This window comes from Dipodomys merriami, unplaced genomic scaffold (genome assembly GCF_024711535.1).
Source record: "Dipodomys merriami isolate MVZ:Mamm:240054 unplaced genomic scaffold, mDipMer1.0.p SCAF_11, whole genome shotgun sequence".
Taxonomy (NCBI): Eukaryota; Metazoa; Chordata; class Mammalia; order Rodentia; family Heteromyidae; genus Dipodomys; species Dipodomys merriami.
Genome location: NW_027202382.1, coordinates 16,355,889 through 16,486,527, shown reverse-complemented (window position 1 = coordinate 16,486,527; position 130,639 = coordinate 16,355,889). Strand labels below are relative to the sequence as shown.

The 130,639-nt window shown below is 45.2% G+C and overlaps 4 protein-coding genes and 2 pseudogenes across 11 annotated transcripts; 3 read left to right on the top strand and 3 right to left on the bottom strand.

Annotated features, from left to right (window-relative positions):
* The first annotated feature begins 17,640 nt into the window (after nucleotides 1-17,640).
* On the top strand, nucleotides 17,641-64,285 carry Fbxo10 (F-box protein 10). 3 transcript variants are annotated; one of them, XM_070010068.1, is made up of 11 exons: nucleotides 17,641-17,712; nucleotides 41,861-42,451; nucleotides 46,470-47,309; nucleotides 50,289-50,438; nucleotides 51,997-52,133; nucleotides 54,739-54,809; nucleotides 56,120-56,272; nucleotides 57,130-57,399; nucleotides 58,672-58,985; nucleotides 60,079-60,167; nucleotides 62,600-64,285. In XM_070010068.1, the coding sequence occupies exons 2-11, from the start codon at nucleotides 41,867-41,869 to the stop codon at nucleotides 62,772-62,774; spliced, it is 2,784 nt and encodes a 927-aa protein (XP_069866169.1). In that variant the 5' UTR covers nucleotides 17,641-17,712; nucleotides 41,861-41,866; the 3' UTR covers nucleotides 62,775-64,285. The 3 variants fall into 3 exon arrangements, with proteins under 3 accessions (XP_069866169.1, XP_069866164.1, XP_069866172.1); XM_070010063.1 differs by having other exon boundaries at nucleotides 17,643-17,712; nucleotides 59,986-60,167; XM_070010071.1 differs by lacking the exon at nucleotides 50,289-50,438 and having other exon boundaries at nucleotides 17,643-17,712; nucleotides 59,986-60,167.
* On the top strand, nucleotides 45,648-45,764 carry LOC138822371 (small nucleolar RNA SNORA40; annotated as a pseudogene).
* Nucleotides 64,286-66,508: 2,223 nt separating the features above from the next.
* Nucleotides 66,509-82,322, bottom strand: Polr1e (RNA polymerase I subunit E). The gene is made up of 12 exons (XM_070010084.1): nucleotides 82,168-82,322; nucleotides 81,524-81,627; nucleotides 80,380-80,456; nucleotides 78,922-79,007; nucleotides 76,175-76,233; nucleotides 75,364-75,508; nucleotides 72,997-73,104; nucleotides 72,299-72,395; nucleotides 70,208-70,341; nucleotides 69,110-69,191; nucleotides 68,162-68,293; nucleotides 66,509-67,191 (listed from the first exon to the last, which is right to left on the bottom strand). The coding sequence occupies exons 1-12, from the start codon at nucleotides 82,241-82,243 to the stop codon at nucleotides 67,032-67,034; spliced, it is 1,260 nt and encodes a 419-aa protein (XP_069866185.1). The 5' UTR covers nucleotides 82,244-82,322; the 3' UTR covers nucleotides 66,509-67,031.
* Nucleotides 82,323-90,787: 8,465 nt separating this feature from the next.
* Nucleotides 90,788-104,858, top strand: Zbtb5 (zinc finger and BTB domain containing 5). 6 transcript variants are annotated; one of them, XM_070010024.1, is made up of 4 exons: nucleotides 90,788-90,975; nucleotides 91,854-92,316; nucleotides 94,636-94,905; nucleotides 100,553-104,857. In XM_070010024.1, exon 4 carries the CDS (start codon nucleotides 100,557-100,559, stop codon nucleotides 102,585-102,587), a length of 2,031 nt encoding a protein of 676 aa, XP_069866125.1. In that variant the 5' UTR covers nucleotides 90,788-90,975; nucleotides 91,854-92,316; nucleotides 94,636-94,905; nucleotides 100,553-100,556; the 3' UTR covers nucleotides 102,588-104,857. The 6 variants fall into 6 exon arrangements, with proteins under 6 accessions (XP_069866125.1, XP_069866139.1, XP_069866133.1 ...); XM_070010032.1 differs by lacking the exon at nucleotides 91,854-92,316 and having other exon boundaries at nucleotides 90,961-90,975; XM_070010022.1 differs by lacking the exon at nucleotides 90,788-90,975 and having other exon boundaries at nucleotides 91,210-92,316.
* LOC138817101 (large ribosomal subunit protein uL15-like) lies at nucleotides 96,271-97,609 on the bottom strand (annotated as a pseudogene).
* An 822-nt stretch (nucleotides 104,859-105,680) lies between the features above and the next one.
* Grhpr (glyoxylate and hydroxypyruvate reductase) lies at nucleotides 105,681-116,842 on the bottom strand. Its single transcript, XM_070010020.1, has 9 exons — nucleotides 116,688-116,842; nucleotides 114,413-114,543; nucleotides 113,490-113,562; nucleotides 112,879-112,995; nucleotides 111,509-111,597; nucleotides 109,990-110,094; nucleotides 109,234-109,369; nucleotides 107,858-107,988; nucleotides 105,681-105,991 (listed from the first exon to the last, which is right to left on the bottom strand). Exons 1-9 carry the CDS (start codon nucleotides 116,768-116,770, stop codon nucleotides 105,870-105,872), a joined length of 987 nt encoding a protein of 328 aa, XP_069866121.1. The 5' UTR covers nucleotides 116,771-116,842; the 3' UTR covers nucleotides 105,681-105,869.
* Nucleotides 116,843-130,639: the final 13,797 nt, after the last annotated feature.

Genomic DNA, 130,639 nt, shown 5'->3' with positions numbered 1-130,639 from the left:
AAATCCCTCTGGCTGTTTGCTGGCGCCCCCTTCAGGCCACCCTTCAGATCCGCTCTGCTCGGGTGAGCATGGTCCCTCGCAGGTCCCCGTAGCCGCGCGCGGAAGTGAGGGGCGGAAACCGGAAGTGGTGTGGGATCCAATTCCGGCTGCGGAGCGGCCACGGCGGAGGAGAGGTGCTCGCAGCGTCTGGGAGCGGCTGAGCGGAGTCGCGATGTTCCGGATCGAGGGTCTCGCGCCGAAACTGGACCCGGAGGAGATGAAACGGAAGATGCGCGAGGATGTGCTCTCCTCCATACGGAACTTCCTCATCTACGTGGCCCTGCTGCGAGTCAGTGAGTGTCCTCCGGGCTGTGGCCGGGAGACCACCTCGCCCGGCCCGCGATCCGCCTCGGGCCCGGCCGCGCGCGGCCCGGTGGCCGGCGCTGAGGGGCGTGGCGAGGGGCGCGGCCTAGAGGAGGGGGCGGAGCCCGGAGACGCGATCCGTCGCCGGGTTCGCGCGCACCTCGCGGGCGGCGGGCTTCGGCGCTGGGTAGGACGTGCACGTGGTGGGCCAGCCCTCGCGGCTCTTCTTCCCGGCTCGCCATTGCTAAAGAGCATTGGACTTTAAGGAGCTTTGGGGATCATCTCCAGAACATCGCCCTGGTTTTGCAGACCAGCGATGCACAGCTTCAAAGTAGGGAAAAGGCCTGGCCCAAGGTCGTTTAGCTATTCAGTGAATGACGTGGAATTCCAAGCCTTTCACCCAGTGCTAGCCTCCCATCCTCTGCACTGACTTTCGAAGTCCCAAGTTTTTGCTACCGTTCTGTTTATCTGTACAGAGAAAAGTGGTTGCTCCCCTCCACCCCACCTCGAGGAATGAGAAGGAAAAGATAGGGGTCTTTGAGCTTAAAATTTTCGGTTTTGGGTTTTTTTTTTTTTTCGGTACTGGGGTTTGAACTCAAGACCTTTACTCTCTTTTTCCACTCAAGGCTAGCTCTCTACCACTTGAGCCACACCTCCACTTCCAGCCCTTTTCCAGTGGGGAATATTGGAGATAAGAGTCTCGAATTTGCCTTCCCAAGCTGACTTAGAACTGAACCTGAGTACCTTTAAAAACAAAAAAACAGGGCTGGGAAGACGGCTCAATGGTAGAGTGCTTGCTTTGCGTGCATGAGGCCCTGGATTTCATTCCTCAGCACCACATAAGCAGAAAAAGCCATAAGTGGAGCCGTGGCTCAAGTGGTGGAGCGCTAGCCTTGAGCTGAAGAGCCTGAGGGACAGCGCCCAGGTCCAGAGTTCAGGCCCCTGAAACACCAAAAAACAAACAACCCAATGAATACTTGGTTATTAGTTATCAAATGCCAGTCACACTTTGAACATATTAACTCATTTAATCTTCACAGAAATTCAAATCTAAATAATTTGTTTCTATAGGAGAATCCTTATGAGTCAGTAACTACATTTATATCTTTATATATACACACATGTCAAAAAAGTAAAAAATACTATTCTTTTGCATTGGTTCTGGTCATAGCAATGTATGGGGGACATTTAATCCTTAACCGTTGTCAATTATTTCTGTCCACCTCCATGGGATTCCCTGCCATTAGGAAAGCTGTCAGAGTTTAAGATAGCAAATAATTTACAAAACTCAACTGTGTGTAGTGTTAATGCTTGTAATCCCACTCATGAGGATCACAAATTCAAGGCTAGCCTAGAACTTGCTACACAGCAAGGGCTTAAGATTCTTTGTATCCACTTTGCAAATGAGAGCTCAATTTCAATTGCAATACATTGAGGTTATGAACAGGATTTAAGAGCAGGAAGCAGATCAGTTCTCTTAATTTTACTGATCTGTTTCAGAAATGATTTGCCCATCTCTCCTCATTCTAGTATCCTTCTAATTACTCCTATCATATTTTGTTGGCTTGTCTGCATGGAGAGTTAGGGATGATTCAGGTGTTCCAAGGCCATGCCAAGATCATGCTGTAGAAAACATGGTTTGGATCTAAACTAGAGCTCAATGAGGCTGACGTCTCCCCTAAGTGCTTTCCCGGTGTACTCATTCACTGTATTGCTCTGCTTCCCCAGGAGAGGGTGCTGGTGGGTCTGAAAAAAACAACCAAATTGTCCTCAATTTTACCTTTTTTTTCCCCCTTACCAAACTGCTTGTAAATTAGCTGTTTCATGTTTGCCTTTGCTGTGGATATGTTACTGAAGATTGAACTCAGGGCCTTGTGCTTGTCAGGCCTGCTCTGCCACTTGAGCCATGCACCTAAGCCCTATTTCCTTTTGTTTGCTCTTAGATTTTTGCCCTTGCTAGGTTTGAGAATCCATTCTTCCTACTACTGCCTCCCACATAGCTGGAAGCTGTTGTTTGAAGGGCAATGAGTTTGTTTAGCTGTGTTGACTAGGTAGAGGATGAGAACCATTTGAAATTGTTTTCAAAACTTGAATTAAACTTGTAAGGTCCCTCACCTCCCAGTGTTAGGACTAATCTATAATAGGAGTGAAAACTAATTTTGTGTTTTTCTTTCAGCTCCATTTATCTTAAAGAAATTGGACAGCATATGAAGACTTGGGTGTCAACCGTGACTGCATGATATGAAGAACCCGACTACAGTTTGTCCTCCTGTCTGCAAATGAATAAGCCCAGAAAGGTGTAAGAGACTCTGATTGAATGAATGGACATAAAAAAAATCTTCTTGTTCAGAACAAGTTGACTATGGTAACTGATCTTTGCAGTTAAAATATAAAACTATTTGGAAAGTTTGAAATGTCTTGTGGTTATCATGTGCCCTTATGCCTGTGGTATTTGGCTTCTGGGAGTGTTGGTGTAATGATAAATAACATCAAACTCCACTTTCTAGCAAGTGTTAATTATAAGGGGAATATGTCTGAAATAGCACAGTCATTTCTGTTTACATTTTTGTGTCTAGAGTATATTTGTGAAGAGTCTTCTACAATTAGTTATGTTTGGCAGAAATCAGCAAACAACCACGGTGACATTTAAGCACAGGACCGGTCATCAGTTCTTTATTTTGAATAAACATACCAATTGAGAAAACCTGGGTTTTTAATTCTCTTTTTCTACTGTTTTCTGAAAACCAACTATCCCAATCCTAAGTGTAACTATTACAATGTTGTGATTATCACAGTATTAAGTGGAGTTGCTCTTGTTTTGGACATGAGGATAAAGTGACATTGTGTTTTATTGGCAAGCAGTCTTCATGAAAGGCAGCATTTTTGCTTAGTCTTGAATATGTAAAATAAAGAAAAGGTACTGTGTTTTTAAGTCAAATAGTTGCTGGAAAAAAATATATTTGTTAGCAGAAAGGGGTAATCTTTCCCCAGAGGCAATTACAATCACCTCATTTTAGCTAATTGTGTATGTGTTAATAATGTGATGTTACTGTTATTTCATGATTGTTCTGTTTTAGATATTGCTTTTTGGTTTATCAAGGCTTAGACTTTTGGGGGTTTTTTTTGTTTTTATTTTTGTCTATGTTCATCATGCATATGTTTCTTGTTATTTCTTCTTCCAGTACAGTGTAATCTGATTCTGATTATACTAGTATCATCAGGACTCTACTGTTCATTTTCTTTTCCTATATACCTTTTTGGTTTTTTGTTGTTGTTGTTGTTTTTTGTCAGTCATGGGGCTTGAACTCTGGGCCTGAGCTCTGTCCCTCAGCTCTTCAGCTCAAGGCCAGTGCTCTACCACTTGAACTACATTGTCACTTCCTGTTTTCTGGTGGTTTATTGGAGATAAGAGTTTCACGGACTTTCCTTGCCCAGGTTGGCTTTGAACCACGATCCTCAGATCTCAGTTTCCTGAGTAGCTAGGATTACAGGCGTGAGCCACTGGTGCCCGGCTACCTTTTCGGTTTTTGTAGGCTTTTTCTGTGGACTTGCCACTAAACTTTTTACCACTTAAATGTTTAACACTAAGTTGCACATTGTTGAGTTTCATTGGATATTCTCTTTCATTTTCCTTAGTAAGTCTTTCCTGGAGCCTTCTCACCTGGCCCAGTCTGGGCTAAGAGCTTTCTTGCCTGCCCAATTTAAGAGCTATAATCTGTAACTCCCTGGGATTCCTTTTCCTGTTGTCCATGTTGGATCTCATTGGCTGTTATCTCTTAGTATATTCCCTTGTTTTGATGGGGCCCTTTTTCCAGCACATTTCTGGGAAAGATAATATAGGAGACAAATTTAAGACTTTCCTGATCTAAAAATGACTATTTCTTTTCTGATTGAAGGTATGCTGAATAAAAACTTTTTAGATTAAATAGCTTTAGTTTTCAGAATTTAAGGCACAATATCCTTGCCAAACCATTCTAATTCCTCATCTTGTGGGACCTAAATTTTTTTTTTCTCTCTGAGGATCAAGGATCTTTTTTTTTCTAGTTTTCTTACTGTTTATGATGGCATAGTTTGCTGTATGCTTATTTTAATTCACTGTGCTGAACATTTGTTAAATCTGTTTAAGCTTAGAGATGTGTCCTTTAGTTCCCAGAAATTAGATAATTTCCTCTTTTTCCTTTTCTCTCTATAGAATAACACAACTTTTGATGTTTCCTTTTCCTCCATAATTTGTCTTATCTATAATTACTTTGGTCAATTTTTACATGCTTCCCTTGGGTATAGTATCTCGTTATTCTTGGTTGCCTGCTCATATTATTTTAAAAAGGGTCTAAAAAATAGAGGCTATGAGTGGGCGGAACTTGTTGGTGCTGGGCTTTGCTGAAAGTTAATCTACTGAGCTATTTAATTGGGAAAACTTCAATGTCCAGGTCTTTAGGTATTTCCTATTGAGCTGGTTATTCCTCAGTGAATACTTTAGTCTCCTAAGTGAAGAATGAGGCTTTGCTTCAAGACATTATAAGGAGTGAGCGAGAAAATGGAAGTAAAAAAGTTAGCCCTGCTGTTTCACTTTACTCCCAGAATCCTGGCAATGAGAGAAGAGGGTTTTGTGAGACCTAAGGTAGAGGCCTCTGTGTGTGTTTCAGTATTCACTGTTTGCTCACTAAGTCTCTGCATTTTAAGTATTGTACTCTAGCTCAAACTTTTCAACATCCTTCAACCCAGAGGCCTTTACTTTTTCCTTTTCAGAAAATAAACTCTAAGCCAAGTGTTGTGCCACATACCATTAATCCTAGCTCTTCAGGAAGCAGAGGCAGAAGAATCACAAATTCCAGGACAGCCTAGGCAAAATTAGCAAGACTCTTAGAACAAAATATAAAAGGTCTGGGAACATGACTCAAGAAGTATGGGGCTGGGAAGTTGGCTCAGTGGTAGAGCGCTTGCCTTGCATGCATGAGGCCCTGGGTTGATTCCTCAGCACCACATAAGAAAAAAGTAAAAAGCCGGAAGTGGCACTGTTGCTCAAGTGGTAGAGCACTAGCCTTGAGCTGAAGAGCTGAGGAACAGTGCCCAGGCCCAGAGTTCAGGCCCCATGACCGGACCCAAAAAAAAAAAAGTAGAGCACTTGTCTCACCTGGGAGATATCTTGGGTTTGGGACTGGAATAGGGGGTTAAGAAAGGATGGTAATGCCAGGCACCAGTGGCTCATGCCTGTGATCCTAGAAACCCGGGAGGCTGAGTTCTAAGGATTGAGGTTGAAAGCCAGCCCAGATAGGAAAGTCTGTGAGATTCTTATCTCCAGTAAATCACCAGAAAACGAGAAGTGGCACGGTGGCTCAAGTAGAGTGCTAGCCTTGAGCTGAAGAGCTGAGGGACAATGCCCAGACCCAGAGTTCAAGCCCCATGATCTACCAAAAAGAAAAAAAGTAATTTGATTAGATGTATGTATAGAGATGCAGAGAGCATCTAATACTTAAACCTTAAACTATTCTCATGTCTCCTTCACTACTTCCAGACACACATGAAGTTGCCATTTCTTGGGTCTTTTTGGAATTCTGCAATGTGGGATTGTTTTTGTTTTGTTTTGGCTTTACCTTCTATATTCAGTTTTCTTGCTTTCTACATTTTAAGTTCTTCCATCTTTTCTGTTTTTTATGTTAGAAAAAGCTTTTTATTGTCATTTAATGGAGTTTCAGGAAGAAGTGGACATGGCTACATGTACTTAATCCACTGTCCTTTTATTTTTTTTCCGGTTGGTCATGGGGCTTGAACTCTGGGCTTTGGCGCAGTCCCTGCGCTGTTTAGCTCAAGGTGAGCACTCTACTGTTTGAACCACAGCACCACTTCCGGTTTTCTAGTGGTTTATTGGCGATAAGAGTCTCACAGACTTTCCTGTCTGGGCTAGCTTTGAACCCTGATCCTCAGATCTCAACCTCCGGAGTAGCTAGGATTACAGGCGAGAGCTACCGGTGCCCGGCTAATCCACTGTCTTTATCCAGACCACATGTAGTTTTTTAGCCACATGATTCTCATTTGCTTTAGTAATTTATATTTATTTCTACCTCTAAAGGTGATAAACATGTGATTTTTGAGTCCTAACTCTAATACTTACGCAATAGGTAGCTTTCAATCAAGTGAATGTGTTTAAATCTTTTTATTTTATTTTGTTTTGTCAGTTATAGGGCTTGAGCCTAGGGCTTAGGCACTGTCCCTGAGCTCCTTTTTACTCAAGGCTTAACACTCTACCACTAAAGCCACAGCACTACTACCAGCTCTTTCTGTGATTAATTGGAGATAAGAGTCTCACAGACTTTTCCTCCCTGGGCTGGCTTCAAACCAGGATCCTCAGATCTTAGCCTCTTGAGTAGCTAGGATTATAGGAGTGAGCCACTGGTGTCTGGCTAAATCTCTTTATTTTTTAACGGTAGGCTTAGGATATTAATAGAATCATCTCCTTTGGGATACTAAAGGAGTGAGAAAATGCAAGTAGAAAAGTTAGCACTGTTGCTTAACATTTGGTCAGTGTTATTAATGGTTACCATGTAAAGGTGATTTGTAGTGGCATTCATTGCATAAAGTTTTTTATTTTCAGATACTATAGGATAGCATGGTAATCCTTGGTACCTGCTAGGCAGCGACCTTTTTTTTCTGTCAAGGAACAGTACATTAAAAATTATCAACACAGGCAGACAGCCAAGGGTAGCTGATGAGCATCATACGTATCTGTTCTGTCATGACCAGTCTGTCACCATGAGAGGTAGAAATGTAGTCATGTCCACTACTTCTACATTGCTCTTCGTAGTTCTATGAAATAAGTTCACATTACAGTTAATATCTTCAGTACTTCCATGGTTAAACTTGAGCCGCATTTAGAGTGAAGGATAAGTACAAAAATCACATCTTTTCTGCTTTTCTTAGTATTTCTCTACCTGTAAGATCTAGTGAGACAGTGGACAAAGGAAATCATCTGGACATTTTACCTCTTTTGCTCTAACATGATCACTTTACAAGTTCCACTTGCAGTTTAGGTCAAAGAAGCCACAAATGCAGGGATTGGCAAACTTTCTGTTAAGGGGCAAATGAAAAATAGCTTAATCTTTTCACCTTGAATGATCTCAGCTCTGCCAACTCTCCAGCTGTAATGGAAAAGCAGACAAAGATACATCAGTAAGTGGATGTGGCGCTTACTGTGACTGAATGAAACAAATTTCCTGGTGGCTCAGGCCTATAATCATAGTTACTCAGGAGGCTCAGATCTGGGAATTGAGATTCAAAACCACCCTAAGCAAGAGAGTCCATGAGACTCATCTCCAATGAAGCATTAAAAACAAACTGGAAGCGGAGCTGTTGCTCAAGTGGTAACATATCCTTGAGCAAAGAAGCTCAGGGACTGCACCTAGGCTCAGAGTTCAAACCCCAGGACCAGCACCAAAAAAAAGTTTGGCAGAGAAGTTGAACTGTCTTATACCTGTGATAAGGGGTGCCCACACTTTAGAACTATCCCAAGATTAGCACTGCAAATCCTTGGAAATCACTCAATCCTAGGAAAACAGAAGTAGTAAGTTATCCTATTTGCAAAAGCAGTTTTAGTCCATCCTGTGGCCATTGTTGATACTGATACAGCAAGAATCAAGACGAGGAAGCAGGCCTTTGAACCCCTGTACAGACTGCCCATTGGATATGACTGCTAGGGATGGACATGATTTAGGGGAGGCATCTTTCTTCACCTGCAAGCAGTTTCCAGAAGGGACATAGCAGCCAACACCCGCAGCTGCTGGAGGATGGGCTACCCTAGTGTAAAGCTGGGGTCTGGGTGGTTTCCTACAACATCCAGAATAGCCCTAGATCCTATCTCCTCTCCCATCTGCCATCTTCCCCTGCTCTGTAGTTAACTGCCTCAGTTCTTTTGTCATTATTTCTTGGACCTGCTCCAGTAAGGCTTTATGCTCCCCAATCTGAGACTGCTCTGGCAGGGTTAATGCTGATCCATCCAATCTGTTGGCAGGTCTTAATGGTCACTTTCCTAATTTTCCTCTTACATTTCCTCAGCTGCTGTTTCTGGTTTTCTTTGTGTGGAATGTTCTCTTGATGCCTTGCTTTCTGGTTTTTGCTTGAATGACATCTGAATGAGGTTTTGCCAAATCCTTTATAAATTATGGGATATTTTAGTTTGTGATGATCCAGAAAGCTGTATACTTGCATGCATTTTTCATAATGTATGTTATGCTTCAGTTGTTTGTTTAGAAGACAAAGACTCATAGTGTAGTCCAGGCTGGCCTTTTAAGGAGCCTCCTTCCTCAGCCTCCTGAATGCTGGGATTATAGTTGTATGCCACCAGACACTACAACATCTTTAATCTCAATCTCACTTATGTTTGGGAGCTCCCTACTGTTGTTTGTCCCCATAACAGCAATTCTTAACTTTGGTTTTCCTCTGTAAGGCTTCTTAAAGGTGCAGTGTTCCCTTCTGATGGTGAAGCTGTCCTTGGGTCAGTGTTCCTTCAATGGCGCTTACATCTGTTGTTGATGAGGGGCTTTTTTCTCTTTGCAGGAGTAAGGGGGAGGGAGCGGCTGAGTACTTCCACTAGTAAAAGGGGGAGTGATATACTTATATCCTCCTGTTTTGAAAGCATGTAATGTTATTTCTTTCAACCTGTTTTCCTCTTAACCGTATCAGACTTAAAGAAGAAACAAGAGTGTTTACCATTCCCTAGGTTTACAGAGTGTAGCAGAGGAGGGCTAGAGGGAACCCAGGAACTCTACCCTAGACAAGTAGGTCTCCGAAATACTTCCTTGATTTGCTTCTTCCCAGTTCTATGTGTAAATGACATGATAAAATACTTTATTTTTATTACTGACCCATGTGTGTTTCTCTGCCCTCCCCCCCCACCGCCATCCTGAGGCTTGAACTCGGGGCCTGGGTGCTGTCTCTGAGCTTTTTTTCCTTCAAGGTTAGAGCTTCACTGCGTGAGCCACAGCTCCCCTTCCACTTTTTTAGTGGTTAATTGAAGATGGGTTTCATGGACTTTGCTGCCTAGGCTAGCTTCGAGCCATGATATTTAGATCTGAGCCTCCTGAGTAGCTAGGATTATAGGCATGAGGCACTGGGACCCTGCTGTTTTGTTTTTGTTTTTTATTTTGTTTTTGTTTTAGAAAAAGGACCCTGAAGTGAATGTAACTTTATGCATGTAACTTATTTTCTTTTTTAAACAATATGGGGGGGGGCGGGGGTTGAACTTGGCCTGTGTTTACTAGGCAGATGCTATACCATTGGAGCCACTCTTCTAGCCCTTTTTGCTTTAGTTATTTTCGAAATAGGATCTCTCATATTTTGCCAGGCCAGTCTGGCAAAAGTTGAAATAGCTTCCTGGTTCACTTTTTTTTTTTTTTAATTAATAGGGGCCAGATATCATATACCTAAGAATCAAGAGTGCAACCTAGGGAGGGTTGAGATTTTCAGACCTGGTACCTTATGGTGGTAGGCTCTGCCACAGGAGATACTCACATAAGTGGGGGAAAGAGCACCACTATTGTTACAGTTACATAAGGCAGTGTCAGCTGTCACATGCAGCAGTACTTTCCTAAACCATTTTCACACCAGATCACCTGGAGAGCTTTGTAACAAAAGACCTATTGAATTAGAATCACTACAAAAATCTGTTTCTTAGAAGCATTCAGGTGATTTCATTGGCTCAAGATGTGTGAATTATTGGTAAATTAGTTTACCTAAGTTGTTCTGTTTTGATACTTCTGTGATGATTGTTTTAAGAGATAAAAAAGCTATGAATGAAGCTGGGTGTCAGTGGTTCATGCCTGTAATCCTAGCTACTCAAAGGCTGAGATATTAGGATTGTGGTTTGAAGCCAGCCTGGGCAGAAAAGTCTGTGAGACTCTTAACTCCAATAACCTACTCAGAAAAAGCTGGAAGTGAGTGGCGTTGTGGTTCAAGTTGTAGAGCACTCGCTAGTCCTGAGCAAAAGAAGCTCAGGGACAGTGCATAGGCCCATAGTTCAAGCCACAGGACCGCCCCCTCCCCCCCCAAACAACAACAACAACAAAGAATGAAAGCAATTCTTAAGTTTCATTAGTAAAATTACAGCATTGAAGTCCCCAGGTCTGCTATCTGCTATGTTGAAGAAAGTTGAGCATTTAGAATGCTGGGCCTGGGGGGGAGGAGGGGTGTGGAGTGGTGTGTAGAATCTGCTGCTGGAGAAATGATTGAAGAGATGATACATGTTTAGCCTGGAGAAGGCAGGTAGGTACTAAGCATTTGAGAGGTGTTATTACAGACAAAAAAGATTGTCCTGTTCAAGTAATTATTCTAGAAGACAGAATAGAGTAAATGTTTGGAAAGTCAAGAAGGAAAATTCCTTCCTGAACTCACTGCCAGTGTGGCCAAGGTGAACAGGGGTGCAGAAGAGGCCCTTAAGTAGAAAGGAATATGAATACCCTGTATCGGGTCCCACTCCAAAGTAATCATCTTTTCCCCTAGTCCTGAAAATACTTGAATACAAGTACAAGTAGTCTCTTGTAACATCTTTTCAAAGAAGGAACTGGATACATGACAGGTAAATTGAAGGGGAAAAATACTGACTTTGTGAATGCAGTCTATTTTCTAGGTATCAGAGGCATTCCCAGTTTACTCTTTGGAGGTCTTCATGTTTGCAAGTATTCAATGACAGTGATGGGACAGATAGTACTGTGATAGGAAGGGGTGGTGAGGAAGATATACAGGTGAATTGTCATTGTGCTGTACTTAGAGGCTTAAATTACTACTATCTCGCAGAAGAGTCAGACATTACATCTTCACTGTGCATTACTTCATTATTTAAACTGCTACTAGAGTCAAGTGCAAGTAGCTGTGAGACTATGGTAAAGAGGAACCTGGACCTGGTTTTTGGGAGGAATCAAGGAAGGCTCCCTTAGAGATAGCAATAATATTTCAACGAATAATAACTTGTCAGATAAAGAATAGTAGAATGGGGCTGGGAAGGTGGCTAAGCGGTAGAGCACTTGCCTTGCATGCATGAGGCCCTGGGTTTGATTCCTAAGCACCATATAAGCAAAAAGAAAAAAAAAGCGGGAAGTGGCGCTGTGGCTCAAGTGGTAGAGCGCTAGCCTTGAGCTGAAGAGCTGAGGGACAGCACCCAGGCCCAGAGTTCAGGCCCCACGACTGGACACCCCCCCCCCAAAAAAAATAGTAGAATGTCAGCCTAACAAGTGCAGGGCCCTGAGTTCAAACCTCAGTACTGTAATAAAAAAAGTTTGAGGAAGAAGCCAGTGGACCTAGAAATGAAGTTTATTAGAACAAGAAAACTTCAGTACTTTGAGAAACTTTTCTATTTAGTGTATTTTCATTAATCTCAAGAAACATCCTGTTCTGACCTCTACTGGTTAGCTTGGATACTGCAGTTCCAAATTCTATAGAAGAACCCTCAATAACCCATGTTTTCTTTTAAAGGCTAAATTATACCCCACGCCCCCCCCCAAAAAAAAAAATGGTATCTGTTTTTAGGGGCTGGGAATGTGGCTTAATGGAAGAGTGCTTTCATGCTAGCATGCATGAATGGTTCGATTTCTCAGTACCACATATACAGAAAAAGCCAGAAGTTGCACTGTGGCTCAAGTGGTAGAGTACTAGCCTTGAGCAAAAGAAGCTCAGGGACAGTGCCCAGGCCCTGAGATCAAGCCCCATGACTGGCCAAAAAAAAAAAAAAATTATGGACCTCTCAGAAGATATGTTGTTACTTTTATGCTATGGCAGTACTACAGAGATGCCTATGTGGTGCCAATTGCCTACTTTAGTATGAGTTCACAAAACAAGTAACACTTAAAAAGTTGATAATATTGCTACTGAGCCATTAAAATGTTTACAAAATCACTTCTTTTAAATACAGATCTCCCATCTATATACTAATCTGCCTGACCCTGGTTAGCTTCCAAGATCAGAGGAGACTGGATACATTCAGGATGGTAAAATTATAGAAGAAAAACAGTATATGATGAAATATTTTCATAGTTATGAATCATGATCTTACATTGTTTCTTTCCTTCAGAATTAAAATACAGCTGTGACTGAGCTCAGTGGTAGAACACTTGCCTAGTATGCTTCAGACCCTAGGTTCTAGCTCCAGCACTACAAAAATAAATTGAAAACAGCAAGTTTTAGTCCAATAATCATCCTACTAAGGCTAAAGATTGGCTTTAAACATGTCTGATAGTTTTCATCTGTTTTGCAGTTACGTTAGTATTTTCATTTTCCACTTATATCTATGGAGGCCAAAAATGAAAAGAGATTTTTTTTAAATGGCATAAGCAGATGTCCATGATACTGTTATATTTGAAACTGAGTGTTCTGCTGGCATCTGCTCACCATGTTGTTACTTGAAATGTTCATTAATCAGCTGACATATAAATCTAGTGAACAGTGATTTAGGGACATTGATACGTAATATAAAAATAGTTGTTGGAATGCAGAGATTTGTGAGCCCTGAGTTATAGAGCTTTAGCTTTTACTATGTGACTATATGAGTCACATATTTCAGTTGCAAACATCAAAATCCAATTTGGCAGTTTCAAGGGGAAAAGTATTAAAATGATAAGCTGGGTGCTGGTGGCTCATGCCTTTAATACTAGCCACTCAGGAAACAGGTCTGAGGATCACAGTTCCAAGCCAATCTGGGCAGAAAAGGCCAGAAGTGCTGCTGTGGCTCAAGTGGTAGAGCGCTAGTCTTAAACACAAAGAGGCTCAGGGACAGTGCCCAGGCCCCAAATTCAAGCTCCAGGATTGGCAAACAAAAAACCAAGATCATAATTTCAGCATCAACAGAAAGCCTAGAGAAGTAGGCTGGGAAACTAGGCAACTGTAACTTTACAGACCAGGTGCAAAGAAGACACCACCTCCATTTGGTGCCACCACTTATTTGCTAAAACCAAAGGCTGAGAACTCTACCTTGACACTTCATAGCAGTCACGTTGAGAACTCAACTTGCTTCACTTGCCATGGTCCCCAAAGAGAACTAATCTAGACTTAGGTTGTATATATGGCTCTCAGTTGAGTCTGGGAGTATTGGAACCAAGCAAAAGCAGAATAGCTGGAATTTCTACTTCTGTAGTGAAAGGCATGATATTCCTTCCCAAGCTCATGAATGCAGACTTCCCAAAAATAGGAAGTTCAGATCCTGGGTAGCCAGAAAGAATGACAGATGCTGACCACATTGAATCCAGACAAATCATTCTTTGTAAGCCTAATTTTTTTTCTATAAAGCAGATTTACATGGCGGGGGAAATTGTGCATGCTCAATCTGACAAGTACTGACTGCAAAGGGACAAAGACAAGCAAGCACACTAGTCTTTGGAGAAAAGAGTCAATAGCAAGTGGTAGGATAGAGACATGTGGGACAAACTAGGGGAGAAAGAAGGGAGAAATAGTCTGTTTGTAAATGTTCTTATATTTAAATTCTTATATAAAAGTAAATGAGACTTCTAATGTGGCATGTGATGCCACTAACCAGGAAGATAGATAGCACGGTCTGGTAAAAGCTGCTGTTGTACTCCTTTCAAAGTTTTTTTTGCTGTGTCAGAAATGCCAAAACAATGTTGGCCAGCACAAATCCAGGAACTTGGGATTTTAATTGCTTATTGACAATCATATCCAGACTGCTGGTTTCATACAATGGGGCACTTTTCAAAGGATTAAACATGTGATAGCCTTGGCTAATAAGCTAAATCATCAAGTTTATGGTAGTGTGAGTTCATTCTTGTTCTGATTTGATCTAAGCATGGTCTTTTTACTTATCTGGAAAGTTTGTGTCTTAAAAATAAATTGTCTTTAGATCTAGATAGGCTTATTTTCCCATTTATTTAAAAAAAAAAAACAACATTAAGAGCTGGGGTTATAGCTTGATGCTGTGTTACCAGTGGATGGTGGAGGAGCTGAAATCCCAGTTTCTTGGCATATCCAACAAAGAACTGAAATTTGTGGTACACTAGGCTCAAGATAGATGGCGCTAGGTTGGGAGCAGCTCAGCTTTTGGAGATTTAGAAGCTCTAGTTTATTTTAGTCTAACAAGGTTAAAGAAAAAAACATTCCTTGCTTCCCATGTAGGAAATGGGAGTTAAAGCTGTTACCTACTTCCTTTTTTCTTGTGAGCTGGGAGAATACACAGTCATCTTATACTACCTCACCTTTAAATTCTGGTTCTGGAAAGCTGTTACTAAGTATTCTAAAATAGGGAGATGTCTGGACAATTTCTCCTCTATAGTAGTCTTTACTGGTTTACCTAGTACAGCCAAGATTTTACCATTGGAAAGGAGAGAGCAATTTTAGGTAGCCTAGCCCCTTTTTGGGTCTCCTGGGCACGGTAACAGCATTTAAATGGAGGGATTCTTACATTGTTAGTTGCTTCCTGGTTTCTACTTCTAGGTTGAACCCTTTTAATACTAAGAATATAAAAAATGGAAAAAGAAGCCAGGCCCCAGTGGCTCACACCTGATCTTAGCTACTCTTGAGGCTGAGATCTGAGGATCTCGGTTGGAAGACAGACCTGAAGAAAAGTCCTTGAGACAATTTTATCATCAGTTAAACACCAGAAAAGCTGGAGGTGGTGTGACTTAAATTGTTATTTGATTAGTGACTAACTTCTCAACCAACGAATTTGTTGTTTCTTTTTTGGTATTAGGATTAATACAGGACATAGCACTTGCTAGGCAAGTGCTTTGCCACCGAGGTACATCCCAGGCCTCCACCAAATAATTTTAAAACAAACCTGCTGGGCACGGGTGGCTCACGCCTGTAATCCTAGCCACTCAGGAGGCTTAGATCTGAAGATCAAGGTTCAAAGCCAGCCCAGAATGAGAGTCCCTTCCCCAACTAACCTCTACAAACAACCAAAAACGGAAGTGGAGCTGTGGCTCAAAGTGGTAGAGCGCCAGCCTTGAGCAAAAGAGCTCAGGGACATCGCCCAGGCCCTGAGTTCAAGCCCCACCACCGACAACAAGAACAACAAAAACCCTAACAAACTTTTTTCTCTTCTGCCCATAATAGTAGCAGCAGCAGCTAACAATACACTGACTGTGGCATGCATTGTGCCACGTGCTGCACATACAACTGAGGGGAATACGTGCTCCCTGGCGGGTCACCCGCGCCTTCAGTGCGTGGCCCCTGCCCGGCGTGCACTTCCTGAGGCGGCGCCGCACGCTGTTAGGTAACTGGTCCGAGAATCTTCGCGCTGACCCCTTTGCGCACCTCCCGGCAGTTTCCGCCCACAGATTCTATTTCTGCCCCTTCCGAGGCCCCACGGTCCGAGCCTGAGCCCCGTCCGCCGGCTCCCCTCGTGGGCCCTCGCTGCCTGCAGACTGCTCTGGGCCGGGGTGGTCTGGAGCCTCCCGGCACCAGCTCCCCCCGCCGCTCCCCCGCGTCACGTGACCGCGGAGCCCGTGGGAGCAGCCGGCAGCTGTCCCCGGGCGGGGCTCGGCGCGCAGGTCCGCCCGCTCCTCCGCCCGGCGCCCGCCCGCTCCTGGACGCGCGCCGCAGTCCTCGAGCTGCGCTGCGGCTCCGGCGGCTCCGGCGTCGGCGGGGGCGGCTTCCAGGGCACCGCGGCCCCAAGGCTCCCTCCGAGGTAAGAGGCGCTGGCGCCAACTGCATGCTCATGCTCGGGATGCCCCATCCAGAGCAGGGGGAGGACGGGGGCCGGCGCTGCTTCCCTGGGTGCTTCTCCCGATGGACGGCGGGGTGCTGCCCTGGCTGGGCCGAGCTTGTGCACGTGATCCGGCACTGGAGACCCAGGGCCTAGTGAAACCATGAAGGGATGCCCGAGGCAGCCCGCGCCACCTGGAGCCGCCCTCCTCCCAGGAAGAGCTGTGCCTCACCTCCGTGCTTGTTAAACCGCTTGGCCGCTTGGCCCCAGCAGGTACCTCCGCAGGTACCTCCATCTCCAGGCTCATGAGTGTGTCAAAAGTGCAAGAGAAAGAATCAAACTGGGGCTGGGCAGAGCCGTCACCTAGGATGCAAGAATAAGTCTGGGTCTTCTGTATTTTGTGTTACCCTCTTGGAGATTTGGTCTCTCTATCATTGAAAAAGGAACATCTCCCCTGCCTTGTTCAGGGAAGATAGGAAAACCACTTGAAGAGCTAGCACTCCTCAAACAGTCAGCCCTGGATTCAAGTTGCAGTTCTACCACTTACTAACCATGTGACCTTGAGCCACATCCATTCCTGGCCTCTTAAAAGTAGATAATAATAGTACTTCGCTCATAGATTCCTGTGAGGATTAAGTGTAAATGGTTTAGCCCAGTGCGGGCCTAGAAGGCCCCATAGATAGTGCTATTTATATAAGTATTATTAAAATAGTAAGCTATGGAGGGCTCCAGGAGAGGGATTTTTAGTAGAATATCATATTCAGTTACTGTGTATATGATCCTAAAACCCCCTTTTCCGGCTCTGGGCCCCTGCCCCTGTGCCTGCTGTTTTACATTGGCATGTGAACCTGTTGTTCCCACCAAATCAGCCAGGCAGGATGGGAACATTAATTTACTTGAGCAGATGGGTATCAGATTCCCTGGGAGGGGAAAGAAACCTGCCAGGCATGTGCTGCCACCGTAAAAAGCACATCACAGTGATTGACTGTCATGACTAGGAAACCATGTAGCCCAGCTGTCTCCTGCAAATAGAGAAACTGGACCTAGAATGAGAACAGGACTTGGATTTTTCTCAGGACCCAACAGAATGTTGGCCAGGCACCATGCTTTCTCTTTGATCTAACTTCATTCCTCAATTCTACATTTATTCAACAAGTATTTGAAGACTGTCCATTATGGATTTTACACCCACTAAGGGCTGGGTGTAGAGATGTGAACAAGACAATGGTCTCTTGTTGTTTCCATAGCTACCTATGCTAGTTTGGAGTTATATAAAATCATATGGAAATATATTTCCTCTGCTAGTTCTCAGTATGTTTTATAATAACAATAAGTTCCAGCTCCCAGTGAGCTTGCCTCATAGCAGCTGGCCCCAAGAGACCAAAGGACACTAGAGGCCTGAATTATTTCATGATCCCTCATAGTTTTCTCCAGCTTTGGGGAAGTCTAGTAAGATTTTAAGAGACTGGAATAAAATATTGTTTTGTCAGAGTTTTTAGGAAAGGATTTCCTTCTGGCCTAGAACACTTGGATTCCTTTGTCTTTCTGATTTCAGGCCTCTTATCTTTTTTATTTTTATTTTTTTTTTAGGTTTCTAAAAAGAGAGTTCCCAGCCTAAAGTCTTCATGCTGGTTTCCATGGTTATCAGGGGAATTGTATTTTCACGATAGCACAAGTAGCTTATTAAGCAATGCAAGGCAGTCACCAACCAGTCCAAGGGATTCTGCTTTCTGGTAATGGTGTGTTTCCTGTTCTTTCCCAGCTCTTGAGCAGACACATTTTCCTTTTCCTTTTTCATTCCTTCCTTCCACTTTTTGCTTCAATAAACATGCATTGGTGACAGGGCCTAGAGGAGTGAGAATATACAAACATAGAGACCTTGGCCTGAGGGACCGCCCAGTCCTTGGGGGACATGAGACAGGGTATTACTGCACACAAGGGGCAGATCGGTGGGCCTATGGAAAGGTGTAAGCAATCGTGTCAGCAAATGATCTCAGAGGCAGGAATGGTAGTAGCCTGGGCAACAAAGACATTGTCTGCTTTTCAAAGGATGTGTGAGAGAAATATATTTCTTTGATGGTCCTGTCACAGAGAAATCATAGATGGTACAACAGCATTTTTAAAAAGGTTTTTGTTATTAACATATATTAGTTGTACAAGGGAGTTTTAGAGTCATTTCCATGCATACATATAAGATACCCCAATCAGACTCAACTGTTCTGTTCTTTCAGTTTGCTTTAATGAATGAACCTCTTAAGTCGCTCGTGGGCTTGGATTGAAATGCCTGCTGATTTCCTTCGTTACCCTCTGTTAATTTAGTGATTTATTATTTTCCCACTCATCTGAAATACTGGATATATAAAAGGATAGAGCAGCATTTGGTTAAGATTTTTGTCTAATTCAGTTAGATGGTTAACTTTTTTCTTTTTTTGGTCGGTTGTGGGGCTTAAACTCTGGGCGTGGGTCTGTTGCTTAGCTCTTCAGCTCAAGGCAAGTGCTCTACCATTTGAGCCATAGCGCCACTTCTGGTTTTCTAGTGGTTTATTGGAGTCTCACAGACATTCCTGCCCGGGCTGGCTTTGAACCGTGATCCTCTGAATACCTTCTGAATACCTAAGATTACAGGTGTGAGCCACCAGCACCAGGCTAGATGTTTAACTTCTATGTCTTACTTCACAAGTCAGGTTCTAATGCAGTCACATTTATCCCCACCCCCACCCCAATGAATCTCCCAAGCCCTCTAATGCCCTGTGTGGTAAGAATTCTAAACCCTCTGGGGGTGTAGACAGTCCAGTGGTGTCAGTTATACCCTCATTATGGAGAGGAAAGAACAATACAGTGCATCCACATCATTATTTCTGACATAGCTACATGGTTTCATTGCTAAAGAGCTGTCCTACACTGTCCAAGAATGTGTGTGGTCCCTGCCAGCATGATCCCTTGCTTGGACTCCCGTGTTAGAGCTTTTCTAAGCTTCTGCTCACATGCTTGGCCACGCTACCCAAAGTACTGCATGCTGAGCCTTTTTTTGAGCCTGTTTCTGGATTGGTTTCCCCTACTGTCCTGGGGTCACCTTAGAGTACTCAAGACATTTGACTGTTTCCACTTTTTTTTAGGGTTTGAGAGTTCAATATATTTTTCTAAGCTTGTCCCTTTGGTAAATTGGTGCTATCACCGGAGAATGGGTGAGGGGTTCCCTTAGCTTCCCAGTTCACACACACACACACACACACACACACACACCAAAGCAAAACAACACAAAAACTAATCACACACACACACACACACACACACACACACACACACACACACACACACACACACACACACACACACACACACACACACACACACACACACACACACACACACACACACACACACACACACACACACACACACACACACACACCAAAGCAAAACAACACAAAAACTAATTCAATCCTAACTACTCAGGAGGATGCCAGCCAGGCAGGAAAATCTGAGACTTATCTCCAAGTAGCCACCAAAAAGCTAGAAATGGTTTAAGGGGTAGAATGCTAGTCTTGAGCAAATAAAGGTAAAGAACAGTGCCTAAGCCCTCAATACACACACACACACACACACACACACACACACACACACACACACACACACACACACACACACACACACACACACGAAAAAGAAATGGAAGTTTGCCAATGTCTATGCAATACTTTATCTAAATCATAACCTTTTTTTTCCTGAGAAACCACTGTCTTGACTTTTGAGATAATCATCTCTGCTCTTCCTGGATTTGCATCCAGAAAGTATAGTTTAGAGTTCTGCTAGTGTGACTTTATACATATAGAATCATACTGATCACAGTTTGTGTTTTACTTCTTTTACTCATTCTGTTGTTTCTGACATGTATTCCTATAATATCCTCATGTTCATTGCTAACAATGATAGTATGAGTAGGTAACTATAAATTTATAGATATACCAGACAGTTATTTTGGTTATTGTGCTAAATTATTTCCTCCCAGCAGTATTCAAACTCACTTGCAAATAATTGATTTTGTTAGTTTGTATTATTTATTTATATTGTATGTGTGTGTGTGTGTGTGTGTGTGTGTGTGTGTGGATTGCACTCATGTCTTTGCTCTCTTGTTCAGTTTTTTCCTTCATGATTGGTGCTCTACTACTTGAGCTACAACTCCACTTCCAGCTTTTTGTTGATTTATTGGTGACGAATCTTAAGTATGTCTGTACAGGCTTTAAACCATGAGCCTCAGATCTCAGCCTTCTGAGTAGCTAGGATTATAGCCCACCAACACCCAGCTGTCAGCTTCAATTTTAACTGTTCTTGTGAATATGTCATGATATCTCTCCTGTGGCTTTAATTTTCTTTCCTTGGTTACTACTGAGGTTAAACACTTTTTTTGTTGGCCAGTCCTCAAGGCTTGGGTACTGTCTCTGAGCTTTTATCCTCAAGGCTAGTGCTCTACTGTTTTGAGCCATAGTACCACTTCCAGCTTTTTTTTTTTTGGGGGGGGGAGTTAATTGTAGATAAGAGTCTCATAGACTTTCCTCCCTGGGCTGGCTTTGAAACATGATCCTCAGATCTCAGCCTCCTGAGGATTAGGATAGCAAGGATTTTTAGGCCTGAGCCATGGATGACTGGACTTTTTTTATTAGTTGATTAGATAGCCTCTTTTATACACTACTGGTTTCAGTCTTTTTTTGCCTATTTGTTAGGGTTGGGCTTTTTTTGCAGTGCTTGGGAAGTGCAAAGTGGTATACAGCCACTGGACTACATCTTCAGCCCCACTCTGTCTCACTCTCTTAAATGGCAATGTTTTAGAACACTTCAGGACTTGACATGGAAAGAAATTCGCAGATGAGGAGACAGGAAAGAGGGACAGACTCAGGTGGGTAGCAGTTTTCTGGGGAAGGGATAGATGTTAGTTGTCAACTAATATTTGTATCTGGGAGGTGGATGTACTAGCCAGTGAAGAAAATTTGAGAGGAACATCAGAATTGTTCTCCCCAGTATATATATATATATATATATATATATACATTTTTTGGGGGGGGGTCCAGTCATGGGTCCTGAACTCTGGGCCTGGGCGCTGTCCCTCAGCTCTACCACTTGAGCCACAGGGCCACTTCCGGCTTTTTTCTTCTTGCTTATGTGGTGCTGAAGAATCGAATCCAGGGCCTCATGCATGCAAGGCAAGAGCTCTACCACTGAGCCACCTTCCCAGCCCCCCAGTATACCTTTTGAAACATTCATATACATATGTTTATACGTTGGCATGCCCTTTGTCAGTCAAGGACACCTTGGTTGTCTATAGCAGTAGAGGCAAGGGAAGTCTGGTGTTGGGTTGTCATTATGTCAGCCCCAATGCTTGCTGTTCCCATAACTTTTTCTGGGACATACTTCTACATCATAGCTCCTGTTCATGTAAAGGCATCCATGGTTTTGCCCATAAAATCTTGCTCCAAGATGGGCAGTATTGGCTCACACTGTAACCCTGGCTATTCAGGAAGCTGAAACCTAAGGCTCAAAGTTCAAAACCCAGCCCAAGCAGACAAACCCAAGAGATTCTTTTTTTTTTTTTTTGGGGGGGGGGGGTGCTGGTCGTGAGGCCTGAACTCTGGGCCTGGGCGCTGTGCCTCAGCTCTTCAGCTCAAGGCTAGTGTTCTACCACTTGAGCCACAGCACCACTTCCAGCTTTTTCTACTTATGTGGTGCTTATGTGGAGTCCAACCCAGGCCCTCATGCATGCAAGGCAAGCATTCTATCACTGAGCCACCTTCCCAGCCCCCAAGAGACTCTTAAGTTAACTAGCAAAACAACTGGAAGTGGAGGTGTGGCTCAAGTAGTAGAGTCAGTCTTGAGCAAAAAGCTTCAAGCCCCAAGAGTAGCACAAAAGAGAGAGGGAGGAAGGAAAGGAAGGATGGAAGGCAAGGAAGGAAGGATGGAAGGGAAGGAAGGAAGGAAGGAGGGAAGGAAGGAAGAAAGGAAGGAAGGAAGGAAGGAAGGAAGGAAGGAAGGGAGTGTAGGAAGGAGACAGGAAATTCATGAATTCAAGACCAACCAGAACTCTCTCACGAGACCATGTCTCAAAAATGCCAACGGGATGGGCACTTGTGGCTCACATCTGTAATGCTAGCTTCACAGGAGGCTGAGATCAGAGGATTGAGGTTCAAAACCAGCCTTGGGCAGGAAAGTCCATAAGACCCTTATCTCCAATAAACTACTCAGAAAAAGTTGGAAATGGTGTTGTGCTCAAGTGGTAAAAGTGCTAGCCTTGAACAAAGAAGCTCAGGGGCAAGGACTAGGAGTACAGCTTATTAATAGAGCAATTGCCTAGCATGTCTAAAGGCCCTTAGTTTGAAGACTAGCACTGGAAAAAAATAGAGTACAGTTCAGGCAAGAGGAGAGTGGAGCAGGTCTGCGCAGGGTGGCCCAGACATAAAATGACTGAAGACCCATAGACTCTAGCTGCTAAGGGCCTTAGGGGTGCTGTGGATCCAGACTTCCATTCTGATTCTGGAAGACTCAGCTTGACTTGGGTCCTACCCCTGATTTCCATAAGATCCTATCATCCTTAGCAGACCACATATATGTGGTATTAAGCCCTCCCTTATTTGCACTTGCAAATAGAACAGATGTTCCAAACTTGAGGGTAGTGTCCACCTGGGTAAATTTCTGTTGCTGTCAGTGCTTTCTAGTCATCCTATTCTGAATAACCAGATTTTGTATTCTGTGTGTAATTGGATGGTTAGGAGTTGCAGATCTCGTTGGCTCCATTACAGTAAAGAATACTCAACAGGCTGGAAACCAGTGGCTCACCCCTATAATCCTAGCTACTCAGGAGGCTAAGATCTGAGGATCTTGGTTCAAAGCCAGCCCATCTGTGTGACTGATATTTCCAATTAACTATCAAAAAAGCTAGAAGTGGAGCTTTGGGTCAAGTAGTGTGTTAGCCTTGAGCAAAAAGAAGCTCGGGACAGTGTGCAAACCCTGAGTTCAAGCTCCAGGACTGGCACCAAAAAAAAAAAAAGAAAAGAAAATTCTCAACACCTACTATTTAACCTAGGGGTGTGCCATGCATTTGTGGGCCAGGAAGGTGGGCAGTGATCACCTCCTCATCACCCTTTTATTCCTTCTTCCCAATTAAAAGTCTTAACTGATTAAAACAATTCATTATTGTTGTAGCGCGCAGAAAGGGTTTGTTCAAAATGTGATGCAGAGCAAGAGAAAAAGGATCTAGGGAAAGGGAAGAATAGTACAGGGGCAGCCGGGCGCTGGTGGCTCACGCCTGTAATCCTAGCTACTCAGGAGGCTGAGATCTGAGGATCGCGGTTCAAAGCCAGCCCGGGCAGGAAAGACTGTGAGACTCCTATCTCCAATAAACCACCAGAAAACCGGAAGTGGCGCTGTAGCTCAAGTGGTAGAGTGCTCGCCTTGAGCTGAAGAGCTGAGGGACAGCACCAAGGCCCAGAGTTCAAGCCCCACGACCGACAAAAAAAAAAAAAAAAAAAAAATAGTACAGGGGCTGGGAAGGTGGCTCAGTGGTAGAGTGCTTGCCTTGCATTCATGAGGCCCTAGGTTCTATTCCTCAGGACCACATAAGCAGAAAAAGCCAGAAGTGGCGCTGTGGCTCAAGTGGTAGAGTGCTAGCCTTGAGCTGAAGAGCTGAGGGACAGCGCCCAGGCCCAGAGTTCAGGCCCTACAACCAACAAAAGAGAGAGGAGGGGGGGAAGGTTGGCAGGTAAAAAAAGAGGGAATCCATCACCCTTTACTGTGGGTTTACTATGTGTCAGGCTCCTTGTTAACTGTTTCCCTGCCTTTCTCTCCTTTACTTCTAACAACTCCCCTGAGGTAGCATTACCCTCATTTTTATAGATGAGGAAGCACAGGCAGAGACAGTCAGACTCCATTCAGTGTGTAATGTCACCAGTAAAGTAAGCAATTACCATGTGTGGATTTCTCAGCCTGAGCTGAGAATGATTAAAGAGAGTGACTAGAAGCAATTAGTGGCTGGGTAGGAGGCAAGAACTTGGGAAATCCATCGATCGAGGTTCTCTTTGCTATACTAGGTGGTGACAATCCACTTGCCAGTTGAGGTACTTGGATTTTCCTAGCTTCTCACCTAAGGTTGTAAATTTTGGGGCCATGATTTCTTGTCAGTCCAACTCCAACATTGTGTGGTACTCTAGTGCATAATAATTGTTGGACTGACCTCATTCTTTTCATGATCTATGAGTGTGTATGCATACAGATAGGTGTGTGTGTGTGTGTGTGTGTGTGTGTGTGTGTGTGTGTGTGTGTGTGTGTGTGTGTGTGTGTGTGTGTGTGTGTGTGTGTGTGTGTGTGTGTGTGTGTGTGTGTGTGTGTGTGTGTGTGTGATGGTCAGGCTAGGAAGTGGGAACCCAGTATTCCAAGAAGTGAACTGGGAGGCAGACGGGTTTGGACTCAGACTGGGTTAGGAACCCCAGCTGTGCTGCTAACTAACCAGTAGAAACTGAGGAAGCAAGTATAGAGGCTAGGCTCTGCAGATGTGACTTCCACAATATTCTGGGTTGTTTTTAGTGCTCATTGAGGCGGCATATACAGAGTCACCTGCATATAGCATGCCCTTATAGTGGCCTTCCCTGCCTGGTCAAGGTGGCCTATTTGTTTGAGAATCAGGCCTAAAGGTCAGTGATTAGGAGTCCCTGCTCTGTACTTCCTGCCAGATGAGTCTCAGTAAACAAGATTTCCTTCAAAGAGGCAGAGAGTGTGCTTATGGCTTGAAAGCACTGGGCTCCCATCAGTATACATTGTTTGGTCTTACGGTGTCCAGTTTCAAAGCTGAAAATAAGAAACAGCTGGTTGTTTCTCAGACTTAGGAAGAGCTGAGGTTTGGAGAAATGGAGAAAAGCCCAACTGAGAACTCTGTCATCTTCAGTTTTGCATTTGTCTTGTTTTCTACAGGATGTGGATATGGATAGGTGAAGGTGTGGGTGTGGGTGCAGGGCTCTTTGTGGTCATATTTTACTTTCTAGGAATTCAGAATAGTTTTAAACTAAAATCTGTAGAATAGATATATCTACTTTGGTTTGAAGATTTCAATCATTAGCCTATTACGGTCACTCCATCAATAAAGTTTATACTTAATTAATTACACTATGTTGGGAAAAATCTTTTTTTTTTCTCTGTTGGTACTAAATTGGGTTCTGAGCTGCTGTAGATCCCCCTAACCCCTTTTAATGAAAAACTAAACTGCTGCTTAATGAAAAACTAAGCTGCTGCTTAGTTTTGCAAAACCAGCTGTGTTGATGCTAAGAGCCTCTAGGTAGGAAGCAAATACCTTTTTTTTTTTTTTTTTTTTTTTTTACTATCTAGCCTTTGGCCATTAAAACAAGAGTTAGTGACTCACCTTGAAGATGAATGGGGGAAGGAGAAGCATATACCAAGCTAGATTGTGAAGCTCAGTTCTTCTGATCTGAGACATTTTAGCATGAAGTGGAGAACCCTTTCTACAGTGACCAGTAGCAACTTCTACTGCCCACCAAATTAACTAGTAACTCTATTCTTGGCTTAGGGTGCCTTTGTGAACCAACTGCCCTTTCTCATACCCTCACAGACTCCTAGAGTTGCAGCCAGTGTTCTAAACCCCCCTGGACTCCCCCTTTCCAGGGTTTTGCTAACATCGGCTCCTCTGCCTCTTTATTTCCCTCCTTTCCCTGAATGTCACAGTCCTACCCACATCTTAGAATCAGGCTTAGATGCCCATTTGCCCATGAAGCTTAGTGGTGAAAAGTCAGTCCTTGGGGCCAGGTCTAGCTTCAGTGGCTCTACTCTTTTCTCCAGCACAGTGACTTGGGGTAAGTCCCTTGTCACTTAAGCCCTCTCAGGCTTATTGCCTTCACCAGTAAAATAAAAGACAAGACGGCTTTTAGTCATTGCCTCTCAACACTTAGGGTACAAACAAGTTCCCTGGTGATCTTGTTAAAATGGCACTCCTGCTCCAGTAGGTGTAGGGTAGTGCCAAGGATTTTGTGTTTCTACGGAGTTTTGAGTACCTGGGAAGCTCTTTTGAAGACATATTGAGAAAATGAAGTGAAGTGATACAGAAAGATATCTTCTTTGATTTTTAAAATTTTAAATTGTTATTATAAAGGGGTATAGTACAGTTACAGTTATATAAGTCAGGTAAAGAATACATTTCTTTTTGGCCTGTTCTCCCAGTTTTTCCCTCCTATCCCCACCTGCAAGTTGTATAGTTCATTTTCAATATAATGTCTAGTTAGTAGAAAAGTGTCTTAAATTTAGTGCCCAGTAAATGTGCCTGCTTTCCTTTTTTCCTTGCCTTCTGTTCTATAATTGAATGATTTCCCTAGCTGCAAGTCACATTTTTCCTTCCCTCCTTCCTTCCCTCCCTCCCTCCTTCCCCATTTCTCTTTCTCTCTCTTTCTTCCTTCCCTCCCTTCCCTTCCTTCCCTCCCTTCCCTCCCTTCCCTCCCTTCCTTCCCTCCCTTCCCTCCCTTCCCTCCCTTCCCTCCCTTCCCTTCCCTCCCTTCCCTCCCTTCCCTTCCCTCCCTCCCTCCCTTCCTCCCTCCCTCCCTCCCTTCCCTCCCTCCCTACCTCCCTTCCTCCCTTTGTTCCTTCCTCCCTCCCTCCCTCCCTCCCTCCCTCCCTCCCTTCCCTCCCTCCCTCCCTCCCTCCCTCCTTCCTTCCTTCCTTCCTTCCACAGCATCTTGCTATGGTCACTCAGACTGTCCTTGAACTCTCTTGTACTTGGTACTGGGATTGAACTGGGGATTGACTGCTGGGCAGTTTCTCTACCATTCACCATGCTTTTAGTGCTTTTACTTATTTTGTTTTTCAAATTGTGTTTTGTCTTTTTTCCCAGGCCAGCTTCAGACCTCAATCCTCCTGCCTTCCACTCCTAAGTAACTAGGATTACAAATATGAACCACTATTTTCAGTTTGTTTTTGAGCTAGGTTCTTGCTAAATTTTGCCCCAGCTGGCCTCAGGCCACAATCCTCTCACCTCTGTCTTCCAAGTAGCTATGACTATAGGTATGTGCCATTGCCTGGAACATTTTAATTCTTTTTTTGGTTGGTTGTGGGGCTTGAACTCTGGGCCTGGGCACTGTCCCTGCGCTCTTCAGCTCAAGGCAAGCGCTCTACCACTTGAGCCACAGTGCCACTTCCGGTTTTCTAGTGGTTTTTGGAGATGAGAATCTCACAGAGTTTCTTGACCAGGCTGACTTTGAACTGCGATCCTCAGACCTCATCCTCCTGAGTAGCTAGCCTGGCTAGCATTTTAATTCTTTATATGGGCTGTCCTTCTTTTAAGACACTAAGTACTTTTCCCCCTTGGACTGTTTTATTTGATTTTGTTATTGGGGGTTGTTGTTGTTATTTGGTTTGGTTTGGTTTGGAGGGATGGGGAGTTGGTTTGTATGTTTGATTTTGTCTTTGTTTTGTAGATCTATCTTTGTCTCCTACTAGACTTGTGATCAGGTTCTGTCATTATCTGATTCCCAAAATGGTCCTTTACATAGCAAGTATTGCTTATAGACTTGAGTTTATTTACTTTCCTATTCCACAGGTTCTATGTGGCCATAGGGAATAGACAGCTAATGATTTGACTAATCCCAGTGATGTCAGTGTACCAGTCACTCACAGTGTACCATTCACAATGATCCATTCACTCAGGGATGAACACCTACTATGGGGCAAGTATAACACAAAACAGTGGTACTGTATTTCTTCTTCTAAATTTACATGTAACTCAGGGGAGACAAGACAGTATATAGAGGGCAAAGGACATGTTTAAGGTTCCTGGTAGTAGGTGTTCAGGCATGGTGTCAGCTGACTGCTCTGATCTGTGTCTACTATTTTGCTGTTACATGGTTCATCCCAGCAGTGTAACTTGTTTTCCTTTTGTCCTCTTTACTTACCTCACAAAGTCATTACACAGAAGGCGCTGGTGGCTCATACCTGTAATCCTAGCTATTCAGGAGACTGAGATATGAGGATCATGGTTTGAAGCCAGCCCATGCAGGAAAATTTGTGAGACTCTTATCTTGAATTAACTACCAAAAAGCCAGAAGTAGAGCTGTGGCTCAAGTGATAGAATGCTAGCCTTGAGCTAAAGAAGCTCAGACACAGTGCCCAGGTCCTGACTTCAAGCTCCAGGACTAGCACACACAGGAAAAAAGAAAATCTACCTTCACAAAAGCATTTCTGAGGTAAGAAGATGCTACTAGTGATTTTATGGAAGAGCAAAGAAAGAGCTTCCTTTTATGCCCTACAGCAAACAACTCTCAAATCTGTGTCCATAGAGTCCTCTCTGAGTACTAGTAATACCAAGGGTTTCCCCTGCTGACCTTTGACAGCCCAGCTCCCAGCAGCAGGCTCTTCAGGAATATTCAAAGCTCAGAGGGACCACCTTCCTCAGAGGCAGTGGATGGTAGGCAGTGCCAGGAATGTTTGTATCAGTGCTTTCCATGTGGACAGTTCCAAAAGGGTTCCAAGGATGGTCACTCCCACTTACTCCTTTATGAGTCCTTTCCCAGCGCATGCTCTTTGGATGTTGTACTGGCAGACTATTTTCTTTTTTCACTAGTGATTTGCCACGACTGGGTAGATCTTTCCAGTCCATGTTCAAATGTCACTTCCCCAGAGACCTTCCATAGATAGATAATCCCTAAGATACCCAGATATGTGTGTGCACATACCCTTTAGCCTGATTCCATTTTCTTCATAGCACTTACATTCATCTTTAATTGTTGTCTGTCTCTATAAAGGGTGGACTTATTCTTTTTTTAATTTAACTTTAAATTTTATTATCAAGGTGATGTACATAGGGGTTACAGTTACATAAGTAAGGTAGTAAGTACATTTCTTGTGGAATTCGTTACCCCCTCCCTCATTTTTCTCCCACTTTCCCTCCCCTTCCAATTTGCACAGATCACTTCCAACATATTGTCTTGTGAGTATCACTGTTGCATTGGTTCCCCCTTTGTCTTTTGTCTCACCATTTTTTTGTTCCCCTTCCCTTCCCTAATTCAGGTAAACATATAAACAATACCCAGGGTACCAAAATCAAATGCTGTCACAACAGGGGATAAACCATAAGGAGGGGGGAACACAAAAGAAAAAATGAACCATGTAGTACATCAAATACAACAACGGGGGGCGGGGGAGATAGGAAGGGATGGAAAGGGGAAACAAAGGAGGAGGCAACAATGCTTGATAAGAAATGTACTCATTACCTTGCCCATGTAATTGTAACCCCTCTGTATGGTATTTTCACAATAAAGAAAAAATTATCCCACCTTAAAAAAAACACAACAACAACAATAAAGAAAAACCTCTTGTGTCCATGCCTTGGAGTTCATTTCGCTTAGCATCATCTTATATGGTCATATGTACATATTTTGTTGAGTTATTCTGCTCATCTGCTAAGATTATCCTAGATGTATACTAATTATTACAAATGAAGAAAACCATGGGAGCTGTGTTTCTTTGGGTCTGGCTTACTTCACTTAATACGATTTTTTCCAGGTCCTTCCATTTCCTTACAAATGGAGCAGTGTCATTCTTTCTGATGGAAGCATAGAATTCCATTGTATGTGTGTGTGTATGTGTGTGTGTATATATATATGTATATATATTATATACTATATATTAATATATTATATATAACATTATATATATATATTACATCTTCTTGATTCATTCATCTACTGAGGGGCATCTGGGTTGGATCCATATCATAGTTATGGTGAATAATGCTGCAGTAAACATAGTTGTGCTGGTAGCTTTAGTGTAGCCTTGTTTCTGGTCCTTTGAGTAAATGCCCAAAAGTGGGATTGCTGGGTCCTAGGGAAGCTCTGTTTAGTCTTTTGAGGAACCTCCATACTGCTTTCCAGAGTAGTTGAACAAGTTTACACTCCCACCAACAGTGTTGTAGTGTTTCCTTTTTGGCCACATCTCCGCCAGCATCTGTTATTATTAGATTTCTTGATTGTAGCCACTCTAACTGGGGTGAGGTAGAATCTCAATGTTGTTTTGATTTGCATTTCTTTTATGGCCAGAGAAGTTGAGTATTTCTTCACGTGTCTATTGGCCATTCTTATTTCCTCTTCAGAGAAGTCTCTCTTGAAAGTCATTAGCCCATTAACTAATGGGGTGGTTGTTTCTTTGAGGATTTGTTTTTGGGTGATTTAATTTTTTGACTTCTAAGTATATTTTAGATATGAGGCCCTTGTCTGTTTTATGGCTAGTGGAGGTCTTCTCCCAATCTGTGGGCTTTCTATTTATCTTGCTTGCTATGTCCTTTGCTATGCAGAAGCCCTGCAGTTTAATGCAATCCCATTTGTCCAACTGAAGGTTGGACTTATTCTTGTTTACTGCTTTTCAGAACTTGGAACAGTACCTGGCACATAGTAAGTGACAAATACTTATTGAATATATGACCTTTTTTTTTTTTTGGTCAGTCGTGGGGCTTGAACTCTGGGCCTTGGTGCTGTCCCTGTGCTCTTCAGCTCAAGGCTAGCACTCTACTACTTGAGCCACAGTGCCACTTCCGGTTTTCTGAGTAGTTTATTGGAGATAAGAGTCTCACAGACTTTCCTGCTCAGGCTGGCCTTGAACCTCGATCCTCAGATCTTACCTCCTGAGTAGTTAGGATTACAGGTGTGAGCACCAGTGCCTGGCCTTTTTGTTTTGTTTTTTCCTTTAGAGAACTCCCTAGCAGGAGCCATTGTTAGCCTGAGTTCAGAGGCCAGGAAGTCAGCTCACCAAGGTAAAAGGACTTGCTACCTGTCATAGAGCTAGGAAGCAACCAAGTCTTATGGAGCTCCCCACCTCAGGTGTCTGCCTGTCCCAGGAGATTGGAGACCACCAGGTAGCTGAAGTCATGTGGCTCCTGCAGTGGGAATGTGAGGAGGAGCCACATAGCTGGGAGCTCACCCAGCACCTGCTCCCCCTACCGTCCCAAATGTTGTTTTTCCAGTTCTTCACAAGCGTCACACCCTAGGTGCCCAGGCCCCAGGGAACACTTGTGGAGTCTTCATTCCACCCTCAGAGGTCCCAGTGGCAAAAAGGAAAGGCAAAACTTGGAGAATACATTTTAGAAAAAGTGTTACCTGGTTATAGAAATCCCTGTTGTTGCCTGCATCCCTGTGGATTACTGTACAGACACAGTAAATAAAGCCAAATGGAACAATGGGGAACTTGAAGTTTGAATGAAAGGGAATTCTCATCTGAGCTCAAGGAGGAGCCTGCGGGAAGAATTGTTGGCCTCATTTCGATTCAGACCCCTGGAGCTGGGGACACAGGCAAATCTGGAAGAAAGCAAGTGTGAAGGATGAAAACTGGCTCACTGGGGTATCCTGTTTCCTCTAAGAGGCCAGCTGCTAGACTGTTTGCTTCCAATTGCTGGTGTATTTCTTACAATCCCAAGATGACTAAAGCCCAGGAGTTTCTGTGTCAGGAGTTATCTTTGTTGTCCATTTCTATAACAGTACTTGAGACTCAATAATTTATTTAAAAAAAAAAAAAAAGCCAGTCACTGGTGATTCACTCCTGTAATCCTTAGCTATTCAGGAGGCTGAGATCTGAGGATCATGGTTCAAAGCCAGCCTAGGCAGGAATGTCTGAGAAAACTGGAAGTGGTGCTGTGGCTCAAAGTATTAACCTTGAACAAAAGAGCTTAGGGACAGTGCCCAGGCCCTGAGTTTAAGTGAATTCTGTCTCAGAGGAAAGTGTGGCACCAACATCTGTCTGGCATCTAGTGAGGGCTTTCTTGCCACAACATAATATAGCAGAAGTATCACATGGCAGGACAGTAGTAGGCTAGCTCAGGTCTCTAGTCCTTATATAGCCATTAATGCCATTTCGAAGGCCTCTTCTCATGGCCTCCTCCAATTGTAATTACCTTTCACAGGCAATTCACTTTGGAAGACTGACAAACTGACTGAAGTTATCAGTCTGCAAGGTACAGGGTTGGACACATCACTGAAAGGGTTGAAGCTGAGGAGGAGGACCATTTATTGAAGAGTCCATATCCTGGTATGGGTATGGTTTTTTAATCAAAATTCTAGGAGCCTGTTAAAAATGCACATAATGGGTTCTGGTCCTGGAGGCCTGAAGCGGACCTAGGGACAAGCCCTGATGATTCTTAGGTAGATGGGTCAATACTAATGGAACCGCTGCTGTAGGAAGTCCTACCAAGTCTTGCTCCAAGACTCTCTTTCCTTTTGAACTGCATATACTTTAATTACACAGTGGTGCCTTTTGAACTCCATATACTTTAATTACACAGTAGTGCTTGATTCTTTATCTCCCATGTTGTTAAGAGCTGTCTTGATTTACTATCACCTGGTAGACTTTTGCCTTTTTTCATCTGGTGTTCCCACTGCCCAAGTCCATAGGTCTGTGTTTGTAAAATGAATGAACTGAGGGTAAAAGGGATTTTTTTTGCTCCAATTTCTTACACATGTTAGGACTTTAAGAATTTCTGAGCCAGGGGCTGGGAAGGTGGCTCAGTGGTAGAGCGCTTGCCATGCATGCCTGAGGCCCTGGGTTCGATTCCTCAGCACCACATAAGCAAAAAGAAAAAAGCTGGAAGTGGCACTGTGGCTCAAGTGGTAGAGCGCTAGCCTTGGGCTGAAGAGCTGAGGGACAGAGCCCAAGCCCAGAGTTCAGGCCCCACGCCCGGACCCAAAAAAAAAAAAAAAAAAAAAGAATTTCTGAGCCAGGGGCCAGTGGCTCATGCCTATAATCCTAGCTACTCAGGAGGCTGAGATCTAAGGATCATGATTCAAAGCCAGCCTGGGCAGGAAAATCTGTGAAGACTCCTATCTCCAATTAACCACCAGAAAACTGGAAGTGGTGCTGTGGCTCAAGTGGTAGAGCACTTGCCTTGAGCTGAAGAGCACAAAGACATCACCTAGGCCCAGAGTTCAAGCCCCATGACCAACCAAAAAAAAAAAGAATTTCTATGTAGAAATTTCTAGGTTGATACAGTAATCTCATGGGGGGAGAGGGGTCCTTTAAAGCTCTGTTGATAGAACAAATTTCTAGAAATACAAAAAAACATTAATTCTTCACCTAAAATGTAGTTAGAGACTTGATAGAAATTCAGCTTTGCTTGTTCATTTAACTAAAACTGTTAGTAAAATAATAATAGTAATAATAATAAGGGGAAATGGACTGTAAGCATGACTTAAGTGGTAGGGCATGTAACTAGCAAGCCCAAAGTTCTGAGTTCAGATCCTAGCTCTACCAAAAAAGAAAAAGAGAAAAAAGCAGTTTTAGTAAGCATATATTTTATGCTACATATGAGGTGGTTTATTGGGTATTCTCTATAACTGAATTATGGTTTAGAATCTTCCTTATTAACAGGCTGCAGTAACTATGAGAAACTCATCTGGGACAATAATTGGCAGTGCTGGGTGCTGTGGGATGTCACTGAGCCAACCAACAGGTTGTCTAGGTCAAACACTGTTGTACAGTAAGCCAGGCTCAAATTGGCAGAAGGCAGGCTACGTGGTCAGGGTTGGTGGAGTCACTTGGGTAGTTGTGGACTAGTCTCTTCTTCATCCTCCTGACAAATGGAATATTAACATCAGACTGAGGGAGGACCCTCATGGACAGATCTGTAAAGGACTGTTCACAAGCTGTATAGATTAGGGTTTCTTCATTCATTTCTGAACGCCTGTCAGAGCTGTCCTATAGAAGGAAGGGGTGTTATGGAAAAGGTATCTTAGAAAGTTGATGGTGTAGGATGTTCCCTGAAAGAATAGCACATAGTTTCTAACAAATCAGAAAGGAAGACTTGAGGACTAAGAGGACAAGGGGTCTAAAAAGTAAGACAAAGCTCTCAGCTTCAAAAAATTCTTTCCAGATGCTGCAGTTGGTCCTGGCCAAGATGAGCTCAGCCTCTGGGGAGAAATATTTAGTTAATAGATATTTTGCATACTTTGAAATGGGAAAATATTAAAATGGGATTAATGGAGTTCTAGTGATTTTAAGTTGAAATCACCAGATGATAGGGAAAAACGTAAAACAAGGACAGCTAGAAAAGTCTTGTAAATGAGCTTCTGTTTTATGAGGATAGAGTTGAGTGCTGGTGACTCATGCCTATAACCCTGGCTACTCTGGAGGCTAAGATCTGAGAATTGAAGTTTAAAGCTAGCCCAGGCAGGAAAAGACTGTGAGATTCTTTATATTAACAATAAACCACCCAAAACCTGTAAGTAGAGCTGTGATTCAAGTGGCAGAATACTAACCTTGAGCAACAAAAGCTCAGGGACAATACTCAGGCCCTGAGTTCAAGCCCCAGGACTAACAAACGTGTGCACGCATACACCTGTGTGCACATACACACAGAGATAGAAAAATTTAGAAAGCAATATAAGCTATACCCATACTATGTTGTGGCAGGGCCTGAGCCCACTAGCTTAAGTGAACTCTGTCAAGGTTGTGAGCTAGAAGGAATAGACTACATAAAGCCTCTGAATTCACAGATGCACATATAGATTAATAAGACCTTATGTACAGCAAATAACTTCTTTTTTAATTTCATAAACAAGGGAAACCAAGAACATGTGACTGACCCTCAGTATCTGCAGGAAATTGGTTCTAGCTTCTCTCCTACTACCATACTAAAATCTACTGTGCTCACATGGTATAGTGTTTGCATATCACTCACACATATCCATTCCTGTACCTTAAATCATCTCTGGAGTACTTACAATTCTAATACAATGTAAATAGTTGTTATACTATGTTGTTTAGGAAATTTACAAGGAAAAATCTGCATGACTGTCTTCAATGTACTGTTAGTTGAATCCATGGATACAGAACCTACAGATATGGAGAGCTGATTGTAGTTGGTGGAGAGAAGCTTACTGGAGCTGAACTGTACCTGACCCATTTAGTGACCCCTGCTGTCAGAACTCCTTCATCATGCAAGTGACCATATAATGGGACAAATCAGCATTTGAATTACGAAAAGAATAATTAGAGGCAGAGCAAACCAAAGTCTTGGGGAAAGTGTGGGATAAAATTTGGGAGAGTTATGAAGTACAAAAATATATGAGGTTAGCGGTAACAATGCTCAACAAGACATGTACTCATTACCTTACTCATAACTGTAACCCCTCTGTACAGCATCTTTACAATAAAATAAAAATTTTTTAAAGCATATATATATATATATATATATATATATAATTTATACATATGAATGAGGTTGCCGGGCGCTGGTGGCTAATACCTATAAACCTAGCTACTCAGGAGGCTGAGATCTGAGGATTGGGGTTAGAAGCCAGGCTGGGCATGAGACTCATCTCCTTAACCACTCTAAACTGAAAGTGGTGCTCTGGCTCTAGTGGTAGAGCACTAGCCTTGAGCACTAAAAGGCTCAGGGGTAGCTCCCAGGCCCTGAGTTTAAGCCCTGCAACCAACAACAACAACAACAATATAGGTATAGATTTATCTGTCTATGTATGTATGTATCTATCTATCTATGAAGTTAGGAGGGAAAATGGAGTTATGTGAGAATCAGACATGAAAGGGTTAATTTCAGCTTGCCAGAAGTGCTACTGACCTGTTGTGTCTTCCAGGGAGTTTGGCTAACTATAACTAATAAATTATTACTTACTAAAATCATTGTGTGAGACAATAATAGCCAGAGAGAAAAATCAGAGCCCTAGTCTAGAGCCTGGTATTGAGAGATCTTAGCAACTACAGGAAAGAATGCTGTCCCTGTACTTCCTTTTTTAAATTTTATTTTGTTGTCCTTATATTTTCTGTGTCCTGAACAGTTGGAGCAGAAAAGAAGTCAACAAGTATTGAGTCCTCAAAGAGAAAAGTACCTCATCTCTATCCAAAAGAAACTCCCAGCCTAGTAGAGGAGACAAGAGACCCACTGAGTAGGCTTAAAAAAAACAAGCCAGTAGAAATAAGTATCTGTAATAATGTAAACATACACACACACACACACACACACATATACATATATGAATGAACTTTAAACCTTTATGCCTTCATCAAAATTAACTCAAGCTGGGCACCAGTGGATTACATTTGTAATCATAGTGACTCCGGAGCCCCAAGACCTAGAAAATCTCCATTTGAAGCCAGTATGGATGGAAAAGTCTGATAGATTGCATTTCCAATCAGCCAGCAAAGTGCCAAACTGAACATGTAGTAGAGTGCCAGCTGTGAGCAAGAATGTAAGGCCCTGTGTTCAAGCCCTCGTTACCTCCCCGTCAACTCAGAATGGGGTTGTAGGCTTAAACATAAAATGTAAGCCTGTGTAGAAAACTGGGAGCCAGTGGCTCATGCCTGTAATCCTAGCTGTTGTGGAGTCTGAGACCTTGGAGGATTCCAGTTCAGAGATAGCTCAGCAGAAAAGTCTATGAGCTTCTGTCTCCAGCTAACCAGCAGAATCCTTGACTAGATATGTGATTCAAATGTTACAGTACCAGCCATGAGCAAGAAAGCCTAGCAAAAGCTCAGAGTCCTAAATTCAATTCCCAGGACCAGCACCAGAACAAAAAAAAAAAAAATGATTTGGAGATTCATGAACATATTGTCTGTTTTTCTTCTTTAGTGATATTCAAGTCTTTTGCCTATTTTATTGTTTTTTTGTTACTGAATGCAGAATTTCTTAATAATCTAGACACAAGCCATTTGTCATGCATACATATGCAACAGATATTTCTACTGTTCCATCATTTGTCTTTTTTTTTTTCTCTTTGTCAGTCATGGGGCTTGAACTCTTGGCTTGGGTGCTGTCCCAAGTTTTCAGCTCAAGGCTAGTGTTCTGCCACTTGAGCCACAGCACCACTTCCAGTTTTCTGGTGGTTAATTGGAGATAAGAGTCTCATGGACTTTCCTGCCCAGGCTGAATTTGAACCTCGATCCTCAGATCTCAGCCTCCTGAGTAGCTAGGATTACAGGCGTGAGCCACTGGTGGTGGGCTATCACTTGTCTTTTTAAAATTTTGTTTTATTTATTTGTATGAGATGAAGTCTCTCTGTGTTGCCCAGGCTGGTCTTGAACTCCTGGGCTCAAGTGATCCTTCCTCATCAGCCTCCCCAGTAGCTGGGATTACTTTTTTCTTTTCTTTTTCCTTTTCTTTTCTTTCTTTTTCTTTTCTTTTCTTTTCTTTTCTCTCTCTCTCTCTCTCTCTCTCTCTCTCTCTCTCTCTCTCTCTCTCTCTCTCTCTCTCTCTCTCTCTCTCTCTCTCTCTCTCTCTCTCTCTCTCTCTCTCTCTCTCTCTCTCTCTCTCTCTCTCTCTCTCTCTCTCTCTCTCTCTCTCTCTCTCTCTGTACCAGTCTTGGAGGCCTGGGTGCTATCCCTGAGCCTCTTTGTGCTCAAGGCTAGTGCTCTACCACTTGAGCCACAGTACCACTTCTGGCTTTTTCTGAGTAATTTATTGGAGATTAAGAGTCCCATGGACTTTCCTGCCCAGGCTGGCTTCCTCAGATTTTAGCTTCCTGAGTAGCTAGGATTACGGGCATGAGCCTATGCCTGGTGATTACAGGCATTTAACACCATACCTGGCTTTCTTTTCATTTTCTTAATGATGTTTGATCAGCAGAAATTTTTTTATTTCTCCAGGCACCAGTGTCTCACATCTGTTACCTTAGCTACTCAAGAGGCCACCTTAAAGCCAGTGGAGGAAGACTAATAGGAGAGAGTCCTTTCTCCAATTAGTCAGTGAAACGTCAGAAGTGGAGATGTGGATCAAGTGGTAGAGCACCATACTGGAGCAGAAAAGGCCAAGTGAGAGCATGAGATCCTGAGATCAAAGCCTCAGTTTACCAGCAAAAGGGAGAGAGAAAGAGAGCAGGGAAAGGGAAGGAAGAAGGGAGGAAGAAACGAAGGAACGAAGGGAGGAAGATTTTTAATTTCAATAAAACCAATGTATCAATGTTATCTGTTTTGAGTAATGCTTTTTTTTACAAAGAACATTTTAATTATTTATTTACACATAATTGAAAGTGATGTTACAGTGCATAAGTTATTTACAACTGTGCAGTAATGTGTTACGAAATAAATTATCTAGAAGGCAGCAAAAGTACATTGTGAATGTATATAAAACTGTACAGCGTTTGCAGATACACTATAGGACTCTATAGTGTTTCAAGTTACGTTCTCAGAAAGAGAAACAAAATGCCCAAGATTAAAGGAAAAAATATACAAACCACGTGGATTTGACTCCATTAAAGACACTATTGGAGAGTGTGTCCTAGCTGTGTCCCTCTTGGGTGGGCCCTGACAGCCACCAGCATCCCAGTGTCCCAGCTTGCCCCGAGGACCTCCATGGGATAGCGTTCTCCTGCCCCTCCAACCTGGAGGTCACTGTGTGAGGTGGACTTTTGTGTTCCAAGAAACATTTGCCTATCCTGAAGTTGGAAATACATCTCCTATATTTTCCTCTAGAAGTTCTAGACTTCTATGTTGAGGTCTACAGTCAGTGTTGAGTTAGTTTTTGTATATGGTATGAGGTATGAATCAAAGTTCATTTTTTTCCACATGGCTATCAACTTGTTACTTGAGAATATCAAGTATTTTTTTGCTGAAAAACTTTATTATATTGTACTAATCCTTTGTCAAAACTCACTTGAGGGTATATATGAAGCTCTAATTTTCTTTTTTTGTTGGTGTTGTGAAAATACTGTACAGAGGGTTACAATTACATGGGCAAAATAATGAGTATATTTCTTATCAAGCATTGTTGCCTCCTCCTTTGTTTCCCCTTCCCATCTCCCACCCCCCCTCACACTGACCCACCCCCACCCCTCGAGGCTCTAATTTTCTTATGATAGTAACATGCTGTCTTAAGGCAGAGGTGTTGAGAATGTATGTTCTATATTTTTTGGCAGCTAGAACTCAGGGTCTATTGCTACCACTCTACCACTTGAGCCATGCCTCCAGTCCTTTTTTGCTTTAGTTTATTTTCCAGATAGGGTCTTGCACTGTTTGCCCCAGGGAACCTCAGACTATGATCTTCCTTCTTTTACCTTCTAACTACCTGGCATTACAGGTGTAACCCACCATGCTCACGTTTGCAAGTCTGTCTGACATTTACTGGGGCTGACCTAGAGCTGAGATCCTCCCATCTCCAACTCTTACATAGTTAGGATTATATTCTTTTTCTATTTTTTTTTAAGAATGTTAAATTCCACTGTAGTAGGCAGTTAAACTACTGGCATACCCTTTGGTTCCTGTCAGACTTGCTTTTATTCTAACGATTTGAAGTAGACTAAACATCCTGTTTGAATCTTAGTGTGAACCACCATATTGGGCTGGAATTCCTTAGCTCTGTGTGACTTCTTAATACCACCTTTTAGTTCTTAGCCTTATAGTGGGCAATCTCTACTAAGGCTAATGAAGTCTTGCCCTGTGCGTGTGCCCACCCTGCCTTCAGCCAAGAGACTGCCCTATGCTGAGTAGTCCTCCTGCTCTGTCAGTTCAGGTCCCTTTCCTGACAAAGCCAGCCTTTTCTATAACACACAACTCCAGTCTGTCTATTCAGGGACATGACATTCCTCTTTGCCTCCATCTCCATTTTCCACCATAAAGAAGTGCCCCCAGGATAACAGCCTGGGCATTGATGACACTCACTGCCTAAGTGAGCTCTTGAGCATTTACTTTATTTGTCCAGCTCTGCAGTTGTGTATGGCAAGGGGGAGATCGTATTTCTAGGTATTCTGTCATGGCCTAAAGTGGAAGTTAGTTCATTTTGGGCATGTTTTTTGATAGCTATGGAACATCTAAGTAGAGATGCCAACAGACAATTGGGAATGCTCCTGTGGGGCATCAAAAGACACTTGAGGCTGAAAATTCAGGCTTTGTAGCCATGCATTTACAGTAGTAGTTAAAAAGCCAGAGAAGGGATGTGATTGCTCAGCTACAGAATAAGTAGAGAATGGGTAAAAAACAAAAAACAAACAAACAAAAAAACATTTTTTCTCAGCTGCCTCTAGTGGCTGAGTGTGTGCTCATGCATGAGGCCTTGAGTTCAGTCTCTGTTACCACCGAAATAATAAGACAAAAGGACATTTTTCTCTTTAAAAGATTGAAAAAGTATAGCTTAAAAAAGAAGTCCAGGCACCTGTGATCCCAGCACTCAGGAGACCAAGTCTGGCCTCCCGTACAGCTGAGGACTGATTAAAATCTCACTTGGATGCCTATTACAACAACAAAAAAATACCCGGTAGCTGAGAGAGCGTCTAGCAAGCCCCAGGCCTTGAGTTCAAGCCTAGTACCAAGAAAGGAAGAAGGAAGGAAGGAAGGAAGGAAGGAAGGAAGGAAGGAAGGAAGGAAGGAAGGAAGGAAGGAAGGAGTCAATCTACTTGCCCAGTCTATATTACTAGTCTGTGAGTTAAAGCCACCTCAGTCTTGAGGAAGCTGAGCACATTCCAGATATGTAGATTTCTTGGGCTTAGGTAACCGGTAAGTATGAACTCTGTTGGCATAAAACAGGAAAGCTAAAGCCCTGAAGAGGGTTAGAGTCCACTCTGTTTTTGTAGTTCTGTAGGGCTTCCGACTTAGAAGTTCTCTGGGGCATCTTACTCAACCTTCTTGTGTTTTAGGTTTGGGAAATTGATTTTCTTAAATGACAGGGAGCTAGAGATGTTGCTAAGTGGTAGAGCATTGGCCTAGAATATATGAAGCCCTGAGTTCGGTCTTCAGCACTCCAGAAACTTAAGTGAATTTTAACTAGGTATAGAGAACAGAAAATGTATGTAACCAGTTTATGCCAAAAGAAAGATTTATTATTATAAGACTACAGAGTTTGATAGCACTCAAAAGGCAAAGAGAAAGCTGAATGTAAGAGTAGACTAGGGCTTTGACCTGCTGAGAAACTGGGATACCACTTACTTGTTCCCTATTCTCTTATTCTGTGTGTCTGATTCAATCTTCTCCTAGTGCAAATCAGTTTCTGCTCTTCTCCCAGGGGAAAGTGATCACTATTAACTATTCCTGAGTTTATAGTTTTTGAAAGAAGCATTCATTCCCCATTATTCAAGAAGGAAGCCAGCCTGGTACTCGAATAGTACCAGGATAAGGTCTCAGTAGCCCACTGGAATCCATTGTAACCAATCACTTGCAGTCCAGAGGTTGGAGTATCTGTTTTTTCAATGCACACAACTTCAGGAAGCCCTCCCTCTATATAAATCATGTGGTATAAATAGTTACTAGTGGGAATGCTATTTTCCAGAGACAACAAGGAGGCAGATGGCTGGGCAGCCAGCCTAGTAGATGTTTAGAAGCACTAGGATTACATCAGTGACAAGTAGCGAGCCAGAACTAAAACCCATGAACTCTTTCCGGGACTACCCCACTGGGGAACAGTAGCAGTTACTTATCTAGGAATGAGGAGAGACAGACACTCAATTTGCATTCATACTGATATGGTAATAGTCTCTAGGGAGTCAAGCACAATCAATCTAGACTGTAGAACCATCACAGCTAAAAGTGGGCTCAAAAGTGAGCTATGAATCCCTCCTGAGTAGATTCCACGACATCTAGAAGCATCAGAACTCAGTACTTCTAGAACATATACACACAGGATTACCTTTTGTCTTTTAATTTTTATCTCCCTTCTACTTGGCTCTCATATCAAAAGGTAGGAAACCTGGCTGCCAGGAGTTCTGGGGTTCTGTCCTTAGAGTATCTGACCAAAGAGAAAAGAGCCTTCCCTATTCGTGCCAGGCAGAAAAATCTGAAAGTAGCTGATTGAGGGGATCGCGTGCGCTGATTGGTTGAGCCTTGTTTGTTTATTCATCTTTGGGGTCAGGAGGTGGTGGGCATTTGTAGACGGGTGATGGTAAGCAAGCAGGATAGACAGAATCCTATTTTGTGTCTTTCTCCCAGGAAACCATGGAGGCTGGTGGCCTCCCACTGGAGCTGTGGCGTATGATCTTAGCCTACCTGCACCTTCCTGACCTGGGCCGCTGCAGCCTGGTTTGCAGGGCCTGGTATGAACTGATTCTCAGTCTCGACAGTACTCGCTGGCGACAACTATGTCTGGGTTGCACCGAGTGCCGCCACCCCAACTGGCCTAACCAGCCTGATGTGGAGCCTGAGTCTTGGCGAGAAGCTTTCAAGCAGCATTACCTTGCCTCCAAGACCTGGACCAAGAATGCCCTGGATTTGGAATCCTCTGTCTGCTTTTCTCTGTTCCGTAGAAGAAAGGAGCGACGCACGCTCAGTGTTGGTCCAGGCCATGAGTTTGACAGCCTGGGTAGTGCCTTGGCCATGGCCAGCCTGTATGACCGAATTGTACTATTCCCGGGTGTGTACGAAGAACAAGGTGAAATCATCCTGAAGGTACCCGTGGAGATTGTGGGCCAGGGGAAGTTGGGTGAGGTGGCCCTACTAGCCAGCATTGACCAGCACTGCTCAACCACACGCCTGTGCAACCTGGTCTTCATGCCAGCCTGGTTCTCACCCATCATGTACAAGGTGAGTGTCCACCATCAAGAAAGTACCTTCCAAGCCTGAGCCCAGGAGCTTGGCTTCTCTTCTTGGGTTCCCTTGTCTGGTGGGCATTGAGAGTTTAGTGGTTATTTCTATATACACACTTCTCTGAGGCAACGAGTTGAGAAATAGCCATAGGGATCAGTAGAGTATGAAACTGCGCTTTACTCCTGTCAAAGCTGTGTTAGTGTGTCAGTGGCTCACACTTGTAATCCTAGATATTCAGGAGGCTGAAGTCTGAGATCTGACTGTCCAAGCAGACAAATCTGAGAGACTCTTATCTCCAATTAACCAGTAAAAAGCTGGAAGTGGAGGTGTGGTTCAAGTGGTAGAGCCCCGGCCTTGAGAGGAAAAAGCCCCAGAACTGGCAAAACAAAACCCGACTGGAGCTATAGATAGTGCATAACACTGGCTGCTGAAAGAGGTAACCAGGGAGACAGGAGGCTGTGCTGAAGTGTCTTCAGCATGTGAGCCCCACCCCATGTGGGGTTGAAGAAGACAAGTGTTCTTCTGAGATTAGCTACTTCTCAGAGGTACCTGGAGAGTGCATAAGAAAACCCAGTCCTTTCATGAACACAGAGCAGATGTGTTCAGAAGTAAGCATGTAATCAAAGCATTGGTAGATCCTGACAGAAAAATCTAGAGCTTCTAATTGCCCAGAAGCTGACTGCAGTATTTGGATTATGTGCCTGTTCAGGAAAAATTACATTGCCACTATTACTTCCAATAACAACTTAGGTTTGCAATGAACATCTTACCACCAGTTATTTGTGATCACTTAATGTGTGCCAGGCATGTGCCTTACAGATGTTTTCTCATTATTCCTTTCTACCACTGCCTGAGATGCATAGTAGTAATGTCTGATGGTATAAGTGAGGAGAACAAGGCTCAATAAGAGCAAGTGCTGTGTGTGTCAGGGTCTCAGATTTAGTAAGGTGTTTATAATCTAGATGGCCTTCCATCTGTGACCTCATTTGATCCGCTCAATGAACTTTGGTGAACAAAGTACAAGTGGAGTCCCTATTGTGCTGGTGAGGGGCACTAAGGGAGAGCAATACTAAGTAACCTTTTCAGATGGGTAATTAGTGGTGTTAGAGCTCAAATCCAGGCCTTCTGATCTAAGCACTTAAAAATTACATCGTGCTGGGTTCCTCTGAAACTTAAAAGCCTGCATTTTATGTAGAATATGTATTAGAAGGATGAATGAGCTTTTTTTTTCTTCTTGCTACAGACCTAGGAGACTTCATTTCTCAAAAACAAAAAAGTATTCCAGACTTTTTATAATACATTTACTTAGAGTAATATGTGCATTTGAGTCTCTGCTTCCCCTCAAAAGCACAGCTGTAGCTCCTAAAGGGAGGGACCTGGCCTGAGGCATCTTTGTGACTCTCCATCTGGTGTAGTGTTTGGTATATATTTGTGCTCAATCCACAACTGTCTTCTAACTTAAAAAGGCACATGGGCGTGGGATGACCTTGTGGGGGAAAAAAGGCCAGTGTAATTTCATAGCAGTTGTCAGTGATTTGGGAGGAAAATCCTAGCAGTGGCTCTGTATCTCCAGAGATCTGGCCTTTATCTTTAGACAGGACCAAGGAAAGAGAACATGGACTGAAGTGTCAGCAAGAAAAAGGTAGGTTAGCTATAAGGAAGAACTTAGGCCAAGAGGAGTGGAGCTATAGGAAGAAGCTTTCAAGAGAACTCATAACTAGAGAATATTAAAAAACTCTTCCAGGAATAAATGTGCTCAGATTATTAAATAGGATTGTAAGATGCTCATTTTATGGTTCAAGTGCATCTGATTGAATTTGTGTGGAATCTAAAAATTTTTTTTCAGGAATGTTGAGCAATTGGGTCATTCAAAGCTTGTCTTTCACTCAGGCTAAATCCAAGAGACCCAGATAAGTTATGAATTTAGTGCTTCCCCATCCCCAGTCTCTTAGGAGCTCTCTGTTCCTTGTGTCTGTGACCTTGGAAATAATAGCTAACTTTTACTGAGTACAAACTTTATTCCTGGCACTACGTTCTGTGCTTTTTCTTTTCTGGTGCCACTGGGATTTGAACTCAGAGCCTCTACTACTGAGCCGTTATCTCCAGCTCTACTTCCTATTGGTAATTTTTGAGATAGGGGTTTGTTTCCTGTCATTTATGGAATGACATGACAGTGTGCTTCACTGTATGTAGTTTCTCTGCACTGAGATGGAGTCTAAAGGGCTTTTCTGCCTGGGCTTGGGCTCTCACCAGTCTCAGCCTCCCATGGAGCTTAGGATGACAAGCACACCTCACTGTGCCCAGCATTGGACTAAAGAAGGGTCTTGTGCTTTTCTGACAGAACTAGCTTTGATCTATGATCCTCCAGTCTCAGCCTTCCAAGTAGCTAGGATTTTAGACATGAGCCACTAGTATCTATCTGAGTTTTATGCTTTATTAATTAGTAAACCTCATGCTGCAGACTAGGAAACTGAGGCTTAGATAGATGAGGTCATTTATACTGGGAAGTGCCCTTGAGAAAGACAAAGGTCAAGTCTCTCCCATATGGTCCTCCCCAGAGCCTGTGCTCTTAACCACTTCTTAATGGCCATGGCAGCATCCCTCACCTCCTCTCTTCAGGATGCAGCCTGCTATCTTTTGCCGTGTCTCCACTGCATACCAGTAGTTGCATAGAGTGGCCTCTCCCCATATCTTTAGGACTGCCTGTCCCCTCTTGGCTTAGCCTGTCTCCCCTCTGCCTGCAATCACATTCTGCATGGGCCAGTCCGAGTTCAGGCAGCTAGCTCTGTGGTGGGCTGGGGCTGCAGGCTCCTGGAAGACACAGGACTGTGGGCCAAGAGAAAACATGCATAAAGCGAAAGCACTTTGCAAGGGTGAGAGCTAGAGACATTTCTGCACATGATTTAACCCGTTCTTGCTAGAACCCAGTGACTGAGTGGGGACATCACACACACACACACACACACACACACACACACACACACACACACACACACACACACACACACACACACACACACACACACACACACACACACACACACACACACACACACACACACACACACACACACACACACACACACACACACACACACACACACACACACACACACACACACACACACACCCCTTTTGAAGGCTTGGTAAAATCCAGCTCATATCCCACCTACTTGTGTTTGTAAAAATCCGTAGCTCTTGTGTGCATCTTTGATTAATTTGTCTCAAAGACTTACAAACAGGTACAAAAACTAAATCTCCTTTGTAACCAAGAACTCATTCAGTTTTGATACATGTAAGAAGGAATAAATAATTCTTCCAATAGTTTGAAGTGATGGGGTTATTAATACCCATTCAGGTTGGCTCTAAGAATAAAGTTGATCATTTAAAAGCAAAAAAAAAAAAGAAAATCTGAAGTGTTCCCAACCACATGGTTTCCCCTGAGTGACTCCTGCTCCACCTCTTTCCTGTGTGATTGTGTGTCAGTTCCGTTTCACCCAGCATCAGCTGCTATATCTCCCCCCACCCATGTTCTGGAAAGGCATGCATTGTCATCAAGCATTTCATAGCAGGTCAGGTAGCTCCCACTTCTCCCCAGTTCCCTTGGGCACCAGCTGACTCCCATACCCTGTGGAGTAGGGCAGAAAATCAGTGGAACATGTGAGCTTTTCCTGCCCTGCCCTCCTTTAAGAGCAGCTTGAGTGCTGACAGCACACAAACGTTAGCTCTCAGCCAAGTGCCAGTGGCTCATGCCTGTAATCCTTTCTACTTAGAAGGCTTAGATCTGAGGATCATGGTTCAGTGCCAGTCAGGGAAGGAAAATCCATGAGACTCTTATCTCCAATAAACTACCCAAAAAAGCCTGAAGTAGAGGTGTGGTAGAACACCAGCCTTGAACCAAAAAAAAAAAAAAAAGCTCAGGGACAGTGAATGAATGCCCAAACCCTGAGTTCAAGTCTAAGGAGGTCATAAAAGAAAAAAATTACCTCTCTCATGGTGTCTTCTCTTCTTCCAGACCACATCAGGTCATGTCCAGTTTGACAACTGCAATTTTGAGAATGGACACATCCAGGTCCATGGCCCCGGGACCTGCCAGGTGAAGTTTTGCATCTTCAAAAACACCCACGTCTTCCTGCATAATGTGCCCCTGTGTGTCCTGGAAAATTGTGAATTTGTGGGCAGTGAAAACAACTCAGTGACAGTTGAGGGTCACCCATCAGCAGATAAGAACTGGGCCTATAAGTATCTGCTGGGGCTTGTCAGATCCTCTCCCAGCTTGATCCCCAAAGAGGACACAGACTTTTTAATGTCCCTGGACCTGGAGAGCCGCGACCAGGCCTGGAGCCCAAGGACCTGTGATATTGTCATCGAGGGCAGCCAAAGCCCCACCAGCCCAGCCTCCAGCTCCCCAAAACCAAGCTCCAAGGCTAGTTCCCAGGAGGCTGAAGTGGGCAGCGATGCAGAAAGGGTGGCCCAGACCCCAGACAGCAGCGATGGAGGCCTGAGTCCCAGCGGTGAGGGTGAGGAGGAGGATGAAGAACAGCTCACGTACAGACTGTCCTACCAGGTACAGGGCCCACGTCCTGTCCTGGGAGGTTCCTTTTTAGGCCCACCACTGCCAGGAGCCTCCATTCAGCTACCCAGCTGCCTGGTGCTGAACTCACTGCAGCAGGAGCTACAGAAGGACAAGGAGGCCATGGCGCTGGCCAGCTCCGTGCAGGGCTGCCTCATCCGCAAGTGCCTCTTCCGGGACGGGAAGGGAGGCGTCTTTGTCTGCTCCTATGGCCGGGCCAAGATGGAAGGAAACATCTTCCGCAACCTGACTTATGCAGTGCGGTGTATACATAACAGCAAGGTACTGTTCTAATCGTGGACATAGTAGATTGACCCAGGCATCCCTGGGTCACCTGGAGCATGATGATTAGCTGTTAAGAGGGCTCCTGAGATTTATAGATAGAGAGGGTGTCATAGGATGTTTTGGTGTGTGTGTGTGTGTGTGTGTGTGTGTGTGTGTGTGTGTGTGTGTGTGTGTGTGTGTGTGTGTGTGTGTGTGTGTGTGTGTGTGTGTGTGTTGTTATAGTAGGGGTTGGAACCTAGGACCTGACACGTGCCTAGTAAGTGCTCTACCACTTGAACTAAGCCCTCAGATCCTTTGTTTATATTTTGTTTGCTTAAGAGCCTTGCTAACTTTGCCCAGGCTTGTCTTCAGCTCTTGATCCTCCTGAGTAGCATTTTGCTTGTGTGTGTCTGTGTGTGTGTGTGTGTGTGTACTGATACTGGGGGCTTGAATTCAGAGCCTGGGTACTGTTCCTGAGCTTCTTTGCTCAAGGCTAGTGTTTTACCACTTGAACCATTTCTGGCTTTTTTGGTGCTTAATTGGAGATGAGAGTCTTACAGATTTTCCTGCCTAGGCTAGTTTTGCACCACAATGCTCAAATCTCAGCCTCCTGAGTAGCAAGGATTGTAGACGGGAGCTACTGGTGCCTGGCATTTTAAAAATAATTTTTAAAGCTTATTAACACTTTGCTTCATGTTCATCATCTGACTTGGACAGGATAGAAATTATTCTTCCCATTTCATAGAAAAGGAAACAGGCCCAAAGAGGGAAGGTATCTTACTCAGGGTCACACAGAAAGTTTGAGGGGAATAGTGTTCTAGAGCTCAGGACTGTGTCTGTATTCACTATGCTGCTTCTCAGACATGCTGTGCATGTCCTAGTAGAAGAAATAAGACAAGATTCAGGGAGACATGATCACTGTTTCACCTCAGGTTCAAGTGGTATAGCTGAGAAGGCTTTTGAGAAGAAGAGCTATCTGTGCTGAGTAAATAAGTAGAGGCCCAGGGAAAATGGGCCCTATGTGATGGAAAGGGGACCCACAATATATGCAGTGAGCCATTCCAGCAGCAGGAATGTCCTGTGCTGGGCTTGGTTGTAGTGTTGCCTTCACCTGTGTTAGTGGGGACAGGTTGAAAGATGAAGCAACAAAAGGTGAGCAGGTGCCACCTCGCCCGGGGCCTGGAAAGGTGGACCTTATGTTAAGAGCAACCCAGAGATGTGATTAACACCTTGGCTCTGGGCAGGCATTCTGGGTATGGCAAGACAAACTGCAATTCCACTAATGATTGGTACCAGGAAGGAGGGCTCTGAAGGGAAAGACAGGCCTTACAGAAGAGAGCTTGGCACAGCACTTTGGTTCTCTGTTGCTGTGAACAGTACCTCTCCTCCTGGCAGAGGACGTGAGCATTCCTGTCTGGCCTTTCTCACTGGGGCTGAGGGCCTGGTGCCATGGTGTTGGCAGAAGTATTCAGGAAGCTAAAGGGCACGGTGCAGATGTCAAACGTGGATCTTACAGGCTTCTAGAATAGTTAGTAACAGTTACACTTTATTTCCATATTACCCAGCCCACTTCCAAAAGGGATTTTTAGGTAATGTTACTCTTAAGATTGTGCTATAAACAGAAAAGAGAAGGTCAAATAAAAGGATAATGGGCAGGGAAGGAGGGATACCCTGATGGAAGAATCTGCTTTAAGCCCTCAGGGACCACACTCTCCTCCTTGCATAATTATTTAGAATATGGCTTTTCAAGCCAGGCTTCAGTGGTTCAGGCCTGTAATCCTAGCTACACAGGAGGCTGAGATCTGAGCATCATGTTCGAAGCCAGCTTGAGAAGGAAAATCCGTGAGACTCTTTTATCTCCAATAAACTACTCAGAAAAAGCCAGAAGTGGTGCTGTGGCTCTTGAGCAGAAGAAGCCCAACGACAGCACCCTGAGTTCAAGCCGCAGGACCACAAAAGGAAAAAAGAATAAAGAATATTTTCAGCCAGGCTTGGTGGAGCATGCCTATAATCCTAGCACTTGAATGACAGGCCAGGAGGATGACAAGGCTGAACCCAGACTGAGTTACATAGTGAAATCCTGTCTCAAAAACAGGAAAAAAAAAAAAAGAGAAGAAGAAGAAGAAAGAAGGGCTAGGATTATAGCTCAGTGGTAAAGTGCTTGCCTAGAATACACAAGCCACAGCTTGATTCCCAAGCCTCCCTCCCCACCCCCTTCAAAAACAAAAAACAAACAAACACAGCTAAAGAATTGGCCTTGGTTTCTTTTTTCTTTTTCTTTTTTTTGTAAGTCATGGGGCTTGAACTCTGGGCCTGGGTGCTGTCCTTCAGTTCTTCAGCTCAAGGCCAGCACTGTACCACTCAAGCCACAGCACCACTCCAGCTTTCTCTGTTTATGTGGTGTTGAGGAATTGAACCCAGGGCCTCATGCAGGCAAGGCAAGCACTCTACCACTGAGCCACCTTCCCAGCCCAGCCTTGATTTCTTAAGTGGAAGAATGATGGGAGGGAGAAGAGTTCTCGTGTGCTTGGTGTTTGCCGGGACAGGTGAGCTTTAGAAAAGATCTATCCTAAGTGGAAGGGATAGATCTGGATCTGGATCCACTAAAAATAGCTGCATCTTTGATCCCCTGTGAAGTCTTCATGCAACCTCAGTGCATGAAGTTTGAAGTCCCCAGTACCCATTTCTGTAAACATCCTTTCCATCCATCCTTCAGTTATGTGGCCTGGGCTCAGGGCCAAGCTTCAGTCTGGGTTTTGGTAAAGCCTCAACAGGAGACTGGTTGGTAATGAGCCCATAGGGTGCTCTGCCAGGCTATGTGGAGAGACCCTGTGCTCTGGAGCACACAATGGGAAGGTAGATGCCACAGAGGTTCCCTTCTCATCTGTGGGTGAACTGGAGGTGAACTTTACCAGATGGTAAGGTTTCAAGTGTTCCCCCATTGGTTGCTAACAAAACCGTGACAGCAAAATAAATGGCTTTCCCTTGTCCACTTAGATTGTCATGCTCAGGAACGACATTTATCGCTGTCGAGCATCAGGCATTTTTCTTCGCTTGGAGGGAGGAGGCTTGATCGCAGGCAACAACATTTACCACAATGCAGAAGCTGGTGTTGACATTCGGAAACGGTCCAACCCACTCATTCTGGTACTTTTTCCTATCTTCTTTCCTTCTTCAGGATGGCTCCATTAAGGTTGCCATCTTGGGCTGGGAATGTGGCTTAGTGGAGAGAGTTCTTGCCTAGCATGCATGAAGCCCTGGATTCGATTCCTCAGTACCACAAACAGAAAAGGCCAGAAGTGGGTCTGTGGCTCAAGTGGTAGAGCACTAGCCTTGAGCACAGAGAAGCTCAGGGATAGTTCTAGCCCTGAGTTCAAGCCCCAAGACTGGCAAAAAAAAAAAAAGGAAAGAAAGGAAGAAAGAAAGAAAGAATGAAAGAAAGAAAGAAAGAAAGAAAGAAAGAAAGAAAGGAAGGAAGAAAGGAAGAAAGAAAGGAAGAAAAGAAAAAAAGGCTGCCATCTTGAATTTATGTACTTCCAGTTTATAAGTGAATCTTGCCCTTTTTTGTGTCCTCATGACTTTCTCTTCCATACATTAATAATGACTGTGGGCAAGTCACTTCCTATGGTCTTCCCATCATTAAAGAGGAGGTAGACAGGGAAATTTCACAGGGCCCTCCTTCAGCCCTGATATGTGGTTGGTTTTAAGTACCATAAGAATCAACATACAGGGTTGAGTGCAGTGGCTCATGCTTGTAATCCCAGTTCCTTATGAGGCAGAAGAAAGATTGAGTCTGAGATTTTTCCCCTTGTAATTTGCCCCTAGTAAAAATGTGAAATCCTAACTTGTAGCAAAAAGGGCTGGAAGTGTGGATCAAGTGGTAGACTGCCTGCTTAGCAAGTGTGAAATGCTGAGTTCAAACCCTAGTACTGCCCCAAAATAAAACAATAAAGACATGATGTCTTCCCTAAAAGACATTTGGTCTTAAAATCAAAATGAAACCCTACCTACTTAGCCCATTCTTCCTATAAGGAGGACACACAGGGTATTTTGTCCTGAAGATTATTTGTCTCATGGGCCTGTAAGGGTGTATTTAGCTTGCTGTTACACCAATGTAAGCCTGCTTAAGATCGTAAACTGTGTGACAGGGGGCATGAGAGACCACCATTTCCTCAGAGTCAGATTTCTAGAAACAGGGAAATTATAGGTCTTGGATAAAATAAGACCCTCCCCCAGTAAGCCAGATACTTTACTAAGCCCTTTGTACATGTTTACCTAATTATCCTTCACCCATGGGAAATAGGACAGTGACTGCCCCCATTTACAGGTATAGGCATTGGGAACAAAGAGGTTAAAAACCTTGCCCAGCTCCATGTGGCTGGTGACACGTGGGATTTGAATGCAGGTGGTCTGACTCAGGGTTGTTCTTCCTTGCCTGTCCTCTCTTGACTGGCCATGCAAATATAGAGAAAGGAAAAGTTCCCAACTTAAAAAAAAAAGCCTCACCTACCCAGTGCCCTCTTCCATGGCAGGGAGCTGCAAGGCTATTGTCATTCCCCCATTTTCAGGAAGAGGAGGACAGCCATGTGACAGTGTGGTTCCCACAGTGTCCATCCTGGCCCAGTCATGTGGACAGTGATGGAGCCTTCTGCTTCTCACCAGCATGCCTGACCTGTCTTCCATAGTGTCTCACTTCTACTTGCAGTGTAACCAGATCCACCATGGCCTTCGTTCTGGCATTGTTGTCCTTGGCAATGGGAAAGGCATCATCAGAAACAACCAAATCTTTTCAAATAAAGAGGCTGGCATTTACATCCTGTACCATGGAAATCCAGTTGTAAGGTAGGTGCCCAGATTATCTGGCTGTGCCATGATCCCTTCTCCCTGTTCTCATCTGTTTCCCCACTCTCTGTGTATGTTCCATTTGAAAATACGTTTGTGCACAACTGTACAGATTTCAGCAGAGACCTTACACTCTAATTCCACCCTAATAACACAACTGCTCTGGTGCTTCTGCCTTCTTTTTGCATTACCTGTTGTGTTGGCATTCTGTTCAGCAAACCACTGCATACTCTTAACAGGGATGACAAAGGTACAGGGGTGGTCTCTGCTCTCTAGGAGCTTATTTTAGCCTGGAAGACATCCACGCACAGAAATACCATAAGACAGGAGTAAAATCGGGATTTCCACTCACATGCCAACCCCAGGCAGTTGAGAGTGACCACCTGGGATGCTATGTTAAAATCCACATGCTTCCTCTGAAAACAGGCTATGACTCATAGTGATCTAAACTGTAGTGAGAAGAACAGTGTTCTCTATCTACCAGACCAGCTATGATATGGGACAGGGTGTGACAGACACCATCAGGTGATGTCAAGAGAAGAAGATCATTCTGACTAGGAGGATATGGGTAGGAAAGCCTTGTGTCTGAGGTGGATTTGAACTTTGAAATATGGGAAGCAAGCTGGGCACTGGTGGCTCATACCTGTAATCATAGCTACTCAGGAGGCTGAGATCTGAGGATTGCGGTTGAAAGCCAGCCTGGGCAGGAAAGTCCATGAGAGTCTTATCTCTAATTAACCACCTGAAAACCAGAAGTAGTACTGTGGCTCAAAGTAGTAGAATGCTAGACTTGAACAAAAGAGCTCAGGGACAGAGCCCAGGCACTGAGTTCAAGCCCAATGACCAACAACAACCAAAAGCAAACATGGGAAGACTCAAACTCTCATGAAATTGGAGGTGGGCATTCCTAGGAAAAGAAATGACATGAGCAAACAAAGTAGAGCCCAGCAGATCCAGGAGTGAGCAGTCTACTGTGGCTTGAGGGGTGGGGGTGGAGGGGGAATAGAATATTTTTTTATTGAAACTGTCCCTGAAAGTCTTCGATTCTATGATGACTTTAACATGACTTTTTATACCCATGTGGCAGCGTCTCTGCCATGCAGCATAGTGGAAATGAAGGTAGAAAAGAAGGCTTGAGGCTGGGCACAGATTGCTTACCCCTACAATCCTAGCTACTTAGGAAGCTGAAACCTGAGGATCACCATTCAAAACTAGCCCAACTAGACAAATTTGTGAGATTCTTATCTTGAATTAACTGGCAAAAAGCCAGAGTTGGAGGCATAGATCAAGTGGTAGATCAAGAAGCACCAGCCGTGAGTAAAAAAGTTGAGCAAGATTGAGAGATCCTGAGTTCAAGTACAGGCATGGCCATACCCCTTCCATCCCCACACATGGCCTTATGTCAGCCAAGCTGAGGACAGTGGAGTTGGTTCTGTTGAGATAATGGCGAATCTTTAATAAAGGTTTGAGCTGAAGCCTCACATAGTTGTGCCTGTCTTTAGGACCATAGCTGGCAATTAACCTGCAGTAAGAATGTTCTCAGGTGGTTTTCCTCTGCAATAGTCCATAGAGTATTTTCCAAGTGGTTACATGGCACTTGTATTTACCACTCTGGAAAGTTTCAGAATATTCTGCCATTTGGATACCTCACAGTTTTTTACCCTGTTCTGTTAGTACAAGGCAAATACTTTTCGCTGTTAAAGATAACTTGTGGTCCTGGTGTCCCTTGCAAGTTCTGGAAAACCAACTTTGAGTGAAGACTATCAGCATCGGATCAGTGACATGGTCTTTCACATGTGGCTAGTCACTGTGAGAGAACAGATTGTGCAAACATAGTCACCCTGAGAGGACAGGTTGTGCCTCCTTCCTTCTATGAGGCTTGGTGACAAGAGGCAGCGGCCTCAGGGGAGGACACAAAAAAGTCTGAGAGTGGCTGGGAATGTGGCTTAGTGGTAGAGCGCTTGCCTAGCATGCATGAAGCCCTGGGTTCGATTCCTCAATACCATATAAGCAGAAAAGCCAGAAGTAGGACCTATGGTTCAACTAGTAGAGTGCTAGCCTTGAGCAAAAGAAGCCCAAGGACAGTGTCCAGGCCCTGAGTTTAAGCTCTAGGGACTGGCCAAAAAGAAGGAGGAGGAAGAGGAGGAGGAGGAAGAGGAGGAGCAGGAGGAGGAGGAGGAGGAGGAGGAAAGAAGGGAAAGTAGTAGTAATAGTAGTAGTAGTCATCTGAGGCTCCTGAGCTGCATGAATGAGGCGAGGCAAACCCGATTTGCTGCTGGAGTTATAACTAATCACTCCTAAGCAAGCTTAGCATGGCCTCCTAGGATTTCTTCATGCTACCAAGACTTACCTGTGACCATACACCATGGTAACATCTGTTTAAAATGGTGTATATATAGGTAGATGACCGTAAAGAGAAGCCACAGAGAGTTACGTATCATTATACTTACATCCCATAATTGAGAGTTTAGTTTTGGTCAAGCTGCCCCTCTAACTGCTAAGGATTTCTAAGTGCCTGGCTTATAGCACACTGGAACATGTGTTAGTCCTGGGGCATGACGATAGTCCTCTGGTCTCACCTTTATGTCTTGTCCTTCCATTTTAGTGGGAACCACATCTTTAAGGGCCGTGCAGCCGGCATAGCAGTGAACGAGAATGGCAAAGGCCTCATCACAGGTATGTTGGGAATTCCCTAGAGCCACAGCTAGCAGAAGATAACTGACAGCCACACCACGGTCCCCTCGGGTCGCTCCACCACCTTCTACCACTCCTTACCCAGCACATGCCTCCTTCTGTGACTAGGGAGTGGTTCTCAGGGGCATGGGCTCCTTACCGGCCACGTTTCCCAGGAGGAGGGCCTAGCATAGTACAGAGGAGTGTCGGCCTTTACCAGGCCAGGTGCTGAGGCATCCCACTGGGTGGCTCACACCACTCCCTGAAGCACTGAGGCCTGATGACTTGTGTGAATCCTTCCCCTGGGCTGCTACTCGCTCTGGAAATCTGGTCATCCTTGAGGTATCAGCTTGAATGTTACCTCTTCAAAGAAGCCTTCCCTGGCTTCTTATATCATATTCACTTGTTGTACCCAAGACATCTTTATTATGGGACATTTTACTTAATCCCTTTCTGTTTGTTGTCAGTCTGGACTCAAGGCCTTGTGTTTGCTAGGCAGGCACTCTACCCTGTGAACTCCCTGCCCAATATTACTTTAGTGGTTTTTCAGGTATGGTTTCATGTTTGCACCCAAGGCAAGCCTTAGACTTACTTATAGACCCTGCTTATTTAGCTGAGATTATAGGCCTGGCCCAAGGCAAGCCTTTCTCAGAAGATGACATGCAAGCCAGAACCTAAAAGATGGGATGAATCCTAAGAAAAGAGCAGGGCCAACAGTGTGAGTAGACGGGCATGCTTGACTGGGGGTAGCTGGTGGGACTACAGTATAGGGAGTTTGGAGCAAAGAACATGAGATAGCGTCACGGAGCAGGAGGGGACCCAACACAAGGGTCTCAGAGTCATTGCACCCAAGCCCAGGGGGCCGAGTATGCTCTGCCACAGTGTTGGAGATAGCAGTGCCCAGGACGACCCTTCTCATCTGTGACTCTTCACCCACTCTCAGGAAAGGAGAGGTTTCCCAGGAGAGAGAAGAGCAGGAAGGTCAGTCAGGGTAGCTACCCAAGCTGTGGAGAAACTTGTGGACTCTTCCTTGGGCTCTAAATGCCAGTTTCTTCTTACTCATCAATTTTAAGGCCACAAGATACAATGAGAGCTGGGGACATGGGAATGCATAAGACAGACACAAACCTTTCCTCCAGAGAAAGCAGATGAGGGTCTGAAACATCAGCCAGCAGACTTGCATCAGGATGCTAAATGCCAGAAGCAGGAAGTATGGGCATCTTGTTCTGCGACGTCCTTTCTCCAAGCTGTCCAAATCCTGACAGTGCCGGAGGTAGCTTTGGTGTGCTGACCTTCTTTCTGCCTCTCCATAGAAAATGTCATCCGGGAGAATCAGTGGGGAGGTGTGGACATCCGCCGGGGAGCCATCCCAGTCCTCAGGAGCAACCTCATCTGCTTTGGCTACTCAGACGGTGTGGTTGTGGGAGATGAAGGCAAAGGACTGATAGAGGGGAACACCATCTATGGTGAGAAGCTGGTTCCAGGGGGGGAAGGGGTACCAGGGGACAGGTCCTGTGGTCCAGCCCTACCTGGGAGGCAGGAAGCCTGGGTTCCATGCTAGCTTGTAGGTCCTGAGAAGGTCACCAACTTCTCTAGGCCTCAGACACTTCATGAGAAGAGGTGGAATTGTTGCAAACCCTCTCACCATGAAGACCCCCCTCCTCACCTCATGATCCACACTGAGCTCAAGGGCTCAGCACAGCAGAGCTTTATCCCCGCAAGGAAAATAACAAAAGGCAGAAGTGTTGCAGTTAAATTCTAACACCTAGGCATCCAATTCCTCCTCCTTTCCTCATCCAACAGAAGGGCATCTATTCCTCATCCTTATACATCCCATCTGGATGTATATATTTGGGACAAAGCCATGATCTTTCCAGATTAAGTTTCCAATAATAATTATAGACAAGGTTTATCCAGGCCTACCTCTGCTAGGTTCTTCCTATGCATTGTCACATTTAATCCTCATGACTGCCTTCAGAAGGTACAAAGGTACATTTAATATCAATAGAAAGGTGGAGAAACTGAGGCACAGATCCTGGATAACCTGCTGTAGGTCCCAGCTGGAGAGTGGTAGGGTATCCTCCTGCAGAGTGGTGTTGGCACACCTTTGACCCTTTCGCTATGAGCCTGTGTGCTTCTGATCCAAACGTGTGGCTTGACAGCTCTCACAGCCTGTGAGATTGGCCTGCTTGTTGACATCCTCCCACAGCTACAGCTATGACTTCACTTGTCCCAGTTCCTTTTGCATCCCCTCTCAGGGTGACCCTGGGTGCTGCCTCACCCATGGCTGGGTTTCAGTGACCCGCTCTGTTCACTGTCCCAGCTAACAAGGGCTGTGGTGTTTGGATGATGTCATCCAGCCTACCCCACGTCACCAGCAATCACGTGAGCTACAATGGCCTGTATGGAGTGGCTGTGTTCAGCCAGAAGGACGGCATCAGTGAGTTTCCTGGAGGCCATGGGGCCCAGGAGAACTTCAGTGAGGACGGGGATGCCATCCTCTGGGAGACAGAGCTGGAGAAGGAGGACGACCCACTGTGCCGGCCCATCACCATCGCGCTGGTGGAGTCCAACAGCATTAATCACAATGGAGGTGAGTGTATCAGCTCCTGCTGACAAACCTTGAGGGGTCCTCCCTGTCTTAGACTGCAGACTGGTCTCAGCTTGGTGCTCCAGCCTCTCAGCTACTTCTTATCTGCTACCCATGCTCCTTGACTTCCTCTCTAAGCTTTTTCTTACCTATTTTACTCATGCTTAAAATTCCTCCCATCCACACATCTCAAGGTAACTTGAACTTCCTGACCATCTGTGAATGCCTCTATCCTTTCCTTCTTTGAATTGTGGCCTCTCCCCATTCTCAGTGATATGTTTTATGGGGTGCAGAGTCATTTACGAATGAAGAAAGAAATCACTTTCTGGGCCCTGGGCAGCTCTTTCTTCTGGGATTGGCAGAAGGCAGGGAAATTCTAGTCATCGGTTCCAGCCTACCTCTATGGGAATGAGGTCCATCCCCTACTAGTTCTAGGTTTCCTCCATATAGCTGGGCTGTTAGGGTAGGACAGGAAAAACACACTCAGCCACACTGGGGAAGCAGCAGACCGGTGTCACACTGAGATTTGAACTTGCAGACTCCTGGTATAGACTACTTCCATAGTCCTTGCCTTCACACTGTCCCCTCCCAGTACTTCCCCAGTCCTGCTTCTATGGAAGGCTGACATAAAAGCTGCAGAGCCATTCTTCTCCAGGCCCTCCTCATCTCCCTCCGCACCCAGGTCTAATTACCCTCATGAGTCAGGGACCCTTGTAATAACTGCTTTATTCCACGCAGACATAGTTGCAAAGCATTTGTAACTGTTTACACTTTTTAGATATGTATTGCTTCATATGATAGGAAATGATAGGATTTCCCTTCTGAAGAAAACTTTCCAAAATAATGAGACAGGTTCCAGATCCATATGGGAAAAAAACTCAGACCCCTAACAGGCAGAGCTCTGTCTTGAGGTAATACAGGCTGAGCCTGCAGGAGGTAATGAGCTGCTCATCACAGGAGGCACGAAAGTAGATAGGTGGTAGGGGACATTTCAGTGGGGATTGAGGGCCTACGACAGGCCATTGAAGCCAAGGAATCTTCTCCCAGCCTGTGCCCCTGACCACCTTTGGTGAGGACTTCCTAGTGCAGCAGAAAGTTCTCGACGCCCCCTGGCTTCCTACTTTCTGTCATCAGCCTGGAAGATGACATCCAAGGCTGATCTGCAGGTCACTGCCTCTTCCTCCTGGTCTCTGTCCTGTGATATACCATCCAAAGAAGGCTGTTCCTGACTCCTGTTGTCAGGGATGACCTTGTGATCACCCCTTCTGCCTGTAGCCTCGGGACTCTATGTCCAAAGCAGTGAGGTGCTGCACGTCATCTCCAATGTGATCCACGCTAATGGGGACAGAGGCATCTCTGTGGCCCAGAGTGGCCAGCTCACCCGAGTGGCCAACAACAGCATCTCCTGCAACCGCCAGAGTGGAGTCAAGGTGGAGACCCAGTGCAAGGTGGAGCTCCGGGGCAATGGCATCTATGACAACAGGGGCCATGGAATCATCACCAAGGGCGAGAGCACTGTTGTTGTTGAAAATGACATCATTGGCAACCGCGGCAGTGGGCTGCAGTTGCTGCCCAGATCTGACACTAAGGTAAGTGTGCATGTGTGTGACCTAGGGTGGCAGCAGAGGCCCAGCCCTGGCCCAGGCCCTCTGCTGAAGATCAACGCCATCAGTTCTGAATGCTGCATGGAACACCATTCCTCCTGCCAGAACCCAGCCTGGGAAATGTGGTTGGGCTTCACCTACCAGAGGACATGTAAACAGGGTCTTAAAGGATGAATAGGAGTTCAGCAGCAGCATGCTAGGAATTGAGGATGTCAGTCACCTCCTAGATTTCATGGTATTGGGAGCCTCTTAAGGTATCTTCATGGTGTATCCAGGTCAAGGTCAGGGCCGTGTCAGCTCTTTCTTAATGGAATGAGCTTGTTCAGGACCTGTTATGCAGTAGGTGCTTAATGGGGAGAGGACTCTTGCCACAGGGCTAGTTGCATTCAGGAAGATTTCCTGATTGCCCTGAGCTGTCCGAGGTGCTGCTGCTTTTCTGGATTTGGATGTGCTTGTGTCCACCCTGCCTGATGAGTACCTCCATGCGTTCTTCACCTCTATGTCTCCCCCACAGAATGTGAGCTCAGAGCATCTTTTATGCAAAGCCAGTGTACTGGGTGCTAGGGTTTCAGTGCTGAGCCAAACAAATACTGTTTCCCATCCCCTGTGGAATTGTGAAGCTTATGGGCTCTTTCTAGCTCTAGAGCATCAAATTCCACCAACTTGGGCAAGGACAGAAGAGGCCCATACTTTGCATGTGAACCCCAGAGGAGCAGAAGGGGGCACGCTGTGGCTTCTTTGGGCTTTCAGGGGCCTTGGCTTCTGGCATCTGGCTTTTCCATATTGTTCCTTCTTCCTGGAAAAACTAACCCATGTTGAACTGCTACAGTTTGCCCACCACTTCCTGGCTCTGCCAGGCTGCTCTTGGTAGCCTATATTGAGATTCTCTGGATCTGTGCTGACCTCCCAGCCTCAATTCACTTGTCTGGCCTCTGACTCGTCTGTAGGTTCCTGAGGTACAACAAATTCTGCCTGCTTCTCCTAGGTAATAAAGAACCGAATCCATTCATTCCGGGCCTATGGCATCGCAGTGCGGGGCCGTGCCAAGGCCTTGGTGCAAGAGAACATTATCTTCCAGGGCAAGAACAACAAGACCATCTTTCAGCAGATCACAAACAACCGAGAATGCATCATGCAAAACAACAAGTTCTTGGTCTTCAAGAAAAAGTACGTTTCTGTGGTTGCCTGAACCAGATTTTGAAAACCAGTGAGGTCACTGGGGAAGCCAGCTGAGGCTGACAGATTGCAGTCCTACCAGCTTTCCCATTGTGTCAGGCCAAGTCTGGGTGGGGACTTGTGCCTGACTTCTTGTGAGGAAAAGAATCAAGGATGATCCAGGCACCCGTGGCTCATGCCTGTATTTGTAGCTACTCAAGAGGCTGAAATCTGAGAATTGCAGTTCAAAGCCAGCCCAGGCAGGAAAGTCCACGAGACTCTCATCTCCAAAAACTGGAAGTAAAGCTGTGGCTCAAAATGGTAGAGTGCTAACCTTGAGCACAAGAGTTCAGGGACAGTACCCAGGCCCTGAGTTAAAGCCCCACAACTAACAACAACAAGAAAAAAGAATCAAGGATAGGTACTCTCACATCTTAGCTCTGTCATTAGCTATGTGATTGTGGGCAAGATATATAACATCTTTGAGTCTTACTTAGTAAACTTTCTTTAAAAGAACTAAAGTTGTAGAAAATTATTTTTTTAAACGTTTAATTACTGGATACCAGTGGCTCATGCCTGTTCTAGCTACTTAGGAGGCTGAGATCTGAGGATCACAGTTTGAAGCCAGCCTGAGTTCAAATAGATCACCAAGAAGCTCAGTCGAGCTCTGGCTGAAGTGGTAGAGTTTGCTAACCTTCAGCATAAAAGCTTAAGGACAGTGCCCAGGCCCTGAGTTCAAGTCCCAAGACTGGTGCATGAGTGCGTGCACACACACATATAAACACACACACACACACACACACACACACACAAATTTAATCAGAGAATCATCTTTTTAACATCTCAAAAAAGTAATAGTCATAATACAGTGATCCCTCACCTATGACGAGAGTTATATTCCAAAGACTGCTACGATAGGTGAAAATCTGAGAAGTAGCAGCCTTAGTCATCCCTCACTCATAGGTCACTTATGGGGGGGGGGGTGTCTCTACAATGTAGCTCCCGAAATAGGTGAGGAGTCACTATTTATGTATTTTTTCAAAAATCCATGATACTGTGAAGCTGTAATAAGTGAACCACGATATAGCAGGGGACAACTGTAAATCAAAATGTGCAGTGACGTGTACTTGAAATAACAAAGGTTTGAGTCAAGGTTCTGTTGTTTTGTTTCAGTATCTGTAGAATGAGGAGACTGGACTCAGAAGGAAGCAATTTAAACTATTAACTCCATTTATCAGGATTCCAAGCATAAGTACCAGTAGGAACAACTCAGTTTAACTGAGCTGAAATGAAACATGCTTTCATGAACAGTGGCCTCACATATTCAGCCTTTTGACTGGTCACTTGGGGAAACCCAGGGATGTGGTCAAAGGTTGTATTTGGCACCTCCTCCCCACTGACCTCCCCTACTCAGGTCTGGTCCTTACCCTCTACCTGCAGTACCAGCAGAGCTGTTTTAACTGTTGATGGATGAACTGTTTTGATTGGTCAGTGCCTTGCTCTACTGCTGTAGTGACTATTACTATCATGTCACACCTGCGGTATTGAGTCTGTTTCCTGATGGATCTCCCTGCCCTTGTTGCCCCTAATCCTGCCAACCTGACCTTCCTAAAAGAGAGCTCCAGGGCCATTCCATTCAAAAGCAAATATCTTTGCTGGCTCCCCATTCTTTGTCTTTTTCTAGTGGTATGAGAATTAGACCACAGAGCCTTATACTTGCTATGCAAGTGTTCTACCACTTGAGCCACATACTGGATCTCATTTTCTAGTAATGATTGTCACACTGTATTACATACTCATGTAGATAGGTTTAGAGAAAGTCCCTCATATAGGTATGGTCTATTATTCCTTAAGTTATTTGTAGTATTCTCCTGGTGTACCATTTACATTATAAATTGTCCTCAAAATAGGAATTTTAAAATATTAAAAACTAAATGGAGCTGGGTGCTAGTAGCCTGTGCCTGTAATCCTAGCTATGCAGGAGGCTGAGATCTGAGGATCAGTTTAAAGCCAGCCTGGGCAGGACAGTCCATGAGACTCTTATCTCCCATTAACTACCAAGAAGCTGGAAGTGGAGCTGTCTCAAGTGATAAGAACACTAGCCTTGAGCAAAAAAGATCAGGAACAGCTCCCAGGTAGTCCCTAGCACTGGAGAGCGTGAGAGACAGACAGACACATCCACACATCTACACCAACTAAAGGGAAATTCTAAATTCCCTTCTATTGTTGAGTAGTTTTTATGTATAGAGGAGGGCAGTTTACCCATTCATCAACTGGGCATTTAGGTAGTTTCTAAGTTTCTCACACCCCAGCTCTCTGGGCTGTCACGACCTGGGATTGGAACCCTAGGACCCTAGGACCCAGTGAGTATGAGGCAAAGATGATTGCGGGGAACTCAGGTGCTCTTGATCTCCAATTTTACAGCCTCCTCCTTGCACCTGCAGGTCTGATACATGGCGCCTGGTGAACCCCCCAGCACGGCCTCATCTTGAAAACTCTCTCAGGGGCCCTTCTGCAGCCCACGGTGGGCAGAAGGTGGCGGCCATGGCAACCAGGATCACAGCCCGTGTGGAAGGTGGATACCACAGCAACCGTAGCATCTTCTGCACCATCCTGTAAGGGTGGAGACCCAACAAAGGCCCTCAGACTGGAAGTAGTGCCTGAGAAGACTTGTAGGCCCTCCCCTCTTAATCACCGCCCCCCCTGGAAAAGCAGGTCCCAGGCCAACGTATCTCTAGACCCTTCAGATCGACCAGCCTCAGCACGAATGAACTTGGAAGCACTTTCCAAGGAGAAAAAGGAACGGAAGTTAGAGGTTCCCAATCACGCCAGCATTTAGAGATTATGAAGAGTTGGGGAAGCACCCTGAAGCTTTTATTGAGGTCAGGATTCTTCAGTTACAGGAAACCTTGCTTTATACACACCAAACCAGGGAAACACAGGTAGACTTCAGATTCTGGACCCAACCCTCTTTGGTTCCCTCCCGGGGTTGCACAGCCTCTTAACTGCCTCTGGAAGCCATGGCTGCATGTGGCTCACTGAACGATATAGACTTGGACGTAGCTTTGTGAGCGGAAGAGGAGCCTCTCTTAAAAGGCTGCCCGGGGATGACATGGGAACGTGCTACAAACTGGCAGGTGACAAGATGGCTTTCTTCAGGTATGTAGACAGGTGCTAGCTTGGGAATGCAAGAAGCTCGGGACATTAGCTCCATGTTTGCCACAGGGTCCCCTGTGAGCGCACACAGCAGCTGTCCCTCCTGGCTCGTTTGTCCAGATGGAGGTGCCTGGGTCTTCAGCTGTCCACATCCTTATGGGTGACCACCTGCCTTTACTCACCCCATCATGTTGCCTATTCTGTGCCTTGGCTCAGCTTACCCCATCCTGGCATGCCCTTCCCTGCCATCTCCTGGTGTGCAGGCGATAGCTCAGACACTGCCATCTCTACCTGGTTCTCCCCCTTGCTCCCAAGGGCCGTGTCTCCTCCTCTGAACCTCAGCAGCCCTTCCTCTGTTCCCTCAGGGCACTGAGCACTTTCTGCCTTGTTTCAAAACTATTCGGGTCCATACCCAGCCCCACCCACTTGCCTGTGAACTCTGAAGGTAGGGCCATTTCTGACTGTGTCCCAAAGTCCCAGCCAGAGCTGAGTTAAGGTTAGTGGCCTGAGTGAGGCAGCCAGCTCCCAAAGGGCTTTACTAACCTGTACTGTGAATGTTCCAGAAGCAGGTGGGCTTGGACCCTACTGCCTAAGGGGGCTGGATGCAGGGCCAGCTCTGCCTCAGTCATCTCCCTCCTGCTCAGCCCTTAATGCAGGGCCTTCCTCAGCCTGTTGGGGTCACTGTCCTATCCTGGTCCTGATGGCTTCCCAGGCTGGTTCTGCCAGGCCCTCGGTGCTGCTGTGTTGGGTGGGTGGGAGCGCAGGAACCAGGAACACTGGCTTCTCCCTGAATTCTCTGGACACGAGCACTGGTCCCTCCATCCCCAGCACTGTTCTTTGCACTTGGTGGCCCCAATGTGAGTCGCTGTATAAAATGCTGCCTTTGTTATTTTGTAAAAAATGACTTTTCTGTGAACCAGGTACTTATGAACATCTCAATAACCAAAATAAAGTTATATATTCTTTATTTTTAAAAAAGGTACTTTTAATGGGTGTCCTTTTTTGGTCTGGGCATTTCCTGATCAGATGCAGGGGCCTGGCTACTGTCCCCTCTGTAAGGGACGGGAAAATCCCAGGGGCCTCTTGTCAAGCCCTGGCTCTAACTCGTGACATGGGTTACACCTCTCAGAGGCTTAGTGTGTCTGTCACTCCAGTCCTCCCTGTCCCATCTCTGTGATGACCAGCAGTAACAGTTCCTCCTCAGCATATCAACACATCTTCCCAACTAGTTACTCAGTGGCTTATAGCTTTTGCTAATCTATAGTGTCTTGGAGAAGCTAGTAGTTAATACCATTTTTTTTTTTGGTGTGTGTGGGGGGCAGGTTTACTTTGTTGGGTTTTGTTTTTTCTACAAAAGCTGCAGATCAGACCCAGCTTTCATGAGCACTCTACATAAGCCACATTCCCGTCAGTAAGCTGTCTCTGAAGAAATCTTCATAGAAAATTGGTTTAGCTCTCTGCAGCCTGCTCCTGAGCTGAGGACGCTTGCCTTGTTTTGACCCTTTCATCTGGGCAAGAGTCTTTTGGGGGCTATTCCAAATTTCTTATATATCTTCCACATCATGTCTGGAGTTATATTGTCCACTATGTATCTATTTTTTTTTCCAGTACTAGAATTTAAAATGACCTTGTACTTACTTGAACTGCTTGCTCAGCTGGTATTCTACCATTTGAGCCATGTCTCCAACTTAGCTTTTTACTGGTTGTTTTGTTTTTTTCTGCCCAGGTTAGCTTTGAACCATAATCCTCCAAATCTCCAGAATTAGGACTACTGCTTATTACCAAGCTACCAGCACCCAGCAAAAGTACTTTTTTTTTGGTTGTGGGGCTTGAACTTGGAGCTTGGGCTCTGTCTCTGAGCTCTTTCACTCAAGGCTAGCATTCTACTTTGAGCCACAGTGCCACTTTCCATTTTCTGGTGGTTAACTGGAGATTAGAGTCTCATGAACTTTCTTGCCTGGGCTGGCTTTGAACTGCGATCCTTAGATCTCAGCCTCCTGAGTAGCTAGGATTATAGGCATAAGCCACCAATGCCTGGTTTCTGTGATGTTTTGAACCAAGATGTGCTGCCAGGATACATATGCATTAAACCCTTGGCTCACAGAATCAATCAGGAACAAGCCATTATTCACAGCTGCCTTCAGGAATGAGACATTTCATTGTCAAGTCGTTCTGGCAAGGCTTGTATCCAAACAGCAGGTGAAGACACTGGGTAAGATCAATGCTTTCCACACTATATTCGTCTCTGGTCCTCTCCACTTGGCTGATCTCTACCCTTTTCTGTGGCCTCAGCCAGATAGAAAAACTGGGATGATCACTGCCTGATCTAGCACCACTTCATTACAGCAGACTAGAACATTGGCTATTTGGCAACGCCAGTTAAATGGCAATCCACAGCTCCTTGTAAAACTGGAAGCTACCTTGCTATGATAAAGCTTCACCACATACTACTTTCTTTATAAACCTTCATCTGTTAGGTTTCATTTAGATATCAGCTTGGGGGACCTTTTGCCTTGAGTTCCCCAGACCCCATCTTTCAAATCTCCACACATGAGCCAATGTGAGAACTGCCATTCACAATTGTGTCAATACCAAAGGAGGGAGATAAAGTCCAATCTGAACATCACTTTATACTTCTGCATATGGAGGTGTGTCTGGAGTGCTGACATCTGTTTTGATATCCATGTCAAAGCTAAGCTTTTTTTTTTTTTTTGGAGACAGTCTTATTATACATCTCAGGCTGGTCTCAAACTTATGATTCTCCTGCCTTAACTCTTCCACACATCAGGATTACAGGTACCCATCACCATGCCTGTCCTTTTTCCCCTTTAAAAATTTAAGTGGAGCCAGGCACCGATGGCTCATGCCTGTAATCCTAGCTACTCAGGAGGCTGAGATCTGAGGATGGTGGTTCAAAGCCAGCCCGGGCAGGAAAGTCCGTGAGACTCTTATCTCCAATAAACCACTAGAAAACCGGAAGTGGCACTGTGGCTCAAGTGGTAAAGCGCTTGCCTTGAGCTGAAGAGCTGAGGGACAGCGCCCAAGCCCAGAGTTCAAGCCCCATGACCAACAAAAAAAAAAAAAATTTAAGTGGAATGGGAGCAATGCATGGTGATACATATCTGTAATCTAGCTACTATAATCTCACCAGGGGAGGACTAAGGTTTGAGACTGGCTTAGACAAAAAAACAAGACACTGTCAAAAAAACAAGCTGGGTATAGTATTTTACAAACCCAGCTACATGGTAAGTACACACAGGGGAACCACAGTCCATGGCCACCCCTCAGCAAAAAGCATGAGACTCTATCTTAACAAAAAAGGGCTGGAGGCTAGTTCAAATAGTAGAGTGCTTGCAAGGAGCACGAAACACTGCATTAGAACCCCAGTACTAAAAAAATATAAAATTTAAAATAAAAATAGAAAGAGCCCAGTGCCAGTGGCTCATGTCTGTAATCCTGGCTATTCAGGAAGCTGAGTGAGATTTGAGGATTCAAAGCAAGCCAGCCCAAGCAAGAACGTCTGTGAGACTCATCTCCAATGAACCACCAAAATGCCAGAAGTGGGGTGGAGGCTGAAGTGGTAGAGTGCTAGCCTTGAACAAAAAGCTCAGGAAGAGCACTTAGGCCCTGAGTTCAGGCCTCAGCACCAGCACAAAATAAAAATCGAAATGAGCTAAGCAGCTATAAGGTGGTCAAATGCTTCACCCAGAAAGTACACATCTACATAACTTTCTTCCTCTTTGACTGGTGTTCCAAAAAATAGGCTGGAGGCAGTGGGATGGACAGAGTACCCAGTCTATGCTGCTCCTCCATGCTGTCTGCCAGAGGTAGCTTGCTTTTGGAGATCTTCAGCCTCATGGCTTTTGCTATCTCAATCATCCTAAGGAAAAAACAAACAGAACGAATGTAGAGAGGGACTCCTCAATGTGCAGGAAGAAGCCACACAGTTGTGCTCCAGGTTATGAAAACAGAATCCCGGAAGTGGCCAGCCAGAGCAAAGCCTCTGCAAAGGGACATACAAGATGGCCCTGTGCACCCCACCTAGGGCATTCAACAATTTCATTTAAATGTGCTAATGTTGGGAACTATCCATGCAGTGACAGAAAACCAGGTTCTCTAGATTTCTAGTAGTAACTATCTTTACCATCTATAACCACATGATAAAAACAAGGATTCAGTTCTTGCTAGACTATGACTGGCTGGTGGCTGTTCATTTGGATTTTCCACCTCACTGCCAGTCCCTGGAACAGTCCCACTGAGAACAGTGGGAGTGCACACAGAAGTGTTATCCTGGCTCTTTTGGAACACAATCTATGACTTTGGGTGTCAGATGCCCCTCAGTTACCCTCTGAATTTCCCCCTGACAGGTCACCTCTCCAGCTCTTCTCATCCCATCAGTGAAGTTCAAATGTGTCCTTGACAATCAGTTCTACCCTGCCTTGAACACCTCAAGTCCCTTCTGAGAGAGCTCTGCTGGCTTAAGCCAAAGGTGGGCTCACTTGCACTCCTAGGTATACTTCGAGAACCACAGAGAATCCCCTTCCACGGTGACAATTCAGAGATCAGGAGGGTCTCAGTTATTCAAGAACAGAATACTCTGGAAAGGCTGATTGCAGCCTGACTCTGCTGTGTTTGTGAGACTTGGGAAGGACATTACTTTTTGGAACAGAGAAATCAATGAGATGAGTGACTAGTGCTGTGCCATACAGAAAGACTCAAAATGTCTAGCCACTCATTCATTCATACATACATAGCAAATTGTCCTTTGTCTCAAGTTTTTCCCATATGACCCCACTGCACTATTCCCAGTCCCTACCAGTGGTGCCAACAATACACTCTGCTGTGCTCACCTTTTCTTGTTGAGCCTTAAGTCCCTCTGTAACACTGTCAGGTCAATCTGGAAGTTGTTTATGTGCAAGGCAAGAAGGATAACATATGCGGTGATCTTCGCCTTCATGGAATTTGAGATTAAATTCTGTAAACTGCAAAACCAGGCAGGGGCAATACAAAGAAAATTATGTTACAAAAGCAAAATAGGACCATGAAAAATAAGCCTGCTTCCACTGTGTTTAACATCTTCCCAAGCAACATGTCCTGTTTTCCTTCTATGGCCTTAGTCACAAGGAAGTCAAGCTAGGAAGTGGCACTGTGACTCAAGTGGTAGAGCGCTAGCTTTGAGCACAAAGAGGCTCACGGAGAATGCCCAGGCCCTGAGTTCAAGCCCCACAACTGACACGCACACAAAAAAAAGTCAAGCCAGCATTTCCCCACAGTGGGAGGGGGAGAAAGCTGTGTCCACTTTCCCTAGGTGATGTTGTAATGTCACACTGGTGAGTTTGTGTCTGTCTGCTCAGCAGAGGTGGAAGAAACAGTCAGCCCAAACTCAGCTGCTGCTGCTTTCAAGTACACCCAGAAGCAGGAAACAAATGGCTACAAGGAAGGACCAGGGATGATTTGAGGGTCTTCCCCAAGTCACCACACTGGCACGCCCTTCCCTGCACACTGCCTTTCTACAGAACACTAGTTCTGTGGGGCATCAAGAATGGCCCCTCAGAAGTATAGGAAGTGAAGTAAGTACCAGGCTTCCCTGACCTGAAGAGAAAGTGAGCTTTTCGAAGGGGACAGTAGACTAGACAGCAGAAGGCCACTAAATAGTAGTGATCTCTACACTGCATCTCTGTGGATGTGGAACTGAACCTGAGCCCAGCCCTCACTTGCTTTCTTTCTCCTTCACAGGCAATCCCCCTACCCCCCCACCCCCCAGCCCTCCCCGCACCCTGCCTAACAGAGCTCCTGACCTGCCATTGTTATAAGACAAGCAGGTGAACTGCTTTAGCAGTTTGGAGGAGATGATGTGGGGAATTCCGGGTCCCAGGAAACCTAGAATACAAATTACATTTGATTACTTTCTCAAAAGTCATCAGGTCCCGCTGGGCGCTGGTGGCTCACGCCTACAATCCTAGCTACTTAGGAGGCTGAGATCTGAGGATCATGGTTCAAAGCCAGACTGGGCAGGAAAGTCTGTGAGACTCTTATCTCCAATAAACCACTTGAAAACCGGAAGTGGTGCTGTGGCTCAAGCAGTAGAGCGCTCGCCTTGAGCTGAAGAGCACAGGGATAGTACCCAAGCCCAGAGTTCAAGCCCCATGACAGACAAAAAAAAACAAAGAAAAAAAAAAAAAGTCATCAGGTCCCAACCTCATCCATGAGCAGAGAGAAGCCAATGGCCGTAATGACCAGAACCATGTGGTTAGACAGGTGAGGGCTCAAGATTCAGAAGAGCACTTTAAAAAATGCAAACATGGTCAAGGCTTTGGTGGCTCATGACTATAATCCTAGCTATTCAGGAGACTAGAGATCTCATGATCACAGGTTAAAGCTAGCCTGGACCAAAAAGTCTGAGAGATTCATTCTTCTCCTATTAATCAGCAAAAAGCCAGAGGTGGAATTGTGGCTCAAGTGGTAGAGTGCCAGCCCTGAGTGAAAATGTCAACTAAGAACACAAGACCATGAGTTCAAACCCCAGTACAGGCACCAAAAGGTAAGTAAATAAAAATAAAACACCAAACAGGCCCAGGCAGGAAAGTCTGTGAGACTTATCTCAACCACCAGAAAACCGGAAGTGGTGCTGTGGCTCAAGTAGTAGAGCTCTAGCCTTGAATGAAAAAGACAAGTGAAAAAGCTCAAGGCCCTGAGATCAAGCCTCAGTACCAGCACAAAAGAGGGGTGGGGGTGCAGAGGGGAGACAGGCAGACCCAGAAGAAGAATCTGGCAAATCCCCCAGCACAGCTGCTGCACAGCAAGACTTGGACACATATATCCCACTTTCTTCCCTTTTAAGAACTAGAGACAAATAAGGAGGAGGAAACAACCTAAACAGAACATCTTGGGCTTACTTTTCCGCTTTATTACTTTCTGAGTTCGAAACTTGAGGAGGGTATCTAGGAACCATATGCATCGGGCCTGGCGATCTCGGCTCTCTTCATTTGCTGGCAAAGCCTTCAGCGCTTCTAGGACAAAGGTGCAGTGGCTGAGAGGAAAAGGAGTAAGTGTCAGGGTACGTGGGCTCACACTACTCCAATGAGAACAGAGGCATCCCACCCCATACACATGTCAGCTGATGAAGGGCCACCCACACAACAGTCCTTACAACACTAGGGCCACAGTTCAGTGTGGGTGCTGTAGAGGGCCAGATAGTATTTAGGCTCCATAGGCCATACAGTCCCTGCTACAATGACTCAATTCTGTGTTGCAGTGCAAAAGCAGCCACACACATATTACTTACATGCGCGAACAGGGCTATGTTTAAATAAAATTTGACTTAAAAACTTTGGTCACAGGCAGCAGGCCAGACTTAGCACGTGAGCTCATTTACTGACCTCTGCAGTAGAGGAAAACATAGTCTCTAAAAGTCAGACTATGTGGATTTGAATCCCCTCTCTGCCACTTAATGGTTAGGACAACCTCCTTTACAACTCTATACCCTGGTTTCATCTATAAATTGGGGCCAGTAAGCTGGGTAATGGTGGCTCATACCTGTAATCCTAGCTACACAGGAGGCTAAGATCTGCAGGATCAAAATTCAAAGCCAGCCCAAGAAAGAAAAGTCCTAGATTTCATCTCCAATTAACTACCAAAAAACTGGACGTGGAGCTATGGTTCAAGTGGGAGAGTGCCAGCAAACAGACTGAGTAATCTCAAAGCCCTGAGTTCAAACTCTAGGATTAGTCCTCCTTCTCCCCCCCAAAAAAAAGATACTGAAAGATTGAAAGTAAAGCATCTGGAATAGTGCAAGTGATGGCACAGAGTGACAGCTCAGTCTGTGTTGGCTATTAATATTTTTTGGGGGGGTTCCGGTCGTGGGGCCTGAACTCTGGGCCTGGGCGCTGTCCCTCAGCTCTTCAGCTCAAGGCTAGCACTCTACCACTTGAGCCACAGCACCACTTCCGGCTTTTTGCTTTTTGCTTATGTGGTGCTGAGGAATTGAACCCAGGGCCTCAGGCATGCAAGGCAAGTGCTCTACTGCTGAGCTACCTTCCCAGACCCTATTAATATTTTTTGTGTGTGTGTTGGACTAGTGCTAAAACTCAGGGCCTCAGCATTGTTCCTTAGCTTTTTTGCTCAAGGATGGCACTCTATCATTTAAGCCACAGCTCTACTTCTGCTATTTGCTGGTTAACTAGAGATAAGACCTTTGGCTTTGAATGGAGATCCTCAGGTCTCAGCTTCCTGAGCAGCTAGGTTTACAGGTGTAAGCCACCAGTGCCTGGTGATTTTGTATGTGTGTTTGCATGTGTGATTGTGTATGTTTGTATACTCACATGCACCAGTTTTTTTTGCTCAAGGATAGTGCTCTATTGCCTGAGTCAAAGCTCCACTTCCAGCTTTTTGGTGATTAATTAGATCTCATGGACCTTCCTGCCTGGGCTGACTTTGAACTGTGATCCTTACTCAGATCTCAGCTTTCTGAGTAGCTAGGATTATAGACATGAGCCACTGGTGTTTAGCTCTGACTTTCTTAAAATACACAAATTACCTGAAAAGCTTGCCCAGCACTCTGCTACAGAGAAGCAATCCCTGTGTCTGGCAGTCTTCCCAGGCCAGCATTCAGGCACTGCTGGTGAGCATCAGCATGGACAGGACTCTGAGGTCAAGAGCTAACTCCAGTCCCAGCTCAAATACAGGACCTTTCTACCCTCTGCCCAGTTACAGGTTCCATGAACCCAGCCAACTCCCTCCCTTAAATCCACCCACCGCTCCTGAAAGTCCAGGATCAAGAAAATACTGGCTTCTTCATTTTTAAGGGCTGAACAGAAGGCTGGGGTTGTAACTCAAGTGGTAGAGTACCTCCCTAAAAAGCAGGAGGCCCTGAGTTCAAACCTTACTGCCTGCTACCCAAGGTCCTACTTCACATCTGACTCCTATTTTCCAACCTCCCTTCCCAGTGACAGTCAGTGGCAGGTAGCCATCTGCTGAAATAGGAGTACCTGTTGTCTTCAATCATCTTCAGGATTTCCTCTGATGTGACTTTCCTGAAAGTTTCTGACGGGATCTTGAGAGCTTCATACTCCGCAGGGGACAGAACTAGTTGCAGGTCAAGAACATAATTCAAGCACAATGGAAATATCCAACTAGCCAAACCTCACCTTGCAGTGGCCTGTGGCAGACAGGAGAGCTAAGGCTCGCAGAGGAGAGGGAACACAGTTCAGCAAGACAGAGCTCTGAGGCCCTAAACCCCTAATAATTTTAGATCCTAGCCCAAAGCTCATTGCCTACCTAAACTGTTTTGCCTCTCCTTCCTTATCAGAGCCACTGCTGGCATTTTCTATCCAACCAGACCTGTTAGGCAGTAAAGCTCTATGCTCCAATTCTTCAGTCTCCCCTAGACCTTGGGGCACTGGCCATCTCAGAAGTCTTACTTGATAATTTGTGGAGAGTGACCCTTCCAAGGCTAAGCCACCCTCACTGGGCACATAGCTACACATTGGCTTTGAATGCTAGGGGTAGGTCCCTCAGCTGGTGAAGAGGTCTTGTTCACCTGCCTCCTGGCAACAGCCTCAAAAGGCTTACAAATTTCTATGATGGCCACAGGACATAGACCCCTCCCCCCCTTCACAGAGTCTGGCGGTGCTAACGATCACACCACAGCTTATGAATGAAGGCAGATTTTCCTGCACAAGGATACTGTCTTCAAATTTATACACGTCTTCAGGCTTGGTTGCATCCTCATGGCAGGGAGGAAGGTACACAGAGGTATCTTGTAAGTCATCTTGAATGGCATCACTAACAAGAGCTTCCAATAAAAAGAAGACTGTGTCAGTGTCATGGTGTGTTGTATCTGGTTTCCTAACATTCTTTGCAACCAAGGCAGTTAGATCATACATGGTTCAGAACCCCCTCAAGATTGAATACTTCTGCCAAGGGGACCTAAACTGCTAGTCAGGCCGACTGTTCTAAGACTACTAGGCACAGAAGGTAGGAGCAGCATGCTTCTCCTTGGGAGCTTGTGATAAGAGTTGGGAGAGAGAGAGATGTGCTGATGATATTTACAGTATAACATCAGACAAGTTAAAAGTGAAAGATAGGGAACTGGGAAGTTGGCTCAGTGATAGAGTGCTTGCCTTGCATGCATGAGGCCCTGGATTTGATTCCTCAGCACCATATAAGCAGAAAAAGCTGGAAGTGGCACTGTGGCTCAAGTGGTAGAGCACTAGCCTTGAGCTGAAGAGCTGAGGGACAGCGCCCAGGCCCAGAGTTCAGGCCCCAGGACCCACCGAAAAAAAAGAAATAGTGACAGATAGTCATTCAGTGATTGCCTAACATGTATGCAGCCCTGGGTTTGATCCCTAGCACCACAAAAAAAAAAAAAAAAAAATCAAGAGAGAGAGATGTTCAAAATAGCCTTTAAAGGTTTAACTTACAAGAGCCTTTGCACATATTCTGAGTCTTAAAAACACAAAAAAACTAGGGACTGGAAAGGTGGCTCAGTGGTAGAGCGCTTGCCTTGCATGCCTGAGGCCCTGAGTTCGATTCCTCAGCACCACATAAGCAAAAAGAAAAAAGCCGGAAGTGGCGCTGTGGCTCAAGTGATAGAGCACTAGCCTTTAGCTGAAGAGCTGAGGGACAGCGCCCAGGCCCAGAGTTCAGGCCCCATGACCAGAATCCCCTCCCCCCCCAAAAAAAAAACTATAATATTTTCTATAAGAAGAGCCAGGTAATAAGTATGAATATACACAGGATTGGAGAAGAAAAAAGCAAAGTTCTAATATTGACTGGTGATATAGTTCAATTAATTTTCTTTTGGAGAGAGGAGGTGGAAGAGTGCTGAAGATCCAACCCAGGGCCTTGTGCAGTATAGGTGAGCACTCTACAAATCAGTTACATCCATAGCCTTTATCTATCTTTTAGTCCCTAAGAGTAAACTCAACAAAGAGTTTTAAATTTTCTTAGGCATGAAGTATGTGGTTGGCTTCCTGTGATGGCACATACCAACAATACTAGTACGCAGGGAGGCTGAGGCAAGAGGATGGAGTCTAAGGCCAGGCTGGGTTACATAATGACACCTTGTCTCAAGAAGAAAAATGTCTAAACAAATAGGAAGACATATCTCTATGTTCCCAGAGGGAGACACACAACATTGTAAAGATGCAGGTTCTCCCCAAACTAATCCCAAGTTTTCCCCCCTGTACTAAGGTTTGAATTCAGAGCCTTGTACTCTGGCTCAGATTGCTTGCCTGGCCCTGTACCACTTAAGCTACACCTCCAGCCCAGCTGTTAGCTGATTAATTAAAGATGGGGTATCACAAAGTTTTTCTACTTAGGCCAGCTTCGAACCTTGATCCTCCAGATCTCAGCTAGTAGTACAGATAGGAGCCACCAGCACCTTACTTTTAATAGATTTTTGAGAGAAATTGGATAAACTAATTAGTCACATAATTATTCTGTACCCATCCACCCCCCACAAAACTCAAAGTATTAAAAGACCCAACAGGAATAATATAGTAATCAGAAATGGAAAGATTTCCTTATAATTTCTAGAATTCCATTCTTAATAGATGAACTTTTCCTAATGATTTTATAATATGTTTGATTAAAAGCACATTTAAACAACACAATTAAGTACTCAAGCTGCTGAGAACCAAGAAAATATCTACCAGCCCCAAAAGTGAAGTGCCACCTCTGGGACTCACTCAGGTCCATTACTATCAGGGCAATCTTTTCTGACCAAAGCCTCTTTGGACTGAGAGACACGTGAGGCCTTCTGTGACCTGTGGCTGTAACCCTGCACTGAGAACAGATTTGTACATATCTGTTCCCATGCCTGTCTCCCCATCTTGATGATAAAGCCACTGATGGCAGGACCCTATTGGATATTTCTTATGCTTCTGCGAGGTCTTAAAACTCCTGGGCTCAACTGATCCTCCTGCCTCGGGCAGTTACAGGCAGCTATAACTCCCATCCCTTCCAACTGTGAAATAGGAAAAAAAAAATCTCAAGAGAAGACAAAGCTGTTTTTCCTGGGCACATTCTTACCCCAAGTTCAGCTGCTTACCATCCACACCCTTTGTATCAATGATGTTCTCTGCAGCTTTAGCTACTGCACGATTCAAAGATTCACTACCAACTTTGTTCATTCTCCTAGAGTTTAGAGATCGCTTCTGTTTGGTGGTTCCAAAGGCTTCAATGCAAGAATCCATCTGTGTAAGGCACAAACCTGGTTACAGTCACTGAGGCACCATCACCTCTCCTGTCCATCAGACACGTCACGCCAATCTACCTCATAGCACAGGTGATGGCAGTAACAGATGTGATGAACTTACTTTATAAACAGTCTCAACAACTTTTCCAGCAGTAAAGGAGAAGAATTGACTACAATTAGGGTTAGTAAATCTGTGGCACATAACTTACCATCCTGTGCCTATACCTGTACTCTTCCCATCCTATACTTGAAACAGATTATTGCCAATAGATCACTGGCTTTCCCTTGGAGCCAGAACACCCTCACACCCCTCTCCACCATGGTGCCTGAGGCAGCAATGAATGAAGAGTTAACCAATTTGTCATCCTGGGGTGAGATGACCATTGTGAAGAACCTTCTACATACAGTATAGTTAGTTTTAATATGCAAGCTTCCAGACAAAACCAGTTATTTCCTGTTATTTGGACCAAATCCTAAAAACCAGTAGACTATATCTCCAGCAGACACTCACACACAGCTGCATTTGGCTGTCCAGAAGCACCAGGTCTGCTCTCTCCCCTCTCCAGAGACCCCTGCAAGTCGGCACTGTCCATGGTCACACACTTAAGCCAGAACAGCTAGGGAGACCTGGGTTCAACACACATCTTAATTCTGTCACACTCACCTTTTCTCTGAAACTTCTGGTCTGACTCTCCAGAGCTGGTACACTCTCAAATGATTCATCTATAGAAACACAGAACACAAAAACAAAGAGAAAAAAATAGCAAAAGTTTGTAAAGCCTACATTTTTTTTTCTTTTTTTGAAATGGGGGTCTCACTGTTGTCCAGGCCAGTTTTGAAGACCTGGGCTCAACTAATCTTCTTGCCTCTACCTCTTAAGTAGCTGGGACTATGCCCAGCTCTGTAAGGTCTGTAAATGTTATTAACAGTGCTTAACATTCCATCTGTTTTAACAGCTAGTCTAAGAAAAACAAATTTCTTTATTCCAGGACTTCCCTGAGCCTAAGGTAAGTAAATGTACACTATGAATTTACTAAGGCATTATCTATTCCCCATAAGGAAGCAGACTGGGCTTTCCTGACTGGGCTAACTTCAAACTTGATTCTCAAGTCTCAGTCTCCTAAGGTTTACAGGTGTGAGTCACCAGTGTCCAGCTTCTCTGTTGTTTCTGTATATAAATATATGAAACCCACTTCCTACATTTCAAAGCAGAGAATTATTAACTTTGAGCCTACACACCCCTTGGAAATTTACAGTTGGGCATCAAGACTCAAGAGCTCTCTAAATATACATGTAAAATCTCTCTTTTTTGCCAGTCCTGGGGCTTGAACTTAGGGTCTGGAAGCAGTCTTTTTGTGTTCAAGGCTAGTGCTCTACCACTTGAGCCACAGTGGCACATCTAGCTTTTTCTAAATAGTTTATTGGAGACAAGAGTAAGTCCCATGGACTTTCCTACCTGGACTGGCTTTAAACCATGATCCTCAAATCTCAGCCTCCTGAGCAGTTACGATTACAGGTGTGAGTCACGTGCCTGGCTTGAAATCTCTTTTCTTTTTTTTTTTTTTTGGTGGGGGGGGCTCTCACTGGGCTTGAACTCTATGCCTGAGCACTGTCCCTGAGCTTCTTTTGCTTAAGGCTAGTGCTCTACCACTTGAGCCACAGCAATACTTCCAGCTATTTTGAGTAGCTTATTGGAGCTAAGAGTTTCACAGACTTTCATGTGTGGGCTGGCTTCAAACCACAAACCTCAGATTTCCTGAGTAGCTAGTATATAGCCATAAGCCACTGGCACACAGCTTTAATATTTATTTTTATATGACATGTATACTGTTTTCTTTTTGTTGTTGTTGTTTTTGGTTGGTTGTGGGGCTTGAACTCTGGGCTTGGGCACTGTCCTTGCGCTCTATCTCTTGAGCCACAGCACCACTTCCAGTTTTCTAGTGGTTTATTGGAGATAAGAGTCTCACAGACTTTCCTGCTAGGGCTGGCTTTGAACTGTGATCCTCAGATCTCAGCCTCCTGATCTCAGCCTCCTGAGTAGCTAGGATTATAGGCATGAGCCACCGGTACCCGGCTACGTATACTGTTTTGGTGAAGTATGTCTAAGCTTTGATCAGATTCTCAAAAAGTATGGAATCACTGCTTAGAGAGAATGAAATCTGAACTGATGTCTCTAAACGTACAAAGCAGATTCACAGCAATCATTGTGAACTTTCCTCCTCTCACACCCTACCTGCTAAGGTTCTCAATGATTAAGAGTTTGAGTTTAGAGATTTAGAAAACAGGAGCCCCTTGAGTATGACCCTCACACTTAAACCATTTTTAGAAGATCTCTAGTCCTCAGCCTTTTAAGATAACAAAACAAAAACAATACAACCTTTTCCAATGGATTAGAGAAAATATAGATCTTCCCCAAATTAGACACAACTTCTCACCAACCATTTCTTTAACCTAGGAGAGATTCTAAAACTTCTCCTAATAAAATAGTTAAAGATTAAGGAAGGCTGCTGGGCCATCAGTGGCTCACGCCTATAATCCTAGCTACTCAGGAGGCTGAGATCTAAGGACTGCGGTTCAAAGCCAGCCTAGGTAATAAAGACTGTGAGACTCTTATCTCCAATAAACCACCACAAAACCTGAAGTGGCACTGTGGCTCAAGTGGTAGAGCGCTAGCCTTGAGCTGAAGAACTGAGGGACAGCGCCCAGGCCCAGAGTTCAAGCCCCATGACTGACAAAAATAAATAAATAAATAAATAAAATTAAGGAAGGCTTTTGAGGGCAGAGTATGTGGTGCCTCACATGTGTAATCCCAGGTACTAGAGAGATGGAGATTGGGAGGATTGTGGTTTGGGATTACATTTCCACATATAAACTGAGCACAGTAGAAAACCACTGTGAAAGGTGTAAATAGGATCTCCAGTTCAGTCTAAACAAAACTGCAGGAACTTATTTAACAAATAATTAAAGCAGAAAGGGATGGGTAATGGCTCAAGTGGTAGACACCCTGCCTAACCAGTGCAAGGTCCTAAGTTCAAACTGCAGCAGCTCCCCTTCCCCCACAAAAAAAGGCCTTTGATGGAAAAGAATTTATGAAACATGTCCTCTAACATTCTGCACAGATCACTGCTCAACTTGCTGTACAAGCTGGTTTCTGATCCCACATCTATAAAAACTGTGAGGACAGGATCTGTTTCAATCTTGCTTACTTGTCATTCACAGCCCCTAGCTTGGTGCCAGGACATAGAAGATCATCAATAAATGCTTGCTGAATTTAAAAAGTCTAAAACTTAAAAAAAAAAAAAAACTTGCCAAAAGATAATACTCACAAAATGTGTTTTAGAAATCAAAAACTCAGGTGAACTTATCCAGCATCCCAAACTATGCAATATGACTGTGAGTCTTCGAACATACCTTCAAAAAGCGGCTGCATGTTGAACAACTCAGCATCATATACTTCCATTTGGCCAGAGGTCTTATTCAAAATTCCCACAAAGTGTCTAAATAAAAAAAAATTTTTAAAGGAATAATTCCACAAGAGATTATTTAAAACATATTGTTTTCACATCTTCTTTTTTCCTGTTTACCTTCTTTCTGCCCTAATACACCTGAAGAATGCATCAACTTGTTTGTAAGCAACAATAACTCTCTTAATCAGTTCTCGGCTTGTCTACAATTTTATCAGTCCCAGAGTTACACACTGTTCAGACTGTACAGTCTTCATGGTCAGAGGAAACCAGGGTCAGTGAAGAGTAGAGCTGCCCTAAGTGGTAATTATCAGTGACACTGCTAGATAGAAACTTTAGAATCCTCTTCCCTAACCTAGAACCTTTGATGCTACCAACTCCTTTTCTTTCTTTCTGTTTTTTTTTTTTTTTGTCGGTCATGGGGCTTGAACTCTGGGCTTGGGTACTGTCCTTGCGCAAGTGCTCTACTGCTTGAGCCACAGCGCCACTTCCGGTTTTCTAGTGGTTTACTGGAGATAAGAGTCTCATGGGCTTTCCTGCCCAGGCTGGCTTTGAACCCTGATGCTCAGACCTCAGCCTCCTGAGTAGTTAGGATTATAGACATGAGCCACTGGTGCCTGGCTCCAGCTCCTTTTCTTATAGTTGGTGCCAAGGCAAACTTTAAGAAAGCTTTCACCAATTACATTGTATATTTCAAATTAGTGAAGAAAGTTGTTTTTGGGAATAAGCTATAAATAAATAATGTAGGCTGAGTGCTGGTGGCTCACATCTATAATCCTAGCTGGTCAGGAGGCTGAGACGTGAGGATCACCATTCAAAGCCAGCCAGGGCAGAAAAGTCCCTGTGAGATTCTAATAAACAACTGAAAAAAGCTGGAAGCAGGCTGGGAAATGGATCAGTGGTAGAGCCCTTGCCTTGCATGCATGAGACCTCAGCACCACATAAGCAGAAAAAGCCAGAAGTGGCACTGTGGCTCAAGTGGTAGATACTAGCCTTGAGCTAAAGAGCTGAGGGACAGTGCCTAGGCTGAGTTCAGGCCCCAAGACCAACAACAATAACAAAAGAAAGCTGGAAGTGACACTGTAACTAAAGTGATAGAGGATTAGCCTTGAACACAAAAAGGCTCAAGGACAGTGTCCAGGCTCTGAGTTCAAGCCCTAGGACTGGCAAAAGTAAACAAACAAACGAATAATGTTATAAATAAATGAGGTCTTGAGAAAATTCAATAAGTAAAACTTTCTAGGCATGTTCACAAGCTGGTTCAAGAGCCTCTGTATCTAGAAACACAGGGACTTGGTAAACCTCCCTAGATTTCTCCAGCTGCCCCTAACTGAAAATAGTTATGTCAATGCCTCCATTATTACCCCTCCCATCACTCTTTTCATTGCCCTTCCCCTACCATTACCTGCACAGAGTGTTGCATTTGAGGGCTCCTGTCCCAAAATTGTTTCCAACGTAGGAAAGTCTATCTGTTTCAGCTGCCTAAAATGCAGAGGGAGGACAATGCCATTTACAACCAATGTTGAAAAATACTCCTTTGTCCATCTGCAGAGGCTTTAGGACCACAGTGGATTAGCACTAGACAGGTAAGGTATCTCTGGGGAAAGGCAAGAGAATCTGTGAAAGGGAAGTCCTACAGAGTGATCACTTCTAACTGGCATGCAAAGTTCTTGGGGGATAGGGATGGGAAGGCTGCACCACAGGACTGGATAGAGAGGCCTTGCATTCTCAGCACTTACAGGTATGCAACAAAGAAACTCTGCAGGCAATATTCTTGGCCCAAAGTCCAGGACCTTCTTGATCTCACCCATGGCTGCTCTTCATACATCCACAGGACCAGTGGAAATGACAGACTCACTGCCCAACCACAGCTGAGCTTACATTCTCCCTTATATTTGTCCTTACTATCTTTACTTAAAACATCAAACCTCATTTCTTAAACCCTGTCCCATCCTTCAGGGCTCAGCTCCAGTGTATCTTCTCCCAAGCAGGTTTTCTGGCAACCGGAGATTTCCCTTCCAACTGAGCTCATTTGCTGCTGCACTCTTATCTCCTAGGACCCTGGGCTTTGTATATTGTATGAGTGTCACTTGCAGCCAGTATGCACCTCTCAAAAGCAAGAGTTCTCAGATCCATGGAAATCCACTCCAGTGCTACTGGAATCTAGTGGCTAGAGACCAAAACTGCTACTAAACATCCTAGATTGCACAGGCCTGCCATCTACAGCAATGAGTTATCCAACTAAAAACATCAATAGTGTCCAGGCTAATAAACCCCGCTCTACAGTAGAAGTTCCCAGAGCCAGGCCAGGTCTCATTTGTTCCTCTAGCAGCCTCCTGCAGAGGTATACAGTGGTTCTTCAATAAATGCATGGTGAAAAATGAATGAGAAAGTCATCACTACACCAGGAGTCCTGAAACACAAAGAGGCCTATCCCCACATTTCAAATTGCTGCTCTTCAAAGTCCCTTTAAGCTACTCACGTTCTCCCACATCTATCCACACCCAGGGGCCTAAGGAGTGAGGGCAACCTGTAAGTGCAGCACTTACCAGAATCCGCTGATTCTTCTTTCTGGGGTTTTCGGAATCGTTGTTGTTGTACAATGTAAAGCGCATGTTGCCTGGGTTCTGCAGCTTCCCATTGGAGAACCGGACTGGAAGAGTGCGGCCGGACAGTGAAATGAGAGAGGATGAAGCCAGAGAGCACAGGGGGTAACTTGACTATCATTGCTTAGGCTGGAAAGGTAAGGAGCTCGGGTCCTGACGTCTAGTTCCGTTGGGAAGACAGGGTGGGGGTTGGAGGGATTCAGGGGAAGAGCTGGTCTAAACAAATGAAGAGATCTGGTCTAGGTCTAAGGAGGCAGAGGAAATCTGCTTAGTGGGAAGAGAGAAATGGGCAGGTGGGGGAGACCTGGGCCCAGCCTGGAGGAGGGGATGAGGGGATGGCTGGGATGTCCTCGGGCAGCTGGGAGGTAGCGACAGAAAGACGGCGAGATGACCGGGGGAGGAAGGGGGGGGCCACCTCAGCGTCAGGCTGGGACTGAAGGGTGAGGGTGGTATGGGGGGGGGGGGGTCCTGGCCTAGATTGGGCCGCAGAAGGCAGCTTGTCCCCGGGCGGGAGAAATGCCGAGGTGCCCAGCAGATCAAGAGGGAAAGGGTTTTGGGGAACTCTGCACCCGCTCCGCAATCTTTACCCAGTACAGCTTTACGTCTCTCTTCGGGCTCTCCACAGTACTGCCACCTCGCAGTTGGCAACACCTCCGCCGTCATCTCACCGGTCCCGCCGCCAAGCTGGGAGAGAGGAGGGAAGACTCCAGAGCTTTGGCTGGCACGCGAGAACCCGGCGAGAACTGCCGGCCGGAAATGATCAAGGCCTCCCCACCACCACCCCGGCCCCGCCCAGGACACGTGAAGCGCAGGCCCCGCCCCCTACGCGCGAAGGCACGCTTTCCACGCCCACTTCCCGCCCACCCGCTCAGTTCGGCCGGTGAGGTCTCCGCCCACACGTCGCCACACCCCCTCCTCGACCCGCCCCCCGCGAGGCGCATCACCCGGTTGGCCCAGCGTTTAGCCTTGGCCCCCAGTGTAGAAACAAGCTCTAGGTTTGGTGTGGTCGTGTTTAGCCCATTTTAAAGGGAGCATCATCTTTCAGTATTCACAAGTTCTGAAAAAAGGAAAGTCAAAATTTAGAATCCTCTGCCAGGAACTCCTCGAGGTCCAAGAGAAGGTGGCAGCTGGAGATCCGCTTCTCCGCAGAGTTCTACTTCCAGGCTTTGTCTGGACCCATGCACAGTTCTTGGTTGTGCACGCATCTGTGGTCTAGTCAACGTTGGGAAGATGGACCACTGGGAGAGGCTTGCCAAGCATGATCAGGGACTTCTGAAGTGGGCTACAAGGAAGAAATCCTAGATGATGGACTTAGCAATTCTTTTTCTTCATGGGGAGTTATCGGAGTGAGGGAGCGCAAAGCAAGGGTCTGTGAGTATGGATGCAGGCCAGAGCCAGAGCTTAGATTCATCTCCGTTCTCCAAGTTGCTGCTTTTCAAGACTCCATCCTTCAACCTCAATACCCAGCAGGCTGAGTATCTGAGGATCGCAGTTCAAAGCCAGCTGGGGAAGGAAAGTCCGTGAGACTCTTATCTCCAATAAACCACCAGAAAACCGGAGGTGGCGCTGTGGCTCAAGTGACGGAGCGCTAGCCTTGAGCTGAATTGTTGAGGGACAGTGCCCAAGCCCAGAGTTCAAGCCCTATGAACAAAATACCAACAACAACGAAACTACAACCATTAGAATATTGATAGACTACTTGCCTAGCATGTGCAAGTTCCTGAGTTTGATCTCCAGCACGAAGGGGGCGGGGAGATTGTGTGTTGAATTTAGCTGTCATAATACTTTGTCTGATTGGAAAGCTACCTTGTTTGGCTCCAACTAGTGGCTTTTATTGAAATGTTTAGAAAAGGAAAAGACAGAAGAAAAAGGGCTTGTCTAATTACATATTATTTGCTTCTCACATTGATATTTCCCTCCCTAAACTTACTTGAGATTAACAGTAGTTTTAGAATTCAACTACAGACATGGAAACAACAGCATCAATATTACCTGAGAAGTTATGTGGTATCTCCAGACCTATCAAATTGGGGTTCTTAGTGATTTAGGTGAACTTGGACCTTGAGAAGTTCTGTTGTGCCCACATGATTTCCTTTTAAGGCATGTCTTTGCATACATAATCCCTGAAAGTTCTCTGGACTGGCTGCTTTGTAGCTGAAGGGAAGAATGAAGAGTACCAAATATCTGTGGAGAGTAAGAATCCCAGAATCACCACAGGCAAGGATTCCAAGTGATGGAGATTCTATCTAGGGAAGGAAGTATTAATGCAGAGACAGCTGGAAGAAGGTTATAGTATAAATCAACGTTGTAGAATTATTTAACAGTGATTCGAAACACCCCCACAGTGTACATATACATTTATGAGCATGTAACTGATGGTACAAGATGGAAGGAGCCTTAGTCACTCAAAGGCAAAAATCCACAGTGGCTTCTTCTGGATAATCGCAGGCATAATTTACCATAAAACTTTTACTTCTTGGGCTAGGAAGGTGGCTCAGTGGTAGAGTGCTTGCCTTGCATGCATGAGGCCCTGGGTTCGATTCCTCGGTACCACATAAGCAGAAAAAGCCGGAAGTGGTGCTGTGGCTCAAGTGGTAGAGTGAAGAGCTGAGGGACAGCGCCCAGGCCCAGAGTTCAGGCCCCACGACCGACAAAAAAAAAAAAAAAAAAAAAAAAAAATCAGAGACATCCTGAGTTATTTTAGCATTTTTTCCAAGAAGGAAATCAAGTAGGGGGAAGGGAAAAAGCTACAAAATCTCTCCTCTTCTGGGGTAATATTGCCATCTGCTGGTGATTTAGAATATTGCTAATGAAGACTCGAATGAAAGCAACCCAGAGTGGTGAGCTTCACCCTACATTCTGATAACTGCTTCTTCCCCTCCCTTCTCTGGTTATTTATTGTGCCCCCTCCCTCTACCTCTCCCTATGTTTTTATTGTCCTTCTATTCTCTCCTCTATCATTCCCATTCTCTTCCTTCATAGTGCAGATACAGGTGGCATGAATACCTAGAGACATCAGAACACAACCAGCTCCTTGCTCTCCAAATTGTTCTTGTGCGTCCTACTGATCCACCCTTCTCCTGCCACCACAGCGACTTCTGGCCTCTCAGCTGTGCTGCACACACCAAAAATTTTAGGTCCTAGTTGCTGGATACATACCAAGAGATCTGAATCTGTCTCTCATGATGGTCCTAGATGGGTCAATATTTTAGCTGAGGTGAGTGACACAAAACAAAGGTGACTCATTACATTCCTTGTTTTGCAGTCTAAGACTCTCCATTTCTAAAGGATCTATACTCTGTAGTTTGGGGGGAGGTTAGCAATAAAATTCTTGATTAAAAAAAAAAAAGACACAGCACCACTTCCAGTTCAGAAGTGGCGATGTAGCTCAAGTGGTAAAGCACTTGCCTTGAGCTGAAGAGCTGAAGGACAGCACCCAAGCCCAGAGTTCAAGCCCCACAACCAACCAAAAAAAAATTCTTGATTTTACGTCTGCTAAGTCACATTATTAGACATTATTTTTTGGGGGGGGGGTCCGTTCGTGGGGCCTGAACTCTGTGCCAGGGCGCTGTCCCTCAGCTCTTCAGCTCAAGGCTAGTGCTCTACCACTTGAGCCACAGCACCACTTCCAGCTTCTTTTTGCTTATGTGGTGCTGGGGAATTGAACCCAGGGCCTCATGCATGCAAGGCAAGCACTCTACCACTGAGCCACCTTCCCAGCCCCTACACATTATTACTGTGATTTTCTTAACATAAAATCAAAGGTTTAAATTAAGGACTATAGGTGGAGATGTGGCTCAAGTGGTAGAGTACCTAGGAAGCATGAAGCCCTCAGTTCAAACCCTAGTATTGCCCTTCAAAAAAATACAAAAAAACAGAAGACCTGTTAAATTTTTTAAAATTTTTTTCTATTGTAAAGATACTGTACAGAGGGGTTACAGTTACATGAATAAGGTAATGAGTACATATTCTCTTTTTTTTTTTGGTCTGGTCATGGGCCTGAACTCTGGGCCTGCGCGCTGTCGCTCAGCTCTTCAGCTCAAGGCTAGCGCTGTACCACTTGAGCCACAGCGCCACTTCTGGCTATTTTGTTTTTGCTTATGTGGTGCTGAGGAATGGAACCCAGGGCCTCAGGCATGCAAGGCAAGCACTCTACCACTGAGCCACCTTCCCAGTCCATGAGTACATATTCTTTCCTGCATTGTTACCCCCTCCTTTGTTTTGCACCTACTATTCCTTCCCTCCCCACCTCCCCAATTCCTCCTCCTGCCCCCCCAAGTTGTAAAGTTTATTTTCAACATAGTGTCTTGTATGTCTCATTGTTACAATGGGTCAACCCGTGTCCTTGTTTCAGCATTTTGTTTTTTCCCTTCCCCTCCCCAAATTAGAAAAATGTATATACAAGATGCAGGGCACTGGAATCAAATACAGTGACAATAGGGGTTATACCATGAGGGAGGAACATACAAAAGAAACATTAAAAACAAAACCAACAAAGAAAAAACCTTTTGTGTCCCTATCTTGGGGTTCATTTTACTTAGCATCATCTTATATGGTCATTTATCCATAGCTTTTGACCTTTTCTGCTTGTCTGTTAAGATTATCCCAGACATATATTAGTTATTGCAAATAAGGGAAATTATGGGACCTATGTTTCTTTGAGTCTGGCTTACTTCACTTAATATAATTTTTCCAAGTCTTTCCATTTCCTAACAAATGAGACAGTGTCATTCTTTCTGATGGAGGCATACAGACCTGTAAAATTTAAAATATCAGGTTAGCTAGTTGCTGATGACTCTTGCCTATAATCCTAGCTATTCAGAATGCTAATATCTGAGGATTGCAGTTCGTAGTCAGCTCAGGCAGAAAAGTCCATGAGATTCCAATCTCCAATTAACTATTAAAACTCCAGAAATTAGAGCTGGGACTCAAGTCACAGAATGTTAGCCTTGGGCAAATGACCTAAATGACAGCACATAGGCCCTGAGTTCAAGCTCCAGTACCAATGCAAAATAAAGTAATAGATCTGAAAATATAAATGTATATGAAAATATATGCAAGACCATATGCATATTTACTTAATCAAACAGATTATAGTCCTATGATGTTACTTCTTTAAACAATTAACTGTTGGTTAACAAAATAAATATCAGGAAGCTGAAATATGTTTTGTCTGAGGAGGATGGGACTTAAGAAGAGGGGGGGTGGATGAAGGGAAATCAAATTATGGGCCAATAAAATCATAGTACTCAATGTATATATTCAAAAATAGGTGGGTAAGTCTGGGATAGATTGGGGGGGTGTATGAGGGAAAGGGTAACACTGATCAAATGCATTGTACCTATACACAGATAGATTAAATTGAAATCTCTTTATAATTATTTTTGTGATATGCCAGTAATAGGCTTGAACTCAGGCCCTAGGTACTGTCTGTAAGCCTTTTCACTTAAGGCTGGTGCTATAACACTTGAGTCACAGTTGTGCTACTGGCTTTTTGGTGACTTAATGGGAGATAAGAATCGCACATACTTTCCTGGCCTAACTGGCTTCAAACCAGGATCCTCAAAACTCAGCTGGGATTACAGGCATGGGCACTGGTGCCAGGCTTGTTTCAACTTTTTAAGTTCTCATTCTATCTTTTAATCTTATGCAAGGCACAAGAAGATAAGTTATAAGGTAAAATAAAAATATACAATTCTCAGCTGGGGTCATAGCTCAGTGTTAGACCACTTTCCTACCATATAGGAGGCTCTGGGTTTGAGACCTAGCACCATAAAAAAAACTTACAAAAAAACAACCAAAATCCTTGCTCTCAGAAATTTGCAAGAAATACAAAAAAATGAAGATGAAAATATACTCGGAGAGCTAGACAATGTGAAGTTCCTAGGATTTGTTTTTTTACTTTTGTCATTTCCAGTGGCTTTCTGTGTTTAGAATCTTTGTTCCTAAGGGTATGGTTTTCATTTAGGCACATTATTTCTTCTGGATGAATTAAACTTTTGAGCATTAAAAATGTCTGCCTTTACTTCTTTTTTTGTTTTTCAGTATTGAGGTTTGAACTCAAGGGTTTGCTTTTGTTATGCCAGCAATTTCCCAACTGAATCATGCCTCCCCCCAATCCTTCTTTACTGCTTGTGATATATAACTTGTCCTGAAGCCCGTTTTATCCATTATTAATGCATTTTTTGTTGTTGATATTTATATGGTACACATTTTCTCATGTTTTATTATTTGCCTTTGCTTGCTTTTTTTTAAAGTTTAAACCTGACCTTAAGCTCTCACTTGGCTTTCTTGCTCATAGCCAATACTCTACCATTTTATCCATGTCTTCTGTCTGGCATTTTGTTGGTTAATTGGAGGTAGAGGCTCAGACTTTTCTACTAAAGATGGGTTGACTTACATTCTCAGATCTCAGCTTCTTGAGTCGCTAGTATTACAGGTGTGAACCACTGGTGTTTTCCACGTTTACATTTAATGCAATTATCTGTAAGGTTGAGTTTATATCTATCATCTAGTTACTATTTTAAATTTGTTCTATTATTTTTTGTTGTAATTGTTACTCCTTTTCCCCTTGCATTCCTTTGGATTCATTGGATTATTAATGTGGCATTTTATATCACTATTGAATTATAAGATATAAATCTTTGTTGAATATTTACAGTGGTTGTTTTTGAAGAGGGAGTGGTATATATGGTATTAGTTTCAAGGGGTATGCTATAAAACAAACTCATAGAGTAGGTAAGTTTAACATTTACTTCTCATAGTTTTGGAGGCTTGGAAATCAAAGATGAAGACCGTATCTCCTTGAATTGAAGATGACCACTTTCTCTCACTATTTATACAAAAGGAGATCTAGTGTCCCATGTCATTATTAGAAGAGAAAGAATCCCATTACAATCTTGATCAAAATAGGGATTTTGATGTTGAATAGGGATTATATATGTTGAAGTCCTATCTTCCAATGTGATGATATTATTAGGAGGTTGAGTTGAGGGAAAAAAGAAAAAAAAAACCTTTTTTTTTTAGATAGAGTCTTCCCATGTAGCCCTGACTATCCTCTCCATATCACCTTCCTGAGTATCTGGGACTAAGACCTAAGCCACTTTGCTCAATCTGAAGGTATAGAAAATTCTCTCTGGCTGTAAACCAGTGAGGGGATTTAAGGCGACTATATTTTACAGATTCTTCCATTCTATCAGCAAGAGAAGTTTTTATACGATTTTTCCCCCCTGTGGATGCAGTACATTGAGATGTTTTCAGCTTTAAATAATCTTCAAACCACATTGATGGGGCCAAACAGATTCCATTGATTAGCTATTCCCAATTTGCCTTCTATAGACTACCAATTTCTATTTCCACTAGTAATGAGTGTGGTTATTTTATATCTAAACCCTTGATAATATGATGTCTTAATAAGCTTTCTTTTCCTTTTTCTTTCTTTTTTTTTTGGTCTTGGGGCTTGAACTCTGGGCCTGGGCACTGTCCCTCAGCTCTTCAGCTCAAGGCTAGCGCTCTACCACTTAAGCCACAGCACCATTTCCGATTTTCTGGTGGTTTATTGGAGATATGAGTCTCATAGACATTCTTCCCTGGGCTGGCTTTGAACCATGATCCTCAGATCTCAGCCTCCTTAGTATTACAGGTGTAAACCACTGGCGCCCTGGCAGCCTTCTTAATAATGCTATGTTGTATTGATTTTCTTTTGTATGAGGTTAGCTTGGGAATCATGCCTCATTCTCCTCACCCCTACATATTTTAAAATTTGACAAACTACTACATTATTTTTAAAAAGTACACCAACAGTTTGTAAATGACTTAATATTTAGGTCACAGAATTATTATAAGGATCATAGTGCCTGGTTGATGACCAGCATTCTATAATGTTTATTTCATTGCCCAATCTCTGCTGTAAAATACATGCATAAAGGCTGTAAATTGTCAGGGAATGTTAAAGAACTGAACTGACCATCAACTTCAAAGAGGACATTTCCAGCTGGACGGGAGAGAATGAGCTAAAATGATATTGCATGTTAAGTTTTGGAGACACACCCCTGATCGCCTCCCGGTGCACCCAACCAAGGGCCGGGTCGCGCTTTGCGAGCCTGCTTTTCTTTGTCTTCCAGCCTAGCTTTGGGACTGCTCCCGCAGAAGGGCCCCATGTTCTGGGCTTTCCAGCCCCTTCTTCGGAGGAAGCTGAGATTCTTCCCAACCAGTGCCAGCGGGCCTTCATCAAAGCTCAGGCTCTTCATCCTCTCAAACACTGGGTGCAGCTCTGGACCTTCTCTTGTCCGTCCTGACCCCACAGAAGTAGGACCCCAGCTCCTCCGTGTCCCGGCTGCGATGCTTTTTGCAGTCAACTTTGCTTTTCCTTGGATGGCTGGTGATCGTAAGCTTGGCTCTGTAGACTACAAGCTTACAGGACCCGCGGCAAAGACGACAGGGCCCAGTCGTACTTGGGGTTCGAGACCTGCCCGGCCTGGGGGCCAGCGTGGTCGGCTTTTCTATTATAGCCACACGCCACTCCGACTGGACATGGGCGGAGTCCCACCTCATTGTGTCGTTTTGATTCTGCATTTTAAGCCTGGATTTCGACTTAAGTTCAACAAAAGCAGTGTCTTGGAATTTCATTTTATCTCTTCCAATGTTTAAAAGTTGAAAGCAACCTCCGACACGGAGAGTGCAAGGACTCGGTGATGGTAACTCAATTCCAAGAGCCCAAGCCGTGACAGTAGGGAAATACTTCCGTACCAGCCAATGGCCGGACCAGCCCGCCCGATCAGTACAGATGGTGATTGACTCAACTAGGCGGAAAACCCGCTGGCTTCAACTACACTAGGTTTTGATTGGCTGTGGCCCGCAGTTGCTTTTCTGAGTTAATGATAAATCCCGCCTTAAAAGGCATTTGATAACAAGGTTACCTATTGCAAGGCCAGCGCTGATTGGCCAGAGCGCTCAGGGATTGGGTCGGTAGTAAACACAACCAGGCTCCTGGGACCGTGGATTGGTCAGTTTTTTAGGGGGCCGAGTAAATTCCTCAGGTTCGGTACGCAGCTGGCTACAATTCAGCTCAGGCCCCGCCCTCCCCTTTGCTGATTGGTGAAAATCCAGTTAGAGAGGCGGAGGAATGAAGCGGGTTTAGGTGATCTCGTATCGCGTCACTTCCGCTTACTGCCGGTCGCCGTCGCCGCGTTCACAGAGAACCTCGACGAACCGGCTGAAGGAGCCGGGTGACTAAAGGAGGGGTGGGCGGGAGGAAGGCGGGCGGAAGGGAGAGGACGCCCCATTCACCGAGACGCCAGTCTGGACGTTCCCGCCTCCTCCGACAGTGTCAGGTCCGCTCGGAGAAGGGTCACCGCCTCCTCCAGTGAGGAGAAAGGGGGCGGAGCCCAACTCAGGTGAGGCGACCCTGTCAGCTCCAGCCCTGGAGGTGCGCGCGTGTGCGCGCGGCGCGCTCACGCCGAATCGGTTGAGCCCCGGGGGCGCGCCCAAGCGTCTGAGGGCGCGCAGGCACGTACTGATGTCCCTCGCCTACCCTTCCTGTCTTTCCGAGAGGGTATTGTTACCTTTCCGATCGGAGGGCCAGGCGGATAGGAGACGGGCTCTTCTGCGCAGGCGTCCCCCGTGTCCCGACGCCAGGCTGTCTGTCTGCGGGGTGGGGCGGGGGCTCGTGTCCCCGCGGATCTGTAGCTGGGAACGGAGCTTCCCGGGATGGGGTAGCAAAGGCCTCTGGACCTACAGCCTTGCGGGATGAATAGAAGGTCTGTTGCCCTGCGGGATGGAGGCGGGTGGCTCATCTTGCCCCCATCCTGGGTCTTCTCGAGCGACTGGATCTCATTTCATCCGACCCAGGCCCCAGACAGTGTGGATGCGGGAGCCGGCGGGGGCTCCGGAGGGGTGGAGTCAGTTTCGGAATGTCTCAACTTGTTAGGAAAGACTAAAGTGTTGAATAGGCGTTTTTGAATGCCTCCTACTTTCGGGCTTCGTGTTGAGAAGCTGTAGGAGGTGTGGTGGTAAGAGTCGGTCATTTTGTCATCTTCCTCTGGAGGACGGATTTGTATCGAACCATCTGTGTTAGGCAGTGTAAGGGGGGTTGAAGATTAGGTTTTTCTTTTTGTTTCCTTTCCCTTCCCTAAAATGCCAGTCTGCATTTTGGCATGGTGAATACTGTAGAAGCAAATTCCTAACTAGAAGACAAAATAAAAAATACTTAACTTGAAGAAAACATTTTTGGGGAAAAACATTAAAATCTTGATTACTAAGTATTGTGCTCTAGATCCAGTTAATAGAAGAAAACTCTTCACCTTCAACAACTGAAACAACAAAAAAAATCCAAACTACATCCATTAAAAAAAAAAAGTTGGACTAAGTAGAAGATGTCATATCTATTTGAATTTTTTGGAGATTGAAGAAAATACTGTGCTGTAGTCATGGCTGATGACTTGCTTTATGGGACGGTTGGGCCTTGGGTCATTTGAAAAGGTGGGCTAGATATCTTACTTTTTCTGGAGAATTTGCTTTTCCTTTGCTAAAGTCTTGTGATTCTTGACGAAGCTGTTTGGCAGTAGCTAAAAGAGTGGGGAGGGAAGATACCAGATGAATAGAGGAGAAAGAATTTCAGAGAAAAAAGCCCTTAAGCCAAAGGAAGGCCTTCCACTGTTTGCTTTAACTCTTCTGGACATTTCAACAACTTGGGAAGACTGACTTGGTCACTGCAGCCAGCTTAGTGACCCTGCCAGGTAAGCTTAACTAGTTAAGGACTTATTATGGCCCTTTAAGTTTTGCATTAAATAAATAGACCAGGACTTTTTGAAGAGTTCTGAAGACATTTTTTTTGCTTTGATTTTGAGATTTTTTTTTTTCCTCTAAAAGTTGTTGCAAAATGCAACTTCCAGCTGGAGATTTGGCTCAAGTGGTAGCTCACCAGCTGAGTAAGGGCAAGGCCCAAAATTCAAACTCTTGTACCTCTAAACAACAACAACAACAACATCCTAAAATGTAACTTTCAGTTAGCTGGGGTGTTGGAAGACTGGATTTGATTAATTGAAATATCTCAAGCAAAATTCTACACATGTGATGAAATTAAGATGAAAGCATGTAAGGCAGGGATGTTTTCCTAAATTTAGACTCTTCCATGTGGAAGGATTTTTTTTTTTGGAAGTCACAAAAAATATATTAAAATGCCATTGTCTTCTCTCTCTCCGATCTTATGTGGAAAGATTTTTAAAAATGACTCCCAGCAAAATGTATGTACATGTTTTATTCTGTTAGAGACTACAAAAACGTTTTGTGTTCTTGCAAGTGATAAAACTTGCTGTAGTCCTGACATAGAATCTTGAGTCTGCTTCACATTCTTTTTGGGAAGGGAGAAAAGAGCCCAAGTTATTGATTCCATGTTAGCTTTCAACTGCTTTTAAAAATATAAGTTGTAAATACTTTTACCCTTTGTTTTGAGTATATGATTTTTAAAATAATTTTGTACTTAATGATTCTCATGAATGTTGTCTAGTAGAGGCTATTTTCCCTACAGTAGCAGGTGGGAAGGATTGTAACACTACACTACACCTTTTGTCTAAGTAGGAAGTGAACTTCTCACATGCTAACTGACCAGCTGTTGAGTGACCTCTTGCTCTTTACAGTTATTTTCATCATTTTCATCACTGAACAGTGGCTTTTAATCTCAGATCATTTTCAGAGTATCTCTCATTATTTCTATGTGTATTTGGTAAAATATGTGTTGGAGTATCAACTTTATTATAGTATAATAAATAAGAATAGATTCTTAGTAGTTGAGGTTATTTTACCTGTAGATAATTTTTCTTTTCATCTTCTAACATAATTGAATTGATGACTCATGCATTTTCTAAATACTAAAACACATTTTGTTCACATTTTCTTTTTTTTTGGATCCAGTCGTGGGGCCTGAACTCTGGGCCTGGGCGCTGTCCCTCAGCTCTTCAGCTCAAAACTAGCGCTCTATCACTTGAGCCACAGCGCCACTTGCGGCTTTTTTCTTTTTGCTTATGTGGTGCTGAGGAATCAAACCCAGGGCCTCAGGCATGCAAGGCAAGCGCTCTACCACTGAGCCACCTTCCCAACCCTTTGTTCACATTTTCTTTTTCTTGAAGACAGAGTGGTGTAAGTAAGCATTGTCCTGACAATTTAGCTGGGATTGGTGGTCCACACCTGAAATCCCACCACTAGTCTGAGACCAACCTGGGCCACATAGCCACCTCTATCACAGACCAAAAAAGAATAAAAAAAAACGGCTTTTCTAGCAATGAAGTTTATAATCACTGGCATTTTAAATGTAATGAAATGTAATATAACTAAAAGATATTTGCACTCAATAATTTTAATATATCAGTGTACTTGCCAAATTTGCCTTTGTGCTCTTGAGAAAGTTTGTTATTGAAAAGAGCTCCTAGAAAGTGACTTGTTTATATAAAAGGAAATTCCAAATGTTTATTTTATAAACTTAAAAGGATGGTGGTAAATATGCTTTTTTGGAACTGTACTTGGATAAGCTGTTACTTTTTATACTTGATAACAAAGGTTTACAGATGCTTTATTTTATTTTAAAGTGATTAGAATGAATTATTGCCTTTTCTTCCTGGGTAAAATATTGTCAACATGGTGGAATTTATTTTACAGTATATCTTAGTCAGTTATAATTTAAATTATATTCAATCATTTTCCTCTAAAAATGCAAGTCTTTCACCTTTATAGTCTTTCTCTTTTAATCTCTACTACAAAGAGAAGTGAGGACAGAGGTCTGGGAAAGGAAGCCACTGTTTGGAGGTTCTGTTGTAACAGGAACCCAGAAATGCTTCAAAAATCTAAACACATCTAGTAATAATACATTATATTTTATTTTGAATAGATTATCAAAGAGAATTCATCAGGCCAAGTATCAGGCTCCTACTGACCTTTATAGATTTGATAAATGATTCAGAAGTGATAGAATAGGAATTGGAGAAGTGGCAAAACAGTCAGGTGAGAATGGAGGCCTAGAGTTGAAACAATCCTTTCTTTCTTTTTTCAAATCTTCTTTACAGGCAAGGCCCTGTTACCAAAGTGTGAGGCTAAAGCCCTGGCGCCAAGACTCCCACTGAAGTATTGCAAAACACTACTCAAAAAAATGAGCAATGATGAAGGGCAGAGAAAGGAGCTTCATCAATACACAAATGGGAAGAGTTAGACAGAGACTCAGTAACCCCAGGCCTGTCAAGAAGCTGATGGAGCTGGGTGCCAGTGGCTCACGCCTGTAATCCTAGCTACTCAGAGGCTGATACCTGAGGATCGCCATTCAAAGCCAGCCCAGGCAGGCAAGTCCATGAGACTCTTATCTCCAATTAACCACCAGAAAACTGGAAGTGGTGCTGCTGTGGCTCAGGTGGTAGAGTGTTCACCTTGAGCTGAAGAGCTCAGGGATAGCGCCCAAGCCAACCAAGCCCACGACCAACCAAAGGAAAAAAAAAAAAAAAAAAAGCTGATGGGATCTTTGAGATTTTTATAAGAAAGGGAAACAAAGGCAGATGTTGGGAGTTTGCATAGTGACAGCAGGTAATCTTGTCACACCAGTGATCTGGTGGATTGTTGTTTCAGTTCTGGCTCTGTGAGGTGGCTCTGAAAAGCTGTTATCCCTGTCATCACTGGAGACTATATCCCTGACCCAGGATGCAGCTTCAGTTCCCTTCCATCATAGGACAGTTACATTTGGGATGATGTATTCTTCTAGGATTGCTATTGCTCAGGGTTAATTTTAGTCCCTTGTTACAAAGTGGTCTACTAATTAGTCCTGTTTCTGGAATCTAGGTTAATCATAGGAGAGAATGACTCAGGAAAGGTTAAAGAAAAGAGAAAGAAAGAAAGAAAGAAAAAGTAAGAAAGAGAGAAAGAGAGAGAAAGAAAGAAAAGAAAAAAGAAAAGAAAGAGAAAAAGTAAAGAGACAAAGTAGAGCCAGATAATTGGGCTTTTGCCACCATCAATAGCAATACTTCCAATACTTTGGCATGACATCTTAATAAATGTACAGGTTTTTTTCATTAAGAAATAAAGGGCGCAGTGGTTCACACCTGTAATCCTATCTACTAAAGAGGCTGAGATCTGAGTCTCACAGTTCAAGGCCAGCCCACGCAGGAAAAATCCATGAGACTCTTACTTCCAATTAACCACTTAAAAGTTGGAAGCTACCCGGGCACCGGTGGCTCAGGCCTGAAATCCTAGCTACTAGAAAGGCTGAGATCTGAGGATCATGGTTCAAAGCCAGCCCTGGCAGGAAACTCCATGAGACTCTTATCTCCAATAAACCACTAGAAAACTGGAAGTGGTGCTGTGGCTCAAGTGGTAGAGTGCTAGCTTTGAGTACAAAAGATCAGGGATAGTGCCTAGGCCCTGAGTTCAAGCCCTAGGACCAGTGCATGAGAGTGTGTGTGTGTGTGCGCGTGCATACACACATACACACAAGAAATGAGACTGCATCTATGATAAAGACCTTGGAAATTATTTTTTAATTGCTGAAAAGGTTTTAGGAGAGGCAATTGTGATGGGTAGCAGGTAGCATCTACTAATAGAGGAGAAGTATATTTAGGCTTTTTTTTAGGCATTTTAAAATGTATTTTAATTGTCAACACGCTTCAGGAGGGGCCACACCCCTCATTTCTAGGATTTGTTGGGCAGGATCCCAATACACAAACAGGAATATGGAGATGTTACTTTATAACCTACACATTTAATGAACCTCCTTCTATATGGCTTCAGGCCACCAGGATACAGGCACCCCCAATACCCTTACTTTCCTCCTCAGCTCTTCCACTGAAGAATTTGGCTTTCATGATACCAGGCTGCATAGGGAGCTTTCCCTTCCCCAGAACTCTGTAGTAGTCCTATGGAACCACATCAACAGTGGAAGCAATACCAGTTGTTTTTAGCGGCATTTACTTGTGTCTGCTTACTGACCAATGTCCACAGTTTATCAAGGTTGACAGCTGGGTAAAAGCTTTTGTTCCTTTTAAGAAGTAATGCCTCATACCAAGTTTCCCAAAGTAACCTGGGTGACATTTGTCAAAGTCAATCCATACCACCAGCATTACTGCATCCTCCTGAGTTCTGTGGCCATGGCTCAGGTAGCCCTGAAATTTCTGAGTCTTCCTAAATCTGGATGGCTCTGTGCAAAAAGGAGTTCAGTAGTAAGGCATGTTGGTGGCTAAGACCAAGGAAGCTATTTAGACTTCTTAAATTTTAAATAGAAATATAATATTAGATATTAAAATAGATATTGTTTTAGCAAGTTTGTATTTTGAGTGAAAACAATACCTCTTTAAGTCCCCAGGGCAAACTTTGATTGGACTGGCTTGTGTCAGATAACTCATTTCTGAAACAGTTATGGTGATCAATGGCAGTTGGTGCTAAGGTGGTCAGATCTCCCTGCACGATCTATCCAGTCCTAACTAGGGCCCGACAGTCTGATTTTTACTGCATGGCTTAAGAAAGGGTGAGTTGGGCTTATGCCTATAATCCTAGCTACTTGGAGGCTGAGGTTTGAGGATTATGGTGTGAAGCCAACCTGGACAGGAAAGTCCATGAGACGCTATCTCCAATAAATTACAAGAAGTTGGAAGTGGAGATGTGGCTCTAGTAGCAGAGCGCTAGCCTGTTCAGGGACAGTGCCTAGGCCCTGAGTTCAAGCCCCAGGACTGGAACACAAAAAAATGGGTAAGGCATTTTATTTATCTGAATTACAAATACCAAAAAGTTTAAAATAGCTGGAGGACTGATGACTCAGGCACAGTAATCCTAGCTACTTAGGAGGCTGAAATGAAGCAAGTATGCAGCCACAAATATTAAGTAGGACTGCTGTGCCCTCTACTGAAGGCAATTTTGTAACATGGTCAAAATATAAAACATTTACATATTTTTGCCTTGTAGAATTTTGCTACAGATACATAAGGCATGTAAAAGAGTAACTGCAGTTTCTTTATCATTACAGTAGAAAAATCAGGATGTTTTACCTCTTTGGTAGATGGTCATTATAGGAAGAACAGTCATGCACATACTCCATATTCTTGTCATCTCTAGAAGAGTATATATTAAGTGGTGTTTAGGGGAGTAGGAATGGAGGGAGGGAAACTACCATTTACATTTTGATTCCATCCCAGTAGTTACTCGCCTGGTCTAGCTAAATGGCACATACGCTCAGTTGGCACAGTTACGCTCAGTTGGCACAGTTACGTATTTTTTTGTTTGAATCTAGAGTTTGCCATTTCAGTTATTTCCCAGGATCCTGAACAGTGGTGGCTTATCCCATCAGAGCAGGGCACCAGAGCAAGTGGTTATGTCACCGAAGAATGGATGAGAGCTCCCCTCTGCTTTCAGATTTCCACACAAAAAAATCACAAGTCCTTGAAATCCAATCATGAAAAGCATTTCAGGGTGTCTCACAAAAAAGAGAGTCTCACAATGTGAAAGTTTTAGCAAGGATTTATTTTAGTTTAAAAAGTTAAAATAGAGAGATATGAGAACAAGAAAATTTTCCTGCTTCCCTGGCCAGGAAATGGGAGTTAAAGACATCAAAGAGCATCTGTTATCTGCCGTCTTTGTGATACTGAGTTTTTAGATCCCAAGTCCAAAGTCCAGGAGTCCCAAATAGGACCATCACAGGCCCTCATATGCCAAGTAAAGAAACATTGTGATGGGTGGAGAAAGGAGATTTGTTATTTGGCAACCATTAGAAGACAGCATTTCAGTGCATCTTTAGCCATCTTCAGGGATACAGACTATGACTTCAAGTTAAGTAGGGAGAATCAAGGCAGGGGATGGGAAAGATATGCAGAGTTAAAGTCCCAAGTCTCAGATGTGGCCTAGTTGACCATTAGCTTAGTCTTAAGCCCTAGAAAGTTATCATTTCATCATTGGAATGGTACAAGAACAAGTTGGCTGGCAGGTGATCCAAGTTTTCAGCTGTGTTCTTGTTTTGTTTTTTGCCAAGTCCTGGGGTTTTGAACTCAGGGCCTGGACACTGTCCCTGAGCTTTTTTGCTCAAGGCTAGCACTCTACACTTGAGCCACAACACCACTTCTGGATTTTTCTGTTTATGTGGTACTGAGGAATCGATCCCAGGGCTTCGTGCCTACTAGACAAGCACTCTACCACTAAGCCACATTCCCAGCCATCAGTGTTTTCTTTTGAAATGATAAGAAGAAGGCATTGCCTAGTTGAAGCACAGTTTGCCTTCCACAGAAGATGCTTATCAGAAAAAAAAGATGTTTATCAGTGTATTTTCTCTTTCTTGGAGCCCAGAGTGATTGCAAAGTAGCAGCAGCATTAAACAATTCAGATCAAAGAGCACAGACTTTTAGTTAATTCACAGGGTTCAGCAAAATTATCTTTTAAGTTGCCTCTTAAATTTATTCTTTCTTAGCTGTATGCCCTGTGACAAGCATACTTTCAGTAGTCTAAAAGCGGTTCTCTGGTGAGAACCATGGCATGGGCCTTTGGATTTTGAGGATTTATTGAGATTGCCTGTAGGGAATTCTGCTCTCTAGGTTCAGTCTACAGGGCTGCAATACCTGTGAGTTGAGAAGTTCAATTACATTACACGTTGCTTTTGCTTTTCCCCAGTGCTCATGGCTAATACCTATTCATATGTAAGTTATCAGTTTAATTTTGTAGAAGCCCTAAAGTTCAAAGTGGATCCTGAAAACATGGCTTTGGACCAAGCTTGTTCATTCTGTTTTCCATTTTCCAATATTATTTATTAAGGAACAATCTACTGGTTTTACTTGAAGTATAATGTATGTTTTACCAGAAATTTAGGCCAGCTAAGTTGACCTTGGGTTCTTGTATTTGGTAAGAGAAGAATTCAGGCAAGATGTGAATATAATATAATAAAGGACTTAAGCGCTGTCTTCCTGGGAGAGGCCTATGCTACATGCTCTTTCTCTGTCAATTATTTTCTAATAAAGTATGTATAATTATGACTGCAGTGAAACTCTAGATTGTTTGTTACTTCTCCCTACCCCCCAAAACCTCTGTCCATTTATATTCATTTCTTGCCCCAGATAAGCATTAATTTCCTCTGTCTCTGTGTGATTTCCTTTGCTGAGTCCATGATCTGTCTGTTTATTAGTGGTATTGGAGTTTGAACTCAGGTCCTTGTGCTTGCTGGATAGACACTGTTCTATGATTTGAGCAACTCCAGCCTTTCTTTCTTTTTTTTTTTTTTTCAAATTGCAAACTTTCAGCCAGGCTTTCTGTTTTTATCTCACCTGCATTCCACTTTTCTTGACACCTGAACAACCTGCCTGTTCATGAGCCTGAAAGAGAGGTCCATGAATGTCGGATTGTTACCAATTAACCACTAGAAAACCTGAAGTGATGCTGTGCCTCAAGTGGTAGAGCACTTGCCTTGAGCTGAAGAGCACAGGGTTAGTGCCCAAACCCAGAGTTCAAGCCCCACGACAGACCAAAAAAAAACCAGCCTAGGGGCTGGGAAGTTGGCTCAGTGGTAGAGCGCTTGCCTTGCATGCATGAGGCCCTGGGTTCGATTCCTTAGCACCACATAAGCAAAAAAAGAAAAAAAAAAGCCGGAAGTGGCACTGTGGCTCAAGTGGTAGAGCGCTAGCCTTGAGCTGAAGAGCTGAGGGACAGCGCCCAGGCCCAGAGTTCAGGCCTCACGACCAGACCCCCCCCCCCCCAAAAAAAATACCAACCTGGGAAGGAAAGTCCAGGAGACTCTTATCTCTAATTAATCACTAACCGGAAGTGGTGCCTTGGCTCAAAGTGGTAGAGCAATAGCCTTGAGCAAAAAGACCCAAAGAACAGCCTCCAGGTTGTGAGTTCAAGCACCACAATTGACAAAAGAAAAAAAGTTCTAAGCTTGGCCACCCATGTCTCTTGTTTTCCTCACATTCTTGGTGTTCTGGCTTTGACTTAAGCTTTTCTAAATCCTAACACTCTTCATCTTTCCTATAGGATAATGGATTTTCCAGGTCACTTTGAACAGATCTTCCAGCAACTGAACTACCAGAGACTTCACAGCCAGCTCTGTGATTGTGTCATTGTGGTGGGGAATAGACACTTCAAGGCCCACCGCTCGGTGCTGGCAGCATGCAGCACACATTTCCGCGCCCTGTTCTCAGTGGCAGAAGGAGATCAGACCATGAACATGATCCAGCTGGATAGCGAGGTGGTGACAGCGGAGGCCTTCGCCGCCCTGATTGACATGATGTACACCTCCACGCTCATGCTGGGGGAGAGTAATGTCATGGACGTCTTACTGGCAGCCTCTCACCTGCACTTGAACTCCGTCGTTAAGGCATGTAAACATTACCTGACGACAAGGACGCTGCCCATGTCTCCCCCCAGCGAGCGCGTGCAGGAGCAGAGCGCCCGCATGCAGCGCTCCTTCATGCTGCAGCAGCTGGGGCTGAGCATCGTGAGCTCAGCCCTCAGTTCCAGCCAGGGTGTGGAGGAGCCCCCAGCCCCGATAAGCTCATCGATGCGCAGTAACCTGGACCAGCGGACGCCCTTCCCCATGAGGCGCCTTCATAAGCGCAAGCAGTCGGCCGAGGAGCGGGCCCGGCAGCGTCTGCGCCCCGCCCTGGATGAGGCCGCCGTCTCCGACGTGGCCCCGGAGGCCGGGCCTGGGGGAGTGCATTCTCGGGAGGAGTTCTTTTCACCAGATTCGCTGAAGATGGTGGAGAATCCTAAGCCCGACGGGATGACGGACAGCCAGGAAGACGGCGGCATCCTGTTTGACCAGTCTTTCGGGGCCCAGGAAGACGCCCAGGTGCCCAGCCAATCGGACAACACTGCCAGCAACATGGCGCAGCTGTCCATGGCCTCTCGCGCAACGCAGGTGGAGACGAGCTTTGAGCAGGAGGCTGCCGCCGAGAAGAGCGGTTTCCCGTGTGAGAACCCCGAGGTTGGCCTTGGCGAGAAGGAACACATGAGAGTGGTGGTGAAGTCGGAGCCCCTGAGCTCCCCGGAGCCCCAGGACGAAGTGAGCGACGTCACCTCCCAGGCCGAAGGCAGCGAGTCCGTGGAAGTGGAGGGCGTGGCCGTCAGCGCCGAGAAGATAGACCTCAGCCCCGAGAGCAGCGATCGCAGTTTTTCAGATCCTCAGTCCAGCACCGACAGGGTGGGTGACATCCACATTTTGGAAGTCACAAATAACCTTGAACATAAGTCTACTTTTAGCATTTCAAATTTTCTGAACAAGAGCAGAGGGAGTAACTTTAGTACAAGTCAGAGCAATGATGATAATATCCCAAACACTACTAGTGACTGCAGGCTGGAGGGGGAAGCCCCTTACTTGTTGAGTCCCGAGGCTGGGCCTCCAGGCGGGCCTTCCTCTGCCCCCGGCTCCCATGTGGAGAATCCATTCAGCGAGCCTGCAGACTCCCATTTTGTCAGACCCATGCAGGAGGTGATGGGCCTGCCATGTGTGCCGACTTCAGGTTACCAAGGAGAACAGTTTGGGATGGATTTTTCCAGGTCTGGCTTGGGCCTCCACTCCTCCTTTTCCAGGGTAATGATGGGTTCCCCAAGAGGAGGAGCCAGTAACTTTCCATACTACCGCCGTATAGCTCCCAAAATGCCCGTTGTAACTTCCGTCAGGAGCTCACAGATCCCTGAAAACTCTGCCAGTTCCCAGCTGATGATGAATGGGGCCACATCCTCATTTGAAAATGGCCATCCTTCCCAGCCTGGGCCTCCACAGTTGACCAGAGCATCTGCCGATGTCTTGTCAAAGTGCAAGAAGGCCTTATCAGAGCACAATGTCTTGGTGGTAGAAGGAGCTCGCAAGTATGCCTGCAAGATCTGCTGCAAAACCTTCCTGACTTTGACAGATTGCAAGAAGCACATCCGTGTTCACACAGGTGAAAAGCCGTACGCCTGCCTGAAGTGTGGCAAGAGGTTTAGTCAGTCTAGCCACCTGTATAAACATTCCAAAACGACCTGCCTGCGCTGGCAGAGCAGCAACCTTCCCAGCACTTTGCTCTAACTCTTCTCCTTGTAAGACCATGTCTAGGCCAGTTCTGGAACTTTTGGTGGGCAGTTAATGCCATGGAGGCTTCAGCAGCCAGTTTTGATGATGCGCAAGTGGAGAGTGGTTCCATGTCACACTTGGGCTGCAGCAGTGTGTAACTTGTGAGAGGGATGCAATCCCTGGAACCGGCGTCTTCCTTAGGGTTGAGTAATCCAGTCCTACAGTAGTTTGCAACTTGATGTTGTTAAAAGTGGCATATTTAGAAATTTAAAAATGCAACTGCAAAAAACATTTTTAGGCAATTTTTTGAAATGCTCTGTGAAGCATTTAAATTTCCTATGCCCTCTGGTGAGACTAGTACAACCCTGTACCATGATGCAAAACGCACTTATGTGTAACCAGCGGCAACGTGGTGCCAGTCTTAAAGGAAGGCCCTCGAGGACATGCCTGTCCGCCACAGATGCTTTAAAGTATATCCTGAGCCAGTCCTAGGTCTCAGAGTACTGTAATTTTTTTATTTTTTTGTCTGAGTTGCAGTCACAGACACTGCCCTTTGATGGTGCTGACACTGAGTCCAGGTGAGCATTCTCTTGGAATAATAGCTGTATATACTTTTGAAAATATCTCTGCTGGATAGATATTTTAACTTTTTTTTCTGGCTTAAAAACAAAGTTGTAAATTGAGTATATACTTGTAGGGAGTGACAAGTAGGGTTTTATTTCTGTATGTGCTATTTTAGCAGTATTTTAACTTGTATTACCAATGTTATAGTTCCTGTTTGAATGTCAGCAAAGAGCTAGTGTTTGTCTTTGTTCTGATGGTGTGAAGTCATGTATTGTGGGGGTTTTCCTGGCACATTTTCCCTCTGCTCCATCCAGCTGTTGAAGACCAGTCCTGTCAGACGCATCTCTGCTGAGGACAAACCATCTTGTCTTGTTTTGTTTCTTCACGCTCCCATGCCCCATGTGGCATCTCTCCCACTCCTAGATTACTGTTATCAGTTACAAAGTAGCCCAACAGAATGCCACCCTCCATGTTTTTATTATATACTATATTTTAAAAGCATACACACTAAATTTTTTATTGTTGTTGCCCTTCCAACCCAATACTGAGTGTTGCAAAATTATGTGAAGTCCATAGGTAGTAGTATTCATAGATGGATATTTTTCCAGACTTAAGACATTAGGGAGCCCATGACATAGAAGTTACCCATTAGCTTTCAAACCTGAGTAGCATTCTGGACACTAACCAGGGCTTCTACTAGGCCCTCCTGCCCTACCTCCCCAATCTTTGCCTTGCTGTCCTCCAACGTGAGGCTGTCACCCGTGCAGCCATGGGAACGGCACAGGTTCATGCATCTGTCAGTTTAGTTCCTGCATGAACAGGAGTTTATTTTTTCTTACATAGCTCTCAGACAGCAAACCATTGTGCAGAATTCAAGAGATCAGTTCTGAAGTTTAGAAAGCCAACTACATGTACCCTAAAACAAAAATGAGTGTGTATCTTCTCAGTCTAGTGTGTGCAGTTATACCTCTGTGGATAAACTATGGTGTTCCCAGAGGGCGTGGCATCTCCTGTGGACTCCTAGGAGGAAACCCCAAAGGGAAACCTGTGATTCCTCCTTTTGAGCACTGTGGAGGATGTAGGATCATCTGTGAAATTCAGTTGTGTGTGGTTCATTGTCAAGTGATATGAGGGGCTCTAATTCTACCCTCATGATGTAGGGACCAGTGTCCTGTGAGATTAATCTCTGGAGTCAGGTAGGTCAGCATGGAGAACAAGAGAGGTCCCGCCTGGGCCTGGGGCGAGGAGCCTGCCCCCTCATACCTGCTTGGCACAAGTGGACTTTGCATTGGGGCCCATCTGACACATGCTGGAGCCCTCTCTCCACTGCTGAATGGAACCTGGAATATCTCATCTACCTCTTGGTCAGTCGGTTTCTACGTGCGAGAAGCAAGCTTGTGGGCCATTGTCCTCAGACATGCTGTAGCACTTAAAAAAGTAATTCCAAGGTTCTCTGGAGAACCAGCCCCCAGAGATCCTGCCTGGATTCTAACTGGTATTGGGACCTGAATTTTGATTGATTAGCCTTAATTATAGCCTGGCATAATCTTGTACAATGTATTCTGGTGATCACATCATCAAGTTCGATCAGGGCACCTTTGTCAGTGGTGCTATGCTGGTAAGAGTTGAGATTTTGAAATAAAAAATTTGTCATATTCATGCCTCTAAATATGTTTTTCCCCCATTTGCTTAGGTTAAGGTTCTTTCTCTGCTAGCTCTGCTTTGATTAGTTTTTTTGGGGGGAGTAGTCTGACACTACAACTCAAACTTGGTACCTGGTCCTTTTGCTCATTGGCTGGTACTCTACCAACTGAGCCAGGCCTCCAACCCCATGATTGGTACTTGTTTGTTTTGGGCCCTTTCTGGTACGTTTAAAACCAAGCCTCCATGACAATACTGTCAATAACAGTGATAGATGGTTCCCCTCAATTACTCCTGGTTTCCTCATACTCGTGTCTGAACTGTGGACATGAGTGAGGTTTCACAGTACACCACATAACTCTGAGGGGGCCACTCACCCTGGTGCTGTGTGCCTTGTGCTGCCTCCTGTGTAGAAAGCTCCTTTGCCCTTGGCTTACCTAGAGGAAGAGTTGAAGCTGATTCCTTCAGCACAGAGCAAGGCTTTGCAAATGGTAGTGCTGTGGCCTGGCCTTGGGAGAGTGAGGAGATTACAGAGAGCATTCACCTATGTGAAGGGGCAGACAACTGTGTGAGAAAAGTGACCAGAGTGTAGGTGTGGAAACTTACTATTTGTATTGTTATTCTTACCAAAACTGTGTTGACCTTCTATAATCCTCCTTTAATCTAGTTCTCCTTTGCTATGTGTCTCTTTTAATTTTTCTGATGGTCTAGGTATTGCGATCAAGTGTTACAGTTAACTAGGCTCTGCTTGTCCTATCCTTGATGAAGAGATGAAGGCAGGAATCTGGACATGGTCTAAATACTGAAACACCTGAGGTGGGCAGCAGAACCTAGCAGATCACTACATGTCAACTAAACAGATAGTCTTTTTGTAGCTCCCCACAGAATAAGGCTGAGACAATCTCAGAAAATTATTTAATGGTAGTTACAGACTTTGGGCTCAGATATGTACAGCCATAAACGTGGCAAGCATTTCTCCCAGCACTGGTCTTTTGCAGACTACCGATCAGGCTTCCCCTTGGTTTCTAAATCCAGCCTGGAGTGTCCAGCAGAATCTCAGGGCACTAGGTCTCAGGCCTTAGTCCCATTTAGCTACAGCTTAAATTCACTGGGCATTGGTTCCCCTCTCAGGCCAGCTAGCAAGTTGTTAGCTGCCAACAAGGACATGGTGTTGCGAGTCTGGTTGGTGGCACTGCCAATGTGAGGCAGGATCACTAGAAAGGAGAGAGAGGCAGGTTAGAGAATAGTTCAAGACCCTAAGCTTGCTTCTTTCATGTTGAGTTTGCCAGTATGGAAGACCCTGGAACTTGCCTTAGTGCTCCTTTGTTTCCCCTCATACGATCATACCACCGCCAGGACTGGGGCTAAGGATAACAGTAAAGGGACAGCAGGCAACTGAGACCCACACAAAAAGAACAAGGGACCTGCACCCTAGAAACAGCTTAGAAGCTAGGCACCAACCACTTGTCACACCTTATACCCCTAAAGTGATGGATGCCCAGGTCTTCAGAAGATGAAGTACTGGATGGCACGCCCTGCAGAGCAGTGGGGTCAAGCAAGTGAGGTCACTTGTCCCTAAAGAGCTGCCTTTTGAAGCAGTACCTGCATGATAAACTGACTCTCAGCTTGGAAGATGCGAATTTTTTTCCCCCAGTTGCAGGCAAGGCCCTAACATCACAGCCAGGCAGGCTGGAGTTGGATAGGACTGTAGAGTTGCCAAGGCTGCAATAATGGACGCCTTCATTGGGCAGGCAGCAAAGGACTTGTTTGGTTTTCCATGCCAGAATGTAAAAGGATAACCTACAGCTCTGACCAATGGTGAGTAGAGGCAGAAACCTTAATATGTAAATTATTATTAGTCAAGCCAGCTGCTGGTGACTCATCCCTATAGCTACTCAAGAGGCTGAGATCTGAGAATCATGGTTCAGAGCATATCCCACACACAGTCATGTAGAAAGCTGTTAAGCAGACAACTGAAGAGGCAGAAAGGCAAGTGCTGAGACTGGTCCCAGAGCCAGCAAAACCAGTCACCTGGGAGTCAGTTGGGTGCACAGTCTCAGGTCCAGCCCAGGTCTGCTAAAGCAGAAACCCAAGGGGTTGACCCCTGGAGCCCTGTCCCTCAAGGACTCAAAAAGGAAGTATGAGGGCTGGGAAGGTGGCTCAGTGGTAGAGCACTTGCCTTGCATGCCTGAGGCCCTGGGTTCGATTCCTCAGCATCACATAAGCAAAAAGAAAAAAGCCGGAAGTGGCATTATAGCTCAAGTGGTAGAGCACTAGCCTTGAGCTGAAGAGCTAAGGGACAGCACTCAGGCCCAGAGTTCAGGCCCCACGACCGGACCCCAAAAAAAAAAAAAAAAAGAAGTATGAGAGCTAGTACAATGAGTGTCACAGATAGCAATGGCTAGGGGAGCATAGGAAGAGGGTGGGACTGTTACAGTGCAAAGAATGAAGAAAGGGCCACCATAGCTCAAACTCACAACTCTGTGGGGTACTGACTAGCTGGGGAGCCAAATATTGGAAAACCCACACTGGATTCTTTAGCCACCTTAGGAGGAACTGCTGCTGCTAGTGACAGAGGTGCAGCTGTGTGCCACTCCAGACTGGCAGATGGGTGGGCAGGCAGGCAGGCAGGCAAGAGGGACTAGCCTCCAGCACCCCACACTGATGAAACCTGGTAGCTAAGAAATGGTTGAACACAGGCCCCAGTCCTACCCACAAAACAGAAGAAGGTTTTATTGCTGTGAGAAAACACTGGCCTAAGTGTAAATACTGGTGGTGTCATTACTACTTTTCTCACACACTGATACTAGGCATTGATAGTAATGAGATTTCTCCATGATAGTCACAAGAGTAGGACAAGTGGCCAGCCTCCTCTTCCTCTATGAGCTACTCTGTTGGGGACAAAGACCCAACTGAGCATGCTCAGAAGGGTCTCTCTTGGATCACTAATAGCCTAAACAATTCACAGACCTTGTTTGTCTGTGTTTAGCACCACTTAAACTGGCTCCATACAGCCCAGGACCACCTGTCAACCCTGGTTCACAGTGCAGGCATGTGCGCTGGGAACATACAGCTCTTACCACAGTTCTTGAGAGTCAGCAGAGGGTGGTTAGTGGGCAATGGTTCTGGGGTCGTCACATCCAGTCCAGCAGCTGCAATCTGGCCACTAGCTAAGGCCTCATACAGGTCATCCTGGTTTACGACATCTCCCCTGGAAATGATCATGCAATATGGATGCCCTTTACCCAGGCTTTTTTGCTTTCTTTTTTTTTTTTTTGCCAGTCATGGGGCCAGAACTCTGGGCCTGGGCTCTGTCCCTGAGCTCTTCAGCTCCAGGCTAGTGCTCTACCAATTGAGCCACAATGCCACTTCTGGTTTCTTCTGCTTTATGTAGTACTGAGGAATCGAACCCAGAGCCTCATGCATGCAAGGCAAGCACTCTACCACTGAGCCACCTTCCCAGCCCCAACCCCAGGCTTTTTTGTTCCAGACAACAACCCACTTCACATTTGGTACCTCTCATTTCTAAAGCAGCACATCTTAGAAGTGTGCTATAGGAAGTCTGGATAGTCCTATACTGAAGAGCTCTAGTCCTGCCACTTGCTAGCTGTGTGACCCTTGACAAGGGTCTCAAATTCTTTAGATCTCAGTTTCCTCTGTAACACGTGGAAACTCCCACCGACCTCCCAGGAATGCTGGGAGGAATAAAGCTTATTGACATGCACTACAGCAGGAACAGAGCCTACAAGTTGCATTTGTGTTGGACTCCCCACTCCCACTCCATTGAGAATCAACATACAATCAGGGACCTGCCTAACAAGGGCAGAGAGATCAGTAAACACATAGCTTAAGTGTCTAGCGATTTTCAGCCACCTCTTGGTGGTTCACGCCTATAATCCTAGCTACTCAGGAGGCTTAGATCTGAGGATTACAGTTCGAAGTTTGAAGTTTGAAGCCAGCTTCAGCAGGGAAGTCAGTAAGACTCTAATCTCCATTTAACCGCCAAAAAAGCTGGAGGGGGAGCTGTGGCTCAAGTGGTAAAGCACTAGTGTTGAGCAAGAAACTTAAGTGTCAGGGCCCAAGCTTTGAGTTTAAGCCTGGGGACTGGCACAAAAAAAAAACCCAAAAAACAAAAAATGGTTTTCCCGAGACTTCATATGGTACACCCTTCATGGTGGAATAGTAGGCCTGCCCAAGGCTGCCTGGTGACTTGGTGCACACCAAGCCTGTACTGCCTGAACCTCAGTACTGTGAGGCAGGCCCCGAGGAAGGCTGGGGCTACTGCTGGGAACCAGTTCTTCACAAGGCCTTTCCTGTATTTCTGAGTTGTTGGTCCATGGTGGTTAATGGAGACTTAGCTCAGCCTGAGGTCTCAGCAACAACCCAGAAGGAGGAAAACCTAGGATCACAGGAGTGGGGACAGACTGCTCAGGGATGTTCAGGGGCCCCAGGTTACCTGCTGATGTTGACAAACACAGCTGTCTTCTTCATCTTCTGGAAGAAGTCCTTGTTGCAGAGCCCCTTGGTGTCAGGTGTTAAGGAGCAGGCCACCACAATAAAGTCAGACTCAGCAGCCAGCTCGGGGGCAGACACTGAGGGGGAAGAACAGGGCTCCATCAGAGGCTAAATCCTAGCAAGAGACAGCCAGATAGTGGAGACTAACAAAATGGTGCTGGCGCTCATGCCCCCTCATAACAGAAACTCCCAAGATGCTTTCTAAAGGCCTGATCTCTACATGTAGAGCTCTTAATGACTGCACAAAGCTGGCAGCCACTTGTGGGATCCTGGTACACCACATCATCTACCAGACCCTTGGGTTTAGCAGATGGAGAAAAAGTAGTGAGAGAAGGGTGGGAGATTTTTCAAGGATCTATAATCTGGACCAATCTTGCTTTTTCCTCCTTCAGTGCTGGATGTGCTGACAGGGAGGAATGACAAGATCCAGCCTCCATCAGCATTTCATCACACCATGCAGCTCACAGGGCCTGGATCAAGGCAGTATATCCCTGCACCTCTGCCCACACACTGAGAAAATGCTATACTCCCTAAGCAGACCTGTGTCCAGAGGTAGGCAGATTAGATAACACCTGATGGAGCACAGCAGATTCCAGTCACCTGGAGCTCCCACATTCTACCTGCAAATGCCACCATTTAAGGGAGACTCCCAAAAGAACACAGATGAAGGTCCAGTGGCAATCAAGGTTTTACTTACCAAATTCTGCCTGGAATTCTGCTGCTTCCTGAGTCCTAGGATGACGTCCTGTGTACAGAAACCTCTGGACACCAAATGGTTTCAATCGCCGCGCAACGGCCTGGCCTAGAGGCAAGGAGTCAAAATCATGGCTTGCTCTCAGCCTTTAAAAAATGACAGCAGCATCCAACAGGTCTAGGACAGTGTCTCAATGGCAGCACTGTCTCCATGAATTAGTCCTGTCTTACTGAGTGGAGTCGAGTGTGATCAGTCCCTAGCCAACCTGCAGCCCTCAGCAATCTGGAGACAATGCTTCTGGCTCAAACTGTCTTCACATGATCCCAACCATCCTGAGGAACAATTACTAGCCTTCTCCATGGACTGGATGTGACAGCCCTATAGATGTCTGGTCAAGGGGTCTCCTCCCTCTTTTCTGAGAACCCTCTGCTTCCGTTACTGTAATCCCAGACCTGATGGTGGCGTTGTCCAACTTCCAACTTGCTCCAAACTTGAAAGAGCTTTTCACACTTGGGCAATTGGATTTTTCAGACTTAGAACAAGATCCAGAGTCACTGAACTCTAAGCAACTCTCTCCAGTTAAGACAGGCAGACTGTTGCCTGGCCAGACAGGTTAGCCACACTCCCTATGCATGGCCCTGCACAGGATGATAGAGCATCATGGACGATTGCTTGGCTGGCCACTGGAAAAGGACTAGCTCTGCTGTGTCAGCAGAATGGTAGGTAGACTGCTCACTGGGCCTCTCTCCATTTGAAGGCTTCACAATTCAGTGCCTTTGAAAAGCCTCACCTGTGAGATTATTGGGCTCTCCACAGTGAGATGCTCTTCAAGGTCTATCTAGTCCAGCATCTGTAACCACTGTTTGTACCAGTCCTGAGGCTTAAATTCAGGGCTTGGGCACTGTCTCTGAGCTTCTTTTTGTTCAAGGCTAGTGCTCTACCACTTGACCCACAACTCCACTTCCAACTTTCTGGTAGTTAACTAGAGATGTCTCATGTACTTTCCTGCTCAAGCTGGCTTTGAACATTGATCCTCAGATCTCATCCTAAGTAGATAAGACTGCAAGCGTGAGCCACTAGCACCAGGACCTTGTTCTATTTTTTTTTTTTGGTTGGTTTGGGGCCTGAACTCTGGGCCTGGGTGCTGTCCCTCAGCTCTTCAGCTCAAGGCTAGTGCTCTACCACTTACGCCCTCACCACTTCCACCTTTTTCTGCTTATGTGGTGCTGAGGAATCGAACCCAGGCCTCATGCATGCAAAGCAAGCACTCTACCACTGAGCCACCTTCCCAGCCCTCCTTGTTCTATTCTTTAGAGAGCTGATATCCTAAGGAACTCTGTCATATAATGAGTTCTGAAGGACTCCTGGTTTTACTTATTTATTCCGTTGCATATATGTTTTACAAAGTGGTTCTTCTTAGCCTCTCCAAAGGGCATGCAGTGTTCCAGCCCACATCACCAGGGACTCAAACCAAGCCAGGAGTACTGAGAGGCGGTCGGGGTGGAGGTGGGGGTGAGCTCACCTATGCGCCCGAGCCCTAAAATGCCGACAGTGCTCTGCGTGAGTCCATAACCACACATCCACATGGGTTTCCATGTTGTCCAGCCACCACTGTGGGGAGGGGGAGGAGTGGTGAGCAGCTTTAGCAAAGATGAGTCACAGGAGGCCAACATACCCAGCACCCCTAGTTGTGATGCAAAGTCTAAACTCACCTCCTGCTGAAAGGGCTATGAGTGGGGTAATGATATCTCCAACCCTCTATCCCCACCCCTCTCACCCCCCCCACCCCACTCCCCACCCTCCCACTCCCGGCCAGCTACTTTGCTGTGCCATTACACAGCAGTGGTGCCTCCTTTGAAGTTATCTGGGACACAGTTATTTGTTTGTTTTGTTTTGTTTTTGGTCCAGTCGTGGGGCCTGTACTCTGGGCCTGGACACTGTCCCTCAGCTCAAGGCTAGCGCTCTACCACTTGAGCCACAGCACCACTTCTGGTTTTTTCTTTTTTGCTTATGTGGTGCTGGGGAATTGAACCCAGGGCCTCATGCATGCAAGGCAAGCGCTCTACCACTGAGCCACCTTCCCAGACCTGGGACACAGTTATTGAGGCCAGGAAACATGACCTGCCTGTTGTTGCAAACTTGGGGAACTGGAAGCCATAGGCTGTAAACTTGGAGCCTGGGAATCTGGAATCATTCTCTTGGTGCTTCAAAGCAACAACAAAAAGCCATAAGGCCTGCCCATTGCCCTAGGTGAACAGTTTGAGTCCAAGTCAAACAAGGTGCCACTCCTGTGGGCTGACGGTGAACAGGGCATTTAACACTGTGGATAGTAGAACTGGCTTGAATTCAGGTCCTGGGTGCTGCCCTTGAGCTTTTTCATTCAAGGCTGGCACTCTACCATTGAGCCATAGCCCTATTTCTGGCTTTTTGCTGATTGATTGGAAATAAGAGTCTCATGGACTTTCTTGCCCAGCTGTGATCAGATCTCAGTCTCCTGAGTTAGCTAGGAACAAGCTTGCTTCTTTAGGAAAACAGTATGGTGCTCATGGTGTGCCCAGTGCAGGTGTGGCTTTCAAAGCAACCTCTAGCCTCTGGGGTTTGCTGAGTGAGGCATCCTGGGTGCTCAGGATCACCTTTGGTACTGAAGAGCATGCCCCCTGCTACTTCTTCTGTGAAGTCACCAACCAGCAAATGTCTGTTCCTTCTCATCTCTCATGAGTTCCCTTCTTGCCCTGTTACCGCACCTCTGCCTTGTGCTCTATTTTAGTTGTGTCCACTCTTCCCACTCAGTGGCACGCACGAGGGACAGAGAACACACCCAGATCAGGCTGGCCCTGGTTCTCAGGAACCACCAGTTGAGCAGAGATTGCTTTCTTGGGAGGTATCACTCACTTCTTCACTTCCTCAATGGCCTCTGGCAACCGGCGGCAGGTGGTGAGTAGCAGGGAGACAGCGAGTTCTGCAGTGGCATCAGTCAGGACATCTGGAGTATAGCCTACTCGAATCCCACTAGGGATCAAACATGTAGGGTTAAATCAGTCTCCTGCACATTTAGCAATGTCCACTGCTGGTCATTCCCATACTGTGACTTCTGCTCTCCCTGCCAGGAAGATTGGAGCTATAAATGGGCACCAAGAGGTGGCCAGTCCTCATTCCCTTTTCTGTTACCTTCACTTGGGAAGGACATAATGATGGAAGATCAGGGTTCAAGGTTTGGTGCAAGTAATCACTTATTCTTTCGAAATTTCCTCTTGGGAAAGGGCAATAGTAACATTTGCCTTTTCTATTTCCAGGAGTGCTGTGGGGATAAGAAAAGGGTAATACTAGAAGAGGGTACCCATTGTTCTGACTTTCTGGGCTTACATGGCTTATGCACACATGGACACATTTGACCATCCGCCATTTGCCTTTCTCACTGAGAGAACAAACTACCAGTTCCTCTGGCCTGCTCTCCATTAGCCACCCTCATCCCAGGCCCTGTCCTGAGCCTGAGTTGCATTTACCGCTTCTTGATTTCATCCAAAGCCAGGTGGTCGACGCCCACAGACAGGGTGCTGATGACTTTGAGGTCAGCTCCTGTTGTACAGAAAATGTATTGTCTTCCCTCATAGAATTTGAAGCCATGTACTGGGGACTGTTCTGGGGACACCAGCTCATTAATAAATGTTCGTAGACCAGGAGGAAAGGCTGGCATCTCTAGTCCTCGGGTAAAACTCTGAACATCTTCAGCCAGCGACAGCTATGGTGGCTCAGGGAGGCTGTGTCCTGGCCAAGTCACAGCAGATGGGTCTCTTAGAACCTCAGACACTCAACCTTACCTCCTTTACCCACTGGTGTTCTTGGGTCTCCTCTGATCCCCTCTGAGGCCTACCTTCTCATACCTCCTCCTTCTCCAGAAAGACCCCAGATGCTCAGGGGTTGGGGTGGCTCAGCACTAACTTAAAAGCATTTTTCCTATCACATAGCTCTAAACCAGAACTGTTCTCCAAACTGTCCAACACAACTCACAGAGTGATGTTAACTCTACTTCAGAGCCAAGAGCTGTGGGTGGGCTATGCAAACACACACTAGGTGCCTGCTGCTGTAGGCACTGAGCTGGATCCTCCCTTGGGCTGCATGAGGGGCTCAAAAGGAGCAGTGTTTTGCTCAAGGTCACAGAACAAGGCTGTGGCAGGACAGGAAGGGCACCCAGGACATCCTTCCCACCCCCCATATCCCTGGATCCACACTGAGCTCTTTGCCGTGCTGGAGTCTCTCCAAGGGATTCACAGCAGGTAAGGGCAACTCATGCCAATAACTGAACACAGCTTCTGCCCAGTACTTCAGGGTGTGCCTTCTGAGGGTTCAGAAGGTAAGAAAAGCATTCTAGATCCCACCCAAGGGAGAAGACCTCCTCAGAATCCCGCCCAGGCTGCCCAGCACACACCTGCAGCATCCAGAACCTTTTTATCCACGCGGTCAGAGAGGAGGCAGAGCAAGCCGTGAGCTCCTGCCACCCTGCGCTCCAGCTCCTTGCTGGGGATAGGCTCATCTGAATCCCACTGCTCCACCTCACAGCTGAAGGGAAGGAAAACCATTAAGGGGATGCAGGGAAGCCCTGCAGATACCTAGCTCTCTCAGAGCTAGCACTGCCTTCTGCTTGCTTTGACCTCAGGCTGCTGGGCTGGCTGGGGAGAATCAGGTATACAGGTAGTCTCAGAACTATTCAGAGACAAATGTTGGATGGTGAAAGTTGTCATAGATCAGAGAAAGCGGAAAAGGGCTGCGGGGCTCTCAGAGCACAGCCTAAGTGGAAAGAAGGAAAGTCTGGGGAAGCCATTGCAACATATCACCAGCAAGAGCTGACAGTCATAGGGGGCCTTCAAGAGGCCAGCTGGAAGGAGAGCCAAGAGGAGCTTGCATGTGATAGGACTTGGGCTTCTACAAGTAGCTCCATTTCTTTCTGTCCTATGAGTCCATGAAACACAGCTCTCATCTGTAGGCTGTGCCAGGAAAGATAAGCTCAAGGCCAATGGATACAGGGGTTTAGGGAGAGCTTCCTCTGCAATGGCGGGAACTAGATACTCCTCTCAGCCTTTAGAGAGGGGACAGCTGCTGGTACCTCCTGGGATACTGTTGCTGCCAACGTAAGGTGTTACAGTAGTGGGAGTTCCACACCTTTTTGGTATTGTTTTCTGCCTCTCCCATTCTCCCTTTAGTACAAAAGCAGGTCCTCCACAGAGGCTGCATTGTGCTAGGCAAAATTAAAAACATACTACATTTTCCTCTAGAATTGGTTACTCTGTGACAGTTCAAGTGCATGCGTGGCAAGATGTCAAGGTGAGACAAAGCTGAGTACAAACCTCTGGTCCACCACTTACATCTGTGGGATCCTCAGCCAAGTACTCCCTTCTTTCCCCTTTCTGCTTGCTTATTTATTTATTTTGATGTTTGTGCCAGTCCTGGAACTTAAGCTGGGGGCCAGGATACTGTCCCTTAGCTTTTTTGCTCAAGGCTAGCATCCTACCACTTCTGGCACTCTGGTGGTTAATTTGAGATAAGAGTGTCACAGGGGCTGGGAAGGTGGCTCAGTGGTAGAGCTCTTGCCATGCATGCCTGAGGCCCTGGGTTCGATTCCTCAGCACCACATAAGCAAAAAGCCGGAAGTGGCGCTGTGGCTCAAGTGGTAGAGTGCTAGCCTTGAGCTGAAGAGCTGAGGGACAGCGCCCAGACCCAGAGTTCAGGCCCCACAACTGGACCCCCCCCCCAAAAAAAAAGAGTCTCACAGGCTTTCCTGCCCAGGCTGTCTTCGAATTCCAATCCTCAGACCTCAGCCTCCTGGATAGCTAGCTAGGCATGAGTCACTGGCATGCACTCTACCTGATTTTCAGTGAATGACTTAGGAATTACAATACTGACTTCATAATGTGGCAGGAACGAAAAGCTGATGTCCAAGAAGCACCTGGTGAGTTGGAGTTGAGGGTCATCAAAAGCTCCCGCCATCCACTGGCCAGGTCGGTCACATCTATGCTCTCTGACCCTTCCTGCCCGTTTTAACCAACATCAGAGGGTAAAGAATTAACAGCCTGAACTTTGCCCCAAGGGCAGTCTCCCCTCTCGGAGAACCGCCCCGTGCCGGGTGCCCCACAGCAGGGCTAGGAGGCTGGCAGGAGCCGAATCCTAGAGAACGTTCTCTGAGCAGCCTTAAAATTTCAAGCACGACCCGGCTGGGCGCAGTTAGCAAGTCTGCCCAAGGCCAAAGCAAGCTCTGGACTCCTTCACCCTTCCTTCCCCAAACACCGGGGGCCGGGAAGAGTGCCCCCGCCGGCCCTGGCACAGCGCGAGGCGCCCCGACGGCGCGCCTGGAGATCACTGAGGCACCGTGCGCCGAGGTGCCGGGGCCTGGGGGCGGCACCGCCGGATGCAACCGGCCCGACCCGACCCGATCCGACCCGGCCCGACCCGACCCGGCCCGGCCCGACCCGACCCGACCCGACCCGGCCCGACCCGATCCGACCCGGCCCGGCTCGACCCGGGCCCGACCCGATCCGATCCGACCCGACCCGACCCGGGCCCGACTCGATCCGATCCGACCCGACCCGACCCGACCCGACCCGACCCGGCCCGGCCCGACCCGACTCGGGCCCGACCCGGCCCGGCCCGACCCGACCCGGTGCAGGACACGGCGCGCACAGCGGCGGGCACGCGGGGCGCTGGCTTACTCTGCAGCCCGGGCGAGCGCGGCCCAGCCCTCGGGGGGGATCCTGCGAGTGACGAACACCTTCATGAGTCGCGCTAGCTTCATCCAACCAGCAGCCTGAGGACAACCACGGACCCTGACCGACCAGGGACGGAAGCGGGGCCGCGCCACGGCGCGGACTGCTGCGAGACGGGGCGTGGCCTCGGAGCCCGAGGGGCGGAGCCTCTGGGAAGAGGACGGAAGGGGAGGGGCCTCAGCCGTAGAGGGACGGGGCCTTTACAGGGGCGGGGCCTCGGGGCTACTGGAGACCGGTCTGGGGCAAGGCTGGAGGCGGCGCCTTTTGGGACGACAGTGGACCGTGCAGGAGCAGGGAGAGCGGGGAGGGACCGTGACAGTGTGCGGGTATGAAGGTAGGGCTCTGAGTGTGCCCAGTGCATCTGTGTGCCATCTAGCTCTCGTGAGGACAGGACCAAACCGGAACCCTACTACTCCAGAGGATCTGGGCCTGGCAGGTGTATCTAGGAATTGATTAGAGTGGAGGGACATCTAGAGGAGAGTACTGCGAGCGTGTGTGGGGTGTCTGTGTCCATGTGAATAGGTTGTCAGAGTGGGGAAGGCCAGGAAGGGGCATGCCCTTGACCCACACACAGTGGGCTCGAAGCCTGATGCGATCTGTATACTCTCAGGAGGCTGGACAGCATGGAATGAGTATGAATCCAGAAATGACGCCTTTAGTACCTGGGACAATTCCCAATATGAAACCCACAATTGTAAAGGGGACTTTAACACCTCACAGCTATCCAGGTTCAAGGGACATCTGCTGATGCTGGAGGCAGAGCCCAGCATGAGGTCCTGGGCAGACACCCACGTTGACAGTCAGGACAGTGGGAATCCAAGCTCTGTCACCTCCAAGCTGTCTGGCCTTGATGAGATCATTGCATCTCCTTAAGCCCCAGTTTCTTCAGGGAACTACTGAGAATGACGCCATTGTCAGTCTTATCCTTGTCGAACTAAACAATGTTTACATGGGCTCTGATAGTGTCTCCTGGAGCTCCAAGGCAGTAAAGGAGAAAAGTGGGAGCTCAGACCAGAGAACCTAACCATCTGCGTCTAAATCCCAGCTTTAATGAAACATTATTAAACTTTTGTGTGCCTCAGTTTCCACATTTGTAAGATAGAGATTATAATAGTACCTGCTTCCTGGCTTATTGAGTGATGAATCATACACAGTGCCTATAACAGTGCAACACTACAGCTGGAGCTTAACAACTATTATTAACACATGCAGGGAAAATAGCACCCTGGGGCACCACACTGTGGTTAATGATGCTGAAGCCAGTTCAGTACAAGTGCTGGACCCCATATCTGTCCCTCAGTGTTGCTTGCCTCCTTTTTTTTTTTTTTTTTTTTTTTTTTTTTTGCCAGCGCTGGGGCTTGAATTAAAGGCATGGACATTGTCCCTGAGCTTCTTTTACTCAAGGCTAGCACTCTACCACTTGAACATAAGGCCACTTCGGGCCTTTTCTGTTTATGTGGCACTGAGGAATCGAACACAGGGCGTCATGCATGCTAGGCAAACACTTTACCACTAAGCCACATTCCCAGTGTGTGCTTGCCTCCCTTTTACCTGAGGGTTATTCAGTTACTTCCTCCCAGAGGACAATAGAGTGATCTCTTCTCCACTAACTTTAAAAAAAAAATCAGAATCCATGTATCTCCTAAGGGCCAGGGTAGAGGGCTGAGATTTTCACAGAGAGGTGACCTCAGCAACTGCAACCACCCAGCAAGTTCCTGGGCCATCTGGGTCTTTGCCAAAGCTTAGCTCAGCTACCCCTTGTCCCCCTGAAGTAACATATTAATAAATGTCTTACACACTGACCTTTATCTGGGCTGCAGGGAAAACTTACGAAATATATCCAACATTAACATCAGTGGTGTTTTCCTATCCCCAGGGCAGGCACTCGGGCACAGCTAGATCTCGGCACTGTTACTCACAGAGCTCAGCTCCTTCTGCTCACCCAAGGCCCCAGACACAACAGGTTAATGGGTTTGCATCCCCTCACCACCTCTCCCTACCCCAAGGCAAAGCACAAAGCTGACACTGGGTAAGAACCACAAGGCAGTGGGAATGGAGCCAGATCACAAAGCCAGGTAAGGTTCTAAGATGCAGAGCTGCAGGAGTGGAGGAAGCCTGTCTCAGTGAGCTTGTTGGCTGAAACTACTCATCCTAGTGAGTAGGTAACATTGGTAAAGCAATCACAGAGTCTAGATACAAATGAAGGGCAACACTGATCAAGATGCAATGTGCATACAAACTGATTTGTTGATGGTAACCCTTTTGTGTGGCTACTTAAAGATAATAAAAAATACAATTTTAAAAATAAAAGAAACTTATTCTTTTGTGTGTGTATGTATGTATATATGTATGTACAGTCCTAGGGATCGAATCTAGAGTGTTTAACATCATAGGCAAGGACTCTATCACCTAGCTACATTCCCAACCTGAACACTCCATTTTTGATATTCAGAGGGTCAATGAATTTGGAGTGATGTTTTAAAATTGTCACACTTATAAAGGCCTTTTCCTCAGTGGGTTTTTCTTGTTGTTGCTTTAAAAATTTTTTATTGTTGAAGCTGGGAAGGTGGCTCAGTGGTAGAGCACTTGCCTTGCATGCATGAGGCCCTGGGTTTGATTCCTCAGCACCATATAAGCAAAAAGAAAAAAGCCGCAAGTGGTGCTGTGGCTCAAGTGGTAGAGCGCTAGCCTTGAGCTGAAGAGCTGAGGGACAGCGCCCAGGCCCAGAGTTCAGGCCCCACGACCGGACCCCGCCAAAAAAAATAAATAAATAAAAATAAAATTTTTTTATTGCTGCCTGTGTCTCATGCCTGTAATCCTAGCTACTTAAGGGGGCTGAGATCTGAGGATCACAGTTCAAAGCCAGCCCGGGCAGGAAAGTCGGTCGTGGGGCTTGAACTCTGGGCCTGGGTGCTGTCCCTCAGCTCTTCAGCTCAAGGTGAGCTCTCTACCACTTGAGCCACAGTGCCACTTCCGGTTTTCTGGTGGTTTATTGGAAATAGGAGTCTCACGGTCTTTCCTGCCCAGGCTGGCTTTGAACCGAGATCCTCAGATCTCAGCCTCCTGAGTAGGTAGAATTATAGGCGTGAGTCACCGGCGCCAGGCCTAAGTCTGTGAGACTCTTATCTCCAATAAACCCACTAGAAAACTGGAAGTGGCGCTGTGGCCCAAGTGGTAGAATACTGAGCTGAAGAGCGCATGGACAGAGTCCATGCCCAAGTTCAAGACCCACAACTGACAAAAAAAAAAAAAAAATGTTATTATAAAGGTGATGTACAGAGGGGTTACAGAAACATGTCAGGTAAAGAATACATTTCTTTTTGGACAATGTTGCCCTTTCCTGCCCTTTCTCCCAGTTTACCTTCCCATCCCACCCACAATTTGAAAAGTTCATTTTCAACATAATGTCCAGTGAATGTCACTGCTGCATTTTTTTTACCCTTTGTCCCTCCATTTCTGTGCCCTCTCCTTACACCCTGGAAGACATGTAAATGAGCAATCAGAATAAAAAGAAAAGAAAGCCGGGCGCTGGTGGCTCACGCCTGTAATCCTAGCTACTCAGGAGGCTGAGATCTGAGGATTGCGGTTCAAAGCCAGCCCGGGCAGGAGAGACCGTGAGACTCCTATCTCCAATAAACCACCAGAAAACCGGAAGTGGCGTTGTAGCTCAAGTGGTAGAGCGCTCGCCTTGAGCTGAAGAGCTGAGGGACAGCGCCCAGACCCAGAGTTCAAGCCCCACGGCCGACAAAAAAAAAAAAAGAAAAGAAAAGAAAGCAAAAATAACAAAAAAAGAAAAAAACTCCTTGTTTTATTGTTGTTGCTTTTTAAAAAATGTGCCTCATGTATTCTCAGTCTAGTGTTTTTATGGCTTAAGTTTTGTTATGCTTTGTTTGTTTTGTGCCTGGTACTGGGACTTTAACTCAGGGTCTAAGTACTGTCTCTTAGCTTTTTCCACTTAAAGCTGATGCTCTACTGCTTGAGCCATACCTCTACTTCTAGATTTTTTTCTGGTGCTTAATTGGAGATAAGAATCTCATGGACATTCCCTGTCTGGGGTGGATTTAATCCAAAATCCTCAGATCTCAGACTCTTAAGTAGTCAGAAGCAATAGCTTACAAACATGTGTTACCGGTGTCCAGCTTATATGGCTTAAGTTTTTAATTTAATTTAATTTTTGGTCAGTTATGGGGCTTGAACTCTGGGCCTGGGTGCTGTCCCTGAGCTCTTCAGCTCAAGGCTTGCCCTCTGCCACTTAAGCCACAGCATTACTTCTGGTTTTCTGGTAGTTCATTGGAGATAAGAGTCTCACACTTTCCTTCCTGGGCTGGCTTTGAACTGCAGTCCTCAGATCTCAGCCTCCTGAGTAGCTAGGATTACAGGTGTGAGCCACAGTACCTGGCCTTAATTTAATTTAATTTTTTTATAGTTCTGGGGATGGAATCCAGGACCTCTTATTTGCCAAGCCAGTGCTCCACTGTTGAGCTACATCTCTGGCCCTAAGATTTTCTCTTTTGAAATTTTGTTCCATTGGTACTCAATAGGTAGCTATAGAGTTATGAAATAACCTTTATAGTAGATCTAACTAACATTTTCCAAAATTATTTTTCAATGGTCTGTCCTACCTGCCTACTCTATCACATAATACGTTCCTATCTGCTGATTCTTGGCAGTTTATTATCTATTGTCATCTATTTGATCTACTGCCAATATCATAATTTTAATTTTTGTCTTAAAATATATGTTTTTTTTTTTAAAAATCTGGGTTTCATTGTGTAGTACAGGCTGGCCTCAAATTTGTGATCCTCCTGACTCAGGCTTCTTAATGTTGTGATTACAGGCCTACATCATAATGTTTGATTTAAAATACATTATAAAGTGGAACAGATTCCTAAGGATTCCAGAGAAGGACTCTTCCCTTCCTTCAGACTCTTCTCTTCCTTCTTCACCAAGATATATTCCATCTGTCCTGCAGGATGCAGCTCTAGCCATTCCCCTAGGGACTCTCTTCTGATATACCTGCCCCTATTGGGTTTGAAGACCACCAATTTCTGGGCTTCTCATCCCCTAGAATACCTGAGTGTGTACATATGTGTGTGTGTGTGTGTGTGTGTGTGTGTGTGTGTGTGTGTGTGTGTGTGTGTGTGTGTATATATATATATATATATACATACATACATACATATTTATGGATTGGGTCATCTTGTCATGACAGGCGTCAACAGGGTGGGCTTTCTAAAATGATTTGAGTCAACAGTCCAAGTCATTTTGTTGATTTATGCTCCATTTAGCCAAAACCTCAAATCTAAGTAATTCTGGTAATTACGATGAATCAACTGTTATTTTGTTCTGATTCTGTAAAAAAAAATATTTTGTAAGTATTAAAATAGTTTTCTGAAAAAAAAATAAAAAGAATAAGTGATGAGCAGGCAAAGGCTCGGAGACAAGACACATCCAAGGACTGGCAGACATCTTGAGTTGTGATTAGACAAGGTAGGGGAAAAGGAGCAGAAGAAATGGCCCAGGTGGGTCTTTGGACCCAGCCTGCCAGGTCCTTGTGTTAGAACTCAGGGAGTTCAGACATAATCCCCAAGCACCAAGGAGGCACCTGATAGTTGGAAGCAGAGAAAACCAGGCTTCCTTGGAGCAGAAAGTGAATTGACAACAAGGACTCGACGCAGGGACAAGCCCAAATGTATTTTGTAGGTCCTTTCAAGAGTGGCCATAATGTGAACCAACGGAGCTAATGTATAGACTTCTATTTTTATTTTTATTTTTTTTTGGGTCCGGTCGTGGGGCCTGAACTCTGGGCCTGGGCGCTGTCCCTCAGCTCTACCACTTGAGCCACAGCGCCACTTCTGGCTTTTTTCTTTTTGCTTATGTGGTGTTGAGGAATCGAACCCAGGGCCTCTGGCATGCAAGGCAAGCGCTCTACCACTGAGCCACCTTCCCAGCCCCTAATGTATAGAATTCTAATCTAGCCTCCAAGCTAGCAGCCCTTGTATATTGCCTCTCTTTTGTCTGTAGTGGGATATCACTTCTGTAAGCAGGGACCTATCAGTTGACTTGGTCATCATGTGAACCTTTAAAAGTTGCCATAGCAGCAAGAAGCCATCTTACTAGGATAGGGAGCCCATGGCAGGCAGAGGTAGGTGACCTCTAAGAGCCGGGAGCCTCAGATCACAGGAAATAAATTGTGTCAACCAGTGAGTTTGGAAGAAGGTAGTTCCCAGAGAATGGCTCCCAGACAGGACCTTGGCCCTCAGCAGGCCCAGCCTCCTGACACACAGAGCTATGAGGCAGAAAAGGACTTAATGAAGCCACTAAATGCATAGTTACATAGTACACAGCAACCATGATGTAACACAGTCCAGGGCCTGTCAGATATTGTAGTTCATGTTGTTTCTCAAGCCTGGTGAGAACTGGGCAGCTCAGTGGATTTTCCTCGGGGGGCATAAACAAGCCAGGTAACAAAGTGATCAGAAAGTTTATTAGGAAAGGAGAATATTATGTAATACAATGTCACAGGAAGAAAGAACTTCATCCTCAGAGTACAAGCGGAAGCTTTAGGTTTAACTAGAGAAAGTATTGGGAATGAGGGGTAAAAGTACACATGGTTACAATCCGAGTTACAAGCGTGGCCTGGCTTGTCATTATCTCAGTTCTGCTTTCCCAGAGAGGTTATTTCTGTCCTCCCATGTGGGGAACAATCTCATCCTTATGAGATTGGTAGGGAGCAGCTGGCCATGAGAAATAGGAAAATGCAAAGACAATCTAAAATGTAATTAAGTCTCTCAACTTGCAGGGACCTGCAGCTCTGTATACAAGACCTATGGATGGGAATTTTTCACAGGCAATCTCAAAAGGTACCCCAACCCGGGAGGCTGATGCTAGATACAGTCGCTTTCAGACTATTGAGAGGGCATTTACAACAGGCACTTGAAACTATTTTTGTTGTCATGAATTAACTAAAAGCAAGAGAAAAGTCTGACATCTATGCTGGCATTTTGTGTTTGTCATTGTCTAAGACATTTTCTTAAGTTTTTTTTTCATTTTTTAAATTGTGAAAATACTGTACAGAGGGGTTATAATTACATGAGCAAGGTAATGAGTACATTTCTTATCAAGCATTGTTGCCTCCTCCTTTGTTTCCCCTTCCCATCCCTTTCCATCTCCCCCCCACACTGCCACCCTCCAACCGCCCCGCCAAAGTTGTAAAGTTTATTTTTCGACATAACATCTTGTACATCTCATTGTTGCAATGGCTCCATCTGTATCCCTATTTAAACAATTTGTTTTTTCCCTTCCCCTCCTCAAATTATACCAACATCAACTACAGTGAAGATAGGGGTGATACTGTGGGGAAGGGACATACAAAGCAACAAAGAAATCATCTTATAAATATGTTAGAAACAATAGCAAGAAAGAAAAACTATCTGAGTCCTTATCTTGGGGTTCATTTCACCTAACATCAACTTACCTGACCGTTTCTGCTTGTCTCAGACATATACTAGTTATTGCAAATAAGGGAAACCATGAGACCTATGTTTCTTTGGGCCTGGCTTACTTCACTTAATATAATTTTTTCCAAGTCTTTCCATTTCCTAATAAATGGGGCAATGGGGCAATTCTATGTCTGATGGAGACATAGAATTCCATTGTGTATATATACCACATTTTCTTGACCCATTCATCTACTGAGGGGCATCTAGGTTGGTTCCATATCTTAGCTATGGTAAATAATGCTGCAATAAACTTTTTTTTAAATTTTATTTTATTTGTGAACATACTGTACAGAGGAGTTACAATTACATGGGCAGGATAATGCATACATTTCTTACCAAGCATTGCAGCCTCCTCCTTTGTTTACCCTTCACATCCCTTCCCAGCCTCCCCCCTCCCCCCATCCCAATCCTATTCCTTCCCCCCCCCCCCCCGCACCGACGTTGTAAAGCTCGTTTTGGACATGACAACTTGTACTTCTCATTGTTGCAACAGGTCCATCTGTATCCTTAAACAACTGGTTTTTCCCCATCTCCTCCACAAGTTATACTGACATCAAATATAGTGAAAGCAGGGGTTATACTGTGGGGGAGGGACATACAAAGCAACAAAGAGATAATCTTATAAATGCGTTAGAAACACATGCATGAAAGAAAAAAACCCTTAAAATACACATCTAAGGGTTCATTTTCCTGACATCACATTATCTGACCTTTTCCGCTTGACTCATACATATACTAGATATTACAAATAAGGGAAACCATGGGACCTATGTTTCTTTGGGCCTGGCTTACTTCACTTAATATAATTTTTTCCAAGTTTTTCCATTTCCTAACAAATGGGGCAATGTCATTCTTTCTGATGGAGGCATAGAATTCCATTGTGTATATATACCACATTTTCTTGATCCATTCATCTACTGAGGGGCATCTGGGTTGGTTCCATATCTTAGCTATGGTAAATAATGCTGCAATAAACATAGTTGTGCTTGGTGCAAACACTTGGGTTCCAAGAGAAATCTTCTCATGGAAATCAGATTGCTCCCTTTAAAGGATGACAAAGGTAACAACTCTCTGGAACCTAATGAACTAAAATTGAGGTAATGACCAACCTGGCCACACTTTTACACTATGACAGCCTGTGTCAGATGCCTCTAATTCTTCCTCCACTTAAACCTAATGCTCATGCATGTGCACTAAAGACAGATAAAGATGAACTGAAGTCTCATGCCATGCCTATACTATCTCATCTCCTTTTTCAGTCGTATTTCCTTCTTAATAAACTTGACAATTGATTGTGAAATCACTACATTTGAGGCCTAAATTCTTCTCCTGCGGGATGCTAGGATTGAGGTTGATTAGCTATGCTGGATTTCCTGTAAAAAGATGATCTCTCTGGCTCCCAGATGCAGCCTGAGCATTATAAGTAGTTATTGTTAGTGTGTGTGTGTGTGTGTGTGTGTGTGTGTGTGTGTGTGTGTGTGTTCTGTCCTGCACAGCTCTATTCTTTAGGGGTAATTTTAGTCCCTTGTCATAAAGATGTTATTGATCAGTCCTTGCTTTTTTTTTTTTTTTTTTGTCGGTTGTGGGGCCTGAACTCTGGGCCTGGGCGCTGTCCCTCAGCTTTTCAGCTCAAATCTAGTGCTCTACCACTTGAGCCACAGCTCCACTTCCAGCTTTTTCTGCTTATGTGGTACTGAGGAATCGAACCCAGGGCTTCATGCATGCAAGGTAAGCACTGTACCACTGAGCCACCTTCCCAGCTCCCAGTCCTTGTTTTTATTGGAACCCAAAATTATTGCAAAGTGCCTGTGGAGATGGCAGGCTTTTTTTTTTCTTTTCTTTTTTTCTTTCTTTCCTTTTTTTTTTTTTGCTGCTTTTAGTTAATTTGTGGCAGCAAAAACAGTTTAGGTATCTGTTACAAACATACTTTCAACAGACTGAAAGTAGAGTATCTTAGCCCTTGTGGTTTGAGTACTTAATGAAACTGTCTATGAGAAATTCCTATCATTAGATCCAGCCTACAGGTCTGAGATCACCTGTAAGATAAGTTTAATTATACATACATATATATGTGTATATATATATATATTTTTTTTTCCCCGTCTCCCCCCAGAAACCTTGATATCTCATCCTCTGTTTTAGTTGCTACCTATCAAATCTTCAGCCATCTTTGGGGATACAGACATTTGCTTTAGGTTAAATAGGGAGAATTAGGGACATATAACTGTATACACAGTTAAGACAGTCTAAAGTCACAGGCATGTTCATTGTCTCAGGATTGGTCATGTAAGGCCTTGCCTGGCAGGTGGTCTGACCCTTTCTTGATTCCAAGATGGCTGCAAAGTGATTGCAGGTGAGAATGGCTCAGAGCAAAGGCCATGATTAAAAAACAACAACAACAACAAGAAGTTGGGATGCCTAGCCTTTATCCTGCTCCTAGTTCATCTGTGGACCCAAGTCAGGAGTTTCTGGTTTTCAGCAAAAAGCAGTTTTTAAACACCACTTCTTCCACTTTGACCAGCGTGGCCAGTCTGGCCAGTCTCTAGGTTCAAAGTGTCTCTTTGTTCCCAGATCTTGTTTAATACTGAAGAAATGCACATTCAGCAGTCTGGCACTCAGGCTCGACATTTCGGAACCGTTTCCACCTCTGCCCTGTGTCTCTCCCTTTCCTTCCCCTTCATTTCTTTTCTATTTGGTTTTGAGTCTTGCAGTCAAATCTCCACTGACTAGAACATAAGCTCCTTGAGAGCAGGTACCTGCCTGCTTTGTTCATGGCTAGTGTCCTACAGTCTGGCACCACACAGGAGCTCTGCAAATAGCTGTTAAATAAATACATGGCAGAAGCAATTGCTATTCGGTGGGCCTCTGGGCCTATTCTTCCCCACTGGGACTTCGTTGTTCTATCATCACCTAGTGGGCACTTTTATGTACTGCCGAGTAAGGGAGAAAAATGCTTCTGACTCTTCCAGGCTGCAGGGAAGGCAGTTGCTGTGGGCAGAACGGCCCTGCAGGTGCCCCATTATCTGTGGTTTTGGCTGCTGGTTCCAAGCTTCTGGAGGATAGCTTTCCTGGAGAAGGCAACAAGAAAGACAGTAAAATTTGGGGCGGTGGGATGCAGGGAGGGAGAAAGGTGTCCTTGGAAGAATAAGTAAGAAGAGTAAAGACTAGAAGCTGGAAGTTTGGGCATATGCCCAGAGAGAAGTAGTGGCAGCTGAGTGGAGCAGTGGAAGATGAGTGACAAAGGATGAGAAGAGGCCTACAGGAAAGGGAACTCCCACCTATGGTGTGTTTGATCTGTTCCAGCTACTTCACATGTGGCCAATAAAGTAGACAAGTGCTGGTGGCTCACACCTATAATCCTAGCTGCTCAGGAGGCTGAGATCTGAGGATTGCAGTTCAAAGCCAACTGGAGCAGGAAAATCCATGAGACTCTTATCTCCAATTATCCATCAAAAAGCTGGAGCTATGGGGCTGGGAAGGTGGCTCAGTGGTAGAATGCTTGCCTTGCATGCATGAAGCCCTGGGTTCAATTCCTTAGCACCACATAAGCAGAAAAGGCCAGAAGTGGCGCTGTGGCTCAAGTGGTAGAGCGCTAGCCTTGAGCTGAAGAGCTGAGGGACAGCACCCAGACCTAGAGTTCAAGCCCAGGACTGGCAAAAAAAAAAAAAAAAAAAAGCTGGAGCTATGGCTAAAGTGTTAGAGCACTAGCTTTGAGCACAAAAGCTCAGAGACGGTACCCATGCCCTGAATTCAAACCATAGAATTGGTACCAAAAAAGTTTTTAAAAAATGAAGTATACTGTAGGAATCCTGTTTCACGATTAAGAAACTGAGGCATAGTTTGGTGAAGTGACTTGCTGAACGTCACACTTCTGGTAAGGGCAGAGTCGGCTTGAAACCATCAATCCTTCCAGAAGAGGGTGCCTGCTGGGGTTGTGCTTGAAGCTGGGTGGCACACGCAAGGTGCCTCTTCTACATAAGATGTCAGGACTGAAGTCCAGAGAGAGGATGGTCGCATCAACATCTACCAGATGGGCCAGCATGTAGCTTTTGTCCTGGCCTGTGCCTGGGCTCCCTTTTGAAGGACTTTGCTCTTGTGCAAGATCCCAGAGCCCAGGCCACAAGGGAGCTGGGAGCCTGATTGGGACCCGTGGCCAGCCATGCCCCCTGGGGACTGTCTTTGGGTTTCAGTTCTCAATGAGCTGCATCCCTGGGGGCAAGGTAAGTGTGAACAGATGCAGGTGAGGCAGCGGTGACCTCTCTCCCTTGGGAAGCAAAGAGGCCAGCAGACCCTCTGGGACTGTCAGGAAGCTGACAGGATCAGAGGAGGGGCACCAGGGTGCCCAATTCTCCTAGCTAGGCAGCAGACCTGGGATGTCTGACTTCAGCCTTCCTGCTAAAGGTCCTTCCTGCCCAGGTCCTTTGGCCTGCTCTTCTAGGAGCTGAGGGACACAGAGGGACAAGAGAGCAGCCTGTACTCAGACACAATCATTCAGACTTTGGATATTCTTGCCAGTAGGTCTTGTTAGAATTCCTATGGTCCCTGATCCTCTCCATGCTCAAGACTACTATTCTACCACTTGAGTCACAGCACTACTTCCAGCCTTTTCTGTTTATATGGTACTGAGGAATCGAACCCAGGGTTTCAGGCATGCTAGGCAAGCATTCTACCACATTCCAGGCCAAGAATTCCTACTTTTGAAATGAGAAAACTGAGGCTCAGAGATCCCCAAATTTTTCTAACTGAAAGACTTCTCAAGGTTGCTGAGTTTAAGCAAGACTGAAAATCTAAGTCAAGGAACCCCCAAACATTGACCACCTGATGATTGCCCCTTTCATTTTTCTTTTTCTTTTTCTTTTTTTTTTTTTGTCGGTCATGGGGCTTGAGCTAAGGGCTTGAGCACTGTCCCTCAGCTCTTCAGCTCAAGGCTAGCACTCTACCACTTAAGCTATAGCGCCACTTCCGGTTTTCTGGTAGTTTATAGGAGTTTCATGGACTTTCCTGCCTGGACTAGCTTTGAACTGCGATCCTCAGATCTCAGCCTCTTAAGTGGCTAGAATTACAGGCGTGAGTCACCAGCACCCAATGCCTTTTTCATTTCTCTCTCTCTCCCTCTCTCTCTCTGCCTCTCTCTTTCTCTGTCTCTTTCTGTCTCTCTGTCTCTCCCCCTCTCTTTCTCTTTCTTTCTTTCTCTCTCTCTTTCTTTCTTTATTCCTTCCTTCCTTCCTTCCTTCCTTCCTTCCTCCTTCTTCCTTCCTCCCTCCCTTCCTCCCTCCCTCCCTCCCTCTGTTCCTTCCTTCCTTCCTTCCTTCCTTCCTTCCTTCCTTCCTTCCTTCCTTCCTTCCTTCCTTCCTCCTTCTTCCTTCCTCCCTCCCTTCCTCCCTCCCTTCCTCCCTCCCTCCCTCCCTCTGTTCCTTCCTTCCTTCCTTCCTTCCTTCCTTCTTTTCTCTCTCTCTTTCTTTCTTTCTTTCTTTCTTTCTTTCTTTCTTTCTTTCTTTCTTTCTTTCTTTCTTTCTTTCTTTCTTTCCTTCCTTCTTTCTTTCTTTCTTTTTATTTTTATTGTGAACATACTGTACAGAGGGGTTACAATTACATGGGCAAGATAATGAGTACATTTCTTATCAAGCATTGCAGCCTCCTCCTTTGTTTACCCTTCACATCCCTTCCCAGCCTCCTCTTTCTTTCTTTTTGCAGGGGAGTCTCACTAATGGTATTGTCGGTAGCTTTGATCCTTCTGCCCCAGGCTCCAGAGTGCTGGAATTGCAGTTGTGCATGAATATACCTGGTGTCTGGGGCCATCTGTGCTCTTTCTGACCCCTCCACAGTTTCAGGGCCTTGCCCACAGCACTGCTTCTGCTCAGGCCTTCCTCGGGCTGTCAGTTACAGACATCTGGTTTTGTGCCAATGTGGTCTCCACCATCCAGGTTTCATTGCTCTTCTGATCCCCCAGCTCCTTCCCCCTTTTCACTACTGAGCCTGGGAGCAATCTAAGGCCAGGGCAGGGCAGGGTCAGAGCATTTTCTGATGATCCACGGGTGGACACTCATTCACATGTTCTCTGTGAGTGAGTGAATCTTTCACTCTGGTAGGAACCTGTCCCATTTTTTGTTTTTTTAATTTGAAAGCTGAGGAGACAGTGACCTGTCTGGGTCCCCAGCAGGTGACAGACAAAGCACTGACTTGACACCAGCCTCACTTTCCTTGCACAGAGTGATCTGGCCTCACACTGCTCCACAGAAGCTGCCCAAGGACCTGAGTGCACATGAGGGCTGACACCTCCGGCCACGCTGTCAGCATGTCTACCACGCAAAGGCTAGGTGCTTGCTGTTGTGTGAACTCCTCGAATGCGGAATGTGCCATGGGGAAACCACCAGGAGATTAGGGTAGTCAGAGTCC

Bases quoted from the DNA above. Each gene is read 5' to 3' on its own strand.
- Polr1e (XM_070010084.1), bottom strand. From the start codon at position 82,243: ATGACGGCGGAGGTGTTGCCAACTGCGAGGTGGCAGTACTGTGGAGAG. The intron at 76,234-78,921 runs GTATGTTCGAAG...GTGTTTCTATAG, and splicing joins CATGCAGCCGCTTTTTGAAG to ATGAATCATTTGAGAGTGTA. The intron at 73,105-75,363 runs GTAAGCAGCTGA...TTTTATTGGAAG, and splicing joins TGATACAAAGGGTGTGGATG to CTCTTGTTAGTGATGCCATT.
- Zbtb5 (XM_070010048.1), top strand. From the start codon at position 100,557: ATGGATTTTCCAGGTCACTTTGAACAGATCTTCCAGCAACTGAACTAC.
- Fbxo10 (XM_070010063.1), top strand. From the start codon at position 41,867: ATGGAGGCTGGTGGCCTCCCACTGGAGCTGTGGCGTATGATCTTAGCC. The intron at 42,452-46,469 runs GTGAGTGTCCAC...CTCTTCTTCCAG, and splicing joins TCTCACCCATCATGTACAAG to ACCACATCAGGTCATGTCCA. The intron at 47,310-50,288 runs GTACTGTTCTAA...TTGTCCACTTAG, and splicing joins GGTGTATACATAACAGCAAG to ATTGTCATGCTCAGGAACGA.
- Grhpr (XM_070010020.1), bottom strand. From the start codon at position 116,770: ATGAAGCTAGCGCGACTCATGAAGGTGTTCGTCACTCGCAGGATCCCC. The intron at 114,544-116,687 runs GTAAGCCAGCGC...CCTTCCCTTCAG, and splicing joins GCGCTCGCCCGGGCTGCAGA to CTGTGAGGTGGAGCAGTGGG. The intron at 110,095-111,508 runs GTGAGCTCACCC...CCTTGCCTCTAG, and splicing joins TTTAGGGCTCGGGCGCATAG to GCCAGGCCGTTGCGCGGCGA.